The following is a 144,179-nucleotide window of genomic DNA, read 5'->3' on the forward strand; positions in this document are numbered from 1 at the left end:
CCGCATAACTCCATAGGAAAAGAAATGAAACATTTAGTGAAAAGACTTAATAAATCCCGTCATTAATTAAATAGGTCTAAAAACTGTCACAACCTTACTGAATATATTAATGTGTTTTTCACAAATAAATCATTTACATTTCTTTTTTTATTTTAATTTAGCATGTGTCAAGACTCATTAGAAAAGAAAAAAAAGTGGGCATCTTCCAACTGTACTTCAGTTCAAATCATCAAACTTCCATATACATTTTGAAATAATAGCCTTTGCCAATGACATCAGGCCTATGGAAGGAAGTTTTGGGTTAAACACCACATTATACGCTACTCACAGTGACCACACAGTGAGTTTCTGAAAACACAAATTGAAAATGTCTTAATATATGTTTACTATCATCGAACTAATATATGTTTTCTATTTTATGATCATGCATTCCTTCTTCATAGTTCTGCAGGCTTAAGTTCTTTTCATGCTTGTATTGTCAAAAACCGAACTCCATCCTCAGAGCCAAAATACAAAAATGAAGACAGTCTGAAATAAAGAGAAATAAGAGCTTTATTGCTTTGCTGGACAAAGGAGGCTGCAGCAAGCTAAGGCCTTTTGCAAGCCCACCCAGAGGAAGGGTCTGGGGTATTTTATAGAGAAATACAGGATCTATCTGGTTTTGTGTGGGGAATAAGCTTAGGAATCCCCTGGGGTTACACCAATGGGTTAACAAGGCATAAAGAAGTACAAAGCCATAGGATGCTCACGCCCAAGTTTGGGTAAGTAGATTAGGCAAATAATGATAGAGAAGGGGGCTTAGACCCCTAGAATAGAGTTAAGGGGGGCTGGGTCCCCCAGAATAGAGTAGGGAGGGGCAAAGTCACCAAGAATAGGAGGTGCAAAGGCACCCAATACATAGGTATATGAAATAAACAAGATTAGGTATTCAAGGCAGAAGTGCCCTCCAATTTAGTACTATAGCAGAAAGCTGCTTTCCCAGGAGGGAAGGACCAAGTTAAGTAAACAGGTAAATTGGGCTATAGACCACTGCACTGCGCTGTGGGTGAAGTTGCCCAGAATGGAGATAATTAACAAAAGAAAGGTGACTTGTTAACTCTGAAGTGATGTGCCCTACCTGTCTTATCTCCTAGGCTAGCTAAGATAAACGGAGGTGGTGCCTCATGTCTGCTGTAAACAACCTTCCGCCTGATTGCCTGGTGCCAGGATTTTGTTTTGTATTAACTCAAACCCCTAACCCCAAATATCTTCAAGACCCCCTTTCCCTCACTTCCACAAGTTAATGTTCACAGATTCATTCTCTCTTTGTGCACATCCATCGCCATATTTGTAAACCTTCTGATCCTAATAAAAACGGGGCAAGGATCCTTATTAGGGGCTCTTGTCTTTTCCAGGACATGAGCCATCTCTCGCTTTTTATCCTGCATCCCTCTCTTTTGCTGGCCAAAAGAGAACTTTAGACTTAGAGACTATAACAGTTTTGAAAGGAATTATGTAGGCACTGCCAGACTTGTTCATCACGTCTTTGGGGTGGTACCAAAGGGAGCAAAATGCTACAAAGGGAGGAAGGGAGCTTTGCAGAAGAGAGGGAAAAGTTTACTTTAAAATAAAGCTTTGCTGAAGCATTTGTGCAGCCATTTTGATTTTTGTTCAACTTTATGCTTTTAAGCGTTTCACTTCAATTGAAAACTTCCATCCCATCAAACATCTAATGAGTAAAAATGTTATAACCTGCCTGAAATAGTCTTTGATGCATTAAACATAATTTGCTCTTAGAATTTGGATCCATATTTTACCATGACAAACAGCATCATTACAGTTGTTATTTTCCCTTTTGTACAGTATTTCTATCATAAATTAAGAAAGAATCATAGTTCTGATGATATGACAACTAACTAACATGATCAATTATTTGTAATGGTTTAAGAAATAAATTTAATAAGGAAGATATTGTTTCATCAGTAACCATAGTAAAAGAGCAATTCACCACCCCCTATTGAGTAATTAAATTTCCAGATAAACATTCTCAAATCCCACACAGATATGTCCCCATAGCCTTATAAAATAAAATATTTTAACCGCTTGCACTATTCATATGATATAAGTTAAATGTATTTTTTAAATATAGGTTAGGGGCACCTGGGTGGCTCAGTTGGTTAAGCATCTGACTTTGGCTCAGGTCATGATCTCGCAGCTCATGAGTGAGTTTGAGTCCCTTGTTGGGTTCTGTGCTGACAGCTCAGAGCCCAGATCCTGCTTTGGATTCTGTGTCTCCTTCTCTCTCTGCCCCTCCCTCACTCACACTCGGTCTCCCTTTCTCTCTCAAAAATAAACAAACATTAAAAAAGATTATAAACAACAATAAATATAGGTTAAAAAATTATTCCAATTGAAAAATGATCTCTTAAGTGATATTACAGTTAAGAACTTTACATGTGCTACACTTATAAAGGTTTTTTTTAGTTAAAATTTGAATCTTTTTTGTTTTGATTCAAATGGTTTAGAATTGAGAGATTTATTCAATAAGGAAGGAATACTTCTCAAATGTTTGAAGATATGGCTGTTTAGGTTAAATTACTGGTATTTCTTCTGTTCTATTTTAAGCCAATGAGTAATAGCTACCAAAATCTACAGGAAGAACTGTAAGCATATTTTTGACCAGTTGCTATACATCAAAGAATTGGCCATTGAGATTGATAATCAAGGTAAATTTAGTATGTAATGAACAGACTCCCTATTATGGGGAATACATTTTCCTTCTATTCCTTCCAATTGAAGCAAGACTCTACTAGTTAGCTGTTTCTCAGCATATAAGGGTAAAATCACAAATATTCTTTAATAAATTTAATGAATAAATATGTACATAATAGCAATTGATGATATTTAAATTCTTTATCTCTTTATTAATGTTAAGACTTCAATCTTTCTTGAAAAATAGACACATATCAAGATTTTAACTTCATGATAAAAATAAATGGAAGTATCTAAGGAGGGAAGAGAGTGCTTTCCCAATTATATTTGTGAAATAATTAGTGACAAAAATTCTGAAATTTACATTTCTCACCTGAAAGCTGTAGGGTAAAGAAAGTCTTTGAAAAAGGAGACATTATATGATACAAACTGGACAGTTTCCATTTGTCTTTATCTTCTTTCTGTATAGAGTGATCATTGGGATTCTGGACAGTATCTAAGACAGCATGATTAATTACTTTTTTTAAATCTATGAAATGCCATGCTTAATATTTTTCTTTGGAAAATTTGGGAGTAAAATATGTCAGAAGTCAGAAGTTCTGTTACACCTCTTTTATGCTGCTTCATAGAAGGGGATAGAATAATCCATAAGGTGTTATGTGCACACAAACTCTCTCTTCCCTTCTCTCTCTGTTTCTCTCTCTCTCTCTCTCTCTCTCTCTCTCTCTCTCTCTCTCTCTCACACACACACACACACACACACACACACACACACACAAACAATTGCTTACCTCACCTGTGAATCTTGCTTTTTCTTATACCTCCTGTTTGCTTTTACTTATCCTCTTTGTTCCTACCTCAAATTTTAGTAAGACTTTAGAATTTTTACTTTTCTTTTTTTGAAAAAGAACGTTATGATCCTGTTTAAGTATTTTAAAGATATTTAAAAACTAACAAAAATATGCACATTATAATAAATGCTGGATTTGAATGTTCATAAAACATAGCAATCCTCTTGTGATCTTCAGATAGTGGGATCACAACAATTATTTTCTTAAAGTATAAAAATATTTTTCCTGTATTAAAGTTATTCAAGGCAAGGGTTAGAGTAACTTTATTAGCAAGTTAAAGCTCTATATTAATTATGAATGAATATGTACAGAAAAAGAAAAATACTCATCAAGTTTTCTCTGATGAGGAAAGTTGTGCTAGAATATTAACTATAAAAATTCTCTTTGTATTTGCAGTTTTAGGTATTAAAAATGTTAATTAAATTTATTCAGTATTCTCAAGTAACAGCTTCAATTCTATAAAAGTGTCAATATGTTATTGGGCACTAATACCCAGAACTTTAAGAATCAAAGCACTACAGAATATTTATTACTAGGAACATTATCCACACAATAGTATTACCATAAAAGAAACACATTTCCAATTTTTATTAATGCACTAGTGGTGATATAAAATAAATTCCATTTCTACATATCCAAATAGGTTGAATCCTGAGGCAATTCACAAAAGTGAAAAATATTTGTTTACCTAAACAATATTTCTCATGTCAGAGAATAATAATCATAACTTGAACCTTACTATTTAAACCATTTAGATTATTAGATTAACATAACAGAAGAGGAATCACATGTATCTTTAAATTTTTCTGCAGATAATTTAAATAATAAGTAGAGTTTATTTGCTCCATTCTATGGGGAACAGAATAATGCCTCTTCATATATTTGGGTTTTATTTTTTTTTTCTAACAGCCAGAGTTAATTCTAAGCAGGATCAAAGTTGGCAGGCATTTGTCATCTCAAGGCCACACCATGAAGCTCTCATATCAGCTGGTTACTATTGCTGATATTCACTAATCACAGAATCATTTTGTTGAATAATTTTCTTCTACTAAAATGGAATCCAATCCCCCAGGACAAGTGATATGAGCATGAATTGGATATTTTAATTCTGTGATGGCAAGCTGAATACAACTCTCCTCAAAATTAAGAACTGGTAGATTTTGTTGTTGTTAAGAAAATGATTTTAAAATATCCAGAGCCAGGAATGGAGACAGAAATGGTCCAGACAGTAATCAGTTGTCAACATTCAGAATGCTGGTACTTAAAAGGGTATGGAATAGTATCAAATATAAAATTCTCCTCTTTCTCAATTTTTCTAAAGCAAAAATGCTGAAAAGTTAGAGTGAACGTTTCCACCAAGCTTGCAATCAAATCGCTATGAAAGTGACTACATAATCCAATCAGTTAGTGTGCTACATTTGAGAAATGAAGATTCAGGCTTAGGTATATGTGAGGAATCCATATAGGATGTTCTTTTTTAGGAGAAAAGCATTATGATACCATTACCTGGAACAAACTGAAAGCTCTGGACTTCATCGGAAGTGCAAAAGTCATATTCATCTGTAGAATAAATGAAGAATAATGAGCTTAATAGTATTGCTTCAGGAAAGGCAGAAATTACATTTTCATGGCATCATGAAGGTTAATGTTATGATGTTAACAAGCATGAGTTAGGCTTTTGGATGATAAAAGTGATTCTATTGCCACAGCTGACAGTCAATCAATTAGCCTATTTTTCAATGTGTGAAAAACTATGCTTCATCTATTTGTCCAGTTTTATAGTTATTTTTCAAAGGAGAGCAAGTCTAGTACCAGTGACTCTGTCATTGCCAATAACAAACAGAAGCCATTATCTTAACTTTTTAACTATATCCTCCCCAAATTGAGGAATGTTGGGCATGTATAATATTGAAAATATAGACACAATTCCTTTCCCTTCCCTCTATCCATACCTTTTCTTTTTTTTTTTTTTATTATTTTTTTTAACGTTTATTTATTTTTGAGACAGAGAGAGACAGAGCATGAACGGGGGAGGGTCAGAGAGAGGGAGACACAGAATCTGAAGTAGGCTCCAGGCTGTCAGCACAGAGCCCGACGCGGGGCTCGAACTCACGGACACTGAGATCATGAGATCATGACCTGAGCCGAAGTCGGCTGCTTAACCGACTGAGCCACCCAGGCGACCCTATCTATACCTTTTCAAAGTGCCTTTGCAATTCCTCGTATTAAGAAGTATAATCTAAGGGAGGGGCCAACATGGCAGAGAAGTAGGGGGATCCATACTTCCCGCATCTCTCAAACCAAGAAGAGCTGAAGCCAAAGGATTTTGAACCCCTGAGAGTCTGGGAGGAAAAGAGAATGACTGTAACAGGGAGACACCAGAACAACCTGACAGGCTATGCATGGCTGATTGCGAGTTGGGGGAGATAAAATGGGGCTGCGTGGGCCCGGAGGGGAGGGATCCCCTTCCGTGGAGAGAAAAAGGGAAGAGAAAGAGCAGCTGGGGAAGTATAGGGCTGCATCTGGAGAAGAGAAAAAACTCTGACCGGGAAGGGGAGGGATCCCATCTCTAACTGTGGGGCTATGTTCAGACTGGGGCCTGCTGCCCAGTTTGCCAACCTGGGGAGGAGGGGAGCCCCCCCGGGGTTCGGTGGTAGGTAAGGGGCGCAATCCGCAGTAGGAGAAAGAGGTCACCTCCCCAATGTGATGCTGCACAGGACAAAACCAGCCAGGGCCACAAATCAGGCAGCATAGAGAGGCGCTTCCCCAGTGCCAGAGCGCACGGAGTGGGAGTTTGAATTCCAGCCAAGCACAGCGGACAGGAGTCGGGGGAGCCAGACAGACCTCCCTGTCTGCAGCAGGGGCCCAGTGAGGATGACTCCAACGGTGTCTATGGGGTCACTAGAGAAGAGACTGGGGCGTCGCCTTTTTCTCCCCACCACCACCAACGCAGGGCCTCAGGGAACAGTCTGAGGGGTTCACAGTGGAGGCGGGACCCGCCTACACCAGACCACGCCCCTCTGCGCCAGGTCACTGCGTATCTACTAGAGCAGGCTAGATGCTTAGGAACCAGTTGGCCCCCTCTTCCAGATCAGGGCCTGGATTAATTCTAGGACGATTCTTGTTATTTACGTATATATTCCTCTTTCCTTTTCTCCTTCTTATCTCTTCCTTCCTCTAGGCTGGTTACTCTGGTTGTTGGTTTGTTTAAGCAGGTATATTTAACCCATTCTCTTGATACATGTTCTACACCTCCTTCTTCCTCTCCTTTCTCTCTGGAATAATCAAGCTATATAGTTTCCCTGTCTGGGTAACTTTATCGTTGTTTCTTTTTCCCCGCCTCCTTTTATATTTTCCTTTCTCTCTCTCAGGATTAAGCCGTTTAGTCTCTCTGCCTGGTCAATGTTTATTTTTTTCTTTTTCCCCACCCCTGTCATTTCTCTCTTTGTATGTGCTTTTCCATCAACACTGCCTCCACCCTGTCCTTTACTTGTAGCTGGTGTTCCTGGTTTTTTGCTTTTGGGTTGTTTTTTGTTTGTTTGTTTCATTTGTCTGTGTGCTTGCGTGTTTTTGTTTCCTGTTTGTCTGTTTGTTTTCCATTCCAGGGCTACTTCAAGGAATAAATCAAAGCACACCTGGTAGAGGGTCCAAAACATCACTATGAGTAAGGAAATAAAATAACCAAAGTCACAACAACAGAGAGCGAGTAACACTCTTCAAAAAACACCTCCTGAAGGGCCAGGCCCTGGACAGTGTATGACTACCCTTTAATATAGCAGTGCTCACAGGTGCAGAGCACATATCAAGCTTTTAAAACCCATAAGGGACATAAAACTAGCCAAAATGATGAAACGAAAGAATTCTCCTCAAAAGAAATTCCTGGAAGAAGTGACAGCTAAAGAATTGATCAAAACAGATATAAGCAATATAACTGAACAAGAATTTATAATAATAGTCATAAGATTAACCACTTAGCTTGAAAAAGGCATAGAAGGCAGTAGCGAATTCATTGCTACAGAGATCAGGGAACTAAAATATAGTCATGAGGCATTAAAAAAAGCTATAAATGAGGTGCAAAATAAAATGGAGGTGGCCACAGCACAGATTGAAGAGGCAGAGGGGAGAATAGGTGAATTAGAAGACAAAACTAGGAAAAAAGAGGAAGCTGAGAAAAAGAGAGATAAAAAAAAATCCAGGATCATGAGGGGAGAATTAGAGAATCAAGTGATTCAATCAACTGGAACAATATCCATATCATAGGAATTACAGAAGAAGAAGAGAGAAAGAAAGGGCCTGAAGGTGTACTTGAACAAATAATAGCTGAGAACTTCCCCAATCTGGGGAAGCAAATAGACATGGAAATTCCAAGAGGCCCAGAGAACTCCCTTCAGATGTAACTTGAATCGATCTTCCAAACAACATATCATAGTGAAACTGGCAAAATACAAGGATGAAGAGAGAATTTTTTTTGTTTCTTTTTATTTATTTATTTATTTATTTATTTATGTATTTATTTATGTTATTTATTTTATTTATTTATTTTTTAATTTAGGTCCAAGTGAGTTAGCATATAGTACAACAATGATTTCAGGGGTAGATTCCTTAATGCCCCTTACCCATTTAGCCCATCCCCCCCTCCCACAACCCTTCCAGTAACCCTCTGTTTGTTCTCCATATTTAAGAGGCTCTTATGTTTTGTCCTCCTCCCTGTTTTTATATTATTTTTGCTTCCCTTCCCTTGTGTTCATCTGTTCTGTGTCTTAAAGTTCTCATATGAGTGACGTCATATGATATTTGTCTTTCTCTGACTGACTAATTTCACTTACCATAATACCCTCTAATTCCATCCACATAGTTGCAAATGGCAAGATTTCATTCTTTTTCATTGTCGAGTAATACTCTATCGTGTATATATATATACCACATCTTCTTTATCCATTCATCGGTCGATGGACATTTGAGCTCCTTCCATACTTTGGCTATTGTCGATAGTGCTGTTATAAACATTGGGGTGCATGTGCCCCTTTGAAACAGCATAACTGTATCCTTTCGATAAATACCTAGTAGTGCAATTGCTAGGTTGTAGGGTAGTTTTATTTTTAATTTTTCTAGGAACCACCATACTGTTTAAAGACAAAATTCTGAAAGCAGCTAGGGATAAATGGGACTTAACATACAAAGGTAGACACATAAGGGCAGACCTATGTACTGAAACTTGGCAGGCCAAAAAGGAATGGCAGGAAATCTTCAATGTGATGAACAGGAAAAATATGCAGACAAAAATCCTTTATCCAGCAAGGCTGTCATTCAGAATAGAAGGAGAGATAAAAGTTTCCCCAAACAGACAAAAACTGAAGGAATTCATCACCACTAAACCAGCCCTACAAGAGATCATAAGCCGGGACCCTGTGAGTGAAATGTTGCAAGGATCACAAAGAACCAGACATCACTACAACCATGAAACCTAGAGATAACACAATGAATCTAAACCCATATCTTTCAATAATAACACTGAATGTAAATGAACTAAATGCTCCAATCAAAAGACATAGGTTATCAGATTGGATAAAAAACAAAAACAAAAAAAAAAAAAAACAACCAAGATCCATCTATTTGCTGTCTACAAGAGACTCATTTTGGACCTGGGGACATCTTCAGATTGAAAGTGAGGGGATGGGGAACTATCTATCATGCTACTGGAAGTCAAAAGAAAGCTGTAGGAGCCATACTTATTTCAAACAAACTAGACTTTAAACTAAAGGCTTTAACAAGAGATGAAGAAGGGCATTATATAATAATTACAGGGTCTATCCACCAGGAATAGATAACAATTATAAATGTTTATGCACCCAATTTGGAGCACCTAAATATATAAAGCAGTCACAAACATAAGCAATCTTATCGGTAAGAATGTGGTAATTACAGAAGACTTTAATACTCCACTTACAACAATGGACAGATCATCTAGGCAGAAAATCAGTACAGAAGCAATGGCCCTGAATGACACACTGGACCATATGGACTTGACAGATATATTTAGAACTCTACATCCTGAAGCAATAGAATATACTTTTTTTTCAAGTGCACATGGAACATTCTCAAAGATAGATCACACACTGGGTCAAAAAACAGCCCTCAATAAATATAAAAGAATTGAGATCATACCATGCACACTTTCAGATCATGATGCTAATAAACTTGAAATCAACTACAGGAAAAACTCCAAAAACATGGAGGTGAAAGAACATACTACTAAAGAATGAATGGGTCAACCAGGCAATTAGAGAAGAAATTAAAAAAAAAAAATGGAAACAAATGAAACAAAAACACAATAATGCAAACACTTTGGGATGCAGCAAAGGCAGTTCTAAGAGGAAAATACATTGCAGTCCAGGCCTATCTCAAGAAACAAAAAAATCCCAAATACAAAATCTAGCAGTACACCTAAAGGAACTAGAAGCAGAACAGCAAAGACCCAAAACCCAACAGAAGAAAAGAAATAATAAAGATAAGAGCAGAAATAAACAATATAGAATAAAAAAAAATCCACAAATAAAACAGTAGAACAGATCAATGAAACTAAGAGTTGTTTTTTTGAAAAAATACACAAAATTGATAAACCTCTATCCAGGCTTCTCAAAAAGAAAAGAGAGAGGACACAATGAGATAAAATCACAGATGAAAATGGATTTATTACAACCAATCCCTCAGAAATACAAGCAATTATCAGGGAATACTATGAAAAATTATATGCCAGCAAACTGGACAACCTGGAAGGAATGGATACATTCCTAAACACCGACAAACTACCAAAACTCAAACGGAAAGAAATAGAAAACATGAACAGACCCATAACCAGTGAAGAAATTGAATCAGTTATCAAAAATATCCCAACAAATAAGAGTCCTGTACCAGAGGGCTTCCCTGGGGAATTCTACCAGATATTTAAAGCAGAGATAAAACCTATCTTTCTCAAGCTGTTCCAAAAAATAGAAAGGGAAGGAAAACTTCCAGACTCATTCTATGAAGCCAGCATTACTTTGATTCCTACACCAGACAGAGACCCAGCAAAAAAAAGAGAACTACAGGCCAATATCCCTGATGAATATGGATGCAAAAATTCTCAATAAGATACTAGCAAATTGAATTCAACAGCATATAAAAAGAATTATTCACCATGATCAAGTGGGATTCATTCCTGGGCTGCAGGGCTGGTTCAACATTCACAAATCAATCAATGTGATACATCACATTAAAAAAAGAAAAGATAAGAACCATATGATCCTGTCAATCGATGCAGAAAAAGCATTTGACAAAATTCAGCATCCTTTCTTAATAAAAACCCTCGAGAAAGTTGGAATAGAAGGAACATACTTAAACATCATAAAAGCCATTTATGAAAAGCCTACAGCTAATATCATCCTCAATGGGGAAAAACTGAGAGCTTTCCCCCTGAGATCAGGAACACAACAGGGATGTCCAGTGTCACCACTGTTGTTTAACATAGTGTTGGAAACTCTGGCATCAGCAGTCAGACAACAAAAGGAAATCAAAGGCATCAACATTGGCAAAGATGAAGTCAAGCTTTCACTTTTTGCAGATGACATGATACTATACATGGAAAACCTGACAGACTCCACAAAAAGTCTGCTAGAACTGATACATGAATTCAGCAAAGTCACAGGATACAAAATTAATGTACAGAAATCAGTTGCAGTCTTATACACTAATAACGAAGCAACAGAAAGACAAATAAAGTAACTGATCCCATTCACAATTGCAACAATAACCATAAAACACCTGGGAATAAATCTAACCAAAGATGTAAAAGATCTGTATGCTGAAAACTATAGAAAGTTTATGAAGGAAATTGAAGAAGACAGAAAGAAATGGAAAAGCATCCCATGCTCATGCATTGGAAGAATAAATATTGTTAAAATGTCAATACTACCCAAAGCAATCTACACATTCAATGCAATCCCAATCAAAATTGCACCAACATTCTTCTCAAAGCTAGAACCATCCTAAAATTTGTATGGAACCACAAAAGACCCCGAATAGCCAAAGTAATTTGAAGATGAAAACGAAAGCAGGAGGCATCACAATCCCAGACTTTAGCCTCTACTACAAAGCTGTAATCATCAAGACAGCATGGTATTGGCACAAAAACAGACACACGTACCAGTGGAATAGAATAGAGAATCCAGAATTGAACCCACAAATGTATGGCCAACTAATCTTTGACAAAGCAGGAAGGAGTATCCAATGGAAAGAAGACAGTCTCTTTAACAAATGGTGCTGGGAGAACTGGACAGCAACATACAGAAGAATGAAACTAGACCACTTTCTTACACCATACAGAAAAATAAACTCAAAATGGATGAAAGACCTGAATGTGAGATAGGAAACCATGAAAACCCCAGAGGAGAAAGCAGGAAACAACCTCTTTGACCTCAGTCACAGCAATTTCTTACTTGGCACATCCAAAGGCAAGGGAATTAAAGGCAAAAATGAACTATTGGGACATCATCAAGATGAAAAGCTTCTGTACTGCAAAGGAAACAATCAAGAAAACTAAAAGGCAACCAACGGAATGGGAAAAGATATTTGCAAAAGACATATACGATAAAGGACTACTATTTAAAATCTATAAAGAACTCACCAAACTCCACACCCAAAAGACAAATAATCCAGTGAAGAAATGGGCAAAAGACATGAAGAAGACACTTCTCCAAAGAAGACATCCAGATGGCTAACAGACACATGAAACGATGCTCAATGTCACTTATCATCAGGGAAATACATCATCATCAGGGAAATACAAATCAAAGCCACACTGAGATACCACCTCATGCCAGTCAGAGTGGCTAAAATGAACAAATCAGGAGATTACAGATGCTGACGAGGATATGGAGAAACGGGAACCCTCTGGCACTGTTGGTGGGAATGCAAACTGGTGCAGCCACTCTGGAAAACAGTGTGGAGATTCCTCAAAAAATTAAAAATAGAACTACCCTATGACCCAGCAATAGCACTGCTAGGAATTTACCCAAGGGATACGGGATTGCTGATGCTGGGGCACATGTATCCCAATGTTTATAGCAGCACTTTCAACAGGAGCCAAATTATGGAAAAAGCCTAAATATCCATCAACTGATGAATGGATAAAGAAGCTGTGGTTTATATATACAATAGAATGCTACTTGGCAATAAGAAAGAATGAAATCTTGCCATTTGTAGCAACGTGGATGGAACTGGAGGGTATTACGCTAAGTGAAATGAGTCAGTCAGAGAAAGACAGGTACCATATGTTTTCACTGTTATGTGGATCCTGAGAAACTTAATAGAAGACCATGGGGGTAGGAGTAGGGGAAAAAAAAGTTACAGACAGAGAGGGAGGGAGGCAAACCATAAGAGAGTCTTAAATACAGAAAACTGAGGGTTGATGGGGGGTGGGGGAGAGGGGAAGTGGGTGATATGCATGGAGGAGGGCACTTGTTGGGGTGAGCATTGGGTGTTGTATGGAAACCAATTTGACAATAAATTATATTAAAAAAAAAGAAGAAGAATGTATGCCAGTTTTCATGATTTGATTTAATCACAGAATGTCAGAAAAGAAGTGATGTTATTCTAGGTATGAGACTAAGCTCGAGAGGTCTCATCTAACCTCCTCTCTTTTGAAAACTGGCCATCATCGTGTTAACAAACATGAGGTAGATTTTTGATAAGGAAAGTGACCCTGCCATCATGGCTGATAGTGAACCAGCTTACACATGTGAATGAAGCCTGAACTTGTCCATCTGCCACCAGATGAGCCATGAACAAACCCAAATGAAATCAAATGAACCTGGACCGGATCACACGAACTGCCCAACTGACCCATAAGCTTGTGAACAATAATAATTAATTATTTCTTTGAGCCATTGTGTTTTGAAAAGTTTAGTTATGCAAGAAAAGATTACTAAGACAGTTACCATTCTGATTATTTTAGCTGATATAAATAATTACTTTTTAAGAATTAACTTTCTATCAGACATCTCCATTTGCTCAAGTTTCATTTTATGCAGACTTCTGACTCTGAAGGGGCTGGAATTTTCAAGGCTGGATACCAGAGAAGAGGGACAACAAATCTATGTGAAGATTCAGCACACGACCTTGGGAGAAACCTGAACCTTCACAGTGTGACAGAGATTACTTATTACAGGGTTATGCAGTACTGGAAAATGTGGGATATCAGTACAGCTGGAATACAAAAACCACACAGAGCAAATCAGTTTCTGTAGAAGCCCCAGAATCGTCATGCCTTAGGGTAATTTTCATGTATAAATAAAAGCAAGTCCTAGGACTAATTTTAAAACTCAGAACCATTTTAAAACAGCAAGAAATAAGCCTAATAATATCCAGAATGAGCTATCAAAAATTTAACTGTGTTGCAAAATAGAATTCATGTGTTTTAAGGGTGGGTGCTAATTCCAAAATCTTATAATTTAGGACCCACAATATCTAACACACAAACAAGTTTTAGGCATATAAAAAGACAAGAAAATCAAAGGCACAGTTAAGACAAAAAGAAGCAGAAATACATACAGACCACACACATATATACATACACATATATATGTGTACATATAGAGAGAGAGGCTTAAAAAGACAACAATGAAACATTACAAAAGCTTGTAAGTTTTTCATGAAACAGACAAATTTCTTGAAAAATCTACTTAACAAAACTTACTCAAGAGGAAATAGAAAATCTGAAAGGTCTACGATCTATAAAAGTGGAATTTATTATTAAAAACCTTTCTACAAAAACATATAAATACCCAGATGACTTTGCTGGTAAGTTCTAGAAAATAATTAATTTAGGAGTAGCATTTAACATACCCCTTTTGAACATACACATAAAAGCCTTTTCAGAACATCAATACTTGTAAAACACAAACATAAAAACATTACTATTTCATGTTCATGTCATTTTATGATTTTAAATCAATCAATATAAATCATCATATTAAGGTAATAATGTAGAAAAAGCATTGTATTGTATCAAAAACTTGTATCAATAATTGTGTCAATAGTTGTCAAAAAAGCATTTGAGATAGGGAACACCCAGGACTCCAAGATGGCATCATCCGTACCCGTGGAGAAGAAGCTCAGGGATGTCCAACTAAGAGAGCTGCCAAGCTCCATACTGATGTGGGATTTCACCCCTAAAGGCATTGCTGGAGTGTTTTACTTCCGGGATTACAACAAATATGTTAATGTGAAGAAAGGGGCGTTGCTGGTATCTATGGTGTTGGCAGCTTATGTACTGTTCAACTACTGCTGTTGTTACAAGGAACTCACACATGAGCAACCTGCAAATAATACTGAAGAAGGCACCGTGTGGAGGCACATTCTGCGTTCCTGACCATGATCCTTGAATACCCTAATTGAGAATTAACATCCAACAAAACATGACTGGTACTCAGAAAAAAAAAAAAAAAGCGTTTGGTAAAAGTTCATCAGTTATTCTTGATTTTAAAAAACCTAGCAGACTAGAATAAGAGGAATTTCCTCAATCAGATAGGGAGTTTCCTTGGGCTGCCACAACAAAGTATCACAAACTGCGTGTCTTAAAACAACAGAAATCTATTGCCTCATAGTTCTGGAGGCTAGAGGTCTGAAACCAGTGAATTAGCAAGGCCAGGCTCCCCCTGAAACCTATGACAGTCTTCTTTGCCTCTTGCTAATTTAACATTCCTTAGTTTGTAATTGCATAACTTCAATCTCTGCATTTGTCTTCACAAAGAGTTCTCCCTGGGGGTGTGTGATTCTTGATTTTGGCTCAGGGTATGATCTCATGGTTCCTGAGATCAAGCCCACCATCAGACTCTGCACTGACATCAGAAGGCCTGCTGGGGATTCATCTCTCCCTCTGCCCTCTCTTGTTCACGTGTGCTCTCTCTCTCAAAATAAATAAACAAACTAAAAAAATAAAAATAATGAGCTTTTCCTGTGTGTATCTGTCTTCACCTGTCTATCTTCTAATAAAGACATCAATCATATTGGACTACAAGCTAAGCCCATTACACCATGGCCTCTTCTTAACTAATTGTACCTGTACTGACCCTATTTCCAAGTAAACTCATGTTCTGAGCTACTGGGAGTTAGGACATCAACATATCCTTTTTGTTTGTTTTGTTTTTGTTTTTATTTGTACCTTTTAAAAGTCCTATAACTATTATCACAATTAACAGTAAAATGTGGAAGACTTTCCCTCTAAGATCCAGAGTAAGGAAAAGCTATATACTCTCTGTAGTGAGATTTAACATTCTAGTGGAGGTCCTAAGCCAGAGTTATTTGCTAATGTTTATTTCTTTTAGAGAGAGAGAGAGAGGAAGAGTGGGAGGGGCAGAGAGAGACAGAAGATCTGAAGCAGGCTCTGTCTGTGCTGACAGCAGAGAAACCGATGCGGGCAGAGTTACTTATAAGAAAAACAAAAAGACTATATAATATTTGGAAAAGAAAAAAAAAAGTCCTTCTTCACAGATGACATGGTATTTATGTACAAAAGCCTAAGGAGTCAGCAACAATGACAAACTACTAGAACTATTACAGGAGTTCAGTGATACCTCAAAAGTCAAGGTCAACTTTATAAATTCAAATATAGAAACAAACAATTGGAAAATAAATTTATAAGGATTTTATTGCAACAGTGTAAAAATATAAAAATATTTAAGAGTAAACTTAAACAATGTATAAATCTCTACAATGAATTCAAGAATTGCTACACAACTACAACAATTTAGGCAATGTAACACTGATATGATGATAGACCAATAGATGAATGGAAAAGAAGAGAGAGTCCAGAAATAAACTCTTATAGATTTTATTAATTTTTGCATCAGAGTAGAAAAGACATACAGATACAGTAGAAAGGACTCAACTACAGAAAATTAGAAATGAAAGAGGAAAAATAGTAACTGACACCACGAAATACAAACTATATTATATCTGGAAGGAATTCAAAAAGAGTATTTGAAAAGGGTAAAGGGACTAGCAAAGTCTGTAGCTGAAGGAAGAAGAAGGAAGGCATTATTGGAAATTGGAGGAAAGAGTCCCTTGTTATGAACTGGTAGAGAGTTTGACCATAGCATTTCCTTCAATAGTGTTAGGATAGGTAGGGATGATGTATGTGAAGGATGTTTCCAAGATTAATATTGAAGGTGTCACCTGGCTTCTTCCAACTCTATGATAAAATGTGAGAGGAGAAAGATATACTAACAATAAATGGCTAAGTATATAGGAACCAAGACTTTCTGGGGCCAAAAATAAAGCTGTTTTTTATTTCCAGACTTTCTAGACATTAGACAATTCTCATTAAATAAGGTTATTAGGCTAAAGATCAAAGCTAGAGGAGTCCTATAAGGGTTTTAAAAACGTGGCCCCACGGCAGTCTCAGAGGGAAACTTAAGAGTAAGGCTTATCTCTAAGAGAATTGTTGATATTGCTTTTGTCTAGTTGAGTGTATTTATAAATTGTTGCATAAGAAACCCACAAGATTTTTATAAGAATTGTAGCAAATGGAACCGAAATGAAGATAGACCATATAAAATGAAGAAGCATTTGGATCCCCAAACTTTTTTTAGGAGGAAATAAGCTAAATCCCTTCTCAGTTGCAAACAAGGTGCACTTATTATGAGAAAAGATGGACATCTCAGAAAGCAGAACAAAAAGGCTAAAAATTGCAAGAAGCCATGGAGAGCAATCTCTAGGGATATAATTGAGCCTTAATCAAGGAAATGACAATATGTGCCAGACTGCATTGAAAATCTGCTATGAACAATGATTGCTGTGAGTCTCCTATTTCCTCGTTTTAAATGGGTAGATTATACCAGTTATCCTGTGTTGTTACACAATTGTATTTTGATATATGGGCATCAGACAACACCCTTTTAGGTCACAATTCTTCATATTGAAAGCACAGATCTCAAGGAGCTGAGCTAAAATGGAAGAGAGAGAGAGAGAGATTGAGACAAAATGTAAATAATACAAATAAATAATGAGGAACACGGTATATAAATATACCCAGACCTTTCTTATGAACTTTTTGGTGAGTTTGAAATTGTATTTAAAAAGAAACACACACAAAAAAATAGTGAAGTAAGGGGAAGTGAGCAATGGAGACAAGCCCGCTCTATTCACTCTGAAATCTCTTATCTGTAATCCCTCATGAACTCATCTCAGTTGCTCTAGCTCATAACTTTTCTCTGAGCAAAATAATTAACTTATATAATTCAGCATTAAGGGATAAATTGTCTCTCCACACTTTATAATACATACATGTATTTTCATTTTTGTTGGATTTTGCTATCTGCTCAGGGAAGATGGAATAACTCAATGGTTAAAAGCAAGATTTGGGGACTTATTTTACATCTTTTCCTCTAACTTACTCTATGTCTCTGGTTAGTTATTTAACTCCTATGTCTTTCAGTTCCCTCATCTATAGCATAGAGATAACGCTGATGAATTTACCTTCCTCATTGTATAGCTGTGAGGATTAAGTGAGACAAAGAATGTGAGAAAGGTCCCTATGAGTGCTTAATAAATGTTAGCTATTATTATCATTATTTTCATTAGACAGGTTTTAAGCTCTTTGAGAATAAAGACGCTTTCTTAAACTTTTGATTCTACAGAGAACATATTTCTAACTACATAATTGTATTCCATAAATGCCTGATTGATCAGTTAAAGATTTTTTATTACCCAAATCTATAACATATTGAAAAAGTAATATATCAGATATGTAATTTGGGTGAAATAACTTTTGTATAGTAAAGATTCACCTAAAGCACTTTTTATAGAAATATAATTAAAACAAATTCAGTAAATCTACTGATTTCAACTGGTATCCTACAAACACATGCTGTCTTTAGCTAAGTAACTAATATATTCCATCTTTCTACTGACTTGTCCTTTGTTGTCTTTACACTATCTAATTTTGAAAAAAAGAAAGCACTTTATTAACCCTGATGAAACTTCTAGATGCAATTATATATCTGTCCTTTTCACTGCCAAGAAACCACATTTATGACATTCATTGCTTCACTACTCATACTCTGCTTAATCCTTTGAAGTCTGAATTTTTCTCCAAGAAACTATGAAAAATGCTTTTTGAAGGGTGTCTAGGCTTTTTCTTTGTCTTTTTTATCATATGGCTTAAGTCATGAAAATGTTATATATAGAATTTGAATTAAGGTTTGTAGAAGTATTTCTTTGACTTTCACATGCCTCAGCATAACTTGGAAAGTTAATTAAAAATTCTGATTTATGGAACCCTAACTCCAGAGATTCTGATTCAGTGGTAGTGGGGTGGGGCCAGGAGTCTAAATTTTTCAGAAAAATGCAAGGTGATTTTGAATCCTACTCTTTGATGAGATACCACCTTAGAGGAATTGAATAAAGCAGAGGGAAAATGAGAGCTTTTCTATACCCCAAATTCTCTCTTCTTGGCTTCTTTGATGTTATTATTTTTTTTTTCCTTTCCTTTTAGTGTCTTTCTTCCATTTCTTGATTGTAACTTTGTGTTAAGTAGTGGCATCTTTTTTATGATAAAAAAAAAAAGTCTATTCATGTATTCTGCCCATTTCTAAACTTATTGGATTATTGATTTTTTTGGGTATTGAGTTTGATAAGTTCTTTATAGGTTTTGAATACTAACCCTTTATCAGATATGTCATTTACAAATATCTTCTCCCATTTTGAAGGTTACCTTTTAGTTTTGTTGGTTGTTTCCTTTGCTCTGCAGAAGTTTTTATTTTGATGAAATCCCAATAGTTCATGTTTGCTTTTGTTTCCTGTGCCTCAGGAGACATGCCTAGTAAGAAATTGCTACAGTCAATGTCAAAGAAGTTGCTGCCTGTGTGCTACCCTAGGATTTAATAGACACATGAAAAGATGCTCAATATCACTCACCATCAGGGAAATACAAATCAAACCTACAATGAGATATCATCTAACACCTGTAAGAATGGCTAAAATTAACAACACAGGAAACAACAGATTTTGGTGAGGATGCAGAGAAAGTGGGTCTCTCTTATACTATTGCTGGGAATGCAAGCTGGTGCAGCCACTTTCCAGCCATACTGGAAAACAGTATGGAGGTTACCCAAAAAGTTAAAAAATAGAACTACCGTATAATCCAGCAATTGCACTACTAGGAATTTACCCAAAGGATACAAAAATACAGATTCAAAAGGACACATGCACCCTGATGTTTATAGCAGCATTATCAACAATAGCCAAATTATGGAAAGAGCCCAAAAGTCCACTGACTGATGAACATAAAGAAAAAATGGTATAGGGGCACCTGGGTGGCTCAGTCAGTTGAGCATCCGACTTCAGCTCAAGTCATGATCTCATGGTACATGGGTTCAAGCCCCGCAATGGGCTCTGTGCTGATAGCTCAGAACCTGGAGCCTGCTTCAGATTCTGTGTCTCCCTCTGTCTCTCTCTCTGTCCCTCCTCCACTCATGTTCTGTCTCTCTGTCTCTCTCTCAAAAATAAATAAGCATTAAAAACTTTTTTAATAAAAAAATTTTAAAAGATATGGTATATGTGTACCACTTATATGTACTTATATACATATATATGTACATAAGTATATAATGGAATATTATAACCAGCCATAAAAAAATGAAATATTGCTATTTACAACATGGATGGAGCTAGAGAGTATTATGCTAAACGAAACTAAGTAAGTAAGAGAAAGACAAATAGCATATGATTTTCCTCATATGTGGATTGTAAGAAACAAAAGAGACCGACATAAGGAAAAAAAAAAGACAGGAAAATCATAAAACAGACTCTTAACTATAGAGAACAAACTGAGTGTTGCTGGAGGGGAGGGGTGTGGGGTTATAGCTCAAATGGGTGATGGGTATTAAGGAGGGCAATTGTAGTGATGAGCCCTGGGTGTATATGTAAGTGATGAATCACTAAATTCTACTCCTGAAACTAATATTACTCTAAATGTTAACTAACTGGAATTTAAATACAAACTTGGAAAAAAAAAGGAATATTCCTAAGTCTCCCATATTATTTTTCTTTGGATATCTTCACATCCAAAGATTGAACCATAATATTTATGCAGAAATTTTCAAAATTTCTATTTCTCCTATTTCTCTCCAATTTATAGATATCATTAATTAATTCAGTTTACTTATTTCTAAAAATGGTACTAGATTCAACTTTCTTTCTTCTTCTTCTTCTTTTTTTTTCTTCCTCCCTAGTCTCTCATTTTTGGTTATCAAATGAAGTTTATGTTCACTTCACAATATCACTGATTAACTTTAATTGGATTTTATTTTCTGCAGGATGGAAGAGACTGAGGAAAGCCACAGTTCTGAGCATAGAGTTAATGGGACATGGTCAACAATTAAGAGAAATATGGAAACAAGGAGGAAATATATACTCAGATGTTTGTTTCCCATGGGGTTTTAGACAATAGTGGGGTTGGGTGTTAGGGATTCAAATGACTTGGAAAAATGTCAAGACTTACACTTACTAGCAAAGAAATTAAAATAAACTCAGGTACTAGAGGTGAACAAAGATCCGATATTTACAACTAGAGTAGAGATTTTATCAAAATGAAAGAAGGAAAAGTTTGTCTAAACTATGACTCATTTACTCATTCATTCAGTTATTCAGCAAATATTACTGAAAATCCACTACATGTTAGACATTGTCCCATGGGCTAAGAATGTAACAGTAAACAAAAGAGTCTCAGCTCTCAAAACTTTTAAATTCTAAAGAAGAAATTAAAACATAAATGGTGGAGATAAGTTTGTGATAGTGCTATGAAGACAATAAAAAGAAGCATGTTGTAGAGTAACTAAGATTAGAAGTTAAAGGGAGAAAAAAAGGGGTACTCTAGAAAAAATGCTCAGGAAGACTTATCTGATGAGTATTTGAGCTGAGATATGATTGGCAAGAATTTTCCAAATGGGAGTCACTGGAAAACCTTGAGACAGTGTTTGATACAAAAGGACAAAGGGATCAGTAAGTAGAAAGTCACTGTGGGCCCAGATAAGATTTAGGAGCATGAAGAATCTAAAGAAGGCTGCTGTAGTTGGAGTTTAATGAACAATGGCAAAGAAATGGCAATAAGTGTAGTCAAAGAGTTTCTTAGAAGACAGATCATGTAGGTCTTTTTAGGCCACATAGTTTTTTTTTTGTTTTTTTTTTTTTTATTCCAATTGTACTGGAAAGCCATAGAAAAATTTAAGCAAAAAAAAAAAAAAAAAAAGACAAATGTATTTCTAAAAGATAACTGCGAATTCTTCATGGAGAATGAACTATAGAAATACAAGAGAGGATGCAGGCAAAACACTAAACGATTGTAGAAGTTTAGGGGAGAAATAATTATGGCTTGATCTTGGGTGATCAGAGTGGAGATGAAGAAAAGTGGAGATATAGAAGATACATTTGGGAGTTAAACCTGATAAGATGTGATAGGCTATAGGAGTGCTTCAGGTAAAGAGACTTTTTTTTTTAACTCAAGTGTATAGTGTTACTATATAATGAAGCAGAAACATTTGTAAAGAGATTTCAAAGGAAAGAAATATTTCTGCTTTTTTTTTTTTTTTTTTTATGTTGAGTTAGAGAAGCCTAATAAACAACCAAGTGTAGATGTCAGAGAAGTGGGATGTATAAGTCTGGAATTAAGTGGAGAAATATAGACTAGAGAATTTGGAAATCATCCTTATTTAGAGGCATTTCATGGAACTCTAGCCAACAAAGGAAGTACAGAAGAAGTAGGCATTGAGTCAGAAGTGTAGTGTTGCATCAACCAAGTGAAAAGAGTGTTTTAGGAAAAAGGCAATACTGTATTGTGTCAAGGCTGATTTAAATTCCAAGGAGTTACAAAATGCAAATAAACAATTAGGTTTAGCAAGATAAAGGCTTATTTAAGAACGCCACAAGACTGTTTCAGACATTTTGTGTAAGTTAAGGTGGAAAACCAATTGGAGTAGATTGAGAAGAGAATGGGAAATGAGGAAATGGAGATGTCAATTATAAAAAGTTCTTTGAAAAAACTTTGATGAAAAATAAAAGTGTAATAATACACACAAAGTTGAGATTGCAGCTCATGAGATACTAGTTTGTAATTTTTCTCCATACCAAGTCAAAGATTCCTGAGTCTGGGATGGAATTGAACATCTAGACAGAGATAACAAGATTCCTGTTAGGATAGTTGCAGAGCTATGGGGCAAGACCACAGTGCAGATTTTAACTCAGTATTAACAATTACAATTGTTTTTTCCTTGTAGTCAAACTTTCCTGTCTTGAATATTGGTTTCCCTATTTTCAATCTTTATTCCTCATACAACTCCTAGATCAATCTTCCTAAACCATAATTTCCCCACTTAAATGATTTTCTAGTACTAGAAATCATAATCCAGATAATCCATGTTTCAATATACAAAATAGCCCCCAATATACCCTTCAGCTTGATTTCTCAGTTCTTTACATCTTTGTTTCTAGCAAGATAATTTTTTCCTTGCCTTCTTAAGTGTATCTTACACCTATTTAGGGGGCCAATATCTTTTTGGAAGTAGTGGGTAGTAGTTAACAACATGGATTCTGGCCTGGCCACCTGGATTCAGTCTGCCACTTACTATCTGTGTGATCTTGTACAAATTTCTTCACCTTTCTGTTGTTCAGTTTCCCTATCCATAAAATCATTATCTTTCTTATGGTAGCTGTGAAGAATAAATGACAATGTCTGACTCATAGTAACTACTTTATGCATGATAGCAATTATCATTATTACTTCTGGAAATACCCTCCTCTTCTTTCCTTCTTAGAGTCTCTAAAGAATAATTCCATTTGATATCTTCTATAAAGCTTTGCTGATTCATTCACTATGATTTCTATCTCTTCTGACTGTAGAGTACTTCCTCGATTATGCCATTTATTTGGCATTTTTTCATATAATAATTTATGAATTCTTAATAAATATGAGATTATTTTTTTTATCTTATAATTTTAATATAGTCTTTTCAAATATGTAAACTCCTTAAGATCAAGGTCATGATTTTTATTTTTTCTCTATTGCAGTCAGAATTGTTTTTCACAATTTAGTAGAGATCAATTTATGCTGCTTCCTTATGTATATGTTACTATTGTTTCTCTCATCAATACAGTAGTTATATATGTAAAACTGTACTTATTTTAAGTGGACCACTAATATATTTGATGAATTTTGCCTTCAGCTATACTGTTTAGACCCTCTTCCCTTGAATTAGAAAGAATTACTGAAGTTTAGCATTTTCCTAAAATCTTTATGACCAGATCATAGAAATCAAAGTAAACATTGGTCACTGAATGGAGAAGGAGGAAACAAAAAAGAAAGGTCAAACTTAGAAATGCTATAAGAGTAATAAAAAAATGCAGGCCTCCATCAAATAATGAACAGAAATGGAAAAAACAATTGGCATATAAACATTTTCTCACATATTTAATTTCATTTGTAGTCAAACATAATAAAAATGAAAAACCCAGTTTCAATCCAGCAAATTCTCAAAGGTATAACATATACACCACTTAGAAGGTGTATGATATTATAAAAAATAATAATAAAAACTATAATAAGTAACTTTCATTGGTGGGCAGTATATACCAGATACTGTTTAAGTTCACACTTACATTTTGCTGGTAATGTATGAAATAATATTTGATGGTACTCTTTTAGAAAATACTTTAGCAATAAGTATTAAGACCTAAAATCACAACAAGCTTGCAACCATTAATTTCAATACCAGGAAACTTCTCTGAAGAAAAGTCCCCAGTAAAGAAGATACTTTATGATGACAACTAACATATACATGCTTAACCACCTGGCATGTATTTTTCTAATGGCTTATATACATTATTGATACAGTATTCATTTATTTATTGCAACATATCTGTGAAGTAGATGCTATTCTTTTCTTTTAATTTTTTTAATGTTTATTTATTTTTGAGAGACAGAGCGTGAGCATGGGAGGGGCAGAGAGAGAGGGAGACACAGAATCTGGAGCCGACTCCAGGCTCTGAGCTGTCAGCACAGAGCCTGATGCGGGGCTCAAACTCGCGAACCTTGAGATCATGACCTGAGCCAAAGTCGGACACTTAACCCACTGAGCCACCCAGGTGCCCTGAGATGCTATTCTTATTAACATTTTGCAGTTGACACAACTGAGACACAGAGAATTTAATGACTTGCTTCGTCATGTAACTAGGAAGTGCCAGGGTTGGGATTTGAATCTAGGAAGTGGGCTCCAAAGTCTGTACTTTTTTTTTTAATGATTTTGTTTATATGTTTGTTTTTAATTTAAATTATAGTTAACATATAGTGCAATATTAGTTTCAGGAGTAGACTTCAATGATTCATCACTTATACATAACACCCAGTGTTCATCACAAGTGTCCTCTTTAGTACCGATCACCCATTTAGCCCATCCCCCACCTGCCTCCCTCCATCAATCCTCAGTTTTTTCTCTATCATTAAGAGTCTCTTGTGGTTTGTTTCCCTCTCTTTTCTTCTCCCTTTCCCATGTGTTCATCTGTTTTGTTTCTTATATCACACATATGAAGAGCACCTGGGTGGCTCAGTTGGTTAAACATCTGACTTTGGCTCAGATCATATTCTCACTCATGAGTTTGAGACCTGCATTAGGCTCTGTGTCATAGCACAGAGCCTGCTTGGATCCTCTGTTTCCCTCTCTCTTTTCCCCTCCCCCACTCGTGAGTTCTTTCTCTCTCTCTCTCTCTCTCTCTGCCTGTCTCAAAAATAAATAAACATATTTAAAAATTCCACATGTGAGTGAAATCATATGGTATTTGTCTTTCTCTGATTGGCTTATTTTACTTAGCATAATACATTCTAGCTCTATTCATGTCGTTGCAAAGACAAGATTTCATTCTTTCTGATGGCTGAGTAATATTGCATCATATATATGTATATATATATACCACATCTTCTTTATCCACCCATGAGTTGTTGGACATTTGGTCTCTCTCCACAGTTTGGCTGTTGCTGATAATGCTGCTATAAACACTGGTGTGCATGTATCCCCTTAATGTATATTTTTGTACCCTTTGAGTTAAATAAATACCTAATAGTGCAATTGCTGGATCATAAGGTAGTTCTATTTTTAGTTTTTTGAGGACCCTCCATACTGTTCTCCAGAGTGGCTGCACTAGTTTGCATTCCCACCAATAGTGCGAGAAGGTTGGTTCCCCTTTGTGTCCTTGCTAATACCTGTTATTTCTTGTGTTATTAATTTTAGGCATTCTGACAGCTGTGAGGTGATATCTCATGGTAGTTTTGATTTATAATTCCCTGATGGTGAGTGATGTTGAGCATTTTCATTTAGCCCTCTGTATGTCTTCTTTGGAAAAATGTCTATTCATGTCTTCTGCCCATTTATTTACTGGATTATTGTTTTTTTTTGGATATTGAGTTTGATAAGTCCTTTATAGGTTTTGAACACCAACCCTTTATGAGATACATCATTGGTAAATATCTCCTCTCATTTGAAAAGTTGCTTTCAGTTTTTTTTTGATTATTTCCTTCACTCTGCAGAAGCATTTTATCTGATGAAATCCCAATAGTTCATGTTTTTAATATAGCCTGAAATCCAGAATTATGATGCCTCTAGTTTTGCTTTTCTTTTTCAGGATTGCTTTGGCTATTCAGGTTCTTTTGTGGTTCCATACAAATTTTAGGATTGTTTGTTCTGGCTCTGTAAAGAATGCTGGTGGTATTTTGATAGAGACTGCATAAAATGTGTAGATTGCTTTGGGTAGTATAGACATTTTAAAAATATTTATTGTTCTAATCCATAAGCATGGAATGCTTTTCCATTTCTTTGTGTCCTCTTCAATATCTACCATAAGTCTTCTATAGTTTTCAGAGTACAGCTCTTTTACTTTTTTAGTTAGGTTTATTAGATATCTTATTGTTTGTGGTACGATTGTAAATGGGATCGATTCCTTGATTTCTTCTGCTGCTTTGTTATTGGTGGGTGTATAGAAATGCAACAGATACCTGCACACTGGTATTATATTCTGTGACTTTGCTAAATTCATGTATTAGTTTTAGAAATTTTTTTGGTGGTGCCTTTCAGGTATTTACATAGAGTATCATGTCGTCTGTAAATAGTGAAAGTTTGTCCTCTTCCTTGCCAATTTGTATGCCCTTTATTTCTTTTTGCTCTCTGCTTGCTGAGGCTAAGACTTCCAGTAATATGTTAAATAGTAATGGTGTGAATGGGCATCTTTGTCTTGTTCCTGACGATAGGGAAAATGCTCTCAGTTTTTCCCCACTGAAGATGATATTAGTTGTGGATCTTTCATATATGGCTCTTATGATGTTGAGTTATGTTCCATCTGTCCCTGCTTTGTTGAGGGTTTTTATCAAGAATGGATGCTGTATTTTGCCAAGCGCTTTTTCTGCATCTATCAGGTCATATGGTTCTTAATCTTTCTTTTATTAATGTGGTGTATCATGTTGATTGGTTTGTGAATATTGAACCAGCCCTGCATCCCAGGAAGAAACCTCACTTTATCATGGTGAATAATTCTGTTTAATTTGATTTGCTAGTATCTTGTTGAGAGTTTTTGCATTCATGTACATCAGGGATATTGGCCTGTAATTCTCCTTTTTAGTGGGGTCTTTGTAAGGTTTTCGAATCAAGGTATTGCTGGCTTTGTAGAATGAGTTTGAAAGCTTTCTTTCCATTTCTATTTTCTTTTTGAACAGTTTCAAGAGAAATAAGCATGAATTCTTCTTTAAATGTCTGGTAGAATTCCCCTGGGAAGCCATCTGGCCCTGGACTCTTGTTTGTTGGGAGATTTTTGATTACTGATTCAATTCCTTTGCTGGTTATGGTCTGCCTAAAATTTCTCTTTCTTCCTGTTATAGTTCTAGTAATTTGTGCATTTCCAGAAATTTGTCTATTTCTTCTAGATTGCCCAGTTTGTTTGCATATAATTGATCATAGTATTCCCTTATAATTGTTTGTATTTCTGTGGTGTTGGCTGTGATCTCTCCGCTTTCATTCATGATTTTATCTATTTGGGTCCTTTCTCTTTTCTTTTTGATAAGTCTAGCTAGGGGTTTATCAATATTGTTTATTCTTTCAAAGAATGAGCTCTTAGTTTCATTAATTTGTTTTACTGGTTTTTTTTTTGTTGTTGTTGTTTGTTTCTATATCTTTTTTTTCTGCTCTAATTTTTATTATTTCCCTTCTTCTGCAGGTTTTAGGGTTCATTTGCTGACCTTTTCAAACCTGAAAAGGACCTTTAGGTGTAAGGTTAGGTTGTGTAATTAGGGTTTTTCTTGCTTCTTGAGATAGGCCTAAATTTCAATATACCAAAATCTATCCTCTTAATCACAATCATGCATGATAACATTAATTGCAATATTACTTACACATGTAAGCAGGCTAGATTTCCTCAATAAGTAATTAGAATGCATATATATATATATATATATATATATACTCAATGGAATTTTAATGTTTAAAAATGGTCAATACAAAGTCCAGGCAACTGAAAATGCTTATATAATTGTACGTACAAAAGGAAGTTTATTACCAAACTCAATCTCAGTCTCCCTTCCCTCATGCACAGCCATGCATAGAAAAGATAGAAAACAAAGGCAGGACATTAAGATTGTTAAGAATACTATTGCTTAGCATGTTGCCACTCATTGCTATGAATACAGATGAATTTTTGAGTTTATATTTAATGTTTCTGTATTTTCCATGTTTTCCTTAATTAATCCATATTAATGTACCATAAACAGTAACTTGACATGAGAACTTTTTACTTTATTATTACTATCTAAAGTAAGTGTTAGGGAAAATAGTGTGAACCAGGGAATCAACAAATAAGCAAAGACTAAATTATCTCCATTTGTTTTCATTTTACAGATATTATCCAGTGAATGGGACTATACTAACAGTCACTGAAGCTCAAAATAGCCTATGAGTAAAAACATGCACAAAAATCAATCAGTGTATGTATAATATATTTTTATGGCTACCTTAAAGGCATCACTAATGCTCAGTTAGTTCTGCCCTGGAATAGTAGAGGTTATTTATAATCCTATTGATTTGAATTCACATGCTCTATTTAAAAAAATTAACAGAACATTTTCACACTTCAAAATTTGAGTCAAAAATGTTATTCAAGTGAACTATAAAAGATTTGGAAGACCATTTATGTCAATCAGCTTTCTGAGTAAAAGCATAAAATTATTGGCTGTAAGAAAGACCAGACATCACCTCCACCTTAAATCTATCCAGCTCAAATTTAGCCATTTAATAAGGCAATAATATAAATTTAAATTCTGGACGCTTAAGGAGAAATTACAACCCTTGTTCCCTTTTCCTTGTTGCAACAATAGCAAAATTAATGCATTTCTGAGAAACAAATATGACACATTAAAAAATATAGCTAGTAATTTCAGGTAACATGGGGATTAAATTCAATCTATCAGTGAGAGACACTCTGGCCTTCAGCAAATCACTTAATATTTCTGGGTTACAGTTTACTCATATTCATCTATAAAATACATAATTCCAACTGATGATCTCTAGGGCCTTTCCTACTGCATTCTTAGAACTTTTGAAAAATCAAGATTTTTTTTATCCTGATACTATGCTTTACAATTTTATGATTTATGGAAAACAACATTTGAAGCATATTCAAGGAAACAAATAAGTGGCATGCTTAGACCATATCACTGAAACTTACTGTTTTCTCCTCTGGACTCACTGTGGAAGAACTAACGAGAACCATTGCACAAATTAAGTGGATACCAAACTATGAAAAACTAAGAATAACTAATAAAGTACTTTTGAGTGATAATCAATATTTAATGTTTTTTTTTCTTTTACTCTACCATTATTAAACACCATTTCAATAAGCAGTTTAAAACAAATATACATACTCAGTAGAGCCAACCTAAAATCTATTTGAAAGGTTCAGGGGAGCCAACAAATAAGAATTTTTGTTTTTTTTAATGCTTATTTATGTTTGAGAGAGAGAAAGGCAGACTGCAAGTGAGGGTGGGGGGGGGACAAAGAGAGAGGGAGAGACAAAGAGAGACGGAATCAGAAGTAGGCTTCAGGCTCTAAGCTGTCAGCACAGAGCCAGATGTGGGGCTGGAACACACGAGCTGTGAGATCATGACCTGAGCCAAAGTCAGACGCTTAACCGACCGAGCCACCCAGATGCCCCAAATAAGAATTTTTTTTTAATGAAAGTTTTTTTTTTTAAGGTTAGAGTCATTTACCTATTATAGTTGCACAACGTCTCACAGACAGCCTTAAATTTTAATATGTGAATAACTCGCAATGGATGTAAACCTAAGAAGAAAAGAAAATCACGTTAAATTAAATTAACATAGTATGAGGCTGGTCCTTATTTACTGTATGATGCTTGAGAAGAGAAACTGTAGCTCAAGGTCTAATTGAATGTTCTGTACTACTGAGGCAGATACTAAAATATTAACAAATTTACTACTTAGGGTTACAGATAATTATAATATTCTGCCTACCATAAAAGCATATCAGCTCTACCTATATTTATTAATCCCTCTGCTGCTTTTGTTCTTTTTCATTTCATAACCTGCATACAAAGTGGGGATGCAAAATAAATTTAAGCCAACTAATATATTTAAGTCATATATTTAAATTTTGTCTTATCAAAAAATCAACTCAAAGTGAATAGATAAGGCAGTTAGGTTATAGAATGTTTCATATCTCATGATGGCAGATTTGAATTGGTGGGCCATTGAATTTATGATTCCAGATGTTTTCATACTACATTTGTTCTGCTTCACTATTGTTTTAAGCTTGGCTATTTTGAGAGAGAGAGAGAGAGAGAGACAGCATGCATGAGAGGGGAGAGAAAGAATCCCAAACAGGCTCTGCCTGATGTGGGGCTTGAACTCATGAACCCATGAGATCATGACATGAGTCAAAATCAAGAGTTGGATGCTTAACTGACTGAGCCACCCAGGCATCCCCACTACTTGACTATTTTCATTGGAAGGGTGGGGGATAATTAGCAGAGGCGTGTGGGGTAAAAGTGTGTTTGTACAATTTAGCTGTACTCTTTGTAGGTGATTTCTCACCAAGAGATCACTAGTTTCATGGTCATTTTTATTACAACACTGTTGTTGGAGATAATGAAGAAAAGTTACAGGAACAGTTTGAGGAAGAGGGAAAAGAATCAATCCACAAATAGAACTCAGTAGTGACTGTGAGCAGAGATATCTCTTTGTTATAACCAAATAGTGATACTGACTGTACAATGAGACAGTAAAGGCACCACTAGACATGCGTACTTGATGCTGAAGGAGAGTCATGCATTGTCTTCCTTCCATTTATACAGCTTGTTTCATATTAGGCTCTGCCATGGATTAGCTGTGTGAAATTGGACAAGGCATGTATCTGAGCTTCTGTTTTCTCTGTACCCTGTTATATGTAAACTGAGGAGAATTATAGGATTAAATAATTTTTAGAATTAAACATGTAAACGTATTAAGAACTTACAGCAATGCATCATACATTAAGCATGATATATATGTTGACTATACTTATTTTTCTCTGTATTGTTACATAATTTTCTATATTACCATGTGGGATGTCTAATAGAATCATAGGATTTTTCAAGAGTTTTTTTTTCAAGAGTAATTTTACAGTAAGTTCACAGCAAGATTGAGAGGAAAGTATAGAGATTTTTCCATATACCCCGTTCTCATATATGCATGCTTCTCCCATTATCTGCATCCTCCAACAGAGTGGTACATTTGTTATAACTGATACATCTACCTTCATAATCTTAATCATCCATAATTCAAAGTTTACATTACAGATCACTCTCAGTGTTTTACATTCTTTTGGTTTGGAAATGTATAATGACATGTATCTACTATTATAGTATCAGACAGTATTTTCATGGCCCTAAATATTCTCTGTGTTGTATCTATTCATATATCCTTCCCTACCAAACCCCTGGCAAACACTGATCTTTTAACTGTATCCATAGTTTTGCATTTTCCAGAATGTCATATAATTGGAATCGTATAGCATGTAGTCTTTTCAAATTGGCTTCTTTCATTTAGTAATATGCATTTAAGATTCCTCCTTAAATACCTGGGATAAATTCCTCTTGGTCATGGTATATAATCCATTGTATATATTGTTGGATTTGATTTCCTAACATTTTGTTGAGGATTTTGACATATAAGTTCATAAGAGATGTTAGTCTGTAACTTTCTTTCCCTGCAATCTCTTTATCTGGTGTTAGTATTAGGATAATGCTGGCCTCATAGAATAAGTCAAAAAGTATTGCCTCTGCTCCTATCCACTGAAAAAGATGTAGAGAATTAGTATTTTTTTTCCTTAAATGTTACATGTAATTTGCCAGTGAACCCATCTAGCTCTGAAGCTTTGTTTGGGAAGTTAATTAATTATTGATTCAATTTCTTTAATAGATATAGGCCTATTCAAATGCTCACTTTATTGTGTCTTTTAAGGAATTGGTCTATTTCATCCAGGTTATCGAATTTGTGGACATATAATTGTTCATAGGATTCATTTATTGTTCTTTGAATATCCATGAGATCTGAAGTGATACCTCCCCTTGCTTTTCTGATATTGGTCATTTGTGTCCTCTGTTTTTTTCTTAGCCTGACTAGAGGCCTACTGATTTTACAGATCTTTTTAAAGAACTAGCTTCTGTTTTCATTGATTTTCTCTGTTGATTTCGTATTTTCAATTTGATTGATTTCTGTTTTAATTATATTATTCCCTTTCTTCCTTCTCCTTTTGACTTAATTTGCTCTTTTTCTGGTTTCCTAATGTAGAAATTCAGATTATTGATTTTAGATCTTTCTTTTTTCTAACATATGCATTTAATGCTCATGTAATTCAATGTAAATTTCTAAGTATTGTTTTAACTGCATCCCACAAATTTTGATAAGTTGTGTTTTAATTTTTATTTAGTTCAAAATATTTTAAAATTTCCCTTGAGATTTTTTTCTTTGATCCACTTGTTATTTAAAGGTGTGTTGTTTAGGGGTGCCTGGGTGGCTCAGTCAGTTAAGCTTCCAAAATTCTTGGTTTTGGCTCAAGTCATTATCTCATGGTTTAATGGATTTGAGCCCCACATCAGGCTCTGAGCTGGCTGCACGGAGTCTGCTTGGGATTCTGTGCCTTCCTCTCTCTCTACTCTTCCCCCATTCGCACTGTCTCTGTCTCTCTCAAAATAAACAAATAAACTTAAAAAATTAAAAAAAAAATAAAGGTGTCTTGTTTAATCTCCATGTTATTTGGGATTTTTCAGTTTTATTTTTGTTATTGATTTCTAGTTTAATTCCATTGTGGTCTGAAGGCAGACATTGTGTGATCTTTATTATTTTAAATTTGTTAAGGTGTATTTTATGGCCCAGCATGTAGTATAATCTTGGTACATTGTGAAGTTGAGAAGAATATTTATCCTGTTGTTGGAAAGAAGTAGTCTATAGAGGTGAATTATATCCTGTTGATGGTGGAATTCAACTATGTTTTACTGATTTTCTTCTGCTGTTATGTCCATTTCTGAGAGGGGGTTTTTGAAGTCTCCAACTATGGTGGTGGATTCATCTGTTTCTCTGCAGTTCTATTAGTTTTTGCTTCACATAGTTTCATGCTCTGTTGTTAGGTGCATATCCTTAAGGATTGTTATATCTCCATGGACAATTGATCTCTTTATCATTATGCAATGTCCTTCTTTATCCCTGCTAACCCTCTTTGCTTTGGAGTTGCTCTGTCTGAAATTAATATAGCTAATTCTGTTTTCTTTTGATTAATGTCATCATGGCATATTTTCTGCATCCATTTATTCTTCATTTATACATGTTTTCTGTTTAAAGTGGGTTACTTATAGATCACATAAAATTGGGTCTTGTTTTTTGATACATTCTGACAACTTCTGTCTTTTAATTAGTTGCATTGACATTCAAAATGATTATTAATATAGTTGGATTAGTATATACCAAATTTGTTACTGTTTTCTGTTTGTTACACTTGTTCTTTCTTCCTGTTTTTGTCTTCCACTCTTTTGTGGTTTTGACTGAACATTTTATATGCTTATTTTATATGCTACTTTCTTAGAATATTAAATATACTTTTTAAAAACAATTTTTAGTGGTTCTAGAGTTTGTAAATATATTTACAGCTAATCTAAGTCACTTTTCAAAATTGCTTAATGGGTAGTGTACTTTATAATAACAAAGTAATCCTAATTTTTCCCTCCTGTTTTTTGTATCATCATTATCATTACTGCATTTAAATATAAGCATACAGAAACATATATATGTATGTATATATGTACATAGATACATACATATATATACATATATATATGTATATATATAATGTGCATAAGCATACACAACCAATACAAGTTGCTATTATTTTGAACATTTTGTGATGTTTGATCAATTTAAAATAAGAAAAATATAAGTTTTTTATTTTACCTTCACTTAATCCCTCTTTGATATTCTTCATTTGCTTATGTAGACACGAGTTTCTGACTTATATATTATTTTACTTTTCTCTGAATAAGTTTTTTGAGCATTTCTTGCAAGGTAGGTCTCTTGGTAACAAAGACTCTCAATTTTTGTATGTCTGAAAAAGTCTTTATTTCTCATTTACTTTTGAAGGATGAATTAGCAAGGTATAGAATTCTAGATTGTTGGTTATTGTTCTCTCAACATTTTAATATTTCATACTCTCTTCCTGTTTGCATGATTTCTGAGAAGTCAGATGCAATTCTTATTTTGTTCTTGTATAGTTAAGGTGTTTTTACCTCTTGCTTCTTTTAGGATTTTTCTTCATCTTTGATATTCTGTAGTTTGACAATGATATGCAAAGTTGTAATTTTTGTTGTAGTTTTTATGTTGTTTATTTGACTGTTTGTTTTTGCATTTATCCTGCTTCGTGTTTTCTGAGCTTACTTGATCTGTGGTTTGGTGTGTGACATTAATTTAGGGAAATTCTCAGTCATCCCAGTCATTATTTTTCAAACATTTCTTCTGTTTCTATTTGTCTTTTTTCCTCTTCTGGTTTTTCCATTACATGTATGTTTATTTCGTTCTTTTTTTTTTTCCTGTCCTTTTTCTCTTGTCTTTGCATTTTGGGTTTTGAGGATTCTATTGCTATATCCTCTAGTTCTGAGATTCTTTTCTCAACTATGTCCAATCTACTAAGAATCCCATTAAAAGCATTCTTCATTTCTGTTACATTGTTGTTGTTTGTTTGTTGTTGTTTGTTTATTTTGTGTCAAGCATTTGTATTTGGTTCTTTCTTAGGATTTCTACTCTCTTCTTACATAGCCCATCTGTTTTTGCATATTGTCTATTTTGTCTCTTAGAACCCTTAGCATATTAATCATGATTACTTTATATCCCTGGTCTAATAATTCCAACATCCTTGTCATGTCTCTTCCTGATGCTTGTTGTGTCTCCTCAAGTGAGTTTATTACTATTTGGTATGCCTTGTAAGTTTTTCTTGATAGCTGGACATCTGTTGAGTAAGAGGAGCTGCTGCAAATAAGCCTTAGTGATGTGGTGGTGAGGTGTGGCAGGGAGATAGGCATTCTATAGTCCTATGATTAAGTTTTAGTCTTTTAGTAAGCTTATGCCCCTGTATTGTGAATTTCATAAAGTTTTTCAGAGTTTTTTTTTCTCCTTAGGTTGGACAGAATGGCTGGAGTGGGATGAATCGCATATTTCCCTTCTCCTATATCATTAGGTTCTGATAATACCACAGCATGTTATGTTTTGGATAACTAGTTCCCCCTGATGATAAGACTCATTTACAAGAACACTGTACTGTGGATATTTCAAAATCATTCCTCCCTCTTCCAGCATTCACTGTTTCCCACCCCCAAAAGCAGATGATTTTTCTCTGCTATTTCCTGTGGACACACATGGAGCACCTAGAGGTAAATCTCACAATACTGTGGGGGCCCACTGTGACCAGATTTCTCTGGAGTTTTTAATTCTCAGAGTTTTCCACATTGAGCCTCCAGTAACCATCAATTACAGTCTAGTTTTTTTTCTACCTGGCACTGGTTCCCATGGTGGTTTCTGTCAGGTCTGGTGAGCCATGCTGCCAGGTATTTGCCTGTCTGTCTCTCTGGTTTGGGGACAGCAGTTTGCCTTGTGTCCTTTCCCCTCTTGTGGATTCAAAACGAGTTGTGTGTGTGTGTGTGTGTGTGTGTGTTTGTATGTTTATTTGCTTTCAGTGTGTTCAGTATTTTGTCTTTAGGATGGAGTGTTGACCTCCACACTTCACACACAAGGAACTGGAAGCTGAAAGTCTAAGAATTTTTTTAGGATTTAAATGTAAACATGTTAAGCACTTGGAATAGGGCATACATTAAGCATGATATGTATTAGCTATGATATTTTAATGTATTGTTGTATAATTTATCACCACATTACTGTAAAGCCTTACTGTATTATGTAATGTATTTTTTGACATATGCCATTACTGTATTCCTATATTAAGTATATCATAAAATATTATATATGTTATATAGTATTACAATTTTACCATACAGAATTACTATTTGTAGAGTAGCAAGCAGCAGATTCCTTTTAAAAACACATTTATTGAATTATACATACAAAACTTAAACAAACGATAACAAAATAAATAAGACAGCTGTGTTCTAATGAAGTGCACATAATTGTATGAAGAGAATATTATCCGAAGCCCAAAAGTTCTTTTGTGCCACCTTGTAAGGAATAGTGGTCACTCCAGTGGCAACGCCTCTTTGACTCTTTGACTTCTTTTTAATTTCTTTTTTGTAAGTTTCTTTATTTTGAGAAAGAGAGAAGAACACAAGTTGGGGAGGGTCAGAGAGAAGTAAAGACAGAATCCCAAGCAGCCTCTGCAACATCAGTGCAGAGCCCGATGCAGCGCTTAAATTCAGGAACCATGAGATCATGACCTGAGCCAAGATCAAGGGTTGGATGCTTAACCAATTGTGCCACCCAGGCGCCCCATGACTTATAGTCTATGCTAGTCTTACCTGTTTGTGAACTTTATATAAATGGAAACAATTTTCTTTTGTCACTGGCTTCATTTTATTTGAAAGATTTATTAATGTATGTAGCAGTAGCTCATTAATCTTCATTGCTGAATTGTGTAAATAAACTACAATCAATTTAGTTATTTTTATTATTCTTGTTTCATTGGAAATGACTGCTAAGATAGTTTTCATTAAATATACTGATAGTAGGCACGCTTGTAACATATCTAATCTTTCCATTAGTCACCAATTCACCATAATGATGATGTTTATTTAACGATTTTATAGATATTTATCAGATTGAAATTCCTCTATTCTTATCTCTCTAAAAACTTTTAAAATGAATGAATATTGACTGCTATCACATGCTTTACTGCAACTGTTGATCATATTAATAATTGATGATTTTCCTCTTTCTGTCAATGTGTTGAATTTGATAATTAAGACCTTTAGGACAAAAATGAGAAAATATTTTTCCTTTGTGAGAATAAGTGGTATACGAAATATGCTATAGTAAAATTTAAACTTTGATAATATTTAAGAAAAATGATATTTACATGCACTTTCAAAACAAGATACACACGAAAATTAGTATACTGTTTAATAATCTTCCTTTGTAGATGCAAGAATGGTTCCCAATAAACTGAAAGAATGGTTCTGTGAAACTCACTATTAGTGAAAATAGAAAAAGACAAAATCATAGTTACCATCCATAAACAAAAAGAATTGGTTGGTAAGGTACATAAAACATTAACTTTTCCTGATCTGAGACCAAGTACACCACAAAAAGAAAGTATATGCTACCTATAAAATATCTAGTTCAAAGTCATAATTTAAAGACAGTTTTATTATGCCCACCTAAATTCAGAATTCAGTATGATACTAAATTTCTGCTTTGGGATTACAAAAGCTGAAAAGAATTCTTGATTAGAAAAATGTATGAACAAACTGGATTACAGAGATTTCTTTGCAGAACAGGAATGATACTTTGGATGAGCAAATTTAAATTTAAATGTTTTCCTTCTTATTCAGAATTGTTCTTTACATTTTTTTCTTGGATACATCATTGCCGAATCTCAGTAAGCTTAGCCCGTGCTAAACACCACTGATTTTACAGAACCAGATACGACTACTTGTTTCATTACGAACATGTCACCTACGTGCCAACCATTGTGCTGAGCGTCATAGAGATAGATTAGAAGACCACCGCCCTTTTAGAGCTTCTGTTTCAGTGTATGTCTCCTAAAACTCAGAATCCGGGTTTTCTGCAGGGGGAAAAAAAAAGGACTTTTAAGAGGATTGTAAAAACTTGAAATTCACAATCAAACACAAAATTTAATTTTAAGTCTTATATAATTTTTAGGGTAATTATTAATTTGTGACATGCCTCATTAATCTTCATTGAAAGGATTGAAATAGAAGGATTAGAAATAGAAAGGATTCTTTTAAAAATAGAAAGGATTATGGGGCGCCTGGGTGGTTCAGTCGGTTAAGCGGCCGACTTCAGCCCAGGTCATGATCTCTCGGTCAGTGAGTTCGAGCCCCACGTCGCCACGTCGGGCTCTGCTGACAGCTCAGAGCCTGGAGCCTGTTTCAGATTCTGTGTCTCCCTCTCTGACCCTCCCCTGTTCATGCTCTGTCTCTCCCTGTCTCAAAAATAAATAGAACGTTAAAAAAAATAAAAAAAAAAAAATAGAAAGGATTAAATTCTGATTTGAGAGTCAAGGGTTGAATTTGAAGTGATGTTATGTAATATTTGGTAGGGATACTTCGTGACAGCTTACCAGGATTGAAGGCATTTTCAAAAGTAACAATTGAATGTTTTTAGATTGATAAAGTCAAATCCAAAAATCCACTTCTTCTAGTGGTAGAAGTCCTAAAATGCCTGTAAAAATGTATGTAAGACTGGCAGATATAAAAGAAAAATCTCTCAATTTGATTCTTTTGGCTTTTTGTTCTATCCACTAATCAGGAAATAAAATCTTATTATGAAAGATGTATATTGTTACTTCAAGACATATATCGTTCTTTTCTTTGGCAGGGTAGACATATGGCAAAATCTATGTTTGGCTGAATATTTAAAAACAATGTTTTAATTTCTTTTTTAATGTTTGTTTTTGAAAGAGACACAGAGAGCGAGTTGGGGAGGGGCAAAGAGGGTGAACACAGAATCCAAAGCAGGCTCCAGGATCTGAGCTGTCAGCACAGAGACTGATGTAGGGATTGAACCCACGCATGGTGAGATCACAACCTGAGCCAAAGGCAAATGCTCAACCGACTAAGCCACTCAGTCACCTCTGGATTAATATTAAAAAAAAAAAAAAAAAAAAAAAAAAAAAGCATTTTGGGAGAAAATAAGTTTAAAACTTGATTTCCAGACTGTACATTTTTCTGGCAGTCTTGCATCATAAGAATGGCAGATATCCTCTGGGTAAAAATGAAAACAGACAACAATGGGTTTAAATATAAAAACAGCTTTGGTAAACTCAAGGTACATTTGGCAGTTCATTTACAGAAGTGAAGACCCACCTATAAAAATGTATTATTAAAAAATTTTTATTTCATTTCTTTAACTATATTGAGTTTTTAAAGTTACTTTCATATTTCCATCAAGGAGTCTCAGTTATGAATTCCCTAAGCTTTTCCTTATTTTTAAAAGGCTTGGCAAAGAAATATATGGTTGCGGTGTGCCTTGAAGTGCTATTTTAACACAGAGCGTTCAAGTTTCTGATTTATGAGATCTATGAGATTCTGACCAGTCTTTCATTTTTTACCTAGCATTTTTCTTTATAACATATAATATGGAATCAAAAATATCTTCCTAAGCCTCAATAGAATATTGTCTAAGCTATGATTTTCTCTAACTCAAAAATGTCTAGAATATTTCAGTTTAAAAGAACTACTCAGTCATCAGAGAGATGCTATTGAAAAATAACTGTTTTAATGTTTTACTGCCTTGAATCTTATTTTGCCTAGATTTCCCTCAGGTGAGTGGGCTTCATTTATGTCGGATTTCTTAGATAGCTTGAATTTATACTTTAGCATCGGGAACTCTGTCTACTTTAGCAGGGCACTCAACTATCCTTGTAGAAGTGGAGTTCAGAGATTTGTACCTTCTTTGAATATTTATTTCTCATAGTTGCTAATTCACAGGAATGTGGCATGAAGAGAATTTCTTGAAAACTGTGCCTTCAGAAAAATCTACTTCAGGATTGAATTTTTACCATAGGAATGTAAAAACAATGTTTTTTTTAAAGAAAAATAAAGCTTGTAAATTAACATTTTGCTTAGTCCCACAGTACAGTTGTATGAATTAAAATAATGAGAAACAGTAGAAGCATTATTTTCCTATCATATATGTTTATTATATATGTTTATTTAAATATTATACAATATAATTCTGATATGGTTACCTGAAAGAAGTCAGTAGAATGTTTGACTTTTGAAACTTTTTATGTGGAAACTTAGATATTTGCTTTCCCTGAAAAAAAAAATTGGAATTTTAAGGCATTTCTTTAGTCTAGTTAATTCATTCCCGGGGGTTACATTTATGGTTTGTCTTCTGGTAATGTTGTCCTTCTGGGTACAATAGGCTGTAGGTAGGTTCTTCCTTCATGTCTGGCTAGTTGGGTCTGAGAGCATGCATTTTCATACTTTATAGTACAAATTAACTTACTATGACAATGATCAGATTCTTTAATGAATGATATTTTTCAAGTGATTGTAAGTCACAAAAATAAATACAGAAAAAAGAAAGTTGTTAAAGTTTCATTATGTTCCAAACTTTAACCATTCTTGATTCTACTTAATGAAAATAGAATTTTGAATTCACAAAGTAGGCATTTATTGGTTATGAAACTTTGGGAGTCATTCAGACAGCAATTCTCCTTTCCCTTCAAAACAAAACAAAGCAAAATTAGCTGTCTACTTTATCAGGAATAAGCACCAATATAAACATCATTAACAGCTTTATGAAAAGGCCTTGGAAAACAGTCTTTTCTTTGTTAGCTGCAACACTGCCACTAAAGCATTCTATGTAATGAACCATATTCCAATACCCTATTTCTCAATCTCTACTTTAAAATACAACAGAAAAAAGGAAGAAATATTTTGCTCTTTTCCCCTTCACTTATGACTTTGTTTTACCTTCCTTCTAGTTAGCATATGAACAACTGAATAACCTACTGAGATAATTTATTTTATTAAATGCATTTTATAATGCCTAAGTAGTTTCATAAGCGTATTTCAACATGTTTATTATATGAAGTTTTTAAAGAAGTTTGTACAAAGGAGCGTACAAAGAGAGAGGGAGAGAGAATCCCAAGCAAACTTTGTGTGGGTCTCGATCCCATGAACCTTGAAGTCATGACTTGAGCTGAAATCAAGAGTCAGAAACTTAGCTAAGTGAGCCACCCAGGCACCCCAAGAAGTTTTTTTTTCTTTAATCAAAGAACCAAATCTACATGTTCCTATGAATCTATTTAACCTATTCTGATCAGAAGAGAATAGACTCAAATGATTTAGGTTTTGGGGACCAAGTATTCTCACAATTACCAAAACAACTATTAAATTAAGAATGAAAAATAACCTCTCTGTTTCCAGCTATAATAAAATCATGAGGTTAAATTGTTATCTTACCTATAGGAGATTATTTTGTTATTAATATTCTGAGATCATCATAATATTGAACAATTATAGTTTTCCAGCTATATTTCTGAAATGTTATAAAAATTTCTAGGACTGGGGCGCCTGGGTGGCTCAGTCGGTTGAGTGTCCGACTTCAGCTCAGGTCACCATCTCACGGTCCGTGAGTTCGAGCCCCGCGTTGGGCTCTGGGCTGATGGCCCAGAGCCTGGAGCCTGCTTCCGATTCTGTGTCTCCCTCTCTCTCTGCTCCTCCCCCGTTCATGCTCTGTCTCTCTCTGTCTCAAAAATAAATAAACATTTAAAAAAAAAATTCTAGGACTAAAATAGCAAATGTTATTTAAGGAATTTCCTAATATCTAGGAAAAATTGCCTATTTTCTTATTCTCTCAATTTAGTGTTCTCCTGAAAGCAATCATGAGATAAAAACTTGAATTCAGGTACTTTATTTGTAGGTGATTCAAAGAAATAAAAATGAGGGAAAGCAATATTAGAGGAAAGAAAAAGCTAATATAGAGTGTGTTAATGAGTGGGTTATTGCGAGTCAATTCTGCTGGGTACCCTCTGCAAAACTGTGTTGGATGTGCCTCAAGATTGTCTCACTGAAGGATAGGGAAGCACAGTATTTAGTCTCCACCATTTCAGATGAACTCAGAGGTTAGTCAAGGGAAGGTGGAGTGCCCTATCGAATAGAATCCACTAATATCTATCTCTAGCATTGCTCAGTATTGATTGGCATTTCAAAATGGTGGCTGTCTTTGATGTCAAAAATAAAAATATGAAATTAGAGGGTTAGTGAAATCTATCTGCTGCTACAAAGAGAGACTATAACTGATATTTAATATTTTTCTCTATCTCCCATTTTAGAGACCATTAACTTAGCATTTCTTTTGTTTTAATTGCATTACCTAGTAGGATGACACAGTCATTCCAGTTACTTTTTCTTAGTTCATGATCACTGCAAAAGCTCATTTACTTTCATCAGAAGTATAGAAGTACTAAGAGATATCTCAGTGAATTTCTGACACTCCAGACACGTTCCTTCATGCCCCCATTTTGTAGCAGCAACTCTAGTACCTCATTATTCCAATTATAAGAATATGCCTGTCAGAACTCTGACTGCAGGGAGATTTAGTTGTATGAGCTCTGAAATTAAGCCCATGCTTCCCTTGGACTATCCCCAGCCAGCAATTGAGCATGTAATGAATCCTGAGGAAGCCCCATTCCTGAGAGTTGCAGGACTCCTCTGGCAAGCAACTTTGGCTTAAAGACTCCCTAACAGCTTTGCCAAAGTCTACCAGAGTTGCAGTGTCTGAGATACTTCTTCCTTTGGCCTCTCCCTCTTCTTTACCTGCCATTACATCTTCATCATAGTCTGATAACTCTATCTCCTCTTTATCCCTTTCCCATTATTTATTTATTTATTTATTTTTTACAGACATTGCCATATTACATCTCTCTCGTGGCTAATCCCGTCTTGATGTTTGTTTCTTGGAGGACTTCACACAAGTGATACCAGGATAATAAACATTATAGAAGATCCCCTAGCAGAGATAGGGAAAGATTACTGTTTAAGGCAAGGGTACAGTTGTCTCCCTTCAATTATGGACATGTCCAGAGAGGTATCTCAACCTCAGAACTCCCACTGTCCCTGTTATTTGAGGTCTTTTTTGCAACTTAATCATCATAATTCAACTCTTTCTTCTTTCCAATTCTGCTTTGTCACTGCATTTCTGGTGTGGTTCTTTTTTTTTTTTTTTAATTTTATAATTTTTGTTTATTTATTTATTTATTTGTTTGTTTTTGAGAGAGAGACAGAGACAGAGCAGAAGTAGGGGAGGGGCAGAGAAAGAGGGAGACACAGAATCCAAAGCAGGCTCCAGACTGAGCAGTCAGCATGGAGCCCAATGCAGGGCTCCCACACAGGAGCCACGAGATCATGACCTAAGCCTAATTTGGACACTTAACCAACTGAACTACCCAGGTGCACCCTTGTGTGGTTCTTGATAGCACTCTCCAATAAACATTTCACATAGAAATCTTCATTTTGGGGAGCCCAACCTATAGCTGTGTAATGCAAGCATACTTCACTCCCTCTACCACAGAGTCTTCTATAAAGCTTACATTTGTTCACTAATGCTTTTGTTTAAGACTTTTTTGGGTAGGAATTGAGGAAAATTTGAGCTCCAGATTTGGATTTATCTGACAGAGAGATGCCCTAAAGATAGAAAGATGTTTGGAGAACTTTGGTGAATTTTCACAAAAGTTGACAAAGGGCTCCTCCAGGCATGAGGTTGGGGAGGGACTGAGGGAAGATTATCAAGCTAAGGGTACGTCCAATTGATATCAGAGTACGAATTTGATAATAATGAATCTATAATATTAAATGATATCTATGCAAAGACTGTAATGTACCTGGAAAAAGAACACCACCAGTAAGAAACAAGGCTGAAGATTAGATTTGAGTGTTTTCCACTTGAAGATAACAGTTGAGTCCATAAAGTTACTCTGATATTCCCTACTTTTACCTACTTCCTTGCTATTCTTTTTTTTTAATGTTTATTTATTTAGTTTAGAGAGAGAGAGAGAGAGAGAAGGATGCAGAGAGAGAGAGAGACACATGGGCAGAGAGAGAGGGAGAGAGAGAATCCCAGGCTGTCAATGCAGAGCTTGACATGGGGCTCTAACTCTAGAACGGTGACATCATGACCTGAACTCTGAATCAAGAGTCAGATGCTTAACCAATAGAGCCACCCACTGCTTTGCTGTTTTTAATAGCTCTTTTTTACATTTAACCTACTATACAATTTAGGTATTCAACTTGTTTATTGTTTTCCTACCTCATCTATAAGGTAATTTCTATGAAGGCAAGATTTTCTCTTCTTATCAAAATGGAATCCCCAGAACTGAAAATAATTCCTGTAAAATTGCCCAGCTTATCATAGATTCTTAGTAATTATTTGAGCATAAATGAATATGAAAGAATAAATGAATGAATGAATTTCAGAAGAGCTTGGATAAGGGAGTTTTATGACAGAAGCCAGGTTTTTCCCTAAGGTGGAATGCAATTTATGTGCCCTTCCAAAAGAGAATAGTGCACTAGATCTGAAATTGAAGTAAGAAAGATCAAGTTTCATACTATCTTATATGTAAAATATGTTGATAATGTATTTCAAACATTACCTCACTTACATATCACTAGTGATCTTATTAAATTAGACTTCTACTTCCAGAGTGTGACCTGAGACTCAGCATTTGAAAAATGAGCAGATGATGAGGATGTGGCTGACCTGAGGCCACACTTAAGAGTGACAAGGTACTAAGGAATTATATGGAGTGTATATTGATCAATAGTGGTGATTATTGGGAAAAAACTTGGGTTGGAATCAGCAGGTTGGGTTTGTAAACAAATGATGATACTAACTACCTTAATATTTTGGGGATTATAGTGCATGATATTGTACTCATTTAACCATCACACCTTCATTTTAAATTATAGGTTTCAATATTGCCAAGTAAATATAATCAACAATATATTCAAAGGTATGCCACAGACCAAGACAAAAATGAAAGCAGTGTTCTCAGATTCTAGGTTGACGTGCAAAGTTAAAAAAAAAAAAATTAAAAAGGCAAAAGATTATCGTGTAGGGTAAAAGTGTATAGCTAGAAACGGATTTTGAAGTTACTTTTTGATTGAACAATAAGTTAAGAAATTTAATAGGGTTGGGGGCCAAATCAGGTGAGGCACAGTAAAGGAATTAAAAGGGGGTGGTTCTAGAAATCAAGATGGAAAAGAAGGACAGTATACAGAGACTAATTTGAAAGAGGGAATACTAAATTTTAATTCACTGGTACATAGTACAATTCAAGAATTTATTGCTGATATAAGGAGACAAAGTAGATTATACTGTGAAAAAATAAAGCATAACAAACTAAAACCCTTGACACTATTGTGATTAATAACCTTGGCTTTGGCGTTGTCAGTAGGACCAGTTAAATAGGAAAAAAAATTAGGTAAGACATGGCTGTGAACTGGATGTAAAATATTAAGTTAGAAAAAATCTCTCTTTTTCTTTCTGAATATGAAATTATTATAATTCTAATCAAATTATTTGGCTGTAATTGATTTAAGACTAGAAGCATGAATTTTCTCTTGTGAATTCCATTAAAGTCTACTGTGGCATTCCCTCTAATGTATCCAAAGGTTAAAAGGTAAAGGTTTACCTAAGTAACTATTTGAATGACATGCTTTAATACAGATGCAAATTACTTATTTTTCAAGATATTCTTTGTGGTTCCTTCTTAATATTTGTTAAAATTTATCAAAAAGTTGTTTCACTTTTATTTTTTATTTATTTAAAAAAAAATTTTAATGCTTATTATTTTTAAGAGACAGAGTGCAAGCAGGGGAGGGGCAGAAAGAGAGTGAGACACAGAATCTGAAGCAGGCTTCAGGCTCTGAGCTGTCAGCACAGAGCCCCACGCAGTGCTCAAACTCAACAGACTGCTAGATCAGGAGCCGAACTGAAGTTGGCTGCTCAACCGACTGAGACACCCAGGTGCCCCTCACTTTTATTTTTTTGCTGAAACTTTGACTTATTTCAGTGATATCACACACACCCTATTTAGGACTAACTTATTTTAATTAGTTGATTCATTGTTATGATTTTGTTATTTGTAAATTACTTCTTACTCCTCTTTCTTAACTTGTTAGCTGTATTATACAAATTGCTGAACAAAATGGACCTACCTCCAGTGTAACTACCCAGATGCTTTTCTACCTTTGCTCTGTGGCTCTGAATTTTGAGATCTCGTCAACATTCGAGCTAGTTCTTCTGGTTTCATAATCCAGGATAGGACAAAGAATAAATAATCCAAGATGACTTTGTATTATTTTTCTTTCCTTTTTAAACCGATTGCATTTAATCGAATGATGTCAAATGAGAATTGAACCTCAAAAGGACTCAGGCAAACATAAACAAATAGCACAATTATGAGATTTTCTTTTTTAGGTTAAGTTAAAAATTGTTCACTCTCTTTTAATATTATTAAATAATTTAAATTTTTTTTTTAGTGTTTATTTTTGAGACGGGAGGGAGGGGCAGAGAGAGAGGGAGACACAGAATCTAAAGCAGACTCTAGGCTCTGAGCTGTCAGCACAGAACCCCATGCGGGGCTCAAACCCACAAACCGTGAGATCATGACCCAAGCTGAAGTCAGATGCTTAACTGACTGAGCCACCCAGGTGCCCCTTATAAAATAATTTTATTTTAAACACTTTGAAATGTTAAGTATGAAAAGTGCAGATTCTGGTATTTAAAATCATATAGGCAATCAAAGCTTTGAAACAAAGTTTTATTTTGCAAAGGTGTAAAATAGACTGTGAAAAGCCATAATAGGAAGTAGAAAATTGAGCACCTAATGAAACAATTGAAAAATTTTTGTTTCAAATTCGTTTTCTCACAAATAATGCTTGAAATTAAAGGGATAGATAAGTAAAAGTAAAGTCAAATTGTTTTTTCATTATTAAAGGCTTAGAAATTAACAGGTAAATTATTTCTTTAGTGTACTTCACTGTATCAGGAGAAAAGCTTCATGTGAGAAATTTAACAGAAATATACAATGAAGTAATCATATCTTAATTTGAAAATATCGTTAAAATATTTTACCCAGGAAAACTTTCTGACACTGAAGAAATAGCAAGTACTTTAGTTTTCTTTCTTGGGCAATTCCATTTTTTTTTTTTTTCTACTTTTAACTTCTGTCTCAGTGGAGCAGGTTAATATCTCAGAAACGAATTTACAGTTAAAATATGATTATTCATATTATTTCTTAGTTTCCTGAATGAAAAAAAATTCTAAGGTATTATTGGAACCCTTGCATCAACTAAAATCTAAATAGGATTCAATTCCTCTCATGTCAACATTATAAATATTTGTTTTATGCCTAAGCAAACCACTTCTTGACTAAATTAAGTAGCTTCTTGGATCATAACCCATTGACTGTATACTTCAATACATCTTTAATTACAGTGATTCTAAAAGATTTAAGGCATGTGGCAAAGATGAATGCCATTATCAGTGATTTTCTTTATTTTACCCTCCAATGTCAAAGCATAATTGTCAAAAATTTAAAACATGATTTTCATACAAATATAGAATGATCCCATTCAAAGACTTTCGTCCACACATAAATGAGGGAGTCATAAAGATGAAAACACTGTCCAAATTTGAATTAAAATAATGAAGATCATATAGTACAGAACTGAAATAAGTTTAATGAGATAGTTAATATCCTGAAGGGCAATAAACCCATAACCTTTTGGGTGGTATTTACCAGGAAAAATATCTTTGCCAGAGAAGGTCAACAAGTTAACATGTAACTTCACAGAGTCTGGGATCTTAATTTTATAATAAATGGCAGGGTCAAACGAAAGTACATTTCTCTGGAAATTAAATATTTTTGGGATAATCCTGTTAAATAATGCACCAGTATGATATTGAGATGGTATGTTGATGTCTCTTATGGTAATTTCTTTCCAAGTTTTGGATACTTTTTCTTAACACTAACTCCTAAACCAAGTTTAGAATGTGATTAAAAATAAATTCTGATGTATATGTTTGTATGTGTATATTTAAGTGAGAGTAATGTATATATTTAAGTGAGAGTATAAAAAAAGAGAAAATACTTAGTTCTCAATATTTTAATTTGAGGGAACCAGTGATTTGGGATAAATTCATTCATAGAAAAGTAAAGACTTGCTTAAAAATGACATAATCCTTTTAATGTACTATTGAATATGGCTTGCTAGTATTTTATTGAAAAATTTTGCATCTCTCCTTATCAGAGATATTCACCTATGGTTTTCTTTTCTTGTGATGGCTTATCAGAGATACTCACTTATGGTTTTCTTTTCTTGTGATGTCTTTGGCTTTACCGGGGCGATGCTGGTCTCATAAAGTTAGTTAGGAATTGTTCTCTCTTTTTCTAAATTTTCAAAGAGTTTAAGAGGGATTGATATAACTTCTTTGAACACTTAGTAGTGTTCACCAGGGAAGCCATCTGGTCCTGGGCTTTTCTTTGTTAGGAAACTTTTGATTACTGATTTCATCTCCTTATTTGTTATTGGTCTGTTCATACTGTCTGTTTCTTCTTTATTCAGTTTTTGTAGGTTGTATGTTTCTAGACATTAATCTATTTCTTCTAGGTTTTATGATTTGTTGGCATATAGTTGTTCAGAATACTCCTTTATGATATATTTTTATTTCTGAGGCATCTGTTGTAATATTTTCTCTTTCATTTCTGATTTTATTTGAGTCTTCTCTCTTTTTTCTGAGTCAAGAGTTTTTCAAGTTTGTTTATTAGAAAAAACAACTCTTTGTTTTGTTGATTTTTTTTCTATTGTTTTCTGTTCTGTTGAGAATACAAAAGATAAGTGCTAGCGAGAATATGGAGAAAAGGAAACCCTCTATTCCCCTGTTAGTGGGAATTTATGATGGTGCAGCCATTATGAAAGGCAGTATGGAGGTTCTCCAAAATGTTAAAAGCAGAACTACCACATGATCCAGAAATCCCACCTCTGGCTATATATCCAAAGGAAATTAAATCAGGATGTGCACTCTTATATTTATTTCAGTATTTTTCACAATAGCTAAGATATAGAAACAACTTAAGTGTCCATTGATGGATGAATGAGTACAGAAAAAGTAATGTATACATATACAGTGTATATATAGTCATATGTATATAGTCAGCCTCAAAAAAGAAGGAAATCATGTCATTTGTAACAACTTGCATGAACCTGGAATGTATTATGCTAAGTGAAATAAGCCAGACAGAAAGACAAATACTAATGATTCATTTATCGCCCACCTGTTCTTGCATACTGTCTACTTTATCCATTAGTATTCTTAATATGTTGATCAAGTTTATTTTAAATATCAGGTCTGATAATTCCAACATCCCTATCATGTCTAATCCTGATGCTTGCATTGTGTCTTCAAATTGTGTTTTTGCCATTTGGTATACCTTGAATTTTTTTCTGATTGCTTGACATTTGTACTGGGTATGAGGAACTGCTATAAATAGGCCTTAGTAATGTGACAGTGAGGTCTGGTGGGGAGGTAGGCATTCTACTGTCCCGTGATTAGGTCTCAGTCTTCCAGTGAGCCAATGCCCTTGTACTATGAAGTTTATAAGGTTTCTCAGTTTATTTTTCCCCTAGGTGAGACAGAATGTCTGGGGTGGACCAGATTTGGGTATTTCCTTTCCCCCATATTAGATAGGTTCTTGTAATACCAGAGCATGTTAGGCTTTGGGTAACTAGTTTCTCTGATGCCAGACCTTGTTAAGAAGAACAAGGTGCTCTGATATATTTTTCAATGGTTGCTTTTCCCCTCCCCATTGTTCTGGAAGCCACAAAGACATTCTCTTTCATATTAACTTTGGAAATTCTCACGTTTTTGGAAATAAATGCATAATTTTGTGGGGGTTCCCAATGACTTGGTTCCCCTGTCATGTTTAACTCTCACAGTTGTACACACTGAGACTCCAACAATTCTTTATTTATATTTAAGGTTTTCCTCTCCATGCACTGATTCCTGAGTCAGTTTCCACTCCTCAGTCTCTGCTCCACTGAACAAACACTCCCTGTATTATCTGATCTTTCCAACACGTGGGACAATGATTTACTCTGTGTCCTCTCCTCTCTTATGGATCCAAAAAGAGTTTTTAATTTTTAAGTCTGGTCAGGATTTACAAGTTAGGGTGAAGTGGTGACTTTCAAGCTCCTTACATGAGATCTGGAAACCCAAGTCCTTCCCATTCCTTCTTTTTAATGATTACTTTATGGACAGCCAATGGATATGTGATGGGAGTCATTTGTAAAGTTCTTCTCCAATAAAATAAATTATAAAGGAAAGCCCTGCTTTTGTCATTTGACATACCTTTGTATGCCTGTATGCTTTGAATAGCTAACCTTTGGTCATGAGCAGAAAAGCCTCAGGATAAATGGCCAGTTGCTCGGGTTGGCAGATTAGAAAAATGTAAGGACATAAGTTCCTAATGAAGTCATTGTTCTAAACTCCTGACTTTGTATTGTGAAAATAATAATTCTCGTCAAATAATCATTATTCTATATTAAGTCAGTGTCCGTTACTTATAAGTACAAATACTCAAATTGATCTCATGAATTAAAAACATGTAAGTATAATAGAAAGTACATTTATAAGCACGAGAATGTTATTTTTTACAATAAATATTTGATTAAATAATAAACGTAGGAAAATAAATGTGGCATAAGAATTTTGATTCCGCTTGATTTTTTTCCCCCAAAGAAAGAAAGCTATTTGGCCAGGTGTACTGAGTAAAAGAAATGCAGATGGAAGAATCCTTATTTGGAGTTACCATCAATTAATCCAGGTTAATCATGCAAACAAATCTCACTCATTATGTAATTAAATGTTGGCAGATTATTCCTCTTGCATGAACCAGATAATTGTTCAATGTTTTACTTATTTTTGTTGCATTTACCCCTCTAAGCAGTTGGGAAACATCAGACCTTGGCCCATGTTCCAGTTCTTTGTTTCTAAGTGGAGACTTGACCTTAACTTCTGTTTCTAAATACAGCATTGTTTTGCTTTTTTTTTTTTTCTTTTTTCTTTCTATGGCTACTGAGCATGATTTTACTTACTAGTGGAAAATATACCCTAGGAAAAGGGGGAGGGACGAAATGAGACTGAGTAAGCTCTAGGGCACAGAATCTAAGTACTAGTGATGGTTTGTAATGAGTGTGGTTGCTGTGGTTTCTGAATTCTTATTCAGTGTTTTCTTATCAAAATAATTCCTTGATGCTTAGTTTCTAAAATATGATAAGGTTGCAGCATTTTGTTCTAGAGATGGGAAATCTTTCTCCTCTCTTCATAGAATTGGTTATCTTCCTCCTCTTCCTCCTCCTCAAATATACTCTTTAAAATACCTCTAACTTTAGTAAAATTTGTACCAAGTAATTCATCTACAATCTTAAGTATCCATTATTTTGATTACCAAAGCAATTTCTTCTGAACTTTTAGTTACATTTTCCTTTATGGAGGCAAAGTTTAGTTTTTTCCATTATGTACAGTATATTCCAATTTATATTTAGTAGAAGGTAGCTGCAAGAATATCATTTTAATTGTTGTGTATTATAAAATAATATAATATCATTATAGGCTTACTATTTAAGTTCCACTGGGGAGTGATTGGGTGGTTTGCTATTTTAGAGATGTTTAATTTCTAATAGAGGGAAAGGCTTGAGGAGAGGTGAGGTGGTAATACATTTTATCTGCATGTATCTTCTTGTTAGCTGTGATGAAATATTAGAACAACGGGTCCAATGTAATTATTTAAATGTATGATCATAAATCATTCAAAATAGAGCAGCATCCAGCAGGCTAAGCGTCAAGTGAAGAATTATTCTTATTTGGGAATGATTCATTTTAACAAGAAGGTAAATTAGAAGCTACTCCAGGGAACAGTAGGGTCACCTGTTCAGCTATGGAAGGATCCAATATTCTCTCAGGAGGAAGTCTGCAGACATATAGTTCTAAATATGAGAATTTCACGAGACCAATATAAAAATGTTTCATGGCTCCAGATTTCTTTTCCTAATTTGATATTTAGTAATTAGACCCTTTTAACCCTTATCGGATTTCTTCTTTAAAAAGTTAGCTTATAGTTATTCTTAATTAACAATGTTAATTGTGTTCATAAGATACAAAATTTGCGTGAATACCTAAATTCCAGAAAAATCACATTTTCTTCAACAAATAATATGTAACTCTTCAATAAATCTCTAAGCAGAAATGCTCATGGGTACAAATTCGTAGTGTTGAGCTCTATTTTTTTTTTTTTTTATTTTTGAGAGAGAGAGAGAGAGAGAGAGACAGAGAGACAGAATGAGAGTGAGGGAGGGGCAGAGAGAGAAACATACACAGAATCCAAAGCAGGCTCCAGGCTCTGTGCTATCAGCACACGTGGGGCTTGAACTCACAGAACACATGATCATTACCTGAGCCGAAGTTGGATGCTTAACCGACTGAGACACCCAGGTGACCTGAGTTCTATTTTTTTAATACTGTGGTGGAAAGTTAATAAAAATTTTCAAAAGAAAAATAGCAAAGTCAATGAATAAGTGGAAGCCGAAGTGGAGTTTCTAAATATGGATAAACAGTAATATTTATACTTACGGAGTAAAAATGTATTTTTTTCATATAAAGGCTCTGAGGTATGAGATAATTAATAATCTATCTTAGGTCACATAGTAAAATTGGACTACCAACTCCAAAACTTTCCATTCTACCACATGAGGAGGAGAGGGAAGATGGCAGCATAGGAGGACACTGGGCTCACCGCGCGTCCTGCTGATCACTTAGATTCCACCTACACCTGCCTAAATAACCCAGAAAACCGCCAGAGGATTAGCAGAAGGGAGTCTCCGGAGCCAAGCGCAGATGAGAGGCCCACGGAAGAGGGTAGGAAGGGCTGCGAGGCGGTGCGCGCTCCACGGACTGGCGGGAGGGAGCCGAAGCGGAGGGGCGGCTCCGGCCAAGCAGAGCCCCTGAGTCTGGCTGGCAAAAGCGGAGGGGCCTGACGGACTGTGTTCCGACAGCAAGTGCGACTTAGCGTCTGGGAGGTCATAAGTTAACAGCTCTGCTCAGAAAGCGGGAAGGCTGGAGGACAAAGGGAGGGAGAGCTGCTGAGCCCCCGGATGACAGAGTTCAGTTTGGTGGGGAACAAAGGCGCTCGCCAGCGCCATCTCCCCCGCCCATCCCCCAGCCAGAATCTCAAAGGGAACCAGTTCCTGCCAGGGAACTTGCTCGCTCCGTGCAAACACCCAACTCTGTGCTTCTGCGGAGCCAAACCTCCGGCAGCGGATCTGACTCCCTCCCGTTGCCACGGGGCCCCTCCTGAAGTGGATCACCTAAGGAGAAGGGAGCTAAGCCTGCCCCTCCTGCCCCCGTGCACCTTGCCTACCCACCCCAGCTAATACGCCAGATCCCCAGCACCACAAGCCTGGCAGTGTGCAAGTAGCCCAGACGGGCCACGCCACCCCACAGTGAATCCCGCCCCTAGGAGAGGGAAAGAGAAGGCACACACCAGTCTGACTGTGGCCCCAGCGGTGGGCTGGGGGCAGACATCGGGTTGGACTGCGGCCCCACCCACCAACTCCAGTTATACACCACAGCACAGGGGAAGTGCCCTGCAGGTCCTCACCACTCCAGGGACTATCCAAAATGACCAAACGGAAGAATTCCCCTCAGAAGAATCTCCAGGAAATAACAACAGCTAATGAACTGATCAAAAAGGATTTAAATAATATAACAGAAAGTGAATTTAGAATAATAGTCATAAAATTAATCGCTGGGCTTGAAAACAGTATAGAGGACAGCAGAGAATCTCTTGCTACAGAGATCAAGGGACTAAGGAACAGTCACGAGGAGCTGAAAAGCGCTTTAAATGAAATGCAAAACAAAATGGAAACGACGACAGCTCGGATTGAAGAGGCAGAGGAGAGAATAGGTGAACTAGAAGATAAAGTTATGGAAAAAGAGGAAGCTGAAAGAAAGAGAGATAAAAAAATTCAGGAGTATGAGGGGAAAATTAGAGAACTAAGTGATACACTAAAAAGAAATAATATACGCATAATTGGTATCCCAGAGGAGGAAGAGAGAGGGAAAGGTGCTGAAGGGGTACTTGAAGAAATTATAGCTGAGAACTTCCCTGAACTGGGGAAGAAAAAAGTCATTGAAATCCAAGAGGCACAGAGATCTCCCTTCAGACGTAACTTGAATCGATCTTCTGCATGACATATCATAGTGAAACTGGCAAAATACAAGGATAAAGAGAAAATTCTGAAAGCAGCAAGGGATAAACGTGCCCTCACATATAAAGGGAGACCTATAAGACTCATGACTGATCTCTCTTTTGAAACTTGGCAGACCAGAAAGGATTGGCACGATATCTTCAGTGTGCTAAACAGGAAAAATATGCAGCCGAGAATCCTTTATCCAGCAAGTCTGTCATTTAGAATAGAAGGAGAGATAAAGGTCTTCCCAAACAAACAAAAACTGAAGGAATTCGTCACCACTAAACCAGCCCTACAAGAGATCCTAAGGGGGATCTTGTGAGACAAAGTACCAGAGACATCACTACAAGCATAAAACATACAGACACCACAATGACTCTAAACCCGTATCTTTCTATAATAACACTGAATGTAAATGGATTAAATGCGCCAACCAAAAGACATAGGGTATCAGAATGGATAAAAAAACAAGACCCATCTATTTGCTGTCTACAAGAGACTCATTTTAGATCTGAGGACACCTTTAGATTGAGAGTGAAGGGATGGAGAACTGTCTATCATGCTACTGGAAGCCAAAAGAAAGCTGGAGTAGCCATACTTATATCAGACAAACTAGACTTTAAATTAAAGGCTGTAACAAGAGATGAAGAAGGACATTATATAATAATCACAGGGTCTATCCATCAGGAAGAGCTAACAATTATAAATGTCTATGCGCCGAATACCAGAGCCCCCAAATATATAAAACAATTACTCATAAACATAAGCAACCTTATTGATAAGAATGTGGTCATTGCAGGGGACTTTAACACCCCACTTACAGAAATGGATAGATCATCTAGACACACGGTCAATAAAGAAACAAGGGCCCTGAATGATACATTGGATCAGATGGACTTGACAGATATATTTAGAACTCTGCATCCCAAAGCAACAGAATATACTTTCTTCTCGAGTGCCCATGGAACATTCTCCAAGATAGATCATATACTGGGTCACAAAACAGCCCTTCATAAGTTTACAAGAATTGAAATTATACCATGCATACTTTCAGACCACAATGCTATGAAGCTTGAAATCAACCACAGGAAAAAGTCTGGAAAACCTCCAAAAGCATGGAGGTTAAAGAACACCCTACTAACGAATGAGTGGGTCAACCAGGCAATTAGAGAAGAAATTAAAACATATATGGAAACAAACGAAAATGAAAATACAACATTCTACCACATGATTTACAATGTAGTTCCACATGGAAGTGTCAAGTCATAGAAAGAAAGCTTTTCCCTTAAACATCAATGAATTTTCCATTTCTGTTGTATGATTGTGGCTAAAATGGTAGGCTGCACAATTAGTCCTTGTTAAGTGTGATTTACATTTGAAAAAATCAATTACTTGAATCTTCTAAAACTGATCATACTATAAGATACTTAGCTATGCAAAAAATTACAATGTATATGATGTTATTCTATTGTTCAACTTGATGGGTTAAAGAAACATCTGTAAAACATCATCACCAAACATAAAATACAAGTAAAAGAGAGGCCAGGAGACCAAGGTCTTACCTTCTCATGGTATATATATATATTTTTGATCCTCGTAAGTCATTTAAAAAATCTTTGGATATGGTAATTTTTAATAAGAACTTCCTATCGATTTCTTCCTCCAGAGTGGGACTTAATTGCTTCTTCTCTGAAGCAGTAGTGTAGCCAATGTCCAGAAGAATGGCCACAGAGCAATTCATGGGAATCCATTGTCTGTAACAGAGACGTACCTGGAGTAGAGTGGTAAAATGGAGGAAAGTGTCCAGTGACTAATTCAAAGTTAAGAAACTGTGCACTGTTATTTTATCTGCAGTTATCTCATACTGTGTGTAGGTGCATGTATGTATGCAAATGTGTGTGGTTCTTTATGACAATGGGGGAAATAGGAGAATCATACTTTAGAACTAGACACAGGTGACAGTGGGCAGAGAGAGGTGACAAAAGTCAACCTTAATGTTTTCCTGTGGCTTAAACTACTTCAGCAATAATATTGGGTCAGTCAGAACAAATTTACCTAATTTTGAACTGATTTCTTAAAACGTACTAGCTGTGTGGACAGCTGACTTAACTCTTTATAATTTATTTATAATTAATTAAAGAGAATTAAAGGGAATAAACAGTATGGGAATAACACTACTTTCCATACAGTGCTCTTGATAGTTTTAGGTATAAATCATTCCTTGTAGAGTTAGGATGTATTCTGCAATTGGATTGTTATGCAGGCTTTGACAAACAGAAGACATATGAGATGGAAAATGACTAACAAAAAAGACACAGAGAGAGAAAATACCAGTTTGATTGAAGTATGGAGCTTATAAAGGAAGCATAAGTATAAAAATGAGCTTTGGGGCAGATTGTGGAGTGTTTCATTGAGATTCTCTACAGGAGTCTAACTGGTTGCTAGACCTGTTGAGACATGGAGTGGCTGATTTAACTGGAAGCAATATGCCTGGTAGAAAGGAAAAGAAAAATTCTAAAGGGGAGGGCAGTCCAAATACAAGCTTTTGCTGCGGTGGATATAGTGGAGTGCAAGTTTTAGCTCTTAATGTATTTTGGACAGAGATTCGTCTCCCAAGACGTCAGCTTCTTTTCTTATAAAACAAGACTAAATTCTAAAAGAGTTAGAGCAAGATCATCTAAAAAGATTAGATGCATCATCATTCCTTATGATTTCTAAAACACTGAGAATATAACTTCTGTAAGATATGGACTTAAATTTGAATGGCGACCATCAAAAGAAAATGGAAGATAAGAATACAAAACAAAAAACAAAGCAAGCAAGCAAGTGAACAACAGCCAAAAAACCCTACATCGCAACAAAAAATATAGAAATTGGTTACTTATTGAGTATATGTTTTTGTCATTTCTCAGGATACTTCAGAAGAAAGGAATTAGCAAATTATTGTAATTAGTAAATATATTTCTGGTATTTTCACTTTTTTTCTTTTTTCTTCTCTTTAATATCACACTCCTTCTCTAACATTTGTTCTGAACTTAAAACCAATTTTGGAAAAATCTAAAAGTTTGCCTTTGGGCTGTGACTAGTAATACAGGAAATTTTTTTTTTCCAGAAGATTATGTGAGAGTAAAAAAGGGTAAGAAAACAACAACTTACATCCTTACCTGGTACCCTTAGGGATTTTGAACAATATAAAATAATTCTGTAAAGGAAAAGCATAAGGAATGTTTATAAAGTTATAGGCTATTATCTTTGAGGAACAATGATTTGGTACTTTCTGTTTTGTTTTGTTTTTGTTTTTGATGAATTCTCCCTTATTACAAATTTGCATAACCTAAAGATGATTGCATGCTTCTGTATAATAGTTTTAAAGGTAAACTCACCCAAGGAATATACACACCCCTTTACATAACTGTAGCATTTTTAATACCTAGAATATTTTCCATGAAGGAATAGCAGATTATAAGTAAACAGAATTTCCTTTCTGGACTAAGGAATACAGAGACTGAATAAAAGAAGTATGTAATGCATAAGTGAATGACGGATGAATATCCAGCTTTAAAAATGCAGAACAGTTATATCTTCTATCTATGCTCAGAGAGGAAAATATAAAGGGAGGTGCCTGAGTGGAAGAATAGTATCTTCTCTGGCCATCATCAGTAGTTGTGTCAATGAGCTATGATGTATGGAGTTGCTCTTTAAGATTCTATGCAATGATTACTCATTTGTCTATTTTTTATTTTTATTTATTTTTTTATTTTTAGAGAGAGAGGGAACACAAGTGGTAGAGGGAAAGAGAGACAAAATCTTAAGCAGGTTTCACAGTCAGCATGGAGCCTGACACGGGGCTCGATCTCACGACCCTAGGATCATGACCTGAGCGAAAGCCAAGAGTCAGACACTCAACCGACTGAGCGACCAAGGCGCCCCCATTTCTCCATTTTCAACTGAAGATAGATGAAAACTAGGGGCCCTTCGGTGGCTCAGTCGGTTAAGCTTCTGACTTCGGCTCAGGCCATGATCTTGCGGGTCCCTGAGTTCAAGCCCCTTGTGGGGCTCTGTGCTGACAGCTCAGAGCCTGGAGCCTTCTTCAGATTCCGTGTGTGTGTGTGTGTGTGTGTGTGTGTGTGTGCGCACGCTCCTCCCCCACTCATGCACTGTCTCTCTGTTTCTCAGAAATGAATAAATGTTAAAAAAAATTAAAAAAATAAGATAAATGAAAACTTAAAAAAACTGTGGCTGATTACAGCTCTCCTCTGGTGAAGAGATCTATAACTCTGACTTTTTGCCTAATTTTGAGAAAGTATTGTTTTTCTTATTTTATTTTATTTTTCCTCTTTCTCTCTCCCTCTCCGGTGTTAGCTTACTCCATTATTATTGACTTTAAATTTGTATTTTGTCTTATAATTGGGCATTTTTTAACATTGTAGAATCCAGTGTTAGTCCATTTTTTGCAGTAGCAGATATTTGAGTTCCTGCTATGCATCAGTTACTGTCTAGATGTGAGAAACACAATGAAAAACGAAAGAACTGGTCTCTGCTCTCAATAGAACATTCCAAAGGGTGATATGAAGGAAGAATTTTGTTAACAAAAGTACAAAATTAGATATGAAATAGAATCAGAGCTAGCTAACAAAGTGCTATTACTTCAAAAATAATTTAAAGCAAAATAAATTTACTTCAGACCTTTGGTTAATGAGAGAAACAAAAAGGTTAACTGCTATATATCTTCCTAAATAAATGTGTATGTATGTATAAAATAAAAACAGAAAAGAAAGTATAAATAATGTAATTTAGAAAAATGTAAACAGAGACAAAAATGCACATAGAGGAGCTCTTTCTTCTTCTCCCTTCTTGCCCTTTACTTCCTAACTTCTCTCCTTCCTTTTCACTTGTACTACCTTGCCCTTCTCTCCTTCTTCCTTTATTTCTTACTACTTACTTCATTTCCAAAAGTATTTGACATAATTCCACAAATGTATAGGTCTCTATAGAGTTAAATTAAACGAATGAGGGTAATTTAATTCTTATTATATTTTAATCCTTAATATACTGGGTGGTCATTCTTAAATTCAACAGTGCAGCCATGCAAAATCCTATCTCTTAGTGAGAAGCAAATAGTTGTTATTAGTTAATTAATCTCCTATCCCTACAGGGTCCCTATAGCAAATATAGTGTCCTATTTCATAGGGCTAAATCTATGTCATCCTTCAATTTAGACCAATGCTAATTTGCCAGAATGTCTTCCCCTCTGCCCCCATCTACCTTTAAATTTGAACATTTCAAAATGGAATTATGGACTTTCTGCTAAGAATGAGGATAAAAGAAGGGTAAAATATATTAAAAAAAAAAAGTTTGAAGACCTTGAAGGGCTGAGGTCATTTCTTTATGTTACACTGCTTTTCTTCCAAGGGCAATCTCCCCCTCAACTTTATTGAGGAATAATTGACAAATATAACTGTATATTTTTAAGGTGTACAGTGGGATGACTTGACATACTTTGTGGAATGATTACCGATTTTGAGATAATGAACACATCCTTCACTTTACATAATTAGCCTCTTTTTTGCATGTGTGGTTAGAATACTTAAGAAGGACTGTAAGCAACTTTCAAATATATAATACAATATTATTAACCACAGTCCCTATGCTGTACATTATATCCTCAGAACCTATTCCTTTTTAAATTGAAAGTGTGTACTCTTTGACCTACCTCTGCTCATTTCAGTCTCTCCCCAGCCCTTGACAACCACCATTCTATTTCTATTCTCTGTTTCTATGAAAACAGCTTAAAATTTTTTTTTTTTTTTTTAAGATTCCACATTTAAGTGACACCATACAGCATTTGTCTTTCTCTGTTTGGCTTATTTCATTTACCATAATGTCCTCCAGTTCATCCATGTTGTTGCAAATGTAGAATTTCCTTCTTTTTCATGGCTGAATAATATTCCATTGTGTGTATATGTGTATGTATTTGTATATGTATATATGTATATACAGATCACATTTTTTTATCAGTTCATTTAGTGAATGACTTTTGAAAAAAATTTTTAATGTTTATTTATTTACTTTTGGGAGAGAGAGAGCACAGATGTGGAGGAACAGAGAGAGAGAGAGAGACATACAGAGAGACAGAGAGACAGAATCTGAAGCAGGCTCCAGGCTTTGAGCCATCAGCACAGAGCCCAATGCAGGACTGGAACTCACAAACCATGAGATCATGGCCTGTGCTGAAGTCAGATGCTTAACTGACTAAGCCTCCCGGGTGCCCCTGAATGACTTTTTAAAAAATAAAGTTTATTTATTTTGAGAGAAAGACACCATGCGCCGGGGAGGAGGGGAGAGGCAGAGAGAAAGGGAGAGAGAGTCCCAGATAGGTTCAGAGTCCCACATGAGGCTCAGTCTCACAAACTGTGAGATCATGACCTGAGCCGAAATTAAGAGTCAGACACTTAACCAATGGAACCACCCAGGGCCCCCTACTGAATGACTTTTAAGTTGTTTCTGAATCTTGGCTACTGTAAATAATGGTGCAATGAAAATGAGCATACAAATATTTCACTGAGATACTGATTTCATTTCTTTGGATATATATCCAGCATTGGAATTGATGAATTATATGGTAGTTCTATTTTTAAGTTTTTGAGGAACTACCCTACTGTTTTCCATAATGGCTGTACCAATTTACATTCTCATTAACAGTGTATAAGTGTTCCCTTTCTTTACATTCTCACCAATATTTGTTATTCTTTTGTCTTTTTGATATTGGTCATTCTAACAGGCGTAAAGTGATATCTTATTGGTTTTCATTTGCATTTTCCCTGGTGATTAGTGATGTTAGCACACTTTCATATAACAATTGGTCCTTTGAATGTCTTCTTTGAAAACATGTCTATTCTGGTACTTTGCCTATTTTTAGTTGGATTATTTACCTTTTTACTATTGACTTGCATGAGTTTTTTATATGTTATAAGCTATATTACAAAGCCATAGTAATCAAAACAGTATGATAATGACACAAAAATATGCAACTGGATCGGTGAATCAAAAAAGAGATCCCAGACATAAACCTATACATATACATAGTAACTAACTTTTGACAAGAATGCCAAAATACACAATGGGGAAAGGATAGACTTCAATAAGTGGTTTTGGGAAAACTGGATATCCACAAGCCAAATAATGTATCTGGACTGCTATCTTACACAACTCAAAATTAATTCAAAAGATCTAAATCTATAAAATTCATAGGAGGAAACAGGAAAAAAAAAAGATCCCTGACATTGGCGTTGACAATGATTTCTTGGATAAGATACCAAAAACACAGGCAACAAGAGTTAAATAGAATAAACAAGTGAGACTATATCAAACTAAAGAGCTTCTGCATGACAAAGGAAATAATAAATTCAAAAGGCAACATATGAAATGGGAGAAAACATTTACATGACATATATCTGATAAGGAGTTAGTATCCAAGGGCAGTTTTCAGTTCAAATGTCACAGATAGCCAAGCAAAGAGTAGCTATTAAGAAGCAGATAAGCTGGAGTCTCACTGGACAGAGGAGACAAAAAATGAAAAGTCCAGATCTACCAATACAAGCATTTCAGGACCAATATCCTGAAGTGGAACACAAACTAGGCCCAGCAAACATAATTTATGGTTTGCCTTTAATAGATTTGCCCTTTTATAGGTGGAGAAGCTGGGAGATGGAGAAAACAAACAGAAAGCTGTTTATAAAATTCTGAATAGCTAAGCAGAGTTATTGGTGTTCTCATTGTACTCTGGAAAGAAAAGTGTGTTTAGAGCCTAGTAGAGGATGGTCCAGCTAAATAGCCCATTAATTTATTCAGAACACTGAGAGTTTACATTTTAAAAGTAACAGCTAATATGATAGGAGAAGATAGGATTCAGTAGGCACAGAGGGAAAGATTAGGGCCTGAGGTCCCTGGGTGGGGAAAAACACCTATTTTGGAACAATGCTGGGACTGTCTGACCACAGCAAGCCCTTCAGGGGTAAGGTTCCTCTCTTTTATTTTTATTTTTTTAACGTTTATTATTGAGAGACAGAGAGAAACAGAGCATGAACACGGGAGGGACAGAGAGAGGGGGAGATACAGAATCTGAAGCAAGCTTCAGGCTCTGAGCTATCAGCACAGAGCCTGATGAGGGGCTCGAACTCACAAACCGTGAGATCATGACCTGAGCCAAAGTCAGAGGCTTAACTGACTGAGCTACCCAGGCGTCCCAGGATCCTCTTAACAATATAACAGACCCCACCTACTCCCCCTCAGCTTTCCCTCAGGAATTTGACCATCCCTCATACAATGGAAATTAGCCAATCATAAATGGACAACCCAGGTCCTAGAACTTCAAGCCAATAAGGGTAGAACCTGAGAAGTAACAAGGGGGAAGGGAAGGGAGGGCAACCAGAACCTTATAAAAGGACCCTTGCTTACAGTCCTCGGGCATTCACTTTTGAATGTCCCCTCTCTGCAAAGACAGCTTTCCTACTGTTCTTCCTTTCTAATATTATACTTTAATAAACTTTTGCCTGCTACTCATTTTGTGTCCACCTCTTCATTCTTCCAAGCAGCGAGACAACAAATCCCGCATATTGTGGTAAAAAACTCTGCAACAATAATCAGAGATTTGGAGGCCCTCACAAAGACTAAAACTCATCCATAAACCAGTTCCGTTTCTAATTGGATTAAGATTCTGTATTCCTACTCCACTTTCTACCAGAACTGTGCCCCTCCCATCACACACAAAACTGTTCTGAACAAGGTCATACCAAGAGACTCTATATATTTTTTCATACACAATTTCTGTCATTCAATTACAAGCAATCAGACAAGCCTTCCATTTGCCACCAGGATTCTTTAAGTGGAACCAATTTTATCCTCCCACTGATAACAAAGTGGAAAACAGGGTTAAGTACTGAATAATATTATAATATTGCCCTATAGTAATAGTATAATAATTGCCCTATAGTAAGGGCAAAGGCAGCACAGGACTTAAATCCCTCCAAGAAGTGAAACAGAGAAAAGAACAGTGAGAATGATCACAGATTTCTTATTAGAAAAACAGTGAAGAAAGATACAGGGAAAGATATTTGCAGTGGGTTCAAGGAAACAAAACAAAACAAAACAAAACTCTCCCCTGTTGTTCTATATCCACATTTACTAAAACCTTTTCCAGACAAACAAAATTTGATAGAATTTGTTGCCAGCAGACCTGCACTACAGGAAATATTAGAAGTTCCTCAGGATGAGGAAAAATGAGGCCAGATGGAACACTGAATTTACACAAGGAATGAGAAGCCTTGGCATGGTAAAGATGTACATAAATATGAAATACATTTCAATCTTAGTTTTTAATATCTTTATAATATATTTAAGTAAAAATAATTTAGGGGGGTTATAACATTGATGTTAGTAAAATGTATGGCAATAAGGCATAAAGATCAGGAGAGGGGAAATCAAACTAAGTGTTTTAAAGTCCTTATATTATATGTGAAGCAGAATAATATTATTTGAAGATAGACTGAAAAACATTGAGATATGACAGCAAGCAATGGAAAAACTTATATTTCACCAGAAAATTTAAATCTATATAAATAATCAAATCTGAATCTACATCTGAAAAATAAGAATGTGATAAATGGTTTTCAGTGTATATTAAACAGTTAAAGGAAGGATATGTGATCTGGATTGCAAATCAGTAGAAACCATATAGATGTATTTCTGTGGAGCAGAAAGAAAAAAATATAAAAGACCCAGGTATGTATGTATGTATGAATGTAAACTGTTTTGTTTGAAAAGTAAAAAGGCTAAAATATCAATGATCAAGTAGAAAATGAACAGTAATGTAAAACTAAATATAGTGAAGAATCCTTTCAGGCATCTGAACTCTGAAAGTAGGAAGAAGGAAATAATAAAGATAAAATCAGAAATCAATTAATAGAAAACAAACTTACAGTTGCAGATATCAGCAAATCTGTAAACTTATTTAAAAAAATGCATTAAATTAACAAATCACCCAAGAATGATGTGCATGTATATATGTGTATGTGTCTGTGTGTGAGCAAGAGAGACAGAGACAGAGGAAGAAAGAGGCAGAGAAAGAGTGAAACAGAGACAAAGGCAGAGAGAGAAAAAATATTAACAGTATCAGGAATAAAAAAGAGCAAACCTCTACTGATTTTGTAGACAATAAATAAGTAATTCTAGGATACTATAAAGAACTCAATGGGGGTGCCTGAGTGGCTCGTCGGTTGGGCCTCAGACTTCAGCTCAGGTCATGATCTCACAGTTTGTGCGTTTGAGCCCTGCATCAGGCTCTGTGCTGACAGCTCGGAGCCTGGACGCTGCTTCAAATTCTTTTTTTTTTTTTTTTTTTTTCTCATTATATGAAATTTATTGTCAAATTGGTTTCCATACAACACCCAGTGCTCATCCCAAAAGGTGCCCTCCTCAATACCCATCACACACCCTCCCCTCCCTCTCACCCCCCATCAACCCTCAGTTTGTTCTCAGTTTTTAAGAGTCTCTTATGCTTTGGCTCTCTCCCACTCTAACCTCTTTTTTTTTTTTTTTCCTTCCCCTCCTCCATGGGTTTCTGTTAACTTTCTCAGGATCCACATAAGAGTGAAAACATATGGTATCTGTCTTTCTCTGTATGGCTTATTTCACTTAGCATCACACTCTCCAGTTCCATCCACGTTGCTACAAAGGGCCATATTTCATTCTTTCTCATTGCCATGTAGTACTCCATTGTGTATATAAACCACAATTTCTTTACCCATTCATCAGTTGATGGACATTTAGGCTCTTTCCATAATTTGGCTATTGTTGAAAGTGCTGCTATAAACATTGGGGTACAAGTGCCCCTATGCATCAGTACTCCTGTATCCCTTGGGTAAATTCCTAGCAGTGCTATTGTTGGGTCATAGGGTAGGTCTATTTTTATTTTTCTGAGGAACCTCCACACTGCTTTCCAGAGTGGCTGCACCAATTTGCATTCCCACCAACAGTGCAAGAGGGTTCCCATTTCTCCACATCCTCGCCAGCATCTATAGTCTCCTGATTTGTTCATTTTGGCCACTCTGACTGGCGTGAGGTGATATCTGAGTGTGGTTTTGATTTGTATTTCCCTGATAAGGAGTGACGTTGAGCATCTTTTCATGTGCCTGTTGGCCATCCAGATGTCTTCTTTAGAGAAGTGTCTATTCATGTTTTCTGCCCATTTCTTCACTGGGTTATTTGTTTTTTGGGTGTGGAGTTTGGTGAGCTCTTTATAGATTTTGGATACTAGCCCTTTGTCCGATATGTCATTTGCAAATATCTTTTCCCATTCCGTTGGTTGCCTTTTAGTTTTGTTGGTTGTTTCCTTTGCTGTGCAGAAGCTTTTTATCTTCATAAGGTCCCAGTAATTCATTTTTGCTTTTAATTCCCTTGCCTTTGGGGATGTGTCGAGTAAGAGATTGCTACGGCTGAGGTCAGAGAGGTCTTTTCCTGCTTTCTCCTCTAAGGTTTTGATGGTTTCCTGTCTCACATTCAGGTCCTTTATCCATTTTGAGTTTTTGTGAATGGTGTGAGAAAGTGGTCTAGTTTCAACCTTCTGCATGTTGCTGTCCAGTTCTCCCAGCACCATTTGTTAAAGAGACTGTCTTTTTTCCATTGGATATTCTTTCCTGCTTTGTCAAAGATTAGTTGGCCATACGTTTGTGGGTCTAGTTCTGGGGTTTCTATTCTATTCCATTGGTCTACGTGTCTGTTTTTGTGCCAATACCATGCTGTCTTGATGATGACAGCTTTGTAATAGAGGCTAAAGTCTGGGATTGTGATGCCTCCTGCTTTGGTCTTCTTCTTCAAAATTACTTTGGCTATTCGGGGCCTTTTGTGGTTCCATATGAATTTTAGGATTGCTTGTTCTAGTTTCAAGAAGAATGCTGGTGCAATTTTGATTGGGATTGCATTGAATGTGTAGATAGTTTTGGGTAGTATTGACATTTTGACAATATTTATTCTTCCAATCCATGATCAGGGAATGTCTTTCCATTTCTTTATATCTTCTTCAATTTCCTTCATAAGCTTTCTATAGTTTTCAGCATACAGATCTTTTACACCTTTGGTTAGTTTTATTCCTAGGTATTTTTATGTTCGAATTCTGTTTCTCCCCCTCTCTCTGCCCCTCCCCCATTCACACTCTGTCTCTCGCTCTCAAAAAATAAGTAAAACATTAAAAAAAAATTAAAAAAAAAGAACTCGATGCAAATAAATTGAAAATTTAGGTGAAATGGACAAATTTACAGAAAAACACAGCATATCAAGACTTGACAAGTAGAAAATAATGCAATTCTTTTTCTATTAAATAAATTAAATCTTGAATTCAAATCTTCCCATAATGAAAACTTTATGTCAAATGATTTTAGCATAGAATTGTTTTGTATCTCCAAGAAATAATCTTAATCCTAAACGAACTTCCAGAGAATTAAAAAAACCATCACAATCTAAATTGTTAAATGAAGCCAGCATAACTTCATATTAAAGGAAGAGAAGCTACAGGCCAATTATTGCCGTCATAAATATTAGATATATGAATTCCTAAAAAAAAAAAGTAGCAAATTTAATCTACAGACCTACACAAAAATTATCATTGATTTGGATTTATACAAGGAAACCAAGGATATGTAACACTCAAAAACCAATTTTATTTTATCATATAAAAAGAATAAAGAGAAAAATATTATCTTCATTTCAACAAATGCAGATAAAGTTTTTGATCAATTCAATTCTCTTCTTGATAAAATTTCTTACTAAGCTATGAACAGTAGGAACCTTCTTTAATTTGATAAAGGGCCTGTAAAACACAAAACAGAAATGACAACACCTTCATAGGTACTTTGGACATACTGAAATTGTATACAATGCCGTAAAAAGAGGCAATGATAACTGCTGTCCTTCCTCTTCAACACTGCATTGAATATCCTACTGTGAACAGTATGTCAGGAAGACAGTTCTCCAAAGAAGATATATGAATGGCCAGCAGGTACGTGAAAAAAGATGCTCAGCATTACTAGTCATTAAAGGAATGCAAATTAAAACCACAATGAGATATCACCTCATGCTTGTTATAATGGCCATCACCAAAAAGACAGTAGATAACAAATGTTGATGTGGATGTGGAGAAAAGAGAATGCTTGTGCACTGTTAATGGGAGCATAAACTGGTACAGCCACCAGGGAAAATAGTATGGAGGGTCCTCAAAAAATTAAAAATAGAAATATATGATCCAGCAGTTCCATTTTCAGGATATATCCAAAGGAAATGCAAATGCTAACTCAAACTGATATCCGCACACCTATGTTCATAACAGTATTTATAATAGCCAAGGCGTAGAAACGACCTGTGTCCATTGATGTATAAGTGGGTAAAGAAGTTGTGATCTATACATACCATAGCCATACAAAACAAGGAAAGTCAACCATTTGTGACAAATATGGATGGATCTGGAAAGCATTATGCTAAGTGAAATAAGCCAGATGAGAAAGAAAAGCATTGCAGGATTTCATTTACATGTGGCATCTAAACAACAGCAACAATAAACAACCTAACTCAGACATGTGGTTACCAGAGAGTCCGGGTAGGAGAAGGTAAATTGCAAGAAGGTGGTCAAAAGTCACAAATTTCCAGTTGTAAGATAATTAAGTACCAGGGATGTAATGTACTATAGCTAATACATGATGACTATAGTTAATGCTGCTGTATGAAGTGTAGAAAAGTTATTAAGAGAGAGTTAACCCTAAAAGTTGTCACAAGGAGATATTTTCTTCACTTTTTTCTTCTTTCTTTTCTTTTTATTGTGTCTATATGAGAAAATGGATTCTAGTTGAACCTATTGTGGTAATCATTTCACAGTATACGTAAATCAAACCTTCATACTATAGATCTTAAACTTATACAGTGACATATGTCAATTATTTCTCAGTAAGACTGAAAAAAAAAACAAACTTCAATAGAAGATATACATTTAGAAACAAGGAAATACCATTGCCATTATTTACAGAAAATATGTTTATTCATTTGGAAAATTCCAAAGAATGAATCTACAGATGAATACATTTAGAATTTTAGAATTAATAAGTTAATTTAAACAAGGTCATCTGATAACAGGTCAATATGTATATAATGATTAATTGTATATCACCAACAATTAGAAAATTAATTTTAAAAATATGTCATTTTCATTAGCATCATAAATCATTAATATCCCCGGATTAAGTCTAACAATAGATTTTTAAGTCCTTTAGGCAGAACACATTACTGAGATTAATTAACCAAATAAATCGGGAGAGGGGTATATCTATGTTTATTGTAGAAGATTCAGTATGGTTAATGTTTTAATTCTTTCCATATAATTTATAGATTAAATTTACTCCCAATGAGACCTTTTGTTTTTGAAACTTGAATAGATGATTTAAAAATGTACATGGAAATGCAAATGGCCCCAAAAAATTGAGTTGAGGGTATTTTTACCACCAAATAAGGGAGGGTAATCCTGATGGTGTACTAGTTGCTAGTCGTACAAGAATAACAAACAGGTTCTTGGAACAAAATAGAGTTTAAATAATGACAAGAGAAATATGGAAGTTCTGTAAGGAAAGGATATCCCTTTTAATATATTGTGCTGGGTCAACTGGATATTCAAATGGTGTAAAATGTATCTTGGCTCTTGCTTCATATCCTATACAAAAATAAGCTGTAAGTGGATTGTTGACTGAAATGCAAAGTGTAAAATAATATATCTTCTACAAATTGCTCTATAACAGAAGTAAAAATTGATACTATCATACACTTAATGCCATCTATCAGTATTATCATTTCAACACATAATCAAAGTAAAAAACTAATGACCTACATTACATTCTTGTTTTCAAGCAAAATTCTTTAAAATCTGGAGTATATTTTACATTTATAGCACATCTTAATTTTGACTAGCCATATTTCAAGTTCTTAATAACCACACATGGCTAGTAGCTTCTGTACAGGGCAGGGTAGTCCTAGAAGACAACAGAGTACAATGTCTTCATGACCTTTGGGTAGGCAAAGATCTTTTCAATAATCACAAACAGTATTAACTATAAATAAAAATAGTACCTCAAATTTAAGAACATCTATTCATCATGAATAATTAAAGGTAAAAAGCAAGCCCTAAAGAGGAAGATAGTATATATTATATTTTTAAAAAAATGTAGTATATGTTATATTTTAACTATACAGACACATATTTCAGGGTTCCTCAACTTTGGCACTAATGACACTTTGGAACAGTTACTCTTCACAGTTGGTGGGCTGTAAAGAATCCTGTTTGTGGTAGGATGTTTAGCAGCATCCCTGGCCTCTTCCCATTAGATGATCTTAGCACCCCTCCGGTTGTGACAAACAAAAGTGTCTGTAGACATTGCCAAGTGCCCCTGGTGTGACAAAACAACTCATAACTGAGAACCACTGATAACATAAAGTGCATATAAATCGATTAAAAAACGACACATAGAATTCAATAGAAAACACAGGGAAAATATTTGAATATGCACTTCTAAAATATTTTTAAATATCCAAAATGATATAAAAAATTTAAAAATATTCTTAGCCTCATCATTCATTCAGGAAATGCAAATTAAAACTACAATGTGATATGACTATACTGCCACCAGAATGGCTTATTTATATACAATAACTTACACATGATAACAAGTGGAGCAAATGGAAGTCTGTGGGACAGCTGTAAGCCTTGTAAACTGCTGATGAGAGCTTGTATTTATACAATCACTTTGGAAAACGCATTATCTGCTAAAGCTGAACGTATCCTACTCCATCGCCCAACAATTCTATACTTGCGCATGTTTTTCTTCAGATATTCGTGCATATGTGCATTAAAACATGACCACAAAGATGTTTGCAGTAGCGTTTTTTTTTTTTTTTAAGTTTATTCATTTTTGAGAGAAAGAGAGAGAGACAGGGCATGCACAGGGGAGGGGCAGAGAGAGAGAGAGGTAGACAGAATCCGAAGCAGGCTCCAGGCTCTGAGCTGTTAGCACAGAGTCCCATGCAGGGCTTGAACTCACGAATTGAGAGATCATGACCTGAGCCAAAGTCAGACGCTCAACTGAGTGAGCCACCCAGGCGCCCCTGCAGTAGTGTTTTTAATAGTAGCCAACACCTAAAAGCAATTCAAACGTTAAAAGTAATTGTTGAGTGGAATACCATATAGCGATAGAAAGAAATGAACTACTGCTACTTGCAATAATATGGATCAATTTCACACTCATAGTATTGAACAAATCAACCAGACATAATACAATATGAATTGTATGATTCCATTAATCAAAGTTCAGATGCAGGTAAATCCAATCTATGGTGATAGAAAGACAATTCCTTGGGGAGAAGAAAGGAAATAACATTTGGGATGGATAGGATATTTGGGGCACTTAACAGGGCTGGTAACTCATCTTGGAGAAGGTTACGCTGGTGAGTTCACTTTGTGAAAATTTCTAAATCTGTATGCTTACAGTTTGTCCATTATTTTTGTCAAGAAAGTTTAAATTGAGCCATCTAAATATCATCATGTGAGAAGGAATCAGTTTCAATAAATTATAAACTAGTATATCCCATCCTGATCATTCTAAATATTTATAAAAATATTTTAAGAGATACAGAGATAAATATCTCAAAAAGGAACAAATATCTTTTTTTCGAATGAGTAGACAGGCAGGAGCCTATAAAAATACTGCAGAAATAATATTTCAGAAATGATAAATGTATGCTTGGCATTTCTGTACCAACCATCCTTGGAGCTCCGTGAGTGGGTGTGGTACCAGGCCTGAACTACCTACTAACCTTCTTCTATATTGGGCTGCAGGGGCCTTTTTCCTCAGAATATGGTCTACATCTCTGTGTACCCAAGGGGCATGTGAAAAAGAAATGTGTTCCAAATCATGAGCATACAAATCTGTAGCATTTTTTAAAACTAAAATGGAGAAAACAGTGATTAATCTCAGTATTTTTAATAAACTCATAGGAACTATTTGAACAGTGTTATCCCCATGAAGCAAACATATTTTTATTAATAAATGGCAAATATAAGAAATTTTTATAAAATCTTTTAATCTTTTAAGATTACTTTTGTCTTCAGAAACCCAAAGTTTGTAGGAAAAGAGCTTAAAGCAAACTCAGTCAGAAAATTAAACATTTTGTGAAATATAACAAAAGTGTTGTTATTCATTATTTTAATTGTGTATATGAATGACCAGTAGTATACTTAGCACATTCACAATAAATACATGTTGAATGACTGAGTGAATGAGTAAATTATACATGACTACCAGAATCTAAATCTGACCTTGGGAAGGCTCCAGGGCAATAGTTCATTATACTTGCAGGAAGCAGTCCAAATTTCTAAAAGGTAGTTTCTCCCGGTTATAAATGTTTAGGTGATATCAGTCACTTACTTTCATTTTTCATTTATTAGATAACTGACCAAAAACAAAAACAAGGCATAATGAATGAAGCTCTTTGTCTGTTTCCATACTAGGATGGAAAAAGGAAGCTAGGGCAAGTATTTAAACACAACTGGATTATGTTTTCAATTTTGTAATCACCGGAATACTCCTTCATAGAAGAGCTGGTAACTTTGAAATGGAAATGATTCCTGGAATGCACTTCTAAAAAACCAAAGTTGAAAGAAAAGCCCTCTTTAGCTTAATTGATTAGCGGCTCCTCCCTTGAGTAATGTATTTGGCGGTTTCTTTAAACTTCCATGTCACCATTTTAAGATGACATAACTTATAATATACAACCACTGTATCACATATTAGCCCTTGTTTTAGCAATTGGCACCCAAAAGAACAAACCACAAGTGAGTGTAAGAGGCTATGCTGTTGTTGTTACTGTTTTTGAAAAAAAAAAAAAAAAAAAAAAGGTTTTCGTAAAAATATGTCATGTTGGTGTAGCTGTTTGTGTTTTAAGCACTTGTATGTTTCTTTTATTCTCTTAACGACTATGTTTAGTGACCAGGATTATTATTTCTAATTTTTAGGTAAGGATATAAAGTGCCCGAAAAACTTGGTGACATCCTCATACAAACTGTCTCTTATAGTTTCTGAGAACCAGCACTAGGAATTGGTGTTGCATTCCTAGTCCAAGATTTTTATTTTTCCCCAAAGCATCATCAGTTCTGCTTTCTTTTTAAATGACATGGTAGCAAGTTAATATTTTTTATATTTCATTTTAAAATAATACCAGTTTAGGAGCTCCTGGGTAGCTCAGTCAGTTGTGTCCAACTTTGCCTCAGGTCATGATCTCGCGGTGTGTGGGTTCAAGCCCCACATCTAGCTCTGTGCTGACAGCTCAGAACCTGAAGGCTACTTTGGATTCTGTCTCCCTCTCTCCTGCCCCTACCCCACTAGTGCTGTCTCCCTCTCTCTCTCTCAAAAATAAAAATAAAATAAAATAAAATAAAATAAAATAAAATAAAATGATACCAGTTTATATAAATACACAGGACTTCAGGGGCGCCTGGGTGGCTCAGTCAGTTAAGAGTCCGACTTCAGCTCAGGTCACGATCTCGCGGTCCGTGAGTTCCAGCCCCGCGGTGGGGCTCTGGGCTGATGGCTCAGAGCCTAGAGCCTGCTTCCGATTCTGTGTCTCCCTCTCTCTCTGCCCCTCCCCCGTTCATGCTCTGTCTCTCTCTGTCTCAAAAATAAATAAACTTAAAAAAAAAATACACAGGACTTCAAATGAATGACCATATACATATGATCCAAATAATTGAGTATGGAAGGTGTTATCTAGTAGATTTGGGTAGATAACACTGATAAATACATTTTGAAATCAGCAGAATTTTAAATTAATTAGAGTTATTAGATTGATAGGACCTTAATATTTATTCATTGAATAATCAACCTAGCTGAGATCCAGAGTGACTCTCCTAGTGGGCTAGTGACAAATGGGGGATTCTGAACTTCTTGCAGTGGTCAGAGGCAGACAGGTATGGGAAAGGACACATTTTGGTGGGTCAAGAATCCCTCTAAACACATCTTTATACATGGAGTCATGAGGACCACTTTTGCCTGCTCCTTGATGGTTATCCTGGGTTGATAGGGACTTCATTTATTGACCTAAATTTTCTGAGTATTTGCTATGAGCTAGGCACTCTGCTCAGTAGTAGGGACATAAAGGATAAAGCACAGTATGACCCTTAATTAGCTCATAATCTCCAGGTGGAAACAAACATGTAAAGTCCAATATTTACAGTTCAATATAACAAGTGCTCTAATAGAGGTTTATAAAAATGCCATGGGAACCCAGGGGATTAAATTTGCAGCTAAGGAGTGGAGATGTGCAAATCTTAACAAGTAGGCAGCATTAGAGCAAAGCCTGTAGGATGAATATATCTGTAGGCAGAGAGAGACAAAAGAGGCTATTCTAGACAGGGAAAATTGCTTATATATTGGTACAGCTGGGAGTATTATTGGAAAGAGTGGGAAGCTGTGTATGGCTGGTGCTTAACTTATGCTCTGGAGACAACAGTAGTAGAATATGAACACGGATGGATAGGTTGTTGTAAAGATCCCCATATCTAATGGTAAAGAATGAAGACTTTGTAGGTGAAGGAAAACATTAGGTTGGGGGAGGGTTGCTAGATAGGAATTATGTTTTAGGGAAACAACTAGGGGCAAGATTCATGATGCGCTGCAAAGTGAGATAGAATCTTACTGTTGGGCATGTCAAATTCTGTCATCTGACGATACAGTATTAATGCTTTTACAATTTCATATCAGAATTAAAATACTGACTGTTTATCTCAAGATCACTAAGGGCTTCATAAAGCTTAATGAGAGTGGTGAGCGCTGACACAACATGATAGAGCTAAGGGGAATAGAGTGCAGTGAATAAAAGCATTAGCTCTAGAGTATATATATATACCTAGCTCAACGTCTTTCTATTCGTCTGACTAGTGCAAGTGAGGTAAACTCCATATACATGGATTCTTTTTTTTTTATTAAAAACATTTTTTTTTTTTTTACATTTATTCATTTTTGAAAGAGAGAGAGCACAAGCGGGGGAGGGGCAGAGAGACAGGGAGACAGAATCCGAGGCAGGCTCCAGGCTCTGAGCTGTCGCAGAGGGCTCGACGCGGGGCGTGGGGCTCGAATTCACAAACCTGGAGATCATGACCGGAGCCACAGTCCGACGCTTAACTGAGGTACCCAGGCGCCCCGCTATACATGGATTCATATCTATAAAATGTGGAAAACGGTAATATCTTCTCCATTTAGCTGTGTTGGAGATTAAATGCATTATTATATGTGAAGTACATTAACCATAATTATTCCACAGTGATTTTCAAGTGTGGCGGGGCGGGGTGGGGCGGGGGGGCTGATTTTTCCTTCCATGGGACACTTGAAAATGTCAGGAGACATTTTATTTGAGGTTATCATAGCTGGAAAAAATGCTACTATCATTTAGTTGGTAGAGGCCAGGGATGCTTCTAAACAATCCACAATATACAGGACAGCCAGCCACGACAAAGAGTTATTTGTCTTAAAATATCATTAGTGGCAAGATTGAGAAACCCTGCACTAGAAAATGCTAATTTTTCTGCCTGGGTTACTCAAGGGAAATTTTGATCAGTTGGCTAGGAAATAAAAGCTTGATTCACAGAATTGTGAGATCCAGTTATGATACTGGGTAAAAAGATGGAAAAGTTCCCAGTACATTCTATCAGTCGTAGCAATTTGTTAGAAGCACGGAGTTAAAAAAAAAAAAAAAAAAAATCAGAATGTAGAAAGATTGCAGAATCTCCAGGAGAGCCAGAGACCTGTGCTTGATTGCCTTACAGCTAGGAACAAAGCAGCAAGTTATGATGCAGCCATTAAAAAAAAAAAAAAAAAAAAAAAAAAAAAAAAAAAAAAAAAAAAAAAAAAAAAATCCCACAACACACAGAACTGTTACTTCTAACTGCTGCTTTAGCTTATTTGATACTAGGTACCAGGAACTTCCCTGCAGACATCTCCAATGAACCAATTGCCTTTGCTCTGTGCTCGGCAGATCTGACTTCTCCCAGATGATCACCACTTAACAGGCTTATTTCTTTTCCTGGCTTTATGTGGGTGCATCTGACCAACAGAGCAGAGGTAACACAAGAACTTTAGCTGCAAGGGAATCTTGGAAATTTGATTTTAAGCTAATCCAATTCACCTTTAATCTATTTACTGTCTTAGAGAGGGAAGCAATCTCAAGTCACTTTAGTACTAATCTAGTATTCTAAATGAAGGATATTCTTTAACTTATGTTATGACCTAAAATTTCAATCCTTAGGCATATGAGTTCCTAACGGGGCTGCCTGTACCCTTCCATTAACCTGAATTATGAGACCAGGCAGTTTTAGGACCTACCTTCGATACACACCCCTTTGCCTTAAAAAACAGTATTTCAACAATCAAACTAAACATCTGAATTTCCTATTCATCCAGAGGCAGCAAGAACTCATTTTTGGGTAAAACATTGGTTATGGGTTGAATTGTTTCCCTCAAGGAAGATATATTAGAATATTAAATCCAAGTAAAATGAAGTTATTGGGGAGGACCCTGATCCAATATGATTGGTATCCTTATAAAAAGATAAATTTGGAAACAGAGACAGTCCTGCATACATAGGAAATGGCGTGAGGACACAAATGGAGAAGGTGGCATCAACAGACCGAGTGCCAAAGACTGTTGACAGACACCAGAAACTAAGAGGCAAGGAAGAGTTAGGTGATAGTTACATAACAGTTAGATAACCAAACTGTTAGATGAAGCACAGCCCTGCTTATACCTTGATTTCAGATTTCTAGCTTTCAGAACTGTAAGACAGTAAATTTCTGTTGTTTTAAGTCACTCAATTTTTGATACCTTGTTATGGTAGCCCTAGGAAACTAATACAGCATCCTTCCCTCAGGTTCCAAGGCCAATGAACCGACAGAGCCTATAATCATGAAAATGTAAGGCATTTCTCTCAGACCTATAAATAAAAGTCATATCCTCCAGTAGAATGGTAGGGTAGGTCATCAATTACATTGTTTAGGAAGTGAAAAGGAAGTAAATAGAGGCTCCTCTTGAGGAATCTGTAAGGTACTGGGGGGCTGGAACCTGGTCTTATTTACTAGTGAATCTTCCGCAGTTATAACATTACATATAGATGAGACACTCAATACTTTTGCTGAATTAAAAATTGGAAATCAGAAGATGGTAACTTGCAGGTTTTACTTTAATCTTTACTTTAATCTTAATAGCAATATTTGAAATTGGACATATTTATTCATTAAGGAAAGGAACCTGTTTAGGGGAAGAAATCATAGATACAAATAGATAATTAACAAACCAAGGTACTGGCGTGGACAAAAAGCACTAGAAACAAAAGCCAGGTAGAAGAGTTGGCTTTACAAATATGTCGGGATATTTCTTCTTTTGACACGTGAAAGAACAAAACACGAGCAGGTGAGATGCAGATACAATTCTAGAGGTGAAATTTGGAAGTTGGGAGAGTTCGTACAGGTTGGTTTCTAATTTCCTGCTAAAGTAGGAGTTGGCAGCCTGCTGAGAATAAGTGGACAGGGTGGGGGCATAGAGCTTGAGAAATATGGGCAAGATTTGGAATAGTCACTAAGGTAAATGAGAAAAGTTGTTGATTGGTATTAAGTAAAAAGATTGCCTAACACAACTGAGGGGCCAGCTGAGGTTGAAAATTAAATTTGTAATGGAGACAATCAGCTCAGTTATGTGATTTTCCCTAACATCATTTGGCAACCTGGGAGCCAAAGCAGAGAAAATGTATGTTAGGGTTGGAGACTGATGAGACAGGTGAGACAGATGGTCAAGGGGGTGATGGATGAGAAGGTGCTACCAAGAGTATATTTGAAATGATGGATCATGGGGTCCAGTGTGGCTATGGAGGGAGGAAGTACCAGGAGGCACTGATGTAGTTATAGAGCAAAGAGGAGTAACCAGACATAGGTTTAGGTGATGTGAAAAAGTAGGTTCATTGGGAGTAAGAGATGGAGAGCGGGGAAAGAGTCAGAGGTTATGGTCAGATGGAGAATTTCAGTGTTCCAATTTCTTAGGGCCAGCATTCATCATTATCAACAAACCTTTACTAAATGCAAAACAGGCACACAAACTCACATTTCTAGGTCATAGATTCTATTCCTATCGCTCATCTTCTTGAAGGAAAATAGAATTAGTGACTATTATTTGGGTTAGGAAGCAGAATAGTTCAGTAAATAAACTTAAAAATAAGTGGAAAAGTAATTGCAAATACTCTAAAAGCTGAGAACTTTGTACATATAGTGTCAAAAATTTTCGTTTGCCCTAATTTCACCCTTCCAAAATACCAGTTTTTCTTTGGACCTGCTAATTCATAATGCATTTGATTTCTATAGAATGTCCGTGTATTGTCTCCCCCCCTTAAGACAATGCAACAACCTATTTCCTGCCCCTTGAATCTTTCTCAACTACTTACAAATAGTATTTTTGGACTGATTTCAGTTCTTAATGTAGACTTCTTAATCCTATAGTCTGGAATATGCTGTATCTTACCCAGTGTTCTCAACTAAATTGTATCTTTCTGTAAATGAGCATATTTCTAAAATGTAAAAGTAACTGGTATAGTTGAACAATCTGAAAAAAAATGTTAGGAAATACTCTTAAGTAAAGACTAATCAAAAACTGGATACTTGTCTTAATAAGTAACATTGTGCTTGAAAAATATAATTAGGGTGATCAAAAATATTAATTGTAACTCAAAGCTATGGTGTTTATTGCCACAAAGGTAAAAGGTTGGTAGAATCAGATTCTAATAGAAACTTATACCTCAAAGTATTGACATGGACCTATAGAGACCAACTGCATTTGCAGAGTTAACTCATTTACCCAGTCAGTGGTGACTCATGCCAGAAATAGTTAAATTCAATCTAAATATTTCAGCTAGAGATGTAACACTGGAAAAAGAAAGGTAATTGTAGCCCAGTTGAATCAATCTGAAACTACTTCTTTAATCTTCTGTATGTTTCTGCTCTGCAAAGTTTATGAGGTATTTGGAATAATCTGAGAAGGCCCAAATGGAACAGAAAGGATCCAAAAAAAGGAGGAAAAGATATATGAAACAGAACTGAAAAAACTTAAGTTGTATAATCTCCAAAAGAGAAAACTGAAGTGAGCCATGTTCACAATCTATAAATAATACCTCCTGGGTAACAGTATAATGAAAGAAGGGAATTATTCATAGTCTCAGAAGACATGAGGACAAAGAGCAATGACTGGAAGCTAAAGAAAGCAAAATATAGGTTAAGTATTAGGAACACGATATGAAAGGTGGCCTATTCCTGTTAGGCCAATGTGAATACAACACTTTTTGTTCTACAACAAAAAGATTAAACAGTCTCCCAGGAAAAAAAAAAAAAAATTGCTTTTAATTGGTAAATTTCTTCACCTCAGTGTTAGAGCTTCATTAACCACTTTAACCTGAAAATTAACTAGTAGAACAACTCCCACTAGCAACTGAACAAATAAACAAATATCCAAATAATGGAAAAAATACAAAAGTAATTGTGAGAGACATATACAAAATTTTGACTCATATAAAAAATGTCATGCATATTGCAGATTTACTACCACATGAAAGCTAAAAGCACACCATTCAGAAAATACTCAAAGAAAATCACTGAACTCTGCTATATGCCATATGACCTCATTAAGGTATAAAAAAATTAGTTTCTTTACTAGAGGAATTTTTTTTGGAAAAAAATCTGGGTGAGATCTAACAAATGGAGAGCATAGCACTAAAGTTAACAGAGTAGATTTGTAATGAGGGAAATCTGGACTTGAATCCCTATTCCAGCACTTACTGTGTGTTCTTGGACTTAAGCACTCTCTATCCCAACACCGCTATTGTCAAATGGTGACACATAACCAGAGGGTTCTTGTGACTGACTATTCAATTGCATAGGATAATGTGTGTAAAGGGTTCCACCTGGTAGCTGACAGTGCTCAATGAATTGTCATCTTTGGATTGAATGTGCTGGAAATGGCTACAGGGATCATCAATGGACAGTCATAAGCAGTGCACACACATGATAATATGATCAACTAGCAGGACAAACTCCCCTTTCTGCCTCAACTCTTTCCATTCCCTCTTCCCTTAGCCATTCATTCGCATTACGTAGGCAAGTCTAATTGTTAAGTGGGAACCATCTGTTGACAAAAAATCTTTATCAATGTCTAATTCCATCACGATCTATCAAAATCTTTCTAATAAATAAAGCAAAGTAAAAAGTAAGATTTCACATAAGAGGATGTACTCATATCAATCATACTGGATTTTGATTACATATTGCTTGATATTCTCTATTAAGATCGATATTAAAGTTACTATTCAGTGAATTAGTTACAGCTAGGAAGTAAATAAAACTTTGAATATATAGAATATTTTATTTAGATAAAGCAGAGGTAACTACAGACTTGTTTTTCCACCAAAATAAGAAGATATTATAGTAAGGCTCACTTAAAGGAACTTTTGGTTAAAATGGGTGCCTAAGACTGGGAGTAAGTCTTCTTGTTATTTATAATGATGTATTAATTTGGCCTTTGCTGGAATTATGTTTCTATGGTCAGTATATGATCTTTCCTACTGATCAGGAACAAGCCCCATAGTAGCATGGACAAGAAACAAATTGCTTCAATATTGTCTTAGAATTTATGACTCCTACCAAAAAAACCCTAGAATTTCTCACCTAAAACAAATTTGTTTAGTAGACCAACATCAAAACACATCAAAGAACATCTGTTTGAATTTATTCTTTTATTAAATACTCATTTACGATTTTGACATTGCTTTGAGTTTAATCCTAAAAAGAATTTGTAAAAGTATATGTCCGAAATTAGAAAATAGCCAAAAACGAGTTAAATAAGGAAAGTAATAAAAAAGCTGGTAATTTTATCTCTATGACTATGTCACTGGAAAAATCTGCTTAAATAAGATGCAAGAAGCACAAATCAAAAGAATAAAAATAAGTTGATTTGCTTACAACACAGCTAGTAATTTCTATTTAACAAAAGGGGCAATAGATACAGTTACCAGATACTAGGATCTCCGACAAATCAATAAAATAAGATGAGCAACTCACCATATAAATGAATTTCTTATATAACAGGTAATTCACAAACTGGAAATCCAAGTAGCCAAAAAGTATTTAGAGACGTTTTTAATTAAAGCAATGAAGAAATAGCACTTATTGACTAACAATGGAATAATGAGTAAAAGCAAGTGTTCAAGATGTGGAAACTCTGGTAGATGAGACCCTACACTAACACAGGCATTGGAGAGCTATCTGGCAGCTCTGTTTACATTAAGGGTATGAAGTCCCTATGACTACAAAATTTCATTTCTTAGAAAATTTCCCAGAGATTTCCTCAGGTAACATCATGGGAGGACCCTCATGAGGTCTTTATCACAGATTTCCTTGTGGTGGCAGGCAACTGTATATAATGTAGTTTATCTCAGGGGGAATACCAGGCAAGGAAGAGAAGTAAATGACTGGGTGGATGAACAGCAAAATGAGTAAATCATAAAAACATAGGAATGAGTAGAAAAAAGAGGAAAAAATAGACGAAAGTTTATAGCACAATGAAATTTATTCCAGTTGAAATACATGCATATAAAACAATTCTACATACGTTGCATCTCTACTCCTGTACAGTAGTACAGACGATTTAAAGGATTTATGATAAAGACATTAGTTATCTTTGTGGGGAATGGGAGGAGGAGAAGGACTGGAAAAAAAGGAGGAAGGAAATAAATAAATAAGAGAGTGCTTTGCATTGCCAAAAGACAGTTGTATTTTAGGAAAGGCAGGAAATTATCATTTTTTATAGTATATTTTTATTTATTTTGAGAGAGATAGAGAGCAAACAGGGGAGGGACAGAGCGAGGGAGGAAGAATCCCAAGGAGGCGGGGCACCATCAGTGCAGAGCCCAGTGCAGGGCTCGAACTCACGAACAGTGAGATCATGACCTGAGCCAAAATCAAGAATCGGATGCTCAACCAACTGGGCCACCCAGGCGTCCCCAAATTATTAACAATTATTAACTCAACTTTCGGTACTAGAGGTTTAAAAAAAAAACAAGAAAATATGGTAAATTGTATGTAATATTTATTAAAATTTGTATTTCGCCTTGACAATTATTCTATGTAGAGTTTCACTGTAACAGCCTTTAGATAGCACACTATGCCAAAATTGGCAAGATAAAACAGCAGAAACTTAGAAAACGAAAAATGCTGAAGCTAGTTTGAGACTTTAAAAAAAGTGTAATAGACACTTTTGGATATCTGCCCAATTCTCAATGACACCGTTTCTCTGTCAACTGCCACTTCCCTCTGCCCCTTCCCCACTACCCCATTTGTCTCATTAACTGGAGTGACATTCTGGCAGCCAAACCATACCCAGGGGGGTCAATAGGAATCTATCTCCCATGAATTGGGAATTGGGATCCAGAGACAAGGACAGTATCTATTTACTCAGAGAGTGAGGAGATGTGACCTGAGGAAGGTTTTAAGGGTTATATTCTGACTGCTTGTGTACAGTGAGGCAATGAAAAGCCAGTCTCTACCCAGCATGGAAAGATGAGAAGAGGTACAGAGAGGGGACGTAGGAAGAAGAATGCTGTTTGATTCCCTTTTCTAGGTGGAGTTGCAACTAATATCTCCCAAATATTCCAGCCTCTTCCAATAAATTTCCCATTAAAAAATGTATCAAGCTAGTTTCTCTTGGCTTCTGAAATTCCCAGCCTAACGTGATTTGAGTAAGTATGGCATAGACTTCTGGTACTCACCCACATACTATCTTATTTTCTCGTATCTTCAACTTTCTCATCTCTAACCCTCAAGTCTAAAATGTCTAAGTCTGGAATCTTGCTTGGGTTCTGGGTCTTACATTTTCATATGTTTCCATGGCAGTGTTTTGGAACACATCATCATTTTTTTAAGTGATAGAAAACAGCAAAAGTGTCTTCTTCAGAGGTGAAAAATAAAGAGCCGAGAGACTCTACTGACTTGTACAACTGGAATTCTAAGAGTAGTTGGTTTTTAAGAATAGCTAAATCCAAGTGCTGAAATGCTCTTATCAGCAAGGTGACACTCTTCTGTGAGGTCTGCTTTCTTGTGTATTGGTTTCTGTCTTTGCAGACTGCAATGGCAAAGACAATTAGAACAACTGTGCTATTACATGGTGATAGCAAACACCAATGAAAAATGACTGCCTCTTCATAATTATTCTAGTGATTTCCAGTGGCCTGACTCGTGTCAAGTGGCTATTCCTGAACCTGGTATAATGACTTGGATTGACTTGTCTGGACCTCAGAGCCCCTTCTGAATCCAGGGAGTGATTGGGGATAGCTCCATGCAAAATGCATTGACTCAGGAGAGTGGAGGAGTGGTTTCTCTAAGGAAAACCTCAATGTAATGCGAAAAGAAAAAAGGGCAATGGATGCTGGACAGACAAAAACTAAAGTAACTAAATTTCTTTCTCTCTCTTTCCCTTCCTTCTTTTCTTTCTTTCTTCTTTCTTTCTTTCTTTCTTTCTTCTTCTTTCTTTCTTTCTTTCTTTCTTTCTTCTTCACTTCGATTTATTTTTTGTTTTTAGAGTAGGGAGAGTGAGAGTTCAAGGAGAAGAGCATTGGAGAGGAGGCAGAGGGACAGAGAGAGAGAATCTGGAGCAGGCTCCATGCTCAGCATGAAGCTCAACATGGGTCTCGATCCCATGACCCTGGGATCATAACCTAAGATGAAATAAAAAATTGGATGCTCAACAAACTGAGCCACCCAGGGCCCCCTAAATTGATCATTTTAATCTCTCACCTAGTATGGTTTTATAATTTCACATTGAAAAAAACTCTTCTCAGTTACTAGAGAAAGAAATAAGTTAAAACCTTAAATTTGTTTTGGACTGTATAAATATACTACACAAAATACTCAAAGTCCCATCAAATGCATTCCTTATCAAGGCACGGAGAGTAAAAGAATCATGAGGAGTAATATGGCAGTTCTTGCTGTTTCCAAGTTTTATGGGAAAAAGTATAAAACTTTCTAAAATATCCTCTCTATTTCTGTCTGTCAACTGCTATTGTTTTTATATTGAACATTTAAGTACTCCTGTAGGGTGAAAAATAATCCAAAACACTAACGCTTAAACTTTATTTTCTCTGTTGAATACAACATTTTTTAGCTCTAATGCAGTTTTTAATTCTAACTATGTATCAGAATCTCCTCACCAGTTTTTAGAAAATGTTCGTGTTTGGGGTCCATCCCCACCAACCTTCAAAGAGTTTTCCATTACATTTATACTTCGATTATGTCAAAAAATTACCCAAGATTTGAAAGCAAACAAACAAGATTACTGGGTATTTTCTTTCAATTCAATGCTTAGCCTAACTTTCTATTGGTCTCTTTTGTAATTCTGTTGGGACAGAAGTTAACTTGGAAAGGTTTTTTTTAAACATAGAAATGCAAATTTCTGTCCAATAGAAAAGATAACTCCAAAGATTACAAAGGTTTATGTTGCTATTTGACTTGAACCATGTTTGTCTTCTTATCGTTGCCTATAAATACCCAGCCTTTCAAATGCTTTTTGGTTTTTACCACTTGCTGGTTCAGTCATTAATTAGTATGTTAAATAAAATTTTTGACACATGCTTATTTTATATTTATGTGAGAGTCATGATGATTTCACTTTTTTGAAAACTATAGTTTAAAATAGTTTACTTTGCCACTTATTATTTATTCTAACTGGTTTGTACTGATAATTTACAGATTTATCAAATAGATTTTTGTTTCTTGAATTTATTTTTGATCATTTGAGCACCTGCATTCATACTTCACAATTTTAAGAACTAAAGGAAAAATGTATTTCAATATGGTTTTCTTTTTTACCTTTAGTATAACAATGTTTTGGCTTCAACTTAGGTCATTTGGGCCAGACATTTAAAAAATTCCTCCTGCAAGTGAAAATATAAGAATGAAATATTTTGCTGGCTTCAAGTTGTTGCAATAACAAAGCAATTAAAGTACACATTCAAAATTTTCTCTGGAATATTTGAAGGAGATACAGAAGGTCATGTTAACGCATCTATATACCATTTGTGTATATGTTTACTTCCATGTGTGTGAAAAAGCTGAATAGAAGAGCAAATATAATATGCCACCTGCACTTCTAGATAAGAGAAATTTTCATTTCGAAAAGAAATACACTTACATGTAAAGGTGTATAAACAAAGGTTATTTTTAGACTCTTAAAGCCACAATATATAGGTGATTTACTATCTTCTAAAAACATCACACTATAGACCCACTTGCCTCACTTGAGGGACTCCTTCCTTCCCACAAGCAGTTTTCCTTAGCTTAAAATTGTTATCTACTTGTAAATAATCCGGTCACACAAAGATGCTTATTGGCATCTTTTCAGTTTTGATTTTTTTAAATTCTCTTTCTGTACTTAACTATTTATTTTTAAAATATCCTTTTTATCCTACCTCTATTCTTTTATTCCATATTAGATTGCCTTTATAAGAATTTTTTATTTGCATTATGTAGTATATTTTGAGAGAATTATATAGCATAGTGTATATATTGCATACACACATATATATTATGTACCACATGGTAGTGACTCTTACAACTGAGCAGATAGAAGGTTGAAGTTGAACCACTCTATATATAAATGTAAAAAAAAATCTGAGATAAAAGTCTTGAGGACATGGGCCAACTGGCAGTTGAATATCTTGGTTATTATGTCTAGCTCAGTTCTCTGTAGGGTGTTTAAAACATCTTTGTTGAACTGAATCAAGTAGAAACACAATATGGTATTAAGAAGAAAATATTTTTTCAAGTACTTTTCCTTAAAATTACAACATATAGAGAATACATCACTGTGCTTGCTTTTATTTGTAACTATTATATGATAAGGATAATTCATACATATTTTTTTTAATCTTGACTCTTTTAGTAACCTTATAAATGTATAAAGAGAGGGACTAAGTTTGTTGCCAAAGCTTCTACCTGGAATTTTTTATGGCTTGCTTTATTTTAATTAGTTTCTAATGAATTAAGAGTTTATTCAATTGATATTGAATGCTATTCCTTATTAAATGAGTGTTGGAATCAAAATGTGATTCACAGATGAATTTTGTAAGTTGATTTCTAGCTTTTATCTCATCTTTTATTTTTTTTCTCTTTACCTTCTCTTTGCTATTCTTTGTCTCTTCACATTTTATTCTTCATAATGACCTTGTCTTAATGCTGCTTAGCATTTAACATAAAACTTAGGTGCTTATAGGAAATGGTTACTACATATTTTTAAACACTTACTAAATTTAAAAATATGCTAACTCAATACTGAGATAATGCATGAATAGGGCATTAGGTTTCTTTCTTGCCTTTCTCTTTTTATCTGGTGTGATTTTTAACAACTTGATAAGATGTGGATGGGTTAACCTAATGTGAACTGTATAGATCACGTCTAGAAAACGATTAAAGCATATTCTTTATTATTACTGGGTTACAGACATGGAGACAACTGCTAATTTAATAGCACTTGCATATGCTATAACTCAAATCAAGTTCAGTCTAAAGATTTCCTTACACAAATATACAGAAAAGGACTCTTTACTGAGCAGAATTTGGTATAGATGATATTAATGTGTGGACTAGGCAGTCACCTAAATAGCAAAATTTGGACTCTGCTTGTAATAATAATTTTCATAATTTCTTATCCCACAATTTTAACTTTATTTTTTAAAGTTTATTTATTTAGTGTGTGTGTATGTGTGTGTGTGAGAGAGAGAGAGAGACAGAGAGAGAGAGAGAGAGAGAGACAGAGAGAGAGGCAGAGAGAGAGGAAGAGAGATGCCAGTGCAGAACCCCGTGCAGGGCTCCAATTCAGGAACCGCGAGATAATGACCTGAGCCGAACTCAAGAGTCAGGATGCTTAACTGACTGAGTCACCCAGACAACACTCACTTCATTTTTTTTTTTTTTTGATTCAAGAAGCCATTTATTATCTTCAAAAGTTCCAAATTAAAAGTTCCCTGTATGATATTTATACTAGAAGGTTAGTTTCATGAGCTACCATATCTGTTCTAATGATTACTAACGTAGCACACTTCCTGTCACCTAATGGCACTTGACACCAGTATGAGTATTTTCTTTTTTTCTTTTCTTTTCTTTTCTTTTCTTTTCTTTTCTTTTCTTTTCTTTTCTTTTCTTTTCTTTTCTTTTATTATTTTTAACGTTTATTTATTTTTGAGACAGAGAGAGACAGAGCATGAACGGGGGAGGGTCAGAGAGAGGGAGACACAGAATCTGAAACAGGCTCCAGGCTCTGAGCTGTCAGCACAGAGCCCAACTGTGGGGCTCGAACTCACGGACCGCAAGATCATGACCTGAGCTGAAGTCTGCCGCTTAACCCACTGAGCCACCCAGGCGCCCCTTTACTGATTTTTTTTTAACGGAGTATTTTCTTTTTAAATAGAAGAATAAATGAACAACTAATAAAGGAATAAATAAATACATTTTAGTCCAATAATTATAACTATGCTTTGTAAAAGTAACATATCTAGAAGGATTAAAAGCATCCTAAAAAAGCCATCCTCAAAAAGCTTGTTTTATTTCACAGATTTGCCAAAAGTAGGTTCTGAATATATGTAAAAAGAAAATGCTGGTACAAGATAAATAAGCAGGAACTATGGGATTGAGTAGGCACATGTACTTTTTTTCATCTGTCCCACAGATTTATCAAAAAGTAAGTCCAAAATGAACTCTGCTCATTACTAAAAATTTTTGCTTTCAGCATATGCTTTAAAATCTTAAAACAGTGATGTCAGGTTTGTATCTAAGCTCACATCATTCCTACTCCAAGAAATATCAGGCATTTGCAAAATAGCAGGCTAAGGTACACATTCTGGTTTCAACCATAAATGATTCAGTCACTATCAGAATAATGTTACAGAATAATTTGGATTCAGGATAATTTGGTATAAGATTTCTGTTATAAATCATCAACGGTTAAAAAATTTCACAGCTCAGTCTTACTTTCTATTTATTTTATTATTCTAAATCCCCTTTGTGACATACCCTTAGGCAGGCATATAATTTATTTGTGCATCATCTGCGTGACAAAGAAGAACATTAGTTGTATAATATTTAGCCTTTGTCAGTTTTCAAAGTATAAAAATCATTGTAGTAATAATTTCATATGTATGTATATATGTATATATAACATAGATATGTTATATATGCTAAATGTAATTCTATATTATTTATATAATATATAATGAAGACTATATTGGAAGGCATTAAATTGCAAATCAAAGTGCACTTCGTATATATTATTTGTGCAAAAGACTTCATATGAACAAAAAGAGAATCTCACATTCCTGGTTGAATTATAAATCTTATTTGTTACTTTATAGCATGTGTTTTGCTTAATTAGGTTGGGTGGCCACATTTATTGCAGGTAGATTTAATGTCAAATAATATGACATTGAACATTAGATTTATGGAGCAATTTACATGTGAACTTTAAGAGGAGATCAAATAAGCCATAAAATTAAACACTATGTATTTTATCACTTGTAATTACTTAAGAAATTGACCAAGGAGAATGCAAATTGCTCATTGGTGTCAATCGCCAAGTTGACAAAAAATAATAAAATATGAGTTAGAGGGCAATTTTCTAATGATCTAAATGTAAATGTAAAAATTTAGGCTGGAAATAGAGTGCAGGGTTTAAATATATGATTTCGTGTCTACACAACACATTTTGTCAAGTAATGTATTGATGCATGAGGCCACAAGCAGCGGTTACTTGACAGCTGGCTTCCCATATTTGTCATACAGAAAAACTGCTGATTGTATTTCGGTTTTTCACCTGTATACACATAAACACAAGTATTGATTGTCATCTAAAGCAGGATCTTGGAAAAGACAGGTCACTGATTTCCCCCAAGGAAAGATTTCATTAAAATACTTCTTTTAAACTCTTACTTTTAGACTTTATTGTGACATAACTGTCCTATATAGTTTGAATCAAAATTCTATTTTGATATTGTTAGAACTGTCAGTATAGTCTGACATACTGAGGTAATCCATACCTTTCGACAATTGAATAGAGGGAAAGATCTTCTGGAACTCAACAATATATTTTTTTTAATGTTTATTTATTTTTGAGAGAGAGAGAGAGAGAGAGAGACAGAGCATGAGCAGGGGAGGGGCAGAGAGAGAAGGAGACACAGAATCTGAAGCAGGCGCAGGCTCTGAGCTGTCATCACAGAGCCCAATGTGGGGCTTGAACTCATGAACCAAGGGGTCGTGATCTGACCTGAAGTTGGATGCTTAACCAACTGAGCCACCTAGGTGCCCTTGGAACATAACAGTATTAATAAAAGTGTAAGTGGTTTAAATATCATACACTGCTCATGAAATTTCATCCGTATTAGTGCTTCTGCATATATTAGTACCAAAAATTTAAAATTAAAATCATTAGTGAATAGAGGAACAAATTTATGAACCAGTAATAATTATGTTTTGAGCTTTTGTTGCCTAGGGATTCAAAGATGAGGGTTTCTCAGGGAACTTACAATATACATGTGAATTCCGCACAAACACAAAAAATACTACATAGAAATATGCGTGATATAAAAATTGAATATGAAGAAATGTGAAATATAACATGGTTATACATGATTAACCAGCAAAGATTGGAACAGATATTTAGCAAGAAGAGTTCAGATTGGTCTAAGAGCCTTGACCTACAGATTTTGATAGAGGAAGAAATTGAGTTGAGTTTGGAGAAAAGGCTGATATTCTTGGGGACAAAATACATACCACCTTAGGAGACTAGAAAAATATTGCAATGAATGACTGACTGACGAACATTTGTGCATGTGTATTTGTACACACATTTAAGGAATCATGATGAGCTATAGGAATGAGGCAAGACCTCCTTTTTCTCATTTTGCAGCAAATAATGAGCAAATCCCTAGTATCAGTAAGAAGTTGATGAGCATATTGCCTCTAAATCTAAATAAATAGAAGACGCTTTATATTGTAATTCAAGGTTGTGAAGGAGACAGATGTTCCAAACATGTTAAGTATCAGGAGAATAGATTCAGTCTTTTAGGCAATTTTTAGTACAAGCTGTGTGATTCTTAAACATATATTCAGTAGTAAGGAAAGGGAAAAAAGACACACAACAGCAAGCTGCTAACCAGAGCACAGGACCTTCCTACTTTACTTCCTGGTCAATTGTTGGCATAAGTAGTAAAAAGGAAAACTACAAGAGGTAGCCTGACCAGAGAAGTAGTAAATCTGATTCCTCAGACAACTTTCCACATTCTTGAAAAGTGAGATATAGTCATTCTATTGACCAAAGATAAGGATTTTAGTGTTTGAATTACATTTATAAAGATTTATGACTACATAAAATGTTCTGCTATGAATTCAACATTCATCTCAGTAATCTAGGGTTTCACCTGAATGAAGTTCCTGACGTACCAATATGGCTATCAGCAAATGGAATTTTCTTGGATGTTTTGGGGCTAAAGTTCATTAAATGGGCAACTTTGCCAACCTAATCAGGCTGACCCACAAGCAGGGAATGACTGCGCCCAAAACCAGAAGGCACAAAGTTACTCAGAGAGGGATGGAAGAAGTAAGAAAGCAAACTGGTAATACTGGGAGGCCTGTTGGATCCTGGTTAGAACAGTCTCTCTTAGTTAAATAATTTTGTCACTCAGAGAAGTCTCCTTGAATCCCTTTGTGACTATGGTGGGATTGAACATTGAACACAAAGAGAGATCTGTAGTCAGCACATGCAAATATCCATTCACAACAAAAAGAATAAGCTCAGTCAGGTAAGTGAGCAATTAGATCAAGTAAACCTAGGGTGTTGTTTTCTGTTTGTTTTTGTTGTTTTGTTTTGTTTTGTTTTTATTTGAGTATTTTGACTATTTGGGTCAAAATAGTCAATTTTATATGATAAGAAATAAAGACAGAATTATACATTAAGGTAAAGAAGTCTTGTTGAATTGATTAAATTTTGGAACCAAATAATATATTTTTTACCATGGCCCAACTCAATTGAGCCCCATGTTGGATGTAGAGATTATTTAAAAATAAAATCTTTAAAAAATGAATAAAAAAGGGGGGAAAGACATAAAATCAGTGAGGCCAAACTAGAAAGGAAAATGAGATCTGTGAGGTTAATTTCATTATTAATTAATTAATTAATTAATTTTAAATGTTTAATTTTAAGAGAGCAAAAGCGGGGGACGCGCAGGGAGAGGGGGACAGATCCAAAGTGGCTTCTTCACTGACAGCAGTGAGCCTGATATGGGGCTCTAACTCATGAACCGTGAGATCATGACCTGACCCAAAGTTGGATGCTCAACCGACTGAGCCACCCAGGTGCCCCAATATCTGTGAGGATAATTTTAAAGAAAAGATAGCTATAGATTACCACCAGAAACATGACACATTGCTCAAAACATAAGTTGTCTGTTTGAAAAACAGGTAAAATAAAATTGTAATTCAGATATATCTGTTAAATACATATACATTATATATATGTATATATATATATTAAAAGTATACATAAGAAATAATCTTACACAAAAAGAAGAGAATGAGATTCAAAATCAGAGCCATCATTGTGATACTTTCTCTTTTTTATATGTTATTCATTACACACTGTAAATTTTATAAATGTCTTGAGATTTAGATTATTATGTAAGTTAATGAGTAGTTTAAATGGATCAGATTTTTGAGGTTCATTAAGGTGTCAGAGAAGTCATCTGATTAGAAAAAATATAAAGCTATACCACATAATTTGTGGAGCTCACCATATTTTATTTTTCCTGTCTTTTCATGAAGAATAATTTCTGAACATCACAGCAAGAGCTGTGACTTTTCCTTGTTACTAAACTAAATAAAGTACATTGGGCTTCCTGGGCGGTGATGAGAATAGGGTGGAATGAGGATTGGAACTCAGTTAAGGATTTTTAAAGCCCAAAGAATAGAAATGTTCCCATTTAATCAAGCTTTGGATTTTAATCAATTTGGGGATAAGGACACAAACTCCTCTGTTTGCTGTTCCATGTCTTTAAATAGTCTCGTGGGAGGAAGTCATCAAAGTGTATTCTGTAAATGTGGGATTAACAAGGCAAAACTAAAGACACTTAGGTTTGCATCATAAATTGTGGCTATTGACTAAATTGTCTAGAGAAAGGTCTAATCTGCTTTTCTGATTATCTAAAAATTTAACCTTTTCTATTTCCCAATTGGAAAATGTTGGTTCAGCTTTGTCAACATATCTAGTGCCAATCAAATAAAGGTGCAACTTCAGTTAAAAAAATGAATTTTATGGCAGAAATAGTTCCCATTTATACAAAAATTGAGGATTACATATGAATGAAATTCCAATTTAAAAGAAAGCTGTTTGAGTATTTGTCAGCTTTGTCTACACAGAGGTCTACTTTTTTATGTAAAAATAAAGTGATTATGGAAAATTATACCACTTTGGAGACTTAAGAATTTGAATTTTGAAAAAAATACTTATAGAGCAGATTTTCTTCATAAGATGTCACTCTTTAAAAAGCATCAAAGCCTTAATCTTTCCCTTATTTTTATTGAAATAAGAGTGGTGAGTAGCACTTCACTGAGATTTGTACAATTTCTACATTTATGTAATTTGACTAGTTTTTCTTAAATGCAATTAACTTTTCTGTCCCAGAAGGATTTAACAATGATGGTAGTAAATATCAGAATTTAACTGTCAATTGGTACGTGGAATCATTCTTAATTGATACTTCAGTGAGGTTGCCTATTAGACAAAAGAAACAAAAAAGCTCTTTACATTTTGCATTTGAATTAGTTCATGATAAACAGCAAAAAGCATTTCTGTCTTTGTCTGTGAGTCTAATAGGAAAAAGTAATTAGTTTACATATACATATGTATTAACTCCTATATCCTGCTTAGAATAGTTTTATAATATTAAAGTTATAGTGTTAAAGTGTCATAGAAATACAAGAAAATGAATGAAGGAATTTTAATATTTTCATTCTGTTGTGGCTATTTTAAGACTAAGAGCAAAAGGTTTTTGAACTCATTTTGTAAATGGGATAACATGATTTATGATATGGAGTAATAAGGTGATATCTTTCACAAAATTGGGTAAAAACACTCTTGAAATAGAATATGATTTAGTGTGTTAAGATATTTCCATTTGGAGACCTGAGGTATCTCTATCTGGAGGATTGACTCAGATCCCAGTCTTGCATATTTGGAAATTTTATCAGTTTGCTCAGGGATTGTCAGGGTGAGTGAATGAGGCTAATCAAATTCCTCAGGACAATTTAGTAATCTTAATTCAGGAAAACACTAATTATACATAATAAATAAAATGTATATTATACATAATTTCTTATTACGCATAACACTTTTTTTTTTGTTTTTTAATGTGTCTTGAAAAGGGAATCTACTTGCTTAGAATCGGAGCAAAAGATTTGAATATCTTTATTCATCTTTAAATGGAAATGCAAAATTCTTTCTGCTGCACCATGTGTCCATGGTGGCATGTAAGACACAATTGATTCTGATTAGGAGAATGCTGGATAAGCACATTTGTTCTTGTTCTATAACCTTTCTACTTCACAACCTATATCAGCACCCTTTTGTTTGTAATACTAGCTTCATGAAGTTTAAATTTCTATTATATCTCACTTTAAATGGAACACAATTTAGGGTAGCCACTTTCTATTATATCAAGACAGGCATTTAAGTACCAATAATAGCTCTATCTAAATATAACATAGGACCAGTTACTAGAGAACTTTTATTTGTATATCGCTGTAACTATAGCATGTTGTATTGTAGAAGAATAGCTTACCTTGAGTTTTTCTTTGGGTAGGCAACCTGTCATTTTTCTTCTAATTTGCTTATTAAAACTTCATTTCACTCAACACCATTCTCAAGATGTATTTCTGTTTTTATTAATGTTTTATATAATAATTGTACTTCCTTCCTAGATATAAGCTTGAGCTGCTTTCAAATTAGGAGAGTTTACTTAATCTTGTCTTTGCACATTACTTCGTTCCAAGGGTCTAGCTTTATCAAAACCTGCATATACTTAAGCTGCATCTCTACTTCTCCAAACGTTTTTCCTTGATCAATATTTTTTTCTTTTTTATTCATCAGTAGAGATCATATGCCTCTATTATGTGATGAGAAAAATAATACTTTTTTCTACTCTTTTTCAATCACCTCCCACCTATTTCTAATATGATTTCTTTTGAAGCAGTCAGCTATTATCACCTAGGGTAGCAATAACACTTAGGGGTAAATATTTCTAGGGAAAGCAAAGTACATGACACTGGGAGCTTCTATCGGGCAGGGATGTAAAGACCATCCTGTAAAAAGAAGACTATCTGGGCTTGAGAGGGAGTGTCTTGCCATTGTGGTCTTTGTACTTCTCTATTTTCTTTAGGAAAAAATATAAGATTTATCTTCCATAAAAAAATGAGATAAAATATTTGATCCCCTACACTAACCCAATTGTTTTTCATGTGCATGTTTTTCTTCTTGCTAATTGGTGTCGATTTCATTCAGCCCTTTTTGCACTATTGAATTAAGTATCAGAAGGGCTGGAGTCATCTAGAAAAAGAGAAGTATGTAAGATAGGAGGAGTTCTTATCACAAGGGAAAGGAAAGTCCTTCAAACACTGGAAAGAGAAGTCAGGGCATGACAGAAGGATATTACACTGATAAGGACTCTTTTTGAGTTCCCAACCCCAAAATACAGTGAGGTCAGGGGCAGTAGATGGCTTGAAAAGAAAATAAAAAGGCAGAGGAATCTTGTGCCTTGGCCCAGTAGAATAGGCAAGATTGGATGATACAATTAGAGAGCAGATCTCCGGTTCCCCACAGCCTGCACTTGGCAGTAGAGGATACAGGTATACAGGATGTCTCAAGTGCCCATCAGTCCAGAGGTGGTGAAGGATAACAGAGTAGGCTGGTGAGCTCACCTGGAATCTTACTGCAGGGAGGAAAAGAATGAGCATTCATGGGGGGCTGCAGGGCTCACTGCTTACATTAGGGGTTACAATTTGAATGGACTCTGCAACCCAACCTCAAGGGCTCTGAGGTACAAAATGATTGCAGAAGCAGGGCTTACAGAAAGAGGCAGCTGTGCATTCTTCTAAGACTACCTGAAACAGAACCAAAGTTGTACCAGCTATGGAGTGGCACCTCACAGCTCAACAGAAAGCACAATATGCGGACAAAGCACCTGAATATGTATTCAAAAAGTACATGTATTATGAACCAAAACCCTTCAAGTTACCTTTATTTTCAGGAATGGCAAGAGTTATGTGAAGTAAAATAAACTGCTTTTGGTGAGGATATTGAATGATAGTGTAAAATTTTGGCCCATAGGGATTATAATTCTTCTATTGCATTTTGTGTTTCCTCTTAGTGTTTTATATTCACCATCTCCATTTACATTTCTACCTCCATTTTATATTTTTTCAATGTGTGTATGTGTGTGTATGTGTGTGTATGTGTGTGTGTGTGTGCGCGCGCGCGCGTGCGCACACATGTGTGTGTCTTTTCAAAGAACATATTTTTTTTTTTCCTTCTATATACTGGTCCAGTTAAGTTACATTCAGAGGCATTACTTCCATGGAGTCTTGAAGTTGTTTCCTCTTCCTTCTACTGGAAAAATAATACCAGGTTCTCAATGAATATTTTTGAATGAGTATTTGAGGGACTATATAGAGTTCATTTATTATTTCTCGAGAGTCTAGCTATTGCTAAAAATAAGAGTCATAGGATAAGATTGATCAAGAAGTATGGCAACAAGTCATAGAGGCATAGTAAGTAGTTTCATTTGGACTGTCACCTAAATCCCATCAAATCAGCAATGGGAAGCCAGCAGAGACACTAGTCATGATGCAAGCAGTTGACTGACAGCTCCTGTCAGGTAAATCGGATGGACAGATGAGGCTATCTCCTCACAGGGTGGTCACAAACAGAGTGGAGAGACCCTGAGAGATCATCTGGTCTGAGCACAGGGTTAAGGGTTGAAGAAAGATGCTGACTCTAGCTATAGAAGAAAGTTAGCTGCTGCTGACCATAAGGAAAATCTTAGTTGTCCAGTCTAGCTAAAAATTAAGAAAATACAAGGATGAATCACTGAGGGATGGGGCTGGTAGGTATAAACAACTTGTTTTTCATTTTAATATGAGATAATTTAATGGAACTAGGAGAGAATACAACTGCCTATAATTCCATATATGTGTAAAAATAGGAGTATATATATAAAGTGTAGGTCAAATTGAACAAGATAATGTTGATAACCTTATGAAAGCCAGAGCAAGGTATAATTTAATAGCAATGCTTCCTAGTTATTTGAATAAAAGAAATTTTACTTTAAGTAGGTGAGTGTAGTCCCTATGCTCAGAACTTTAAATAGACTCCTTTTTAAAAACCATGCAATTATTGGCAGTAAAAGAATGACAACTAGAGAATTTGTTACTTTACTGGCACCATTACTTAACCTGCTCTCCTAGTCACCTTCACAACATGGTACCACTTCATGTAAAGATAATACTTCCTAGGAAATGAACAAAACATGAAACAATCTTTAGTATCCTTGTTTTGTGTTGCTGTCGTTGTTCCAGTTATATGAAATGTCTTTTTTTCTAAACTATCTTACATTGCATTTTACCTTTTGACTTGCTAACAATTATAGGACTTTGAGTAGAAGTGGAAGACTCCTCAGATAATTTGCGATACAGGTAAGAATTTTATGTGATTTTTAAATTCATTTTCATTTAAAAACTTTTGAAGTTTTCCCAAATACCTTGTGTTTAAGAGAAGTGAAAAGCCTTCCTCTTTCTGGGATCCTTGTGAGAATCGTTGCAAGTTTCACTTTAATTTTGACTGGGAATATTACAATAATGTGATTTTTTTGGAGTATGAACTTTACTTTAAAGTTTCAACTAGAAACTGGAGCAGAGGGTAGCACCATCAAAAGAAATGGAAGTTAACCTAAAACTGTCATTTTTCAGAATATTTAGCTTAGGATCAAGTTTAGGTGAGGGTTTTTTTGAAATCAGATTATTCATTTCTTTTTTTCCTGAAGCGTACAGTCATCTAGCCACAGCAGGGAGATACCAAGGAGTCATCTGTCTTCCCCTCTCTCTCCCTTGCTCTCATTTCTGGAAGCACAGCAGATAATACTGCGGCTACAGAATGAAGGGAAGTGAGTCCTCTGACACCAGTGTCCTCCCCACCGCTTCCCCTGTATCAGTTCAGGCAACCCCAAGGCAGGGTAGGTGCTCTTAAAAAAGATTAAATGCCAAACAATAGAGCAACTTTCAACTTCCACATAATCAGGGGCAGTGAATCACACACAAAACAGCGCTCCTGTTTTTCTCTTTGCATTCTTTCCAAAATTCCTTCTACTTTTCTTTCTGTTGCATCTTACCACTTGAGCATTATGTTTTAATTGTTCTGTCATCAGCACCATCATTCATAATCAATAATGATTCAAGTTCAATATATTGTTGCTATCATGACGAGTGGTAGATTACGTAGTGAAGGGGGCAAGAGAGAGTCATCTGATTCAAAAAGCGTACTTCCTAAAGCTTAAAGTAGAAAGCCAAAGGCAAATAATTAAAAAATAATTTGTTTTTATTGTATTTGCTGTGGTTTTTCCAAAATAATGATGAGAGTTATTTAACTATGCTTTATAAAACATTATTAATAGCTGTTTATCACTTTCAAAGTATCTTTCAAAGATCTTCAGAAAAAAATTCTCGCATCCTAACTCATATGTCTCAAGCACAAACACATACACAATTCCTCAATTCCAACTTGATAGCTTCCAGTTACCAAAGTACTTGCTGCATAGCTCCTGGGTAGTAAGAAAAGCTTAACTGATATTAATTCTACACAGAGAGTGCCACAAGTAGCTATAGCTCTAGTTGAGTTGCCAATGATTCTCTTTTCAGGATTGTTTCTTTTTTATCCCTGCACAGAAAAGTAAGCTACAATTACATGATTAGTTTGGTTATCTTGGATTTGTATATTATGGAAAGGACAACATTTGAGGTACAAAATGTTATGCATATTTTCTTTAAGCATATAATTTTCTCCTCCAATATTTTAAACTTTTCAATATACTTTCAACAAAGAATCTGTCATAATTTAGATGAGTCGCTGAAGTAGGGAATTCACAAAAATCAAACTTGACTTAAAAGGGCTTTAATTTACTTCAGCCTTACAGTAACATGGATCATCTTATCATTGTGAACCTTCTCTTGTTTCTATACAAACATATAAGCTCAATAATTTATTAAGCTAATCACTTCATTTATCTAAAGCAAAAACTTGCTAAAGCTAGAAAAAAAGGATAAAATCTCAATTAGATTTGAAAAGCAAAGTCTATTATTTAATTAATTGAATTTTTAAAGTATTTAATACAAACTATTTTTATTCTCACCAATATATGAATATACTTTTAATAATATAATTATACAATTAAAGCCTTTTAAAGCCTTTTATTCAAAACTGAAAATAGAGGCTCAAGTTATGATAAACCTGAAATCAGTGTAATCCTTATTAAAAATTTCAAGGCAGGATGTCATTTATGTTTTCAATTTTATTTTTATATATGTAATACTTTTAGGCAAGTTAACTTTTGTCTGCCTCATTAAAAAAAAGGTTGAAATTTAACACTGCTGACATGTTTTCTTTAAGTAAAACAATGCATGTTCATTGGCTGCTTGGGGAAACAATAAGGGGATGGGTTGTACGGTCAGTGACAGGGCAAAAATATATACATAATAAAGTGAAAACCTCCATTTCCAACCACTCATTCTCCTTGAGTAAATGTTTGCAGTTTGTGTATGTACCTTTCTAAACATACATCTTTCAAAATTAAACATTAAATGTAAATTTTACCAATGATAATACACAATTTCTGCTCCCAAACTAGTATATTTTCTTTACATGGACTAGTAGTTTCCCTCATAACATGCCCTAAGTTTGAATTCCAACTAATGTGCTTAATAGATGTATGATTTAGGTAAGTTCCTTTGTCTCTCTAAACTTTGATTTCCTCACTTGCAAAGGGGGTAATAATTGCAGAGAAGAATCAATCATTCTGGGATGACTCAGTGAGGAAAACTTACACTATAAATAGGGTGACTTTTCATCCTTGTTTTTCCTATTATCCCAAATTATAATAGTGTCTCTTTTCACTCTCAGAAGTATTCTGGTTTGAATGTTAAATGATATAGCCATAATTACAGGGTTGTTGAGAGGATTGAATGGGATAGTGACTGGTGTGTTTTAAGACTTCTACATATTTAACTTATGGGTAAATTATGTATATATATATATATATATATATATATGTATATATATATATATATACACACACACACACACACACACACACACATACACATATATGGTTAAGTCATCATATACATAAGTTACTTTAGTGTTTCTACCTTCATTTACATTTACTTGTCTTTACTATTAAACAATATAAGCTAAATATATGTAGACATACACAAAGTCAGAATTATTTCAGATCCAATAGATTTTAAATTTAGAACACATACCTCAGGATCAAAACTGACTCTATGGTACAATTAAAATAGACTTCATAATATTGATTGTACAAATTTTATCTAATTAAAATATGGCAATATATGAACAGAAGCCACTACTGAACTGACAGGCAATGACTGCACTTTTGATATTGTCTATATGTCTCATATTAAAAAGGAAGGGACCTCTAATAGTTTACATCTCTTCATTAAAAAATAATTTTGTTCTTCTGCAAACTTAGTATGTTCTTACTTAAATGAAAACACAATGGACAGGCAATGCCAATATTCAGGAATTAAAAGTACCTATTTATGGGGAAAAAAAGGCATCCGGCAAGCCAAAATGAAATTCACAAAGGGGGTAAAGCATAATAATTAACTTTTTCTTGGTCTGAAAGAAGTGTGTTTATGTGAGGAATGAGGAGATGCAAATGGGGGCGGGCAGAGAATATTCAGATGAGCAACATACACATACCCCCTGGCCAGAGACCCCACATCTGCCCAAACCAAACCTCGCCTCACCTTAGGGTATCTTTCTGTGAACTACCTAGTGCAGGAGGTGAAGTAGGGGGATCAAAACCACAAAAACAATTCTAAACATTCCCAGATATTGGGGAAGTGGGGGAGGAAAGTGATGAGAGAGGAAAGGACAGGGCAGCAAGTGGATCCCAGATGTGGCTTCCCCACTAGGCCAGGACCTCTCCTCCACAGAAGGAAATGCTCTGGCCAAGGACGGGGTCCGAGACGACAGCACACTGGAGGGCAGAACACCCTTGCCCTAGCACATGCAATCTCAACGTGCATGCACACACATGCTCCATGTGCATCTGCGTCCCCGTACCAGAGACACCCACTCCCAGATCCTCCTTGACCGAAGTCCACAGGGCCCAACTATGTCCTGGGTGTGAGCTCTGTATGATTTGAGGCTGCCCTTCCGCTCCACACAATGAGAAGGGGGGTGTTCCCAACACTCATCCTTGGAATGGATGGTGGCCAGGCCGGAGACCCAGCGCGAAGTCAGGTTAGCTGGAAGGGAGCCTTGGTAAGGCACTGGGCTGGGGGATAGGGAGGCTAGTCCCCAAAAGTTTCTCCTGCTTCATCCCCAGGGTCAGGAGAGCAGCTTGGGGGATAGGGGAAGGAAGGGCTTGAAGGCAGTGCCCATGCCCTGGTTTCCCATCCACCAGAGGGAGCCCTAACCTCCTCCTGCCCCCATCTTGCCGCTTCCAAAGACTTGGTCCGCGCCTACACGTTATTGCTTTTCTGCCCTGTTGAGGGAAAGGGGACTGGACACCCCTATTCCTGTCACTCCACTCCCAGAAACAGAGCAAGTAAGACAGCGCCACCGCACTGTCCGCTGCGCGTCGTGTCCTTAGAGAAGGCGGCCTCAGACGTGGGCTGCAGCGCAGAGGGAGGCTGCCAGCTGGCGCCATGGCCAAAATTCAGGCAAGTCCCCCTTGCTTCGCCCCTTAGTGGTACTTGTGTTGATTAAAAACTGGAATCTCTCCAACCGCTCAAAGGCAGGGTCCTGTGTCAAACGGTAGAGTCTCCCACACCGCGGTCACAGCCGGGAGGTCAGGACAGGATCCTGGGGGGGTGGTGGTGGGTGATGGGGAGGGGGGGGAGATGGGGGGAGGAGGTGGGGAGGGGCAGGGCCACTGGGACCGGTCTGTTGAGTTTAGAAGAGGGTGAAGAAAAAACTGGAAATGGGGGTGAGGAGGTGAGGCATAGGGACACAGAAAAAGGGCAAAATACAAAGTTTAAAGTTTATTTTGTTTTTGACAGGGAGAGAGAGAGAGAACAAGGAGGGGAGGGGCAGAGAGAGAGGGAGGCAGGATCCCAAGCAGACTCCACACTGTCAGCGGGAGCCCAGGGCTCCAACCCACTAAAGGTAAGATCATGACCTAAGCCCAAATCAAGAGTCAGAGGCTTAACTGACTGAGGCACACAGGTGCCCCTGCAGTACAAAGTTTAAAAAGAGAAGTAAAAAAGCCCCTGGGCGCTGATGGCACCTTTGCACGCAGTGGTGGCACCAGGACAATTATGTGGTCCTGCTCACACCATACATATCCTTTCGGAGTAGGAGCACCGGGAAATGCTGTCTGCTGGTCCAGCCCCAGTGAGCTCAGGTTGTCATAGCAGTCGCCAGGGTGTGATTCAAAGGATGCCACCATTTCAGTTCTCCACTAACAACTCTAAATGAAAATACTTGTTTTATGAAGTGAAGTGAATAGTATCCGCCCCCAGATTCGTATGTTGAAACCTCACCCCAGTAAGACGCTATTAGGAGGTGAGACCTTTGGGAGATAACTGTGAGAAATAAACCTATGTTGTTTATAAGCCACCCAATCTGGAATATTTTGTTATAGCAGCCCAAAGTAACACAACTTGAATTAAATCACGTGTGTTCTGTATTTAAACATTCAAAAACTATTTTATTTTCTTCAACATACCTAAATGTTCCTTTTTTTTTTCTTTTAATTTTTAATGTTTATTTATTTTTGAGAGAGAGAGTCAGAGCACGAGCGGCGGAGGGGCAGAGAGAGAGGGAGACACAGAATCTGAAACAGGCTCCAGGCTCCGAGCCATCAGCACGGAGCCTGGAGCCTGATGCGGGGCTCGAACTCACAAACCGTGAGATCATGACCTGAGCCAAAGTTGGACAGTCAACCTACTGAACCACTCAGGGGCCCCTTAAATGTTCCTTTTTATCAATTATCTGTGTTTACATTGTTTAACAGTATCTTGAATGATTTATATATGTTTGTAGCTTGTTAGAGGTTATTATGATATTTTGTTAATGATTTCTTATATCGTAAATACCTTAAAAGCAGCCGAGATACTTCTTGTAACATTAGAAGTGCTGATCATGTGAAACCAGATACACTCAAAGGCAAAATTTGGAATTAGTAAATTAATAATCTGTATAAAGGGCTACAGAAATTGTCACAGTGAACGCATGAAACTTGCTTCAAATTTGTCTAATAAAAATAAACATTCAATAAATGATGATTAATAAATATCACTTACTTTAAGCCAAACAAGGGACGTATTGAAAGAATAGGTAATATGGGAGGCTCAGTTGGTTGAGCGTCCGACTTTGGCTCAGATCAAGATCTCATGGTTTGTGAGTTTGAGCCCTGTGAGTTCAGAGCCTGGAGCCTGCTTCGGATTCTGTGTCTCCCTCGCTCTCTGCCCCTTCCCCTCTCATGCTCTGTCTCTTTCTGTCTCTCAAAAATGAATAAACGTTAAAAAAAAAAAATGAAAGAATAGGTAATGCTTTGTAGTTTTCAGAGAAAGGGGAGACTATCTAAGCTTTTTCACTGATAACATTCAAATAAAGTAGAATGGGATTGAAGCAAGAGGAGCAAAAATTAAGATAGCAGTGATTCAGTTTCAATTGGTAGATTGAACACAGAAAAAATTAGAAAAACAAAGGTAATAATTTTGCTGTATTTGGCCTAGAAGTGAGCAATACCTTAGGGTAACTAACCAGTTAAACATTAACTGATAATTTAACCAAAAAATCTGACTTAACTCTATTGGGAAGGTAGGGATGAGGCAGAGATATAAAAGATTTAAGTTCTCAACTGTCAACACATAAATTCATTGGATGCTACTTAAGATCAAGAAATCAAAACAGTACTGTGAAAATATGTCGGTAAACATCAGAAGAATGTAGGTTGTGGTCAATTTGATAAATGATAAAATAAGACAACTACTGCTGTATTTCATTTTAAGCATATTGTTCTTAGATCATTAATGTCTTCATATAATTTATCTTATAAAAGTATAATATAAAAAGGAAAGCCAAGTAGGATTCTAAGAAATAGTACATAGATTTTCTGCAGTAGACTTTTACTTAAGAAAAGCAGGTGAAATTGAACCTGGGAAAAACACTGGACCCAGATTCTTCACACATTTTGAATATCAGAATTAAAAGTTTATTTCACAGGTAAAAAACAGTGATCAAAAAATATTTGTTATATGAAGTATATCTTTTTCAAAAGAAATCCTTCAAAGTCACAAAATAATTTAAGGTCATTAGTCTGAATTCATAACGTATTCCATTGCTTCAGTTATAGGGACAAAGCAGCTTTCATGTTTCTTGTAAAAAAACTCTTTTTATTAGATCTATGTTACAGATTTGAGTATCTAGAGCTTTAGAATTGTTCTACATAATGGTTCCTTATTTCATATAAGTTTTAATCATCGAAGTTAAAGTTTTGTAAGATCAAAGTAGTTCTAGGTCACAGTAATAAGCAGAATGAAACACATCTGGTACAGGACAGTTTTTCTTGATATAATAGTTCAGAGTCAGACAATCTACAACCATAACTGCCCAATGAGAGATTTATCCACTTAGATAGAGGAGCTGATGGGGTGACCTGCATCAAATCAATCTGTATGTCAGATCCTCTCCATCACAGTAATGAAACATTAAAATAATATACTGCAAGTTACTGTGTACGACTTCTAACCTTTGCATTATTATCCAGGATTAAATTGTAATTATCATTATCCTCCTACTTATCCTTAAGTCTCTCTTATAATGACTCCTTAAGCCCTCTTATCCTTTGCTGCCAAACAGTTTTCAAATTTGTTGTTTAGTCAGCTTCTTTATAACTTCGAATGTCCCACTTCATCTTACAACTGTCATTAAGGGGTGATTTCTGCCCTGATAGGAGTGGGGTCTGTTGAGTTAGTATGCAAAGTGTTAAAGGAAAGAAGATTTTGGTGTTTTCTCATGGACATTCTGCATAGAGAGTTTGAAAACACAGGTAATGTCCCAAATATTTCTGTCGCTTAATTTTATTTACAATTTACGTTCCATATTCAGAACTCCTCCTCATAATTTTTGAATCAGTATCTTACTTTTCAAATGTAAATGTACTTTAAAAGTCAGAAATAATTTTAGTGATTTAACTTTTAAAATGCTACTTAATGTAGTTTGTTACAAAGACTCTGTTCTTTGTCCTCAATTTTGCTGTTTTAGGTTAGATAGTGAGGATATTATTTATACTAGATCAAGCTGCCAGGGCAATTCAGTTAGTAATCAGAAAGAAAAACAATTATTTTGTTTATAAATGTTTTTTTATTACCTTTTGAAGATATCAAAACACTTTTAGTTCTTAAATCCTTACCATACTGCTGGAGCTAAAAGGAAAACTTGTTATTATTACTTTACAAATTCAGTCACAGAGGCACAGAAATATTCAGTAAATTGTTCAAGGCTTTGGTGTTCCACCTAGTATTTAGAACTCTTGTCTTTATGCATTTGAGTGAATCCACAGAGACCCAGCTAATCACTGAATTATTAAGGAAAATTATTATAACTTATAATTCCAAATTATTATTCGGAGTCATTCAAAGTAAAAAGGGTTATAGATTTCTAGATAGTTGCTTTTTGAAACTGAATTTCAAAACAGAAACTGACTCTCAGGTTCTGCTCAGAGATACAGAGGTCTAGTATTATTGTTTCCAACAACATAAAAGTCCAACAGGAGATTCCCAACTTTTTTTGAACCTGTCAGAGTATGGAGGTTGCAGAGCACAAAATCTAAGGAGAGACGGTCATTTGCAGGTGTGAGACAAAAACAAACCACGTGCTTAATTGGACAAACTGTTCCTGGACCCCTATCAAAAAAAAAAAAAGGAAAGAAAGAAAGAAAGAAAGAAAGAAAGAAAGAAAAAGAAAAGGTAGGATGATTGCCAAATTGCTGGATGCCAGGTATGCACAGACTCCATCTATACTCACAAAAAGATGGGGCGAGACCAGAGAAATTGCCATGTGGGGAAGGAAAACAGAAGGAGAGAACATAGGAGAAGAGAACAGAAACCAATGTAGGAACAGGAAAGAACTCTGAGATCCTTTCCCCTTATTTCCTGTAAGGAAAAGGAGCTTTCATCTATCGGATAGGGAGAAGTTGTCACCCTTAGACACTGGTGAACAGGTATTACAGATGAGGGAAAGGAACAGGCAATGAACACTCTACCCAAGAGAAATGAGTGCTGGGCTCAAAACTGCACTGGGATGGAGAGGAGCATTGAGGAAATCATGTCCTGGAGACTCAGGGATATAGTGTCTTCTTAATATTTACACTTAATCAAAATAACATAGACTGTTCCCACCTCTACCACAGGGTTAACAAGTGTTGAATCAATGAACAATTATTTGCAGGAAACAGACCATCTTTGAGGTATAGCATTAAGGGAAGGCCTGAAGTTCAGAGTGGAAGAGATATTAGGGGGAAAAATCTGGCAAATCAACTCCTATACTAAACAAAATAATCCCTAAAGGAATTTAAAGCCTGTAGTATACTGAAACTAACCATAGCAACAACAAACTTAAAACCCATTCAGTTCCTTAATTTGATTAATTCAATCACATCCCCTAAAGGCCAAGCACAAGGAAAGACATTACCATTTCAACAAGTAACAACCCTTTGTGGTCAAAAATGATGAAGAGTTCGAGGTTCTACCCTACTGGTAGGCTAATAAGTTAGCCTGTCAAAGTTCATGAATGTTGGCAGAAGATACAAGATTTCTGCTCTGAGCAACACATGGTGATAACACAATTGGACATCCATATGTGAAAGAGAACAAAATCCTTTAAACATGCCTTATACTTTCCAAAACATTAACTTCAGATGAATAGACATTCATTTGAGTTTGGGTTTGACAAATAGCTTTTAGGCATGATAGCCAAAGAAAAATACATAACAGAAAAAAAAAAAAATGGCATTACATTCAAATTAAAAACATTTGCTCTATGAAAGACACTTTTATGAGAATGGACAAGCCAAAATTAGAGAATATATTTGAAAATCACATATCTGATAAAGGATTTTTATGCAGAATATATAAATAACTCTCAAAGCAATAAGAAAAGAAACAATATGAAGATAAACACAATAAAAAATTGGCCAAGAATCTGAAAAGACACTACCAAAGGCACTATAAAGGTGATATATATGAGAATTTGAAAAGATGCACAGTATTATTAGCCATCAGAAAAAAGCAAATTAAAACCAGAATGAGATATTACTACAAAGGTAGAATAACAACAACGACAAGAACAACAAACAAACAAAAAACCCCATTCCTGCCAATACCATGAACCAGTGAACGTAAAGAGCAACTGGAAATTTCATACATTGATGGTGGGGATGTACAGCCACTTTGAGAAAATACTTCTTTGGCTATGCCTTATCATATGATCTAGCAGTCTTACTCCCTGTGGCTTGCTGAGGTGAATTCAAAAATTACCTCCATGCAAAAACTTGTGCGCGAATGTTTGTAGCAGCTTTGTGGATAATCACTAAAAACTGGAAAGAACCCTGATGTGTTATACAGGTTAATATATGAGTGGTACACACTGTAAAGTGGAATGCTACTTAGCAACATAAAAGAATGGACTGTTGTGTTATGAAAGAAGCAAGACTTCAAGGCTTTATATTTTATGATGATTTCATTTATGTGATACTTTGGAAAAGTCAAAATTAAAAAGTTGAATTAGTGATTTCCAGAATTTGGGGTAGGAAGAGCAGAGAGTAATCTTAGGGGTGATATAGCTGTTTTGTAATGGGGTTGATAAATACACAACTCTATGAGCTTATAAAACCCATAGAATTGTACAAAAAATGAGTGAATTTCACTATATTCAAATAAAAACACCTACCAACATATAGAAGAAATGCAAGATGGAATGTAGACTGTGACAAATGAATGTAACTTTATTTCAAATAAAGGACATAAACAATTGTGGGGGTGGGAAAGAAAGGATCTGGCCTAAATAACTTAATTAAATTTTTTTTTGATGTTTATTTATTTTTGACAGAGAGAGAGAGAGCATGAGCAGGGGGCGGGGGGGGGGGGGCAGAGAGAGAGGGAGACACAGAATCTGAAGTAGGTTCCAGGCTCTGAGCTGTCAGCACAGAGCCAGATGTGGGGCTCAAACCCATGAACTGTGAGATCATGACCTGAGCCAAAGTCAGAGGCTCAACAGACTGAGCCACCCAGGCACCCCTGACCTAAATAACTTCAGAAAATAACTTTAGAAAGGAGTGTTTGGTTGGAGGTTTTAAGATAGAAACAAACAACAACTGTACACAAACTCTATTCATAAAGCTACTTCTCACAAGAGTATGGTTAAAATTTTTGAATTACTTAACAGCTATACTTGAATTGACTAAATAAGCAAATATATTATAGATAAGGAACATTGCTAGAGATAGAGGGAATAGAAATAAACCTGTGGTCCAGAGGTATCAGTATGGAAAAAAAAAATGTGTGTATGCACACACACACACACACACACACACACAGAATAGACACGTGGGTATACACAGGTTAGCATGCATACATACATTTCCTAGCTCTGTCTTCCGAGTATACCTACACACAGTGACATTCCAGTCTGTATGAGTGAATGTAGTGCCCAGAGGTTGATTTCTAAATCACATTATCCAATAAAAGGAACCAGGTCTTCTTAGAAAAGTGGTGGATTCTAGGGATGACACAAAGAAAATATAAGTTATTTCTGGACATTGTGTAGTCCTAGAGAGTAAGGAAGTTTCAATAAAAGAAAGAATGGGGTGTGTTGAGAAGGCACAGAAAGCAATCTGAAAGAGCCCCATTTCCCAAAGCTGAAACAATCTGACCAGCAAAAGTATAATGACAATCATGACTTGTAACCAAAGAATAAAATAAATATTTACTTATATGTCTAAACTAATGACAAAAACAAATGTTTTAATGGTGAGGGGACAACTCTTCCTTGAAGAAGATTTCCAGTTATGGAATTTAGAAGGAACAAGGGAAATAGAAAAACATGAGGCTTGAGGGCACTTCATTGATCTGGCGTTCTTTCCCCAAATCCATAACCTCAAGAAAACATCAGAAAAACCTAAATTGGGGAGCATCCTATAAAATTCCTGACCACAGCTCTTTAAAAGTGCCAAGGCCATGGAAAACAAGGAAAGTCTAGGAACAGTCACATACTGGAGGAGATTAAAAACACAAAAACAAGGAAATGCAGCATGGGAACCTAGATTGGATTTGTGAACAGAAAAAATGATGTCAGTGAAAAACTAGTGGAAATCTGAATAAAGTCTATAGTTTTGTTAATAGCATTGCACCAATGTTAATTTCTTAATATTGATAACTTTATTATGGTTATGTACATATTAATATAGGGTGAGCTGGGAGAAGGGAATATGGGAAATCTTACAATTTTTGCAACACTTTTTTAAGTCTAAAATCATTTCAAAGTAACAAGTTAAAATATTAAGTTTCTCAGTGCTAGGATTTACTTTCAAATGAAAATCTTTTAGAATCTGCTGTATGCTATTCTATGAAGCCAGTATTACTTTGATTCCTAAACCAGACAGAGACCCAGTAAAAAAAGAGAACTACAGGCCAATATCCCTGATGAATATGGATGCAAAAATTCTCAATAAGATACTAGCAAATCGAATTCAACAGCATATAAAAAGAATTATTCACCATGATCAAGTGGGATTCATTCCTGGGATGCAGGGCTGGTTCAACATTAACAAATCAATCAACGTGATACATCACATTAATAAAAAAAAAGAGAAGAACCATATGATCCTGTCAATCGATGCAGAAATGGCCTTTGACAAAATCCAGCACCCTTTCTTAATAAAAACCCTTGAGAAAGTCGGGATAGAAGGAACATACACATCATAAAAGCCATTTATGAAAAGCCCACAGCTAACATCATCCTCAATGGGGAAAAACTGAGAGCTTTTTCCCTGAGATCAGGAACACGATAGGGATGCCCACTCTCATCGCTGTTGTTTAACATAGTGCTGGAAGTTCTAGCAACAGCAATCAGACAACAAAAGGAAATCAAAGACATCAAAATTGGCAAAGATGAAGTCAAGCTTTCGCTTTTTGCAGATGACATGATATTATATGTGGAAAATCTGATAGACTCCACCAAAAGTCTGCTAGAACCGATACATGAATTCAGCAAAGTTGCAGGATACAAAATCAATGTACAGAAATCAGTTGCATTCTTATACACTAACAATGAAGCAACAGAAAGACAAATAAAGAAACTGATCCCATTCACAATTGCACCAAGAAGCATAAAATACCTAGGAATAAATCTAACCAAAGATGTAAAAGATCTGTATGCTGAAAACTATAGAAAGCTTATGCAGGTAATTGAAGAAGATATAAAGAAATGGAAAGACATTCCCTGCTCATGGATTGGAGGAATAAATATGGTCAAAATGTCAATACTACCCAAAGCTATCTACACATTCAATGCAGTCCCAATCAAAATTGCACCAGCATTCTTCTCGAAACTAGAACAAGCAATCCTAAAATTCATATGGAACCACAAAAGGCCCCGAATAGCCAAAGTAATTTTGAAGAAGAAGACCAAAGCAGGAGGCATCACAATCCCAGACTTTAGCCTCTACTACAAAGCTGTCATCATCAAGACAGCATGGTATTGGCATAAAAACAGACACATAGACCAATGGAATAGAATAGAAACCCCAGAACTAGACCCACAAACGTATGGCCAACTCATCTTTGACAAAGCAGGAAAGAACATCCAATGGAAAAAAGACAGTCTCTTTAACAAATGGTGCTGGGAGAACTGGACAGCAACATGCAGAAGGTTGAAACTAGACCACTTTCTCACACCATTCACAAAAATAAACTCAAAATGGATAAAGGACCTGAATGTGAGACAGGAAACCATCAAAACCCTCGAGGATAAAGCAGGAAAAGACCTCTCTGACCTCAGCCGTAGCAATCTCTTACTTGACACATCCCCAGAGGCAAGGAAATTAAAAGCAAAAATGAATAACTGGGACCTTATGAAGATAAAAAGCTTCTGCACAGCAAAGGAAACAACCAACAAAACTAAAAGGCAACCAATGGAATGGGAAAAGATATTTGCAAATGACATATCGGACAAAGGGCTAGTATCCAAAATCTATAAAGAGCTCACCAAACTCCACACCCGAAAAACAAATAACCCAGTGAAGAAATGGGCAGAAAACATGAATAGACACTTCTCTAAAGAAGACATCCGGATGGCCAACAGGCACATGAAAAGATGTTCAACGACGCTCCTTATCAGGGAAATACAAATCAAAACCACACTCAGATATCACTTCACGCCAGTCAGAGTGGCCAAAATGAACAGATCAGGGGACTATAGACGCTGGAGAGGATGTGGAGAAACGGGAACCCTCTTGCACTGTTGGTGGGAATGCAAATTGGTGCAGCTGCTCTGGAAAGCAGTGTGGAGGTTCCTCAGAAAATTAAAAATAGACCTACCCTGTGACCCAGCAATAGCACTGCTAGGAATTTATCCAAGGGATACAGGAGTACTGATGCATAGGGGCACTTGTACCCCAATGTTTATAGCTGCACTCTCAACAATAGCCAAATTATGGAAAGAGCCTAAATGTCCATCAACTGATGAATGGATAAAGAAATTGTGGTTTATATACACAATGGAATACTACATGGCAATGAGAAAAAATGAAATATGGCCTTTTGTAGCAACGTGGATGGAACTGGAGAGTGTGATGCTAAGTGAAATAAGCCATACAGAGAAAGACAGATACCATATGGTTTCACTCTTATGTAGATCCTGAGAAACGTAACAGAAACCCATGGGGGAAGGGAAGGAAAAAAAAAAGAAAAAGAGGTTAGAGTGGGAGAGAGCCAAAGCATAAGAGACTCTTAAAAACTGAGAACAAACTGAGGGTTGATGGGGGGTGAGAGGGAGGGGAGGGTGTGTGATGGGTATTGAGGAGGGCACCTTTTGGGATGAGCACTGGGTGTTGTATGGAAACCAATTTGACAGTAAACTTCATATATTGAAAAAAAAAAAAAGAATTTGCTGTATGCTATTCTACTGCACAAGGCACTCTGGATTAAACATGATAAGACAATAATATTCTGCATTAAAGGACAATACATGTATTTATTTATTTATTTATAAGTTTATTCATTTATTTTTAAATGTTTTTAATGTTTATTTTTGAGAGAGAGAGAGAGAGGGAGAGAGAGACAGAGCATGAGCAGGGGAGGGACAGAGAGAGAAAGAGACACAGAATCTGAAGCAGGCTCCAGGCTCTGAGCCGAAAACACAGAGGTCAACACGGGGCTCGAACTCATGAACAGTGAGATCATGATCTGAACTGAAGTCGGATGCTCAACTGACTGAGCCACCCAGGCACCCAATTTATTTATTTATTTTGAGAGAGAGAGCACAAGCAGGGAAGGGGCAGAGAGAGAGAGAGAGAGAGAGAGAGAGAGAATTCCAAGCAGTCTCTGCACTGTCAGTGGGAAGCCCAATACAGGGCTTGAACTCATGAACCCCGAGATCATGACCTGAGCCGAAGTCAGATGCTTAACCAGTTGAGCTACCCAGGTGCCCCAAGGACAATACATTTAAGATATATCTTTAACTCTATGTAATATTTTTGTTATTTTAAATCTTAATAGCGTATCTCATTCAATTCAGACCATGTCTATGTTGACCATACCATTTCAAGTTTATCTGCATTTATATTATAATTTAAGAATGCATCATGATTGGGGTGCCTGGGTAGCTCAATCAGTTGAGTGATTGACTCTTGATTTAGGCTCAAGTCATGATCCCAGGGCTGTGGGTTACACCCCGAATGGGGCTCCACACTGAGCATGAAGCCTGCTTGAGATTTTGTCTCTCTTTCTCCCTCTGCCCATCTCCCTTGTTTGTGTTGCTCTCTCTAAAATAAAAAACAAGAACAATGAAAAATAAAAAAAAAGAATCTGTTATGATTCTTAAACAACCTTGAACATCAAGGCTTGCTGAATTTAAATATTGGATTTGAAGTCAACAACTTAAGTTTTATTCCTAACTTTGCTGCTGATACTAGTTATGAGAACTGCCACATGATTTTAATGAGCCTCAAACTCATACTGAATTTTAAATTCTTTTTTTAATCAAAGTGGATTATAATAATCTTTATTTCTTGATCATAACTTAAAGATTTATAAAAAATAAAAAGTATTTCCTGATTAGTATAAACATTTCTGAAAATACGGAAAATTTAGGAATATAGAAAGAAAAAAAAACACTGTATATTTATTTATCTTTATTCTCATGCCTGTGTTTACATAATAGGAACTGCCCAACATAAATGATTTTATTACTTACTTTTTTCAATTAGCATTGAGATAGAAACATTTCCTGTGTTATCACAAATTTTTACAAGCAAATATTAATTGCTATATAATAGATGTAATATATACTGGTTCAATGGCACATGCATATATACATGTGTATGGTTGACCATTGAACAACAACAGAGTTGGGGGTACTGATCTCCCACTCAGTCAAAAATCTACATATAGCTTTTGACTCCCCCAATCTTTGACTACTAATAGCCTATTGATGACTAGAAAACTAACCGATAATGTAAACTGTCCATTAAGACAAATTTTGTATGTTTAATGAGTTATATACCATATTCTTATAATAAATTAAGTGATAGAAAGAAAATGCTATTAAGAAAATCATAAGGAAGAGAAAATAAAATTACAATACTGTCCTGTATTTATAAAAAAACAACCAACCAACCAAAACACTGTGTATAAGTTCAAACCTATGTTGTTCAAGGGTCAACTGTATATATCTATAACGTCCAAATATTTAAATATTTTCAACATTCTGTTATCATAAGCAATCCTCTATGAACCTGTATAAATTTTTCTGTAGCTGTATTACTTAATTTCTATTTGGAATTAGTGAATCAAAGGGTGTTGCACATCGGCTTCTCCAGAAATATGACTTGGAGACAGACTGGTGTCCAGGAAATTCCCCTGTGGGAAATTGAAGGGAGGGGTATTAAGTAAAGGGAGAAGATGGGTTGTGACACATTCTCAAAGTGGTCTCAGGCAAATTAATATCAATCTCTGAAGGTGAGATGCCCTTCAGAGTTGTCCGGAGTCAGGTGAGGGACCAAGCCTTTGTATCGGGCCATTAACTAGTTACAGATGCAAAGTGCACAAAGAAAGAGAAAGAGACTAGATCAAAGGTTTCTTCAACACAGTTTGTCCTAAAGGGGGTTGTCCCCTGGAAGCACTTCTTTTCCTGATGGACACACCATGCCACAGCATTCACTAGAAAGGCTGTCACAAGTTTCAAAGTTCTTTTACGCATTCTAGTAAGTAAGTGTCTCAAAACTATTGTACAATTAAGATTAGTATTGCTGTATTAATTAACAGCTATAAGTTGCCTTGAAATCATTCAATAAGTTCTTAGTCTATTTAGTTGGTTTATAGAGTTTCATATAGCGTAAATGTTTTAAAATATTACCAGACTTAATTATATACTCACTTTATTTGCATTTTATGAAATATTTAGATATGCTTTCTTATCTCAAAATTAGAAACATATTCTACTATACTTTAGTACTTTATAGTTTATTTCCATATATAATATCACTGAAATTTATTTTTGTGTGTAATATAATATAGGAAACATACTTTGTTTCCAAACAGGTAGCCATTTCAGGAATAATCAAACTTTTCCTTATTGATTTGAAATGTCACCTTTATTACATTGTAAATTCTCATACACACATATTCTCTATGCTTTGCATTGATCTATTTGCCTATTTCTCCATCAGTACCACACTTTCCATTAATAAAGATTTATGGTGCAAGTCTCTCTCCATTATTATTCTTTGTTTCTCATTATTTTCTTGGCCACTTCACAGATTTAATCTTGGAGATGAAATTTAGAATCAGTACGTCATGTTATAAAACAACCACAAACCCCAAAAAGCAAACAAATCAAAAAGAGATTTTGGATGGATTTTTATTGAATTTATGTATTAATTTGTAAAGAATTGGCATTTTTACAGTTTTGAGACTTTTCCTCCAAGGACATGACATCCATTTCATTTACGCAGGTCTTCTTTTATTTTGTCATGGAATTTTTCAGCTGATTTGGTATTCAGCTGACACACAGATGAGAAATGGAATGAAATATTTGTATAAACTGATTCTAGGAAGAGTTCATGTCAGGATGACCTAGAATGTTGGCAGTCTGTTTCTGTTGAAATGCCCAAACTATAACATCCGTACCTTTAAATGTTTGTATAAACTTTAGTCATCCCCAAAGTATAATGCTTCTTCATTTGCTTTTTGTTCTTGTCTATATTTTGTATAATTATTTTTCTTTATTTTGGAATCTTCTCTCAAATTGAGAGCATTCGCAGTTTCAAATAATTCAGAAATAAATAAACATAATAAGTATAATAGCTTGTGTCCTATATTTGTTTTCTATAACAATGTTCTTAGATTTTTCTCATTCATAAAGGTAATTTTAAAACTTTTATCCACTAAATCTCTTGCCTTTCAAATTTAGTGTAGATGAGATTCCCAAAGTAAACTTAATGATCATTTCTATCTCCTTCTCATAACTTATATTTTGATTCTCAAATTATTTAATGTATTTTATGACTGCACCATTAATATATTTATGTGAAAATTTTGGAGAATATAAAAAAGCCCTTGTCCCAAAATAAATTTCGCTAATAATAGCAAACTTGAGAAAGCCACCCTTTACAGATTGGAGTATTTCTCTATCATTTTTATGTACATATGAATAAGGAGGTATATTTGTGCTTTTGATAATTTTTTCACCTAAAAGTATATTACAAACATTTTTTTACTGTAACATTATTCTTCAGCATGATCCTTTATTCACGTATTTACTTATTTTAAAATGTTCAATTTATTTTGAGAGAGAGAGAGAGGGAAAGTGCACGTGTATGAACTCATGAGCAGCGGGAGAGGTGGGGAGAGAGAGAGAGGAGAGAGAATCCCAAGCAGGCTCCACACTGTCAGCACAGAGCCTGACACAAAGCTTAATCTCACGAAATGAACTGCGAGGTCATGACTTGAGCCAAAATCAAGAGTCCGATGCTTAACCAACTGAGTCACCTAGACACCTCCAGCATGATCTTTTAAATTAATATAGTATTCTACCATATACTGTCATAATTTATTGAGCTAGTCCATGAGATGTGGTTGTCAGGTTGTTTTCAATCTTGGTTCACATAAACAATGCTGGATATAATCAAATGTTTATTTCATTAGTATCCTTCCTAACATTGAAATTACAAAAATGAGAATATGCTCATTTTGTTCTTTGGATGTATATTAAACTGTCTTCTGAGAATTCGGTATGAGTTTATAGTTGCATATATATATATATATATATATATATATATATATATATATATATATATTTGAACTCTCATTATGTCCCCATACTCTTTACTAGCAATGGGAATATAGCAGTTAATGAAACAGACAAATGTCTAGGACATCCTGGAACTTACATTCTAGGAAGGAGAAGAAAATAATCAGACAAATAAGATTTATTTATACCTACCTTACATGATTGCTATAGACTGAATTGTGTTTCCCCCAAAATTCAAAGCTGTAATTCTCAATGTGGCTGTATGTGGAGAAATAACTTTTTGGAGGTAATTAAGTTTAACTAAAATCATTAGGATGGAGTCAAAATCTAATAGGATTAGTGTTCTGATAAGAAGAGGAAGAGAGAGTTATCTCTCTCTTCTTGTATACACACCGAGCAAAGGCAGTGTGAGTGCATGGTGAGAAGAAGGCAGCTGTCTGCAAGCCAGGAAGAGGGTCTCACCAGAATCTAACTATGTTGACTTTAAACCTCCAGAACAAAATATCATAGGCTGGATGTCTTAAACAGCAGATATTTTCTCACAGTTCTGCAAACTGGAAGTCTGAGATCAGGGTATCAGCATTTTCAGGTTCTGGTGAGAGCCCTCTTACTGGTTTGTAGATGGCCACCTTCCTCTGTGTATACATGGCCTTTCTTTAATGAGTGCATAGAGAGATTGAGTTTTACTTCTTATGGGACACTAATCCCATCATGGGGCCTTATCCTCATGATCTCATCTAAACCTAATTATCTCTTAAAGGCTTCTCTTCAAATACTATCACCTCCAGGCTTTGGAGGGAGGAATAAAAAGCAGACTTTGGCTTTGTTATATTTGAAATGCTTACTAGACATTTAAGTAGAAATGTGGGTTGGCAATTGGATATATAAGTCTTGGAATTAGCGGAGAGGTATAATCTGGAAGTCTTCAGAATATAGATTTGAAGCTGTGATGCTGGGTAATCACATATAGAGAATGGGGATAGAAAGGGTAAAGTATCCCAGTGATTGAGATCTAGTCCACCCTGCTAGTTCTAGAATGGAGAATTGAGGAAGAACAGGCAAAAAGACTAAGAAAGAAAGGCCAGGGTGAAGGTAGGAGTGAAGTCAGTGAGTAAAATATCCTGAAATCAAGTGGTAAAGTGTGCCAAAGAGAAATGATCAAATGCTGCTGATAGGGCAAATTAAATGACCACTGCATTTATTAGTCATCGGAGGTCATCACTGATGACCCCTAACACGAGCAGTTTCAGTGGACTGGAGATGGCAAATCCTAAATGAAGTGTATTCTAGAGAAAATGAGAAAACATACATATAGACAATGCTTTTGAAAAGTATTTTTGTAAAGAGCACTTGATAAATGGAAGCAGTATCTAAGAGAAAAATTTAAGAAAAGAGGTGTTTTAATTTTTTTCCTATGTGTTAATTTATTTATTCTTTTGATTGGAGAAAATATATCGGGGTTTATATCTCAGTGGGAATGATCCAATGGAGAGGAAAAACTGATGATGTAGAAGAGAAAGAAGACAATTGGTCAAGTATTGTCCTCAAATAAGTGAGAGAGATGAAGGGACTGGTCAGTGGTCAGGAGTATAGATAATTCATCCATAAAAACAAGGAGTCTATAAAGACTACAATAAAAGCTTGGATTGTGAGTAACTTATTCTGTGCCTATTCCACAGATGAGCAAACATTTCTAATAAATGTTAACTTGACAAGCGAGTGATGTCTTTCAGTATGAGCAGTAGGTGACACGGAACATCACATGACCACAACTGAGCCAACGGTTCTTCTTTTTCTCTCTCACTGAGGGATTGTGGGTGATCATCTCTTCTGCTCAGATGCTTGGTCTCAGGCAGAGGTGTTTGGCAGAAATGGTGATTTTTCAGAATGTTGGAAGGTGCCCCAAATTGGTACTAGTGTATTTTTTGTCACTTCAAAGCATGTATGGACAGTCCTTTGCTTTTCCATACAAGAGTAAGCTTAGGAATGCTTTGCTTCATTGTAGGTCAGGCTGCCTGCAGATATAAACCTTTTTCTCTGCTGCCTTATTGCCATTACATTAAATACAGTATATGACAAGAGTTTATAAATACTGTACTGTAGTCAAAATCCGTTAGTGATAGTTGAAAGTCATCCAATACAATAACCCTCCTCTCTCTTGTCTCCCTCACACCAGCCACTAAGCTTTCCAAAGGTAAGTGCAGGTTAATTTGTTTATTTTTCTTTATATTTTGTATTTTATTTATTATTTTATATTATATTACAATATTGTAATAAATTTTAAATGAATATTTTTGAATTGTGGAATGAATCATCTGAGTTTCCACTATTTCTTATGCGGAAATTCACTTTGATATACAAGTTCTTTGGATTACAAGCATATTTCAGAACAAATTATGCTTGCAAACCAAGGTTTTACCATATATCAGTTCTGATGAAATCAGGTCTATGATCATGCTTTTTTTCAGTATTTGGCAACATTGGAATGATCTCTTTTAAAAAATAGATATGAAACTCAAGTCAACCAATTGGAGATAAGCTTTGAAGCTATAAGTCAATGGACTTAGGATTTGCTCCAACCTTTGGCCAAATTAATAAGTAATTAGAAATTGGATGGCTGGCATTAAAACGTGGGAGAATGAAGCAAATTCATAGAAACGGCAAAAAACAAATAATAACCACAAACCTTTAAAAATTGACCATTCAAACTCAGAAATGGATTTTTGTTTTGTTTTGTTTTTATTTTGAGAGAGAGAGAGAGAAAAAGAGAGAGAGAATGAATGAGCAGGGAAGGGCAGAGAGGGAGAGAAAGAGAATCACAAACAAGCTCCACACTGGCAGCACAAAGCCTTATGCTGGGCTCAAACCCATGAACCATGACATCATGACCTGAGCTGAAATCAAGAGTTGGACAGAGGCTTAACTGGTTGAGCCATCCAGGTGCCTCAGAAATGGATGACTTTGATATAACATTCTCAGTTTTACATTGTACATTTAGCAATTAGGTTCTTTAAGAGTTCCATATATCCATCTAAACTTGAGCTAATTTGCCTAGAAGTCTATTCTTGATGGCATAAGGTCCATAACTAAGTCATGTAGTACGTGTGTGTATGTGTGTGTGTGTGTGTGTGTGTTTGTGTGCGTGTATGTACACATGTATGCCCAAATGTTGACTGGCCTTTAAATTTTATTATGGAAACTTCTGCTTCTGACTATGACAAAATAGAGTATATCAGACTGTCTTAATGACAGCAACTGTAAAAACTAGATTTAAAAAAATTTAAAAATTTGTTTGCAGACATCAGAGAGCAATCAAGACAGCGAGATCTTGATAGGCACAATTTCTGCAGAGAAGGAAACGTATTGAGATGAGATCTGCATTTCCTCTTGGAGCTTTTGCTTATTCTCAATAGTGGACATAAACACCAAGCAGAAAGCTGCATCCTAGAGCCTGTGGCAGTCTCTGAGGACTATGTAGATAAAAATTAGAGCCCAGGCCTGCCAAAGCAACCATGATATGAAAAGTCAAAATCTTGGGGAAAAGAAAAGTATTGAAAAGTTAGCCTGATATTTTTCCTGCAATTTCCCTTTGAGGCATTTGCTGATTTTTAACTGCATATGCCCAGGGCAAGTTATTGGGAATCTAAACAGAACACAGTTAATTAAAGGATAAAAAGTTAAGCAAAAAGTGCAAGAGATTAATTTGGGTGGAGAGACAAGAGTTGAGACTTCAGGACTGCACAAGTCTAGGAGACCTGGTAAGCAAGCCAGACTTTCATTTGAGATTCCTTCTTTAGGATTGCCTTGACAAGTAAGAAGAATCCCAAAATATGTCAGTTTCCACAAAACAAGGTATCTAGCTAGAACTAAGTCATGGCGATTTTCCACATTCTTTGCATTTTCCAGACGTAAATTTAACAAAAACCAAAGCCAAAGCACAAATTATAAAATCATTGTTAGATAAAAGACACATTACCTTCAAGGAACAATAATGAAATTAAAAGCCAACTTTTCATCTGAAACCATGGAAGTCAAACAGCACAATGACATCTTAAAGTGCTAACAGAAAAGCACTGACAAACTCATACTCACTGAAAACATACTTCAAAGATAAAGTGAAATAAAGATATTTACAGAAAACAAAAAAACAAAAAAAAGGGGGTGGGATTTGTAGGAATAGTTTCTCACTAAAAGAAATACTAAAATAATTTTTCCAGGAAAACTAAGATGGTCTTGGATTGTTGTAGATTGTAAAAGTGGCCAAAACATGTACCTCTCCTTCCCTTCACCTCCTTGCAATTTGTCATTGCAGATGCTGCCATCACGATTCGAGTCAATTGTACCCCAAATGGCATCTATTTTCCAGGTTGTTATGAACTGAACTATGTACCGTTCCAAATTTGTATATTAAAGTCCTAACTACTAGTGTCTTCAAATATGACCTCATTTGGAGACAGTGTCTTTTTTTTTTTTTTTTTTTAATGTTTTAGCGTTTATTTATTATTGAGAGACAGAGAGAGACAGAGCACGAGCATGGCAGGGTGGGGGGTGGGCAGAGAGAGGGGGAGATACAGAATCCAAAGCAGGCTCCAGGGTTTGAGCTGTCAGCACAGAGCCCGATGCGGGGCTTGAACTCACAAACCATGAGACTATGACCTGAGCCAAAGTTGGATGCCCAACCGACTGCGCCACCCAGACACCCAATCAAACTAAAGTGAGGTCATTAGTACGGGGCCTACTCTAAAAGGTCCTTCAAAAAACGAGAAATTTAGACACAGAGACATAGGTAGAGGGAAGGCAATGTGAAGAGACACAGGGAGAAGATAGTTATTTACAACCAAAGAGAGAGCCCTGGAACAGAGCCTTCCCTCACAACCCTCAAAAAGAAGTAACCCCGTCAACACCCTGATTTTCTGTTCCAACCTAGCCTCCAGACAGTGAGAGAATAAACTTCCATGTTTAAGCCACCCAGTCTGTGGTGCTTGGTTACAGAAGCCCTGGCAAACTAATATATAGGTGCACTGCTTTTGGCCAATGACACAGAGGCTTGAAAAGGGCTATGAATTGCTCTCCTGCTATCTTTGGAATTCTAAAACCAGCCTGTGAAAAATGGCTGGATAACCTAGTGGAGGATGAAATACCACACAGAATCGAGTCTCAGCTGTGTCTTTCCGACTGAGACATATCCTAGCCTAATGAGCCAACAACTCCCTGATGTGAGACAGGCCATCCTAGATCACCCTGCAATCAGCTGACCTGCTAACTGACCACGGAAGTATAAGGAAACTTAGCTGTCAGCTGAACCATTTCAGTCAGGCTGATCCACAGAAACTTGAGCCTAGTAAAACAGTTGTTTGAAGCCAACCACTAAAATATGAAGTTTTCCGTTTCATACCAAAATCTAGGAGGTACACAGAAGAAAATTCAGGAAAGGAAGAAAATCCTTGGAAAAGGTAAATGAGTAAATAAAAATTATTTTTGACTGTCTAAAACACAACTGATAATGTTTTGTGGGGTTAAAAATGTGTCATATGGAGTAAGGTGCAAAAAAAAATACCCTCAAAGTGGCAGAATTGTAATTAATTGTAGAGTGTTATAAGGTCTTGCCTTTAAGAATTATGCATTTGTTTGTGTTTTTAGGAAGATTTTCCCCACAATGACATAAATATTTGTAGTTTTTTTGTTTGCTGTTTATGTAATTATGGGAAAAATATATATTCAGATATTTTCTTCTAAGACATCTATTATACGTATTTGGTTTTCATTTAAATATTCAACAGCTTTTTTTTCCAATTAGCTACAACTTATTTTGGGGGGTGATATAGAATAAAGATATTTTCAAATAACCAATTGCCCTAACACTTTTTAAATATCCTTCTTTCTAAATATATTTAAGATGCTCACTTTTCATATGTTAAATTTTATTTGTAAGGATGATATCTTTAAAACATTTCTTTTATTTCGCACAATAAGTGATTATGTCCTATTAGTAGTTCTGTAAAATTTCCACTGAAGTTTCTAATGAAACTATGTGTGTATATATATATATATATATATATATATATATATACATAGTTTATATATATATATATATATATATATATATATATATATATAAAACAATATAACAAATAACTGTATATATGTAGTTACATAAAGAACTCTATGTAGTTATATAATATCCTTCATATAATATTTAATAAAGTCTTTTCACATGTACTTTATCATTTAATTAGTATACCACCAGTATGAGGTTCTATATTCCCATTTATAAAAAGGAAGAAAATAAGGCTTAGAATAATTATGTAGTTTGCCAAAGGAGTATAGTTATTAAATGATGTAGTCTTGAACACGGGACCCCAAACTTCAAATCTCAGACTTAAATGTAACCATGATTTGTATTAATTACTTTGCATTAGGCATTATATTTATGGCTGAAGATACAAAGATGAAAAAAATTAACCTCTTTGTCTTTAGGTGATATTGGACAGACAGTATTTCCCTAATCTATATTTATCCATTCTATGTCAGCGACAATTTCATTCACAAATTCTCAATAGGCAGCCTTTTTATTAGAAGAAAACATCTTCATTACTTTCTCTGAACCATGCAGCATTTAAGGCTGATTATGGGTGAGTGGTAACACATTTGTGAGCTGTGAGTGACCAGTCACCAATCTTGGCTCTGGGTTCTAGGCATCTTATTAACAAAATATGTGGTCTTGAGCAAGATCATAAAATTTCTGAGTATCACTTTCATTCTTGGTGACAAATAAGAATAACTACTAGAATAGTAGTTAATCCCTGCATAGGCAGAGATAATTCCTGCCTTAGGCCCTTGACTCTAACCTTTCTCATTAGTTGAAATTCTTTATTCCCAGACCCTTACAAGATACATTCGTTTACTTCCTTCAGATTTTGCCTCAAACTTGCCCTTGTAAATGAAGTATTCCTTGACCATGCCATTAAAAATAGCCACTCTTGGGGCACCTGGGCATCTGACTCTTGGTTTCAGCTCAGGTCATGATCTCATGGTTCATGAGTTTCAGCCCTGCTGGGGCTCTGCACTGGCAGCACGGAACCTGCTTGGGATCCTCTCTCTCCCTCTCTCTTTCCCTCCCCTGCTCTCATGGTCTCTCTCTCTCTCTCAAAATAAATAAATGAACTTTAGAAACATTGCCTCTCCTGACTACAAACTGGTATAGCACTCTGGACAACAGTATGGAGTTTGCTCAAACAGTTAAAAATAGAACTACCCTATGATCCAGCAATTGCACTGCTAGGTGTTTGCCCAAAGGATACAAAAATACTGATTTGAAGGGATACATGTCCACCAATGTTTATAGCAGCACTATCAACAATAGCCAAATTACAGAAAGAGCCGAAATGTCCATCAACCGATGAATGGATAAAGAATGGATAAAGATGTGGTACAGATAGATAGATATAGATGATAGGTATAGATAGATATACTCAGCCATCTAAAAGAGTGAAATCTTGCCATTTGCAATGACGTGAATGAAGCTAGAGAGTATTATGCTAAGTGAAATCAATCAGAGAAAGACAAATACCATACGATTTCAGTCGTATGTGGAATTTAAGTCACAAAATAGATGAATATAGGGGGGGAAAGAGAGAGGGAAACCAGAAACCAGACTCTTAACCACAGAGAACAAATTGATGGCTACCAGCAGGGAGGTGGGTGGGGGAAGGGTTAAATGGGTGTTGGGGATTAAGGAGTGCACTTGTGGTGAGCTATATGGAAGTGATGCATGATTAGATTCTACACTTGAAACTAATGTTGTGCGGTATGTTAAATAATTGGAATAAAAAAAAAAACACTTGAAAAAATAGCCTCTCCTTCTATACCTTTCTATTTTAAAACCCCTTTTCTAGTTTATCACCAAAAACTGAATTGCAAATATTTTACATGTCTATTTTCTCTGTTTTCTAGAATCTAAGCAGCATGAAGGCTAGAACTTTGTCTAAATTTACTGTTTTATAGCTCATGCACTGAATAGTGTTTGCACATAGCAAGCACTCTATAAATTTGTTGAATAAACAAATAAGTTAATATTTGTGAAAATGAAATGAAGTATATACAGGAGACTGAAACACTTTCATGGTGTTCTGGTATACTTTTGTTCTTCTTTCTCCTCCTTTTATCACAGGTGAAGAATTCTTCACAAGAATAACACAGATGAAAGGATTATAATAATAGAATACTATGAAAGTATTTCATTTTTAGTCTACTGTAATTTCATTTATTTTTCACAAATATTTCTTTCTTTCTTCCCACTTCCCTTCCTTACACAAATTTATGTTAAGTACTCAAAGTTCTTTCCCAGTAGACAACTTCTCGTTGCTATGAGTATGCCTATACGGTCTTTAATTAAATGAACTGGGAAATTAGATGGGTCACTGATGCCAAATAGAACCAGTAAGTAATGCAAAATTTCTCCAGGAAAGGGATTCTGCTGCAACTTCAATAGCAGCACCATAAAGGTACAAGAAAGAGAGTTCTCCCACTGGGAGTAAAGTTGTACATTTATTACACAAATGGGCTCCAGGATGGCCTGAGAACAAAGCACTTGACTGAGGACCTGGCAGAAGTTAAGAGTCTGGTATTGGTTTTATGGAACTACACATCGCAAAGGCTTTTGGCAATTTGAGAAAAGAAGGTGTCAATATCTTATTGCCATCTGATAAAATATTTCTATAATTTTTTTTTCTCATTTGGAACTCTTGCTACAGAGTATCTCAGTAATATCTCAGTAAACAGCAATAGGTACAAAGTCTATTCCATTCTTTCTCTGGAACTAAGCACATGTTAGCTATTCAGGTTATAAGTGGCTCTCTCTTCATTACCAATTTGGGTTTGGAACTAGGCTTTGATTTAGTGATCCTGATATTTGTTGGTGGTCATAAACCCTTTAAAGAATTGTTTAAGAAATCAATTTTGGCCCAGGAAAATGTACACACATGTGCATAATCTTTGGAATATAATTTTTGAAGAACTAGAGACCTTCTAACACCTATACATGAACCTTGGGAAAACTCCACAATTTTAGTTTCTTCTATAGGAAAGCTGAAGTCCATGATGCTATAGTTGTCATTGGGCAGTGGCACCCCTAAATGCCTTTGTGAAGAGGTGATTTCTCCCCTTTGGTGTCACTCCCTAGGTGTCTTGAGTTTCTTCTAAGAACACGGGCACTTACACATCAGTGAATTGATTTCGATTACTTCCTTCTTCATCTGTCAACCTTGAGTTCTGAACAGCTCAGATACAACACATTCCTAACTCCAGACATCTCTGGCCTATACCTTTGTGGTTCCTCTTTGCTCAACTACTTTTGATCTTATCATGCCTGAGACAGAAAAAGCCTTGTTATATATCAGTTTTTGTTTTCATAAGCAGTTGTTTGCTGTATGCCTGGGTTGTAATTTCTGTTCCTCTGGCATGATGGTCTAGACCTTTTTTAAGAGTTGATGCTAGTAATTATGTACTGAATTTTTTTTTGAAATTTGGATGGAAGCTCATTCCAGGAGAAGCAAGATGCCCAAAATATTTTAGGCTTTAGTAGATTATTATGCAACCTAGCAATTGTATATGCATATGTTAACAAGCTGTCTAATATGGTTGTGTAGGATGTTTAATGCATAGAGTAAATCCACATATAATGCTATGTATTACAGATTACCTTGAAGTGTCGTCTGCTGAAACATGCAATTTATTTTGTCTGTTAAGCCAGATTTATACATTTTAAAGCCAGTATTTTAAACCATACACATAACAATGATAGAATGAATATTGTGTTTAGTAAATGCTTTCTCATGGACTAAAATGCAATTCTATATGATTAACATAATATTTAGTTTAATTAACTTTTTAAAAAGCTTATTTATTTATTTTTGAGAGAGAGCGAGACAGTGGGGGAGGGGCAGAGAGAGAGTGAGGGAGACAGAAGACAGAAAAATCCCAAGCAAGCTCCACGCTGCCAGCTCAGAGCCACATGTGGAACTCAAACACACGAACCATGAGATCATGACCTGAGCTGAAATCAAGAGTCAGACGCTTAACTTACTGAGCTACATAGGTGCCTAAGTCTCATTAACTTTTACTTGTAGTTAGTAATCAATGAACCAAAGAGACTGTACTTAATTCCAACGGATTTTCTAAGGTGGTTAAAAAAAACAAAATACAAAAACAAGTAGCAATTATATTGCTAATTAGATTGTTTTATTTGGTTTTTATTTTTCCCTTAGCAACTAAAGTTAATCTTTAGCGTATCATATATTTCATATTATCATGAATCTATTCATATTATCAATTTATTCCTTTTTATTTTTATGTCCTTTTAAGTGGCATTAAAACATGAACCATGATTTGTATTTATTGTGAAACGCAATCCCTGACCTTCATCTGTGGTATTTACTGAATGAAAACATTTTAACATTTTTACTGGAAGTGTTTACCAACTTTTAATTCAATTTACAATAATTAGATTTATATAGTATGTATGAAAGCTGCTTCTTGTGAGCAATTGTAGTAAGTGTACAGGGAGATAGTAGAGAATTGAGTTTGAATCTTAACTTTGTCTTTCAAATAATGAGGACTCTGGGTTGTGATTTACATAAAATCTGATTGAAACTGACTCAAGAATGTAAAAAGTAAAAGTTGAGGAGGCATTGATTAGTGGTCAAACTTTAGCTACATCTCAATCTAGGAGTTCAAATGCTATATCTAAATACAGTAAAACCTTCGTTTGCGAGCATAATTCATTCCAGAAACATGCTTGTAATCCAAAGCACTTGTATATCAAGGTGAATTTCAAGAACCATTGACTCAGTTGTGATCATGTGACATTAGGCATCATGTACTACTCATATTGCAAGACAGTGCTTGTTTATCAAATTAAAATTTATTAGAAATATTTGCTTATCTTGTGGAACACTCATAGAACAAGTTACTCGCAATCCAAGGTTTTACTGTATTGATTTTTTTTCTATAGGGGTAACTTACTTTTCATCATTGGGGTCAATCTCTATGGCTACATTTTCATTAGATAATAACTAGAAATATACATATATATTTTGTGTTCACCAGGATTAGGAAGTACATATATTTTTTGTAGATCAAATAAAAGTTAGACTAATTCTTTTGACTTAGATCATGAGCCCATATCTGAACCAGTAAATTTGACCTGAGGATTGAAATGTTCCTATTGGCAATGCCCAATTGACCCCCCCAACTGACAGGGTTGGGAGTCAGTTCTATTTAAAGTCCAAAGCCCTGATGAATTGGACCTGCGAAGCCACAGTCTCCAGAAGAAAATTGGTTTATAGTGATAAAAAAAAAAAAGTAAGAAAGATGCAGGACTGGCTTTTTGCCAACATATACACACTACAAACCAATTACTCTCTGTGGGCAAGTTGCTTCATTCTTTGGGTTTCAATCTTTCTATCAAAAATAATAATACATATCTTATAGAGTTTTTCTGCCTATTAAATGAGATAGGTTATATATATATACATATATATGGCATAATGATTAACATATAATACTTTTGCAATTAATGTTAGTTTCTCCTTTTATGTGTTCCTTCCCAGACTGCCTACTCTCCTACTCCAATACCAAATGTATCATGAGGTTATATTTTATCCAAAACACAAAAATCTCTTAAAATCTGGATTAAGCCTGTTCAAGTATCCCTCCCTTCTTCCTTCATTTTCCTTCCTTCCTTCTCTTCTCGATAGTATTTCTGTACTATCTGTAATTATTACATTAGTTGTTGAGAGCAAACAGGATTAATTATAGGTGCATATCACAAAGATTGCATACTTAAAGCAATCTGAATATAGAGTTAGTGTTAGTAATTGTGAACAAGCATATTTAGAATCCTCTCCATAATTTGAACAACTATAATATCAATGTTTTCTAAATGAATAATTTCTTATTTTAATATCATATTATTTGTACTTATCCTAGGTCAATTTATGGTAGTTTACATTATACTTAGCTTAAAATGTTCACTGAGAAATGACCTAAATTAAATCAGTAATTCTTTCTGTGCCGCTGCTATTAGGTTCAATTACTTAAGGACACAGAATTAATATTAGGGCTAACAATAGTTACTTATATAACATTATATCTTAATGAGGTTGAAGTGTTAACATTGGCCAGAGTTATGCCATGAAACTAGTACACATTAATTGAAAAACTATGTTATAATCACACCTCAAATCAAATAGTCCAGACTCCTTGACAAGGGCATAATTCAAAAGTGAAGCCTCATGGTATCAGCTGAGAACACTGCAAATGAACCTTGAAAGTTTTCACAGATTCATTAATTCTTTAGGACAATGATATGAAAATTAGTTTGAACTTCCTATAAGAGAAAGAAAGACACAAACCATAAAAAAAAAAAAAAGAAAAGATTCTTTGCTTACTACAGTTAAGCTCATTTACTTTTAACTGCACAAAGTAATGTAACTTGAATTTGAGGAAAGAGTCCACTTACTGAGTTTAATTTTTTTCCTGGATATTTTAAATGTATACTTTAGCAACTTTTTTTTTCATATTATGCATATATTTTAGAAGAATGCTTTAGTACATTACAAGAAACACAGGTTTTTAAATAAAGTGAAATTCATTTGTAAACTATTGTAAAACGTGAAAACCCTGATTTTATAAAGTGTAGAAGTGCTTGTTTTTAAAATAAAAATATATCTAAGTTTCAAGTCAGATCTGATTTTTTTAAATACCTTCTGCCTTAATCTTCAGGAGAATGAGCCATCGCTCTTACTTTTAAAAAGTTTTGCAATGGGGCACCTGGGTGGCTCAGTCGGTTAAGCGTTCAACTTCAACTCAGGTCACGATCTCTCAGTCCGTGAGTTCAAGCCCCGCGTCGGGCTCTGGGCTAATGGCTCAGAGCCTGGAGCCTGCTTCCGATTCTGTGTCTCCCTCTCTCTCTGACCCTCCCCCGTTCATGCTCTGTCTCTCTGTCTCAAAAATAAATAAACGTTAAAAAAAACTGAAAAAAAAAGTTTTGCAATCTCGGGTATTTAGAACAGGTGATGGTTTTGTTGGCATTTATTGATAGCATTAAAGGTGGGAGTGGGGTTCGAGGTGGAGGCAGGGCTCCTAGGACCTCCTTAAAATTTTTGTCTGTGTTTGGCAAGTCTGTCTCTGCTTTTCTCCATTATTTTTTAAGGAACTTCTTATTTGGGGGAGTTTATACACCTGATTTGATATCCTATATCTCTTCTTTTTCTCACTCTTTGGTCTTTATTTTTAAATTCTACATGCTAGCATTTTCCCTTGCTTTTGTCTTCCAAGCCCTCTACTGATTAAAAACAAACAAACAAACAAACAAACAAACCAAAAAAAAAAAAAAACTATTCTGGAAATTTTGTTGTAAAAATGTAAAATCAGAATAGCCAAGTCAATCTTGAAGAACAAATTTGCTGTATTAATAGTATCAGATTTTAATACCCAGCATTAAGCTGTAATAATGAATACAGTGTGATACCAATATAAGAGTAGACCAATAAACCAGGACTGAGAGTCCACAAAGCGACCCACACATACATGGTCGTTGATTTATGACAAGGCAGTATTGGAGGGTTTTGGAAAAAGGATATGTTTTCATTACCAATAATTATTGCTGAAAATAATAATTGGATATTCATGTGAAAAAAAATCTTGACCCTACTTGATACTGTATTTCAGATCAAGATGTGATAGAAAAAGTGTAATGTTTCTGCAAGAAAACAATGGAAAATATCTTAGTTACATTAGGATATGTAAAGACTTCTTAAGAACACACAAAAAATACAAAAGAATCATTGGAAGAGTGAAAATTCAAGCCACCCATTGGGAAAGATATTTTCCATACTTATAATCTGACGAAGAACTCATATCTTATATATTCATAGATAAACTTCTACCAGGCACTAAGAAAAAGAGAAAGGTCAAAATGAAAAATAGTAAATAGCTTGACTGGACACTTACTAAGAGGCCATCAAAATTACCAATAAACATACGGACTAGTGCTAAATTCATTAGTCATGAAGGAGATATAAATTAGGGTCTCAGTATAATATTACCATATACCCATTAGAATTGCAAGAATAAAAAGACTGACATCAAGTGACAAAGATATGGAGTAACTGCTGATGAGACTGTAAGTTATTAGAATCGTTTTGGGAAGCCATTTGGCAGTGGCTCCTAAGTTGAACATTTGCACACACTGTGAAGCAGCAAATCTTCTCCTAAGTGTAAATGCAACAGAAATGCGTGTGTGTATACAATCAAAGACAAACTTAATGATGTCCTTAACAGCACTACTTATAACAGCCCCAAACTGAAACCAAGTCAAATGTGAGTAGAATTAATACATTGTTGTATATTCATACAATGGATTACTATTCAGCAATGAAAGTGAAGAAAATCATAACTGAGCCACATAATATGAAACAATCACAAAAGGTGTTGAGGAAAGGAAGACAATCACAAGCATTTATACTGTGTAAATACATTTTAAATGAAAAAAAAAATCATAGCAGAACTAACTGGCCTGGTAATATTTGCTAGGAAGAGAGATACTGGGAGGGAGGATGACAGGGGTTGCTGTGGTGCTTATAATATTCTATCTTTTTTTTTAATGTTTATTTACTTATTTTTGAGAGAGAGAGAGAGAGAGAGAGAGAGAGAGAGATAATAAGAGGATGAGAATGAGGGAAAGGGAGAGAGACAGGGAGAGAGAGAATCCCAAGCAGGCTTCATGCTATCAGCACAGAGACTCACACTAGACTCAGTCTCATGAACCGTGAGATTGTGACTTGAGCCAAAATCAACTGACAACCACCCAAAAGATAATATTATATCTTTTGATCTTTATATCATTTAAGGGATGTATTCACTTTGTTAAAACCATTCATCTGTACAACTTTTGATTAGAGCACTATTTTGCATGTATGTTATGTTTCTTTAAAATATGTGAATTCCTAAGACATCTTTTTAATTATTTCTTTTTACTTTTCATGTCTGTTCTTGTTTTATAGATATACTCTCTTATTAATCCCTTGTGCAGAATGAAAATTCAAGATATTTAAACTTTCATATGTTCCTAGGATTTTCTGCTTCCTTTAGATTTTGTTCTATTTGTTTACCTTTATCATTTTTTTTCCCCTGCAGTCTACATCAGATATGTGTTGATTCACGGTTTCTATTCCTATTTAAAATGAATTAGTGGAAAGCATCATAATGTACCTAGTGTACATAAGGAAGGCTTATTTATCTGTAAAGATTGGATTAGGGCAAATGAATAATTAATAAATTATTATGTTGGCATTTCCCAAAATAATACAATTAGGAAAGGTTTCCTTTGAAACACATTCACATGGACTCCTCTGTTTCTCCCCAGGATATTTATTGAATTTATTTTGAAAATAACTATGTTTTTGCATTTGTCCAAGATTAATGCTTAGACACTAGCTGTTTCCTTCCATAGTTGATAAGGAGTGCTGGTTATGTATCTAGGTATAGGGCCTGTGGGCAAGATACTCTTGAATACTGTTGCAATTAGTTCCCCATTTGTAGTTTCACATCTTATGCTTTCATCCTAGCCTGTCCTAGGATCTTTCCAGAATGTTTATTAAGGGAGAGGTTCTCTCTTTTGTTATAACCTTCCTGTACTCATTCTGATTTACAAAGTGTTTACTTTGTTTCTTAGTCACTGCACTTCCATTTATATATGCTTTCCAGAAAATATTTGAAATCTTTCATCGTTTGGTTATCTTTCATTGTCTTGGGTTTATACCTTTAATATCATCTTATTATTATCTTTATAATATCGTTGGAAGGAAAGTTCAAATGTGTGGATTTAATTTATAAACATATATAAATATATGTTTAAACATATGTGTGAGTGTTATAGTTAGAAGGGCATTGCAATTAGTCAAAAGATTTAAGTTTCACTACAGTCATAGATCAAGTAGTTGACCTTGACCAAGTACCTAACAGCTCAGAGCTTAATTTGTTAATCTAAAATATGGAAACCTAAATAAAACATGTTAATCTAACCCTTGAGACATATCACGTACACTTTGAAATGCTGTATAGTTGTGAATGACCTATTATTTTGCCTCTATTAAAAACAATGAATATTATCTTATTAAGAAAAAATATAGAAAGCATTATGTTTAAAAAAATCTTGGTTCAAATTCAATGCAGTAGCAATTGATGAGTCATGCAGATTTTATTCTTGCTAATACTACTAATTATCATAATTAAGTTATTCTATCTGTACCATAATATTTTCCTAAAGCAACTAAGAAAACATAATAAATTATTGTCTCCCTATTTCTGTTCAGCCTATTCAATTATCTTTACATATTATATCGCTCTTAAGATTAAAACTAGTGCATTACTTTTTTAACTCAGAAGTTTGTCAGTATGTGAACCAAAAATATGCACACATTTAATGCGTGAAGAATGTGGTGGGTTTATACTATGTTAACTTAGCTAAAATGGAACTGTTTCCAAGAATCCTGTTCCCTGTGTATTTTGACATTAGTATTGTCTAAAAGGGAAATATCTGTAAAGTTTGGAAGGCAGAAGAGAAATAGCAGCTAAGTGTAGGCCTGGCAGGTTAGTGTCAATTAGGCACTGCAAACCTCAGTTGTCACTCCTTTGATACTTTAGTGGTTTTCCATGCTTTTAAAATATTGTACAGAATCTTTTACAAAGATTACAAGGATGGAAAATGGAATCTTACTTACATCTAAAATCTTGTTTTGAATTTCTCTTCTAATCAATCATTATACTGTGGACAACCTGTACTTAATTTAGCTCCTTGTGCAAGCCAAGCATTTCGTTACCTCATGTTCTACATTCACATACCTCCTGGTCGTTCTGCTTGGAAAGTTTTTATCCTCCTTTTTTGTCAGTCTCACTCCTATAAATTCTTCAGGACTCAGCTCTGTCCCCCTACTCTAAGCCAGTTTCTATTCTCTTGTTATACAATGTATAGTTTTCATTTATGGAATTGTAATGAGAAAAAATTGTGTAATATTTTCTTTTATATTTCCTTCCTTTTTAGGAGCTCAAATTGAACTGGAACCTGTGTTCCATAGCAACATCTCCAGAATATTTGTTAAATGGGCAAATAAATGAAGAGTTTCAAGTTTACTCAGGATACACTTAATTGTTAAAAGTAAAAAGATACATTGTATTTCCCCATAGTGTTACATTATGTGAAAACACTGGAAAATGTGTCTGTCTGTCTCTCCACACACACACACACACACACACACACACACACACACACCCCACACCTTAAACTTCTGATACAATTAAAATATAAGAAATAATATGTGTTTCAGTAACACAGACCTAAAAAACACAAAGTTATAATGAGGAAGGGGAAGTTTTAAAAACAAATATGCTGCAGGGCTTGCATGGCTCAGTTGGTTAAGTGTCTGACTTTGGTTCAGGTCATGATCTCACAGTTCATGGGTTTGAGCCCTGAGTCAGGCTTTGTGCTGACAGCTCAGAACCTGAAGCCTGCCTCAGATTCTGCGTCTCCCTCTCTCTTTGCCTCTCCCCTGCTAGCACTCTGTCTCTCTGTCTAAAAAAATAAATAAACTTAAAAAAAATAAAAAAAAAAAGAAAAAACAAATACGCTAATATTTCCAAATATATAAAATAACAGCATAAACTCATGCCATAGTGGATTTTCTAGTTCATATTTTATACTATTTTATACGAGGTTGCATAAACTCTGCAGCACTGATATGTTAGTTAACTTCAGGATTATCCATTTTATTATTATTATTTAGGTCGGAGTAACTCATTAGCTAAAATTAAATGAATGTAGCCTGCTAACCAAGTATGAATTATGAAAGAAAAATTATGAAAAATATCTGTTGAGCATACAACTTTGTTTCCAAGTATCATCTTTATCTTTGAATGTTAATTTCCATTTTCCGAGTTCAATAATCCAGTGCTCTTCAGTAATCTGTGTTGTTGGATGTCAAATCAATTTCTTCCAAAAGCACATTGTAAGTATTTTTAGTGTTATAATCGGTTTCTACTACATGACTCAAACTTCATAAAAGATGTAAATATAAAGATGAATGATAATATATTTTCTGATGTCCAATATTTTGTATTAAAATTAAAAATGCTGTGACTACCATATTTGTAGTCATTAGCATTATCATTGGCAATTGAATAATTCATAATTTCCAGTTGATAGTCTAACAGTTCATGAACTAAGGAAAATGGCATTGTTTTTAAATACACTGCTTTTTAATAGCGACAAAATTATTTTTCTCAGTGAAAATGTACCAAAAATCCCTCAAAAGCAAATGAGAGAAATTCTTATAAACATTATCTTTGTGTTGTTTACATAAACAGTTTAGAGTATATAAAATATTCATGTAGTACAATCCACTTGATTATTCTTTCTATAATACCTCCTCTTTATTAATTAGGACTTTGTTTAGGTGCTGAATAAGCACAATGAATATCAGTGACTGAATGATAGAATGTGCAACCTTTAATTATGACCCACTTGTAGGAAATATTGCATGTAGGGAATCATTTGTCTGATAGTGAAGAGAGTTTGAGATGATCTAATTGATGGTAATGTATATGCATTGGATGGGTTTGATAAGCATTTTTGTTTTTAATGTTTATTTGTTTATTTTGAGAGACAGAGAAAGAGAGCACAAGTGGGGTAGAGCCAGAGAGAGGAGAAAGAGAATCCTAAGAAGGCTCTGTGCTGTCAGGGCAGAGTTTGAGGTGGTGCTCAAACTCATGAACCATGAGATCATGACCTGAGCCGAAATCATGAGTTGGAAGATCAACCAACTAAGCCACACAGGTACCCCGATAAGTAATTTTATCAATCAAGAGTGTTGGAATTTAGTAACTGTTTTGACAACAGTGATTCCACTATACTAATAACTGTCATTAGTAAGTTGTGGCACCATATGTACTCCTGTAATTCAGTCAATAAATAGTTTATTTATTATTCAATAAATAGTTTGAGCACCTACCATTTGTTAGATACTGTTTTAAGTCCTGGAAATATAATGTTGAATAGGACTAAGAAGTTCTCTTTCACAAAATGCTTCTAATCTAATAACACATGGAGGGAAAGTTTAAAGAATAATGTAAGAAAAGTAAAAGAAATAAATATAGATCAAAGAAAATATAATATCAGAAGATGATACTGAAGTTTTCCACAATACCTCATTTTTTCTTCAATTTTGACATATAGTTTTAAATAAAATCACATTATGCTGACATTTTGTATCTACAGTTGACCCTTGAACAGCATGTGTTTGAACTGTGAGGGTTTACTTATATGTTTTTTTTTTTTTTTGGATAAATACAGTATAGTACTGTAAATGCATTTTCCTTATCCTTTTCTTAATAACATTGTCTTTTCTCTAGCTTACTTTATGGTAAGAATACAGTAAGTAATACATAGGACATACAAACTGTATGTTAATTGATGGTTTATGTTATTGGTGAGACATCAGGTCAAGAGTAGATTATTAGTAGTTAAGTTTTTGGGAAGTCCAAACTCATATACAATCTCTAACCCCCATGTCATTCAAGGATCAGCTGTATATACATTCGTGTATTGCCATGTATATTGAAATACAACCTCAGATGGACCATATCATTTTCATTGTCTATCCCTGATACTCTCTTGAATCTGGAAAGTACTTAATAAATTTAATTTGAATTTAAATACTTATAGTTCTTGGGCAAATGTGTGAAAATCAGAAATGGTGTGCTTGCAAAATTACTTACGTAGCTAAGTACTACATTAGTACATCAGCTATGTGTACCTACAGCCATAGATTGATGATGTATTATCAGTATCATCATTTTCTTTTAAGGAGGGTAAAGAGCAGGCATAGAGTGGTTAAAAGAAAAAATTTGGTTGGAGTTAAGTTGTGGAAAATTGGAATATGAAAGACTCACACAAGACAGGGGGATATACTGAGCTCAGACAATAAGGCTATAGGAGAAATGATAATGAGGAAGCCAGAACAGAAAACAGTGTGGTATTTAGCAGGGCCCTGAGAGATGTTGAAACAAGATTTCAAAACCAGCTGAGAAGATATACTAAAAAAGATATCAGGGTCAACACTGGAAGTCCAATGGTTCTAAGTTTGGGATATTAGCTAGCTTCCAAATGTACTTTTATGAGTCAATAGAGAAGCTAAATTAAAGGGTCAGTTAGAGGGAAGGCAGTCCTAGACACATGCACATACTGAAATTAATCCATGTGTAATATTCATGGTTTCCCAATATCTAGAATGGTGACTATTGACACATCTAGTTATTTTGGGTGCTGATTTTTCTAAATATTTGTGTCTTGAACTTTTATAGAGTTCTGAATATTTTCTTTTAAAGTAACTCATATATTATCCTGCCCTTAAAGAAAAAAAGTGTGGAATAGTGGATCCTGCATGGTCTTCGGAGTTTATAGACTTAGGTTCGAGTCCTTGTTTAGCTCTAGGATCTTTGACAACTTTAACTTACTCATTTACAGTACTATATCTAAAATTAAAAATTTTGGAATGCTATTGGATTTAAGTATTCCCATAGTACCTTACATAGAACTACTAGATGAACTTATATGTTTTAATCAGTTAAAGAAACACTTATTAAGCACTTTCTGTATTTCAGGAGTTATTTTAGAAATTGGTAACTGCTCAATAAAACTTATTGAGTTACTTTTTTGGTATTAATTTTATGTGCAGTCCTCCTGAATAATATATTTATGAGCTCACCATACATTTTGTTTTGTTTTGCTTAGCTTTGCTCACTTCTTTTGATTATGATTTTATTAGTTGTTATTTATTTTTTAGATTTGAGTATAGTTGATTCAATGTTACATTAGTTTCAGGTGAACAACTTACGGATTTGACGAGTTTATACATTATGCTATGTTTACCACAAGTATAGATAACATGTCCCATTATACTGCTATTACAATATCATTGACTATATTCCTTATGCTCTGCTTCCCATATGTTTCTCTGTATTATTTCTTAAATTCCATATATGAGTGAAAATCATATGGTATTTGTCTTTCTCTGACTGACTTATTTCGCTTGGCATAATACATTCTAGTTCCATCCAAGTCATTGCAAATGGCAAGATTTCATTCTTTTTGATAGCTGAGTAATATTCCATTGTATATTTATACCACATCTTCTATATCCACTCATCAGATGATGCACATTTGGACTCTCTCAATAGTTTGGTTATTGTTGGTAATGCTGCCATCAACATTGGGATTCTAGTGACCTTTTTAGTCAGTATTTTTGTATCCTTTGGGTAAGTACCTGAAAGTGCAATTGCTGGGTCATAGGGTAGTTCTATTTTTAAGTTTTTGAGGAACTTCCATACTGTTTTTCATAGGGGCTGCACCACTTGCATTCCCACCAACAGTGTAAGAGAGTTTCCCTTTCTCCTCATCTTCACCAACGCCTGTTGTTTCCTGTGTTGTTAATTTTAGCCATTCTACTAGGTGCAAGATGATATCTTATCATGGTTTTGATTTGTATTTCCCTGATGACGAATGATATTGAGCATCGTTTCATGTGTCTCTTAGCCATCTGGATGTCTTTTTTGAAAAATGTCTATTCATGTCTTCTGCCCATTTCTTAAATGCATTATTTGTTTTTTGGGTGTTGAGTTTAGTAAGTTCTTTGTAGATTTTGAATACTAAACCTTTATCAGATATGTTATTTACAAATATCTGCTCCCATTCCATAGGCTGCTTTTTAGTTTCGTTGAGTGTTTCCTTCGCTGCACAGAAGTTTTCATCACAATGAAGTCCTGATAATTCATTTTGTTTTTTGTTTCTCTTGCCTTTGGACACATGCCTAGTAAGAGGTTGCTTGGCTAAGGTCAAAAAGATTGATGCCTGTGTTATCCTCTAGGAGTTTGATGATTTCCATGTACATCTTTCATCCATTTGAATTTATTTTTGTGTATGGTATAAGAAAGTTGTCTAGTTTCATTCTTCTGCATGTTGCTGTTCAGTTTTGACAACAACATTTGTTGAAGAGACTGTCTTTTTTTCCATTGGATATTATTTCCTGCTTTCTCAAAGATTAGTTGACCATATATTTGTGGGTCAGTTTCTGGGTTTTTTATTCTTTAAGTGTCTGTTTTTGTGCCAGTACCACACTGTCTTGATGACTATAGCTTTATAATATAGCTTGAAGTTTGGAATTGTGATGCCTCCAGCTTTGCTATTCTTTTTCAGGATTGATTTGTCTATTTGAGATCTTTTGTGGTTCCATACAAAGTTTAGGATTATTTATTCAAGCTCTGTGAAAAATGCTGTTGATATTTCAATAGAAATTGCATTAAATGTATAGATTGCTTTTGGTAGTATAGACGTTTAACAATGATTGTTCTTCCAATCTATGAGCATGTTTGTTTTCCATTTCTTTGTATCCTCATCAATTTCTTTCATAAGTGTTCTATAGTTTTCATAGTACAGATCTTTTGCCTCATTGGTTAGGTTAGGTGTATTATCTTATTGTTTTTGGTGCAATTGCAAATGAGATCAATTCCTTGATTTCTTTTTCTGCTGCTTCACTGTATAGAAATGCAACAAATTTCTGTACATTGATTTTACATCCTGTGACTTTGTTGAATTCATGTATTGTTTTTAACATTTTTTGGGTGGGTCCAATTTAGATGACTTTTCTTTCTTTTTGTTCTCTGATTGCTGAGGCTAAGACAATTAGTACCATTTTAAATAATAATGTTGAAAGTGGACATCCCTGTTTTTTCTTTGACTGTAGAGGAAAAGCTCTCATTTTTTCCCCATTGAGGATGATGTTAGCTGTGGGATTTTATATACAACTTTTATGATGTTGAGGTATGTTCCATCTATAACTACTTTGTTGAGGGGTTTTATCTGGAAGGGATGTTGTATTTTGTCAAATGCTTTTTCTGCATCTATTGAGAGGATCATATAGTTCTTATGCTTTCTTTTATTAATGTGGTGTATCATGTTGATTAATTTGCAAATATTGAACCAGCCCTGAAGCCCAGGAATAAGTCTCACTTGATCGTGGTGAATAATTCTTTTAATGCACTGTTGGATTTGATTTGCACGTTTCTTGTTGAGAATTTTTGCATTAACATGCATCAGGGATGATATTGGCCTGTAATTCTCCTTTTTATTGGGTGTTTGTCTGGTTTTAGAATCCAGGTAATGCTGGCTTTGGAGAATGAGTTTGGATGTTTTCCTTCCATTTCCACTTTCTGGAACAGTTTGAGAATAGTTATTGACTCTTCTTTAAATGACAGGTAGAGGGGTGCCTGGGTGGCTCTGTCAGTTAAGTGTCCAACTTCAGCTTAGATTGTGATCTTGCAGTTTGTGAGTTCAAGCCTTGTGTCACACTCAAAGCCTGGATCTTGCTTTGGATTTTGTGTATGTCTCTCTCTGCCCCTCTCTTGCTCCTGCTATCTCTTTGTCTCTCAAAAATAAATAAATTTAAAAAAAATTGTTTTAAGTCTGGTAGAATTCCCCTGGGATGCCATTTGGCCTTGGGCTTTTGTTGTTGGAAGATTTTTGATTATTGATTCAATTCCTTTGCTGGTTATGGGTCTATTCAAATCTTCTATTTCTTTCTGTTACAGTTTTGGTAGTTTATATATTTCTAGAAATTTTTCCATTTCTTTGAGATTGGCTAGTTTGTTGGCATATAATTTTTCATAATATTCTTTTATAATTGTATTTCTTTTTTTTCTTTTAATATGAATTTGTTTTTGAGAGACAGAGACAGACAGAGTGCAAGCATGGGGGGGGCAGAGAGAGAGGGGAACACAGAATCTGAAGCAGGCTGTAGGCTCTGTGCACAGAGCCCGATGTGGGGCTTAAACTCAGGAACCATGAGATCATGACCTGAGCCGAAGTTGGATGCTTAACCAACTGAGCCACCCAAGCACTCTTAATTGTTTGTATTTCTGTGGTATTGGTTATGAACTCTCCTCTTTCACTCATGATTGTCTTTATTTGGGTCCTTTCTCTTTTCTTTTTGATAAGTCTAGCTAGGACTATCAATTTTATTAATTCTTTCAAAGAACAATCTCCTAGTTTCATTGATCTGTTCTAATTTTTATTGTTGTTGTTTGTTTGTTTCTATATCACTTATTTCTGCTCTACTGTTTATTATTCCCCTTTTCTGCTGGCTATAGACTTTATTTGTAGTGTCTTTTCTAGATCCTTTAAGTGTAAGGTTAGGTTGATTATTTGCGACTTTTCTCGCTTCTTGTGTATGCCTATATTGCAATAACTTCCCTCTTAAGACCACTTTTGCTACATCCCAAATTTTTTGACTGTCATGTTTTCATTTTCATTTTTTCCACGTATTTTTTTAACTTTAATACCCTGGTTAACCCACTCATTCTTTAGTAGGATGTTCTTTAACTTCCATGTATTTGTGGTCTTTCCAAATGTTTTCTGGTGGTTGGCTCAAGTTTCATAGCATTGTGGTCTGAAAATATGCGTGGTATGAACTTAACATTTACTGGTTGAGGTCTGACTTGTGACCCAGTGTGTGACTTATTGTGGAGAATATTCCATGTGCTCTCACAAATAATGTGAATTCTGATGTTTTAGGATGGGATATTCTGAATATATCTGTTAGGTCCATCTGGTCCAGTGCATCATTCGAAGCCATTGTTTCCTTGCTGGTTTTCTGCTTAGATGATCTCTCCATTACTGTATTTGGGATGTTAACATCCCCTACTATTATTGTATATTATCAATGAATTTCTTTATGTTTGTTATCAATTGATTTATATATTTGTGGCTTCCAAGTTGGTGCCATAAATATTTACAATTGTTAGGTCTTCTTGATGGATAGACCCCTTAATTATGATATAATGCCCTTCTTCATCTCATGTTACAGTCTGTTTAAAATCTAGTTTGTGTGATATAAGTATGGGTACTTTGACTTTCTTTTGATGTCCATTAGAATGATGGTTCTCCATCCCCTCACTTTCAATCTTCAGGTGTCTTCAGGTCTAAAATGTGTCTCTTATAGGCAGCATATAGATGAATCTTGTTTTTTCTTTATTCTGATGCCGTTTGTCTTTTGATTGGAGCATTTAGTCCATGTAAATTCAGAGTGATTATTGAAAGATGAATTTAGTGCTATTATGTTACCTGTAAAGTTGATGTTTTTGGTGATGTTCTCTGTTCCTTTCTAGTCTTTGTTGCTTTGGTCTTTTTTCTCCACAGAGTGTCCTCTTTAATATTTCTTGCAGGGCCAGTTTAGTGATCACAGGACTCTTTAGTTTTTGTTTGTCTAGGAAACTCTTTATCTTTCCTTCTATTCTGAAGGACAGCCTTGCTGGATAAAGTATTCATGGCTGCATTTTTTCCCCATTCTGCATGTTGAATATATTATGTAACTCCTTTCTGGCCTGCCAAATATCTGTGGATAGATCTGCTGTGAACATGATCTCTCTTCCCTTGTAGATTGGAAAGTTTTTTCCCCTTGCTGCTTTCAGGAATCTTTCCTTGTCTGTGTATTTCATGAATTTAACTATGATACATCCTGGTGATGGCTGGCTTTTTAAAAATCTAACAGGATTTCTCTGTGCTTTTTGGATTTGGATTTGCTTCCTTCCCCAGATTACAGATGTTTTCAGCTATAGTTTGCTCAAATAAATATTCTGCCCCTTCTCTCTCTCTTCTTCTTGTGGGACTCCTATGATATGAATGTTGTTATGCTTTAAGGAGTAGCTGAGCTCCCTAAGTCTGCATTCATGATCTAATAGCTTTCTTTTCCTCATTTTTTCAGCTTCATTATTACTGATTCATTCCTCTGCTTTGTCCATCCTTGTTTTCATTTGGATCCAGTCAGTTTTGCATCTCGGTTATAGCATTTTTTAATTTTGGTTGGCCTGACTACTTTTTAGTTCTTTTATCTTAGCGGTAAAGGATTTTCTAGTGTCTTCTATGCTTTTCTGCAGCCCAGGTAATATCCTTATAATTGTTGTTTTGAATTCTGCCTCACATATCTTACTTATGTCTGTATTGATTATAATACAAGATGTGACTTCTTCCTGTTCTTTCTTTTGGGGTGAATTCCTCTGCCTTGTCATTTTGTCTAGTTCACTGTTTGTGTGTGTGTGTGTGTGTGTGTGTGTGTGATTGTTAGGAAAGCCTGTTATATTCTTGCTCCTGAGAATAATGGCTGTATTTAGAAGTGGTCCTATACTGTTTTGGGCCTGGTGCTTTAGGGAGTGTTTCTCGAGTATACACTCTGCTGTTGTGTTTTTGCTGCTGCTTCCTTCAGGTCAGTCCTCTGCAGAGTTTCTCCTTGCCTGCAGTGGTGGTTGTTTGGACTTTGTCCACTGTGTGGTGAATTTTAACTAGGTGTGTTTTGGTCTGCTAATTAAAAGAAGATAGATACAAGCAGCAGCCTCAGCAGCAGCAGCAGCAGCAGGAGCAGCAGCAGCAGCTAGATCCTATTTTCTGTAGAGCTGAAGCTTTGCAGCACTCTATGACGAGTATATTTGGTGGCTGTGAGGGGTTGGCGCTGGTCTTCTCAGGGACAAACTTGCTGCACTGATTCTCAGGCCAACTTGCCCGAAAGGAGATGCAACTGCAGGGCACAGGGACATGGGGCTTCCTGCAAGCACCTTAGGCCTCCACTGGGTGGCTCTGTATTGCTCACTGAAGTCTGTCAGTGCTGATGGGTGGGAGTGGAAATGATGTCGCCCTGCTCTCTCCTCCCTGGAGTGGAGGTTTGTGCCCACCATTCATCAGGAAGCCCTCACAGAAGAGCAAACAACCATCCCTCTTGTGTCCCCAGCTTCTGTCAGATGCCTGCCTTCACCCTGCCTGAGCTGTGTGCCTGCCAGAGGCACAGCACTCCTGTATTTTATCTCAGGCACATGGCTTGCATTTCAAAACTCCAAATTTTAGGAACTGGCCTGGTGCAGACCAACACTGATCCCCTGGGGGAGTGTCTTGCTGCACTGTGGCTGGTGTCAATTTGTCCCCAAACCACTTTTTAGTGGTTGCGTGATTGTGCATCAGTTCAGAGTTTATGGTAAAGCCCAGCAAAAATCCTGTATCAAGGTTTGTTGCCATCGGCGGTGGGTGTCTTTGTTCCAATGCTAGTGAACAGTGCAGCACTTTGGAGCTGCAAGTTCTTTTGTCCCTCAAGAGGCCATGCCGCCTCTCTCAAATGCACCCCAAGAAGGGGAACTGTTTCTTCCTGTGCAAGCCGGGGGATCCTCAGACCACACTGCCCTGCCTGCTCCCATGCTTCTGCCCTCTTTCTCTACTGGAGCACCACCCAGCCCTCCAGGCACAACCCTGATGATGGTGCAGACTTCTAAAACTTCAGACTTTCTGCTCTGCTGTGTATTAAAACTTGGTGGTAGTCAGCCTCTCTTATTTTCCCAATCAATACTTTTGGGGAAAAGTTTTTCTTGTGCAATCTCATGCACAGGCTTTCTCTCTCTCTCTCTCTCTCTCTCTCTGCCCCACCCCCTCTCTGTGAGAGAGAGGTGGTCGTTTTCCTACTATGGATGTGCAGTGTGTTCTCTTCAGTCCTCAGATGGACTCCCTGGATGCTCAGAATGATTTGATATTTATCCAGCTGTGTTTGACGGATGAGGAGAGCATAGGGCCCCCTATTCTTCTGCCATCTTCTCAACTCTTGAAAATTTTGCTATCTTAAATGTACTATAATTCAAATAATTTAACTAAATGCTTTCATTTTTACGTGCATATCAATCAACTGCAAAGGTGAAGGTTAGGAAGAAATCACAAGAAATTAGGTATTTAAAAATATTTCATCAAGTTAAATTGCAGAGAAATCTTAGAAGGCCTGGATGTGGGTATTTCAGATACCTTTGGACAGTCAAATTCTGCTACATGAAGGAATTAAACTAAATTCAAGAGAGCGAAAAGCTTCAACCAACATATGTATAATCAGAAATACGTTGATCCTATCTTCACTTTACAGTGCCTTTTTTTTGGTAAACAACAATGAAATTGACACATTAAAAAAAATTGGACCATAAAATATGGATACTTTATTTTGATTGAAAGAAGAATGAAAGGATAAAACATAGTACCAGAAGCTGGGAAACATAAATTTTATTGCTAGCTTTGCTACAAATGCATTTATAGTTTCTAATTTATCAGGTCTGAAGCCTGGGAATCTTCATTTTTAACAAACACCTGGGTGACACTGAAAGAGATGGTCTGTGGACCACATTTTGATAATCTTGTATGCTGTGACTATTTCCAAGTCCCAAGTTCGGTGAGTAAACAACTTTCTGTGATTAGTATACAAAATAATATTTATAACAAGAAAACCACAAAATTATATTTACTTCTCATTTGCTCGAGGATATTTGAATTAGCTTCTTGCTGGTTAATTCTTATTTATTTATTTATTTATTTATTTATTTATTTATTTATGAGTAAGTACACCAAATGTGGGGCTTGAACTCATGACCCTGACTGAGATCAAGAGTCACAGGTGCACTGCTGGTTAATTCTTTTTAACTTTTGACATATAAATTAGGAAAAGTAGAATTAAGTCATATGTATAATTCAACAAAAAATGCCCTGAAATACAATCCTTAAAAAAGAGAGTTGAATTTTCAATATTTCAGTAATCCCAACTTCGAACAGACTTTTAGCAGAATCATACTTACTGGATGAAAAATGGATGAGTCAAATAATGAAAAAATAATCAAGATATATGAGGTGAAATTGTAGTTATACTTTGAAGAAATTCTTCCCTTTCCTTTTTATGAATGAACAAAAAGTCAAACAAATAAAAATGTGTTAAATATTTTTGCACTCATTATTATAATAGATAAGAATATTTCTGGTTAAAATTTTCTGTGAATGTCAAAATTTCAGTTAGGGAGAAAGTTAGAAATAATTTTTTCTTTA

The sequence above is a fragment of the Panthera leo genome, chromosome B1, assembly GCF_018350215.1.
Source record: "Panthera leo isolate Ple1 chromosome B1, P.leo_Ple1_pat1.1, whole genome shotgun sequence".
Lineage (NCBI taxonomy): Eukaryota > Metazoa > Chordata > Mammalia > Carnivora > Felidae > Panthera > Panthera leo.